The sequence below is a fragment of the Brassica napus genome, chromosome C2, assembly GCF_020379485.1.
Source record: "Brassica napus cultivar Da-Ae chromosome C2, Da-Ae, whole genome shotgun sequence".
Taxonomy (NCBI): Eukaryota; Viridiplantae; Streptophyta; class Magnoliopsida; order Brassicales; family Brassicaceae; genus Brassica; species Brassica napus.
The window spans coordinates 27,686,006-27,829,291 of NC_063445.1; the positions used below are offsets into that span (position 1 = coordinate 27,686,006).

General features: G+C 36.4%; 11 protein-coding genes, 1 long non-coding RNA gene, 1 other non-coding gene and 2 pseudogenes across 25 annotated transcripts; 6 read left to right on the top strand and 9 right to left on the bottom strand.

Moving 5' to 3' along the window:
* Nucleotides 1-7,631: 7,631 nt before the first annotated feature.
* Nucleotides 7,632-12,145, bottom strand: LOC106401350 (DIS3-like exonuclease 2). Its single transcript, XM_013841856.3, has 7 exons — nt 11,801-12,145; nt 11,103-11,431; nt 10,964-11,017; nt 10,794-10,862; nt 8,581-10,662; nt 8,416-8,487; nt 7,632-8,338 (listed from the first exon to the last, which is right to left on the bottom strand). The coding sequence occupies exons 1-7, from the start codon at nt 11,916-11,918 to the stop codon at nt 7,988-7,990; spliced, it is 3,075 nt and encodes a 1,024-aa protein (XP_013697310.2). The 5' UTR covers nt 11,919-12,145; the 3' UTR covers nt 7,632-7,987.
* A 22,814-nt stretch (nt 12,146-34,959) lies between these two features.
* On the bottom strand, nt 34,960-37,639 carry LOC106397258 (auxin transporter-like protein 3). Its single transcript, XM_013837843.3, has 7 exons — nt 37,423-37,639; nt 37,170-37,355; nt 36,947-37,059; nt 36,649-36,832; nt 36,452-36,549; nt 35,907-36,372; nt 34,960-35,427 (listed from the first exon to the last, which is right to left on the bottom strand). The coding sequence occupies exons 1-7, from the start codon at nt 37,597-37,599 to the stop codon at nt 35,233-35,235; spliced, it is 1,419 nt and encodes a 472-aa protein (XP_013693297.2). The 5' UTR covers nt 37,600-37,639; the 3' UTR covers nt 34,960-35,232.
* Nucleotides 37,640-39,360: 1,721 nt separating this feature from the next.
* On the top strand, nt 39,361-41,121 carry LOC106400099 (pathogenesis-related thaumatin-like protein 3.5). The gene is made up of 3 exons (XM_048747391.1): nt 39,361-39,565; nt 39,814-40,477; nt 40,880-41,121. Exons 1-3 carry the CDS (start codon nt 39,505-39,507, stop codon nt 41,010-41,012), a joined length of 858 nt encoding a protein of 285 aa, XP_048603348.1. The 5' UTR covers nt 39,361-39,504; the 3' UTR covers nt 41,013-41,121.
* Nucleotides 41,122-41,518: 397 nt separating this feature from the next.
* Nucleotides 41,519-44,259, bottom strand: LOC125581625 (cell division cycle 20.2, cofactor of APC complex-like). 3 transcript variants are annotated; one of them, XR_007319223.1, is made up of 4 exons: nt 44,101-44,259; nt 42,781-44,003; nt 42,485-42,540; nt 41,519-42,391 (listed from the first exon to the last, which is right to left on the bottom strand). XR_007319223.1 is itself a non-coding variant. In XM_048747390.1 (3 exons), exons 1-2 carry the CDS (start codon nt 44,164-44,166, stop codon nt 42,798-42,800), a joined length of 1,272 nt encoding a protein of 423 aa, XP_048603347.1. In that variant the 5' UTR covers nt 44,167-44,259; the 3' UTR covers nt 41,519-42,540; nt 42,781-42,797. The 3 variants fall into 3 exon arrangements, 1 of the variants encoding a protein (XP_048603347.1); XR_007319222.1 differs by having other exon boundaries at nt 41,519-42,408; XM_048747390.1 differs by having other exon boundaries at nt 41,519-42,540.
* A 423-nt stretch (nt 44,260-44,682) lies between these two features.
* LOC106399031 (putative E3 ubiquitin-protein ligase SINAT1) lies at nt 44,683-45,109 on the bottom strand. The gene is made up of 2 exons (XM_013839515.1): nt 45,017-45,109; nt 44,683-44,925 (listed from the first exon to the last, which is right to left on the bottom strand). The coding sequence occupies exons 1-2, from the start codon at nt 45,107-45,109 to the stop codon at nt 44,683-44,685; spliced, it is 336 nt and encodes a 111-aa protein (XP_013694969.1).
* A 9,160-nt stretch (nt 45,110-54,269) lies between these two features.
* Nucleotides 54,270-54,376, top strand: LOC125582736. The gene has a single exon (XR_007320190.1). It is a non-coding gene; the product is annotated as a small nucleolar RNA R71 (small nucleolar RNA).
* Nucleotides 54,377-60,563: 6,187 nt separating this feature from the next.
* Nucleotides 60,564-62,335, bottom strand: LOC106412714 (annotated as a pseudogene).
* Nucleotides 62,336-62,472: 137 nt separating this feature from the next.
* On the top strand, nt 62,473-63,368 carry LOC106414725 (annotated as a pseudogene).
* Nucleotides 63,369-63,932: 564 nt separating this feature from the next.
* LOC106414066 (oxysterol-binding protein-related protein 1C-like) lies at nt 63,933-67,735 on the top strand. The gene is made up of 2 exons (XM_013854778.3): nt 63,933-64,331; nt 66,495-67,735. Exons 1-2 carry the CDS (start codon nt 63,933-63,935, stop codon nt 66,870-66,872), a joined length of 777 nt encoding a protein of 258 aa, XP_013710232.2. The 3' UTR covers nt 66,873-67,735.
* A 114-nt stretch (nt 67,736-67,849) lies between these two features.
* On the bottom strand, nt 67,850-74,574 carry LOC125581626. Of its 2 annotated transcripts, XR_007319225.1 has the most exons (3): nt 72,000-74,560; nt 70,407-71,920; nt 67,850-68,210 (listed from the first exon to the last, which is right to left on the bottom strand). It is a non-coding gene; the product is annotated as an uncharacterized LOC125581626 (long non-coding RNA). The 2 variants fall into 2 exon arrangements; XR_007319224.1 differs by lacking the exon at nt 67,850-68,210 and having other exon boundaries at nt 70,039-71,920; nt 72,000-74,574.
* A 3,896-nt stretch (nt 74,575-78,470) lies between these two features.
* LOC106415086 (phosphatidylinositol 4-phosphate 5-kinase 2) lies at nt 78,471-82,491 on the top strand. The gene is made up of 7 exons (XM_013855702.3): nt 78,471-79,974; nt 80,306-80,636; nt 80,730-80,840; nt 80,911-81,104; nt 81,192-81,322; nt 81,401-81,494; nt 81,778-82,491. Exons 1-7 carry the CDS (start codon nt 78,923-78,925, stop codon nt 82,076-82,078), a joined length of 2,214 nt encoding a protein of 737 aa, XP_013711156.1. The 5' UTR covers nt 78,471-78,922; the 3' UTR covers nt 82,079-82,491.
* An 8,837-nt stretch (nt 82,492-91,328) lies between these two features.
* LOC106412066 (small ribosomal subunit protein S13, mitochondrial) lies at nt 91,329-94,029 on the bottom strand. The gene is made up of 3 exons (XM_013852954.3): nt 93,841-94,029; nt 91,815-92,039; nt 91,329-91,720 (listed from the first exon to the last, which is right to left on the bottom strand). Exons 1-3 carry the CDS (start codon nt 93,907-93,909, stop codon nt 91,550-91,552), a joined length of 465 nt encoding a protein of 154 aa, XP_013708408.1. The 5' UTR covers nt 93,910-94,029; the 3' UTR covers nt 91,329-91,549.
* Nucleotides 94,030-99,395: 5,366 nt separating this feature from the next.
* Nucleotides 99,396-106,277, top strand: LOC106412170 (AP-3 complex subunit delta). Of its 10 annotated transcripts, none has more exons than XR_007319228.1 (7): nt 99,396-99,766; nt 100,206-100,339; nt 100,529-100,623; nt 101,304-101,409; nt 101,705-102,316; nt 102,511-102,573; nt 103,839-104,093. XR_007319228.1 is itself a non-coding variant. In XM_048747392.1 (4 exons), exons 1-3 carry the CDS (start codon nt 99,599-99,601, stop codon nt 100,530-100,532), a joined length of 306 nt encoding a protein of 101 aa, XP_048603349.1. In that variant the 5' UTR covers nt 99,419-99,598; the 3' UTR covers nt 100,533-100,623; nt 103,839-104,093. The 10 variants fall into 10 exon arrangements, 2 of the variants coding, with proteins under 2 accessions (XP_048603349.1, XP_048603350.1); XR_007319229.1 differs by lacking the exon at nt 101,304-101,409 and adding an exon at nt 99,852-100,058 and having other exon boundaries at nt 99,408-99,766; XR_002660411.2 differs by lacking the exon at nt 101,304-101,409 and adding an exon at nt 99,980-100,058 and having other exon boundaries at nt 99,416-99,766.
* A 6,829-nt stretch (nt 106,278-113,106) lies between these two features.
* Nucleotides 113,107-113,871, bottom strand: LOC106412715. Its single transcript, XM_022708830.2, has one exon. It carries the CDS (start codon nt 113,869-113,871, stop codon nt 113,107-113,109), a length of 765 nt encoding a protein of 254 aa, XP_022564551.2.
* A 22,252-nt stretch (nt 113,872-136,123) lies between these two features.
* LOC106411852 (nitrate reductase [NADH], clone PBNBR1412-like) lies at nt 136,124-140,116 on the bottom strand. The gene is made up of 5 exons (XM_013852696.3): nt 139,358-140,116; nt 138,627-139,065; nt 138,414-138,554; nt 138,100-138,332; nt 136,124-137,633 (listed from the first exon to the last, which is right to left on the bottom strand). The coding sequence occupies exons 1-5, from the start codon at nt 139,940-139,942 to the stop codon at nt 136,308-136,310; spliced, it is 2,724 nt and encodes a 907-aa protein (XP_013708150.2). The 5' UTR covers nt 139,943-140,116; the 3' UTR covers nt 136,124-136,307.
* Between the last annotated feature and the right edge of the window lie 3,170 nt (nt 140,117-143,286).

Below are 143,286 nucleotides of genomic sequence, written 5' to 3' on the forward strand. Positions count from 1 at the left end.
AGCGATCCCCCATCAGCCTGATCGGCTGATCCAAGTCAAGCTAATGACTTTAACCAAGCGCTTGGTGGGAGGCAACCCACTGGTTTGTGTGTACATTGTTTTCTATAGTCTATTTTATTTCTTTTCAGATTTATTTTATAGGTCAAAAACAAAACAAAAATCGGACACTTCAGTCAGAACAACCAAAGGACTGTTCTTCTGGTAGAACAACCCATTGCATGTTCCAGGTAAGTGTTCTGAACCAAAAAAAAAAAAAAAAAAAATATATATATATATATATATAAAGGAAGGGCAGTTAGGGCTTTGCCTATTTAAGGCTCCACCCTTCCACTTTCCCCCTTTTCACTACGCCGTACACTGACCTTTCCCCCTGCCATTTTTAAGCGACCACCAAATCTTTGTCTCTCAACCGTTTTAAGTGGTTTTTGCTTCTCACTTGTTTGGAATTTCGAGTTCTCTCTATTTTTGCAGTTCACTTCACCAGTTTCTACAGGTAAGAGGCTCGACAATCCTCATCCAAATCGCAATACTCAATTTGCAAAGTTCATATGTCTAACCGCTTCAATAGATCGATCCTTGTTGTACAACTTGATTTCGATTTTCCCTTTTGCTGTTAGGGTTGATTTAGAAAATGAACTCATGATTCATCTCACATTTGCGATTTGCAATTGATAGGACTGTTTGTATTCGGTTTGTTGATAGTTGAATGGAGTTATTGGGTTGAGTTTCGATTTGTTGGTTATCGTGTCAAGACAATTTACGGTTTGCATGAGGGATGGAAATTGTTCAATTCCATTTCTTTTGTGCGCATAACAGAACTAAAGTTTTCTTTTGTTTGCTTTGCAGATGGCACGCACTAAGCAATCAGCCAAGAGAACACGAGCTACCTGCACGAGCAGTACGCCACCCCCGCAAGCACAACAACAAACCTCTGCGACCTACCCATGGCCCCGTGAACAATATGGTGAACCGATTGATCTCAACAGCCCACTGCTCTTGGACTTCAACAGCGAGGGATGGGATAAGGGAACAGCAGCGCGTTACAACGCCCTCCTCCGGGTTGACATGTTACCCACTTGTTTCTGCCACGCGGAGACTCTGGCTGATCTTGGGATCGACGAGGACGTGTTCGAGACGCTACACGCCATAGGGATAGCTCCTCTATGCTATACAACAGATGAGCTCTACCCAGACCTTGCTCGCCAAGTGCTCGCCACCGCCACGATCACGTACGAGGATCCCAATGCACCCTCCTACGCCAACTGCTCATTCTCTTTCATGGCCGATGGAGAGTACTGCTCCTTGTCCCTCGACAAGCTCAATGAGATCTATGAGACAGCCACTGAACCGAAAGGGGTAGCGGTGGCGAAAAAGTTCTCTCCTTCTAAAGCCTTTTGGGATTGCATTACGAATGGGAACTTTACACCCGGAAAGGCTTACCACTCGCAGATCAGGAACCCGACGCTTCGGGTCATTGCAAAGATCATCTCAAACCTCCTACTCGCTAAAGATCTCACCTCGAAGGTCACCAACGGGGAGCTGCAAACCATGTACGCTGGTATTGAGGATGAAATCCGAGCTTCTGGGTCCGGCATTCCAATTCAAAAGGTCAAAACCAACCCCGGTTTCAACTTCATGACCATGATCTGCGAGAGGCGGCAGTGTCTTATGCACGGTTCGAACAAGAAGGACATAAGCGGTAGCTTGCTCACACCGCTCTTCAAGCATTTCGGCATTGATCTCGGCAAGTACAGTGTCAACAAAGAGGTTCGGTACCTTGACATCAAGTATCTTATGGCATGCCACATCATGCGTGATGAAGAGACTTACAGCTTCTTTGATAAGGCCGGTACCCAGCTGTTCACCAAACTGCCTCACCCCGAGATCACCAGGTTCAGCGTGTTCGACAACATACGCTTCCTCCCTCCACCTGAGCTCCTTTGCACTGATCCACGTGCTGCAGAACCTGACGCGGACATGGAAGATGTTGAGGACATCAGCCCCGAAGCTGAACCGTCATACGACCTCGGAGAGCTGGCTGATGTGACCGATGATCAGGCTTACCGACGCTGGATGGTTGACTCGCAGCGGAAGAACAAGAGCCTCATGCGAAGGATCCTCCATCTCATCACTGGAGGCTGTATTGGTGGAAGTAACCAGCGACAGCCTCCAGCAGAGCAGACTCCACGATCGTACCGACCAGGAAAGACGCCTATGGGAACAGGCACTTCAACCGAGGACGTTCATCGCTCGCGCAACAGACGTTCGTTTGATCCAGCCGAGAGCGGCGAGTCCGACTGAGTCTGCGAGGACTATTCTCTATCCATTGTTCTATCCATCTGAACTCTTTATTTTTATGTTTTATTTTTATGCCTTGTGTTGATTTTAGGCTGGCCTCAGATTCATTTCACACCAGGGATGGTGTAAATTAAGTCTGGGGGAAGCACTGTGTGCTGAAACTTTATTTCTTTGTTTTTGAGTCACTCCTTATGTCATTTGGATGTTTTATTGAGTCAGTTTAGAATCGAGTCAGCTAAAACTCTTGTGGGAATTAGGACCTTGTGATATATTCTCTTAACCACGTCGTGCTCTAACATTCTTATCCAGTGACCTTAGCAGTGATGAAAGACCCACACTTGGACCTGGAACACCCTCTGGCTTATCTCATTTGATTCTCCAGAAGCTCTCATCCGATCAGGTTACACTGGGTAGACTCAACTCCACCTAACTTGACCTTAATCCTGACTGAAATTCTTCTTGTTATGAGCACTAGATCAAGGAAACAAGACCCACACTCAGGGCTTCTTATTCTTTTTACCAATTTTGCTGATCCTGAGTGGCTAGCTCATCTTTAGCTAGTTCCAACCTTGTACCTAAGCCTTTATTTTCACCCTCATGCACTCTGTTTTTCAATGTCATATGTGCAGATATGTGCAAAAAGGTCGGAGAGGATAGGATTGACGCAGCCCCTTACTCGTTAATGCCTTACATTCAGAGAAGAGAGAGCAAGCATAATGAGAACAGTTGACAAGATCAAGCCCTAATAAGAAGAACATTCAAGGGTGCATGATTTGACCAGAGGAACAATGGCGACCCGTGAGAAACAAAAGGATAGACCACCAGTGGCTGTAAAACATTCACCCCGATACCTTTCCCTCGAAACCCCATCACAAAAAAAAATATATATATATATATATATATATATATATATATATATATACAATATGCTTTTATTTATTTTATGATGGAGATGAGGAATGTAACTTCAGAAGATACACGCCACTGGGAAGGGTTGAGCAAGGAGTTGGTACCGATTTTTAAGGAATAAGAAAAGAAGTCAAGAGCTGGAGAACAATCATATGATTGACCCGAAGTGGAGAACAACCAAATCCGTGAAGCAGAAACGAGTAAGGGGTGTGGACATCAATAGATCCGTCCTCTCTTGCTATTTTGCGCGATATCCTGCATACACTCAAATACGGTAGCCCCTAAACACTCTCAGCTCCACCATAAAACAGCATGTTCCTTATCAACCCGTCTACCCTGAATAGTGCCTGTAAAAAGAAGCTCACGCTGTTCTTAATTGATGTTTAAGGAGTTTTGTCTCGATAGTGCAACCTTTTCAGGTATGAGATAGAGAGTATGGAACTGATTCTCGAACAGCGATCGTGGATGTTCTGGTAAGGGTGTGCGGTCTAAGTCTACAGCTTGTATGGTTCAGAGATGTGTAGTAAGAGCATGGTTATTCAGGAAAAGCGAGTTCCCACTCTTTCAAACCTTTCTCCCTGTTCTTGAGGCTTGGCCTTGTTCGAGGACAAACAAGGATCTAAGTCTGGGGGAATTGATATATGGTGTTTTTAATACCATTATATGTGTGCTTTGAGTTAATTCTCAGTCCTAATTCGTGTTTAATTGATATCATTCCAGGTTTGGAGCAGGTGAAAGAGCAAAGAAGAGAGATTCAGGAAGTCAGATGTCGTTTTGAAGGATTCGATGTGGAACAACCATCTAGAACAACCCGAAGGTTGTTCCCGAAGAGAACAAGCGCCTGACTGTTCCCGATCATTAAGAAAACTTCCTATTCCGGAAGTTTTCCCTATATTCCACTATCTCTTATCTATTTACCACCAGCGCCTCCATATAAAAATGCCTATGCTATCATTTCTTTTTCTTACGCTAGTTTTTGCAAGAGACCTAAAATTATTTTCTTTGGATTAAGCAACTTGTAAGGGAGAAGGCTTCATCCTCACGAGAAGATCATCCTGAACCCTTGTCTTTCTACTTTATTTTATATGCAGTATCATTCAGAAACCATGTCTGTGTCATCCTGCTTTATGATTGAGTAGTAGGCTAAGCATGCTTAGGGTTGTAGGGTGTTAGCCGCATGAACTGAACACAAATAAGTGATCTTAACTGTTCTTCATTCATATTGTTCTTACTGCTTACATTGAATTGATCACTTAATGTTCGATTTCTGATTTAATCACCTAGCTAACCGCTTAGGAGATAAATTGACATATATTGAATGAGCTTGGTATCCCTAATCAACGAGAGTAGATATTAGGGTATTAAGTGAACTAATCAGATCTTGTCTCTAAGGCTTGTTATCGCGTCTTGTTCCAAGTGAGAACTTAGGATTCAAGACCGATCTGCAAAGGGAGCAAGACCACGATAGTGGATTGTTCTAGCTGAGTGATCTGAGTTCTAGACTGCACCTCATTGCACTTGAATAGTTGTTCAGTTTTGCATTGACACCCGATTAATAACCCTAAGCCGGCTTCATTTAAATCGAATTTGAACCATCTAGGTATTCTAGTTACTTGTGTCACAATTAATTCTCAAAACCCCACTTGTTTCTCAACTTATTATTAAACTCATAAGAGTAAAGAGTAAACTGGTCCTCTGGATTGAATCTCAAATATTACAATTACCACTGTTAACTTGGCAGTAGCAAGGATTCATTTTAGTGTATCAAAGGAAAATTGTCATCTCGATCGACTCGCATGCCTCCTCCTGTGCCATCACCCTCAATAGCTCCAGCTTCAAGCAACATGACTGGACAGAGACGTTTCATTGTGCATGGCCTTGGATCTATCTCCATACCTCAAGGTTTACTCACTCAGAAAGATCTCCAAGCCGTACTTCAGCAAATGACCCGAGCTCCTCAAGCACTGACTGACATTGTTCAGGATCTGAGTCGCTCTGTTGCACGTTAGTGACTCTTTCTCTATTTGGGACTTGTTCTTATATGTGTGTTTTTAACCCATGCGTTCCTAAGCAGGGGGAGAAGATGAGGATTGAGATGAAGAAGGCCTGAGTTTATGGGGGAGCAACTGTTTTTTATTTATCGTTTTATGTACTTTTGTGATTGCACCACTTGCTGCAATTGTTTCTATCATATTATCAGACTGATCATGGTTTATGGGGGAGTATTTATGTGTGTTGTCTTGTTAAGATGTACTAAATACTTGAACCCAACTATTAGGATAATATAAGTATGCTTTTAGTTGCTCTGAGTTTTGTGAGTTTGGTCTTGGTTCGTTTCTTGTTCTTGTGTATTGTATGTTACTTCATCTCAGGTACTTGTGAGACGCAAGGATTAAAAAGGGGGAGATTGAAGATGTATGGTTAAGACGAAGCTGTAGTAGTTCATGAAGTACGACATGAACTACGACATCAGACGAGGACACAAGCATTAAAGGAAGATTTATTGAAGAAGTCAGTATAAAGGAAGTATTGAAGAAGAAGCAATCGAGCTTATAGATAAGGAAGATTGACTTATTCGCTGAAGAAGCATATATGGAAAGTTTCCATTAGCTAGCTTTTTAGATCTAGGGTTTTCCTCTAAAAGTATAAAGAGGAGTCTTGGCACTGCGTGGCCGGTACACACAGAGAGAGCTTTTAGCAATAGTAAGGTTTGCAATTCCGAATAAGGAGAAGCAAAACATCTAGGGGTTAAGAGCTTGAGTGGTTCATATACTGCTTCAGGTCTGTGAACAAGTGAGGCTAGTCAACAAGTCAAGGTTTGTCTTGAGCTTGCTTGAAGAATTGCTTTTAATAAGAATTTGTATATGCTTTTAAAATGATTAACCTAGTCGTATTTCTTGAAAAAAATTGTCTATGTGTTACTGTGTGTTCTAGTTGGTGTAGCTCGATTCTCTTACATTAACATATACTTATTTGAGTCAACGAGCTGATAAAGGCTTAAGATGAAAACTTGGACTGATCGATGACATGGGCACTAGTGTAAGGTGTAAAAGGCTATCGTGGGACCGTACCGGCATGAACAAAGTGGATATCCAAATCGCACAAATCCAAATTGACAGAACAGCAGCTTCCAATGTTGCAAAAGCAGTGCCAAAACAAATAGGAATTCAAATAAATTCAAAACACGAGAATCGAAGCATGCCCTTTTTATCATTTTGATTAACACAAGAACTAGAGATCACTAAGAAAACGGAGACCCCACGAAATGATCAACTACACGCAAGGCTGGCCCTGTGTGCTAAGGCTCATTAAACAATAGCTTTACGAGCCAAAATTTAAATGAGTTTAAATGCATCAAAAAAAATTCAGTATAATGGTTTAGGAAAAAAAAAAAGGTTTTCATACTTTCAACCGCCATCCAACCAGAAATTTAGGGGACCATAAACATTTTTATGTTAATCTCAATAAAAAAAAATTCAACAGTTTAAAGCCATGTAACTAGGGATAATAACTCTTTCATATTTGGAGCCGAGCATGCATGGACCGGTTTCTTAGTTTGCTGAGCCGACTCGTTTTGGGTCGTGACCATGGTAGGCTAGTAGCTCAGGTTTGAGGGATGATCCAGGCTACTGATTTTGTGGAGCTTAGTCGGGAGTGAGAAGAGAGGATCTGAAGCCAAACTGTCTGAGCATCACACCGTGCGTGTCCGGGTACATTAACTTCTTCGCGTTTAAGCTTTGTATAGTTTTTGATTCGCGAGAAACATGTTTTTTTTTGTCCTTTTTTACGTCAGTGCATAACAAGACTCATGATTCGTGGGCCAAGCCGCTTTGGAGATGACGCCACCAAATTTTAATTGGTTTGGTATAAAACCTTATGGTAAAAGAAGGAGAAAGCTGGCTTCGATTCCACTTACTCTTTGTGGCTTCATGTTGGCATTTTGTGTCAGCCAAGTTGTTAAAGTAATTCATCTTTTCAGATAGCTCGTGAAAGTGACTAATGTTGGATTTTTATTTAAATCAAGATCCTTCCAATAATCAGTGGCAGGTTAAGGATTCTAATATCTAACGCGTCGCAATGGAAGTCAGTCTTGGGAGAGCTTTATAGTATTTCGGGTCTTCCATGTGAAGTACCAAATCTTCATTCATGACTAATAATATTTCAAGTCCCCTGTATTCTCTGTTTTTTTTTTCTCATTTGCAGGGAGTGCACGAGGGACGTGGGTGTTCTCAGTCCTAAGCGCACTAGCATCACACATCTTCTTCAGATAATGCATGCACAACGTGATTCACGCTGAAACATCAGGTGAGGTGACAAGAAAGAAGCTCAGAATGCAGTCACACCGAATCAAACCAGAGACCCAAGATTCTCTATAGCCACAAGCTCCTGTCATATTATCTTTTGGCCACTAATGCACTTGTAACTAAATTGAAACATGTACAATTAAGATTGTATGTTGCACGTTCAGTAGCAGAGACTTGTTCCTTTCTCAATGGAACAATACATGTGAACAGTTTGTGATGATTTCGCCCAACCCAAAACTAAAACATATTGGGCAAAGCGAGATCCATGAAAAACAAAACACATTTTTAAAACACAACTTCGAACCGATGAGGAACCCAACCGAACCAAAAACAACAACGGCAAGTCCCCCACGTTGGTCTCTATGTATCTAAATATCATCCAACTACTAAACTGTATTCATGATTTTTTTTTTCAGCAACTGTCATGTGAAAAGATATATAACAGCTGCTATTTTATTACCTGTCATTTTCAGAGATCATCTATAATATGAAGTCATGTAGAGCCTCGCTCCTATGTCGAGCGGACCATCATCTCCACCAACAGCGTGAAGAGCCACAGGAATGGTCGAGAAAACTTGAACGGTCAAAGGAAAAACCGCAGGGACAACTTCTTCTCTCCGCTCGGTGGAGTCGGTAACAGACATTGCACTGCATTTAGCAGCGCATGTGTCACTAGGACTCACCAAATAAGCAACCTCTTTCAAGGGCTTCAGATAGCCTCTTCCACCTCTTTTGAATTCGAGTTTATCGAGGATTAAGGTTGATGTCGCCTCGAGCCAGTCTGCACACAAGCCTTCGATTCGGTCGTAGTATATTCTCCGTTCAATCTGTAACAGCAACGTGAATAAGAAGAGTTAGATTTACGATAGTTTTACAAATGGTGAATGAATGAGTAGAGACTTACCCCAAGTTTGCTAATGTAAATAGTCATAAACATTGGTCCCAAGTTCATTACTCTAGCTTCGCATGGAAACACCTGCAGAGAAGGAAACAAAATGATATTAATTAATCAACAAACGTAAACATAAGAAGCTTTACTTATGATGCAGAAGTTTCTAATACCACTTGCCTTTTTTCTCTTTAGAACACACCAAGTGTAGAGCTTATCACACGCATCTTTGACTCTTCGAGACGCCAGTTTCCTCTCATTGCAATAAGCAGCGATCTCAGAGACCCTTTCAGTGGAGGAAACACCATGTTTCAAACCAGCAACAGATAACGCTTCTTTGCCTTCCATAGATTCTACAGCATCTTTATCGAAATGAACACCAGTGAAGCAGCTTCTCACTGATATTTGCTTCTGCTTTAAGAAGCACTCCTCAGCTTCAAGAGCAGCCGCTACGGCACGGTGGACGACTATGTCAGGGTAGCGTCGAAGAGGAGATGTGAAGTGAGTATAGAGAGGAACAGCTAGTGCGTAGTGTCCCCACTCAGCAACACAGTCCTCCAAGTTCCCAGTGCAGAAGTAAGACGCAGATTGCATCGGTTTCATAGCGTAATTGTTGAGAATGTCTACAAAAACTGCGTCATCCTTGAGGGTTTCAGTGATTTTCTCCAAAGATTCATGGAACCGGCCAGAAGAAGAACTGTCCAACTCCATACCATGCTTTGCACAAAAGCCTTCAAACTCTTTGAGCTTGCGCAGATTAGGTTCTGGATGTCTCCGGAGCAGTGCACTGTCAGGGTAAGCTCGAGAAATCACCTCAGCCGCTGTCATGTTTGCTAAAAGCATAAACTCCTCAACGAGATGGTTTGAAGCCTTTGTAGGGTACAACACAAAATCATACGGAACTCCATGTTCATCAAAGAGGAAAGAGGGTTTAGAATTCTCCAGCTGCAAAGCTCCATTTCTAAACCTTTTTTGCCTTAAATTGGTTGAAATCTCACTAAGCTGTTTGATAGATCGAACTACATCACTCCACTCGAAAGGTCCGTGCAAAGCAGGCCAGCTATTTGCTGCAACGTCGTGCTTCTCGTCTATAATGTCTTGAGCATGGTCATACGAAAGCTTGCAGCACGATTTTATAACAGTACGACCAATCCAGCGATCTGTGACAACCCCTTCTCTGTTTAAATCCAAGAAGATGGAAAAGGCAAGCCTGTCAACTCCTGGATTAAGTGAACCTACGTTGTCCGACAATGATGGAGGCAACATTGGTATTTTTCTCCGCAGCATGTAAACACTCGTCGACCTAAACTGAGCTTCTGTGTCAAGGGCAGTGTCTGGTAAAACAAAGTAGGAGACATCAGCAATGTGAACACCGACTCTTAAAAAACCGCCGGGTAAACTTTGAACTGATAGAGCATCATCGAGGTCTGTAGCCGTTGAGGGGTCGATGGTAAATACACACAGGTCTCTAAGATCTTTTCTACGTTGAACCTCTTCTTCTGGTACTTCCCAAGGAGCACGTGGAAGACTAGCAAGCGAGTCATGAGAAAACTCAGAATCGCAAACCGAGTTCTGATATAATATCGCATTGATCTGGGGCTCCAGTTCACTGCCACGGCCAAACATATGTGTAATCTGAGCTAGGGGAAACTGACTCCCTTCGCTCCAGTCCACAATTTGCGCAGCAACCAGCTCTGCCTCGAGAGTTGGATCCATACTCTCAAGTCTTGCTCGAATGCCTCCAGGTAAGGCATGGAAGGGAACGATCAATTTAGTAAACCTAGGGTCTGCAGGCATCAGTTGGATGTAATCATCATCAGAAAGAGACTTGCTCGTTCTTGCATTAGCTTCCTTGTAATGAATCCATCGCTTCACATCCAGCAATCCAACAATGGAATCTCTTACAAGTGATTTTTCAACAACAGCAACTACTTGTCCAGTTGGTCGTTTGTTGGGGAAGGAACTAAGGATGACGCATTGCTTCTCAACCGCAGTGCCATTTCCTTTCTGGTCACCAAGAGAACATGATTCCAGTAATGGCGTAGAGTTGCGACTAACACAGTTCTCAGCTACTTGTCCTATAACTGAACATCTGTTCTGTTGAGCATCTATCTCGCCTCTTTCCAAATGGCTGACACGCTCATCATTTTCTGGGGGACTGTTCGTTTCTTCAGGCTTGGCAACATTTTCCGTAACAAATCCTTTCATCTTGGGCCACAGTGAGAGCGGATCCAGTTTAACAGCAACAATATCTCCTTCCACCTATATAGAGAAACACAATATGAACTTGAAAAACCTCTCAAACATGGGCCAAAAGGAAGAAGGTGGGAAGTAGCGTGCTAAACAAACACAAATCATGAAGCGTGATGAAAAAAAAGCAACCCAAAACTTACTGCTCTATTTTGGCCAGCGTTTCCATTGATTAGAATATCTGTAGGGACTCCATCAATCTTACAGTAAGCCTTGAAAGGAAAGGAAAAAAAAAAAAGAATTCAACATGAGCAGAAGAAACCAACGGTTAGTAACAACAAGTCTCTTTAAAAATTCAGACGTTACTTCTTACCTCACTGCGGTTATGAGCATTCACCCGAAACAGCGCCTTATAAACTTCACCTTTCTGCAAAGATGCACACAAGAGAAGACCACAATTAGCTTTCTTCGATCAAGAAAATTAATAAAGAGAACATTAAAGTCAGGCAAACCTCTAAAGCTTCATTGACAGCATCGAGAGACCAATGTGAGGAGAAAATATTTCTCTGTGAGACACACTCAACCTGCTGGAACAAGTCAGCATCCATTCTAGAAGACTGCTCACAATCCCTAGGATCAGGGCACGACTTGGACAACAACTGCTTACTAACTTCAGCAGAAGGAACCAAAGGACTTCCAGAAGAATACGGCATAGAGTTGAAAGCAACATTAGACGCTCTCGCTAACTCATTAGGATTATTATCCAAGTCTGATCTCGTACAATCTTTTGCTTTACTCCCACCATCTGATGATTCTACATGGATGTCTTCTATAACGCAGCCTACCGTTTCCAAAACATTAAGGTTTGTAAGTTAAAAAGCAACTAACATTCATCCAACTCAAGCTAACATCTGAGATTATTATGTACAGTGTTGTATACTATAAATCAGTCTAGGGCATCGCCTAGCAGCAAAACAGTTATAAAGGAAACGAACAACGGCACTAATCTTGTATAAAACGCCTAATCACCGCCTAACTATTTCTTGAACATTGATTATGTATATCAAACTCACTTCGGAATTGCCTTACTTGTCAATTTTTAACAGTTATTCATTGGATTCAAAGCTCACAACATCGAATCCTAACTATTAACCAATCCAGATCTACCGAGTACAAAATGAAACCGATGATGCGGAAGGCATGATGTTACCTGAGGCGTTCTTAGATCGACGACTACCTCTCCGCTTCTTCTTCTTATCCTTGTCGCCGTTTTCGATTCGTTCACCAGCTTTCGCTGATTGTTGTTCCGCCGAAACAACACTCTTCATGGATCAAAAGTATATATATAACTCTCTAACGAAGCTAAAACCTAGGTTATCTTCCGATCAGATCAAAACAATTCCGAAACGGAAGAAACACAAATTGAATATCAAAATAGAAATCGCGACGAAAGAAGATAATGAGATGAATTCAAGAAGAAGAAAGGTGTGATTGGTTGAGCCAAAGAGGAAGAAAACGACCTTAATGATTTTGGTCGGCGGATTTGCGCCGACTGTGTTGCTTTCTTTTTCTTCCTTTTCATTTACTTTATTTATATTTCTCACCTTTTTTTTTAGTCGGTTGCTTCATCGTAGAACACGTGTAACTAGAACTTCATCGGACGGCTTTTGAGCTACCCTCTCTTTTTTCTTTTCTTATCAAACTAGGTAGGTAATATACGAATTTGAGGGTTTATTTTTATATATCACCCCTTTTATTCTTTTTGGTTTTACAATAACTAAAAGGGGAATATCCTCAATGGAGAGGGATGCCACTTCAGATTAAAAAATCAACCAATCACAGACAGTATTTTTGCCACGTCATTTAAGCTCATGTCGAGATTGATCAATGTTGGGTTTCTTCGCCTGAACCCTAAATTATTTTGTCATGGCCCAAAATAAAGTCAACCACCAGTGGCTTCTTCGACCATATTTTCCTCCGACAGTTCGTCTTCTCCAATTCGAGTTCATGAAGCTTCCGTTACCGTGATCCACTCATAATCAATCAATTGTCTTCTTTACTCCCGTATTTATGTATGCGTTTCACCTCCCTCTATATCTCCTTCTATATAAACCGGTTCCTCTAAGCTTGCTCCATTCGATTGAGCAAAGAGATTCAGGTTTTGTTCTTTGGAAGATTTTTTTTGCAAAAGATTTACCGAGAAATTTTTTTTGCACTTTGCCATTTCATTTTACCTCACGTATTACAAAATCGATAATCGGTTTTTGAGTTCATGTTGTTATGTGTTTTTCATTAGATAGTTCTTTATGTTTGGGCACAAAACTGCTTTTTCAGAAATCTGTGATGGTGCTAAGTGGCTCACGGGGATTCTGTTACACATTAGAATTGAAAAATGAGCAAGAAGCAAAACAAATGAAGAAGAAGAAGATTAGAACTCACTTTCATGCTATTTTGTTTAGTTAAACTGGCCGTTGTTGAATCATGGTATTAGTGTGATATGCATCTTTCTACGTATTAACAAATGTTTATTTTCTTTGTTAGACTGCAAACCGTTTCATGGATAGAGGCGTGAGCAAGGTCATTTTGGCAAACTGTTTGCGTTGGTAATGTGGATCACATGGTTTTTGTTTTTTTTAACAACGAAACAAATGGTTATCTATGTAGATTTCAATCTATAACTGATGTTGCTTTCTCTCTCTTAATGAGTTGAAAACTCAATAGCTTCTGCAACTCTAGCTGGTGATTTTGGAATTGGTTCTGAACAGCTTCTGCTGATGTGAAAAGATCACACCTTGCTTCTCTGCAGTAATATAGAATGTAAGTTTTCTGGTCTCTTTGTTGGCTTTTTTGTATTTTATCATTTTGGTCAGCACTATTGTTTTTGTTGGTGGAAGATTGCATATGGCGTTCAGTTATAATCAACACAAATACATACAAGTGTATCATGATTCAGGGGAAATGATGATGATTTGCTAAAGATCAAGAACACTTATTGTCCTATCCTCTCAAGAAAGAGAAAGGGTTTATGATATGTATATATACCTATTCTTAAACAATAATATTGTTACAATTCAACAGCAAATATAAAGTCAATGTTTATAATTTGATCAAAACCGTCATGTTTCACAATGATAATAGAAAAGGTAGTTAATTTCCTTTTATTTTCCTTTTAATCATTATTGCATATTATTGAGTTTTTCAAAGAACTCAGCTACGGCGTTCCAAATCTTAGTCAATCTCCCGTAGTAGCCATCAAAGGCAAGATAGAAATAGCTTTGGGTTAGGTTGCAAAACTCAAAGAAAAAGATACAAAGCTGGAGAAACCTAAAACACTTTCACTGGGGGATTAGAAGAGCATATGTCCACGAATAACTTCTTAGACAATTACAAAAATATTTAGAGAAATACAAATCACATTACAGCCTCAGAAACTTTTTGATCGTTCCTGAAAACATGTACACCAACCGGTTTTGCCAAGTGCCATTGGGCTCCAAGAATTTCTGAGATGGACCTTCCAGAATAGTTCCAAGAACATCTAAACTGGTTCGGGTTAACTTTTTCTATTGTCTCGAAGAGTTGTAACCGAAGTGATAAAAAACTACATATATCGCTTTTGTTTTTAAGCAACACATATATCGCTTATTGTGTTGTATTTCATACGAAAGATTAGCAGAGTATATCCTGCGGCAACTTCCTCATTTGTTGTTATCTTGATTTTCTTTATGATAAAACCATAGTTAGCTCTTTTATTTTTCTTTTAATTTACTTAATATTTGGTTTCATTGTAATTTTTTTGATTGACACAGACTAAAGAAAGACAGTTATACAATAACTAAAAGGGGGAATATCCTCAATGGAGAGGGATGGCACCTCAGATTAAAAAATCAACCAATCACAGACAGTATTTTTGCCACGTCATTTAAGCCCATGTCGAGATTGATCAATGTTGGGTTTCTTCACCTGAACCCTAAATTATTTTGTCATGGCCCAAAATAAAGTCCACCACCAGTGGCTTCTCCGATCATATTTTCCTCCAACAGTTCGTCAGTTCGTCTTCTCCAATTCGAGTTCATGAAGCCTCTGTTACCGTGATCCACTTATAATCAATCAATTGTCTTCTTTACTCCCATATTTATGTATGCGTTTCACCTCCCTCTCTATCTCCTTCTATATAAACCGGTTCATCTAAGCTTGCTCCATTCGATTGAGCAAAGAGATTTAGGTTTTGTTCTTTGGAAGATTTTTTATGCAAAAGATTTACCGAGAAAATTTTTTTTGCACTTTGCCATTTCATTTTACCTCACGTATTACGAAGTCGATAATCGGTTTATGAGTTCATGTTAATTAAAATAGAAGCATTATCTAAACGGAGCAGAAATGACAAAGCCAAGTTTTAATTTATTTATTTCACAATTATCATTCCTCTTCTTGAAAATATCTAAAATAATATACCTCAAAATCACATGTGTCGTAATATCACTTCTTATCTAAATTAATCTTAACTTATGTGAACATCAACTTCAACCCATCAAACTATATTAAACAAAAATCATTATATTAAAAGAAACCTGACAACGTGTACACATATCATAAACTAGGATAAGACAAAAAGGCATTAAACAAACCATATCACATACCAAGTTTCGTTATCAATTAGAGTACAATGGTGGGAAAATACGGTGAAAATGAGAGGGATAGAAAAATAATAAAGTTAGAGTAATTTTTTTCATCTTATTAATAGTTGAGGTAAGATTTATTATATTTTTACTATTTTTTCTCACTTTTTAGAATAAATCAAATAAAATCATATTCCACTTGATTGAATGAAAGTAGAATAAATTGGCTGAAATAGTTTTCCATCTACTTTAATTTACTCGAATCCTACCATATAGTCATACCCACAGTTAAATGATGTACACCGACTAAAAGAAAGACAACATAAAAATGAAAAGAATTTTATTTAAAGGAAAAATGAAAATTAATTTACATCAAAGAATATTAGTGTTGAGAACGAGAAGCATAAAAGCCATTCTCCAAAAAAAAGAAAAAAAAAAAAAGAACGAGAAGCAAATATTATCTCTATACCTTCAGGCCGGCTGAGTAGGCGGACAAACGGTACGACCGCCCCAAATCCAAGCATGTGTCTCCCATATATTAATAGCTAAAGGGTCTAATTGTTTTATATATCTATATTTTTAGACAAAAGATTAGAAAATATAACAAAGTAAATTGAAAAGGGCCCAAAAATATTTTTTATGTATATATTTTTATTTTCATCAGGAAATATACACAGTATTACTGATAAAATTTTTAAAGCAATTTAAACATTAAATAAATATAAATATTAAAGGGTACAAAAAAGATTTTCGTCCTATGACCCGTAACAGTGTTAAAGTCGACCATGTATACTTTATGTAGTAGCAATAGAAGATCAAAATGAAAACCCAAAATTTGAGAAAAAGCTCAGTGACATAGATTAATATATACATCCAAAAATGCAAAAAGTTACCATCAAAGAAGCGGTTTTACAAAAATATCAGATGCTACAAATTAACAAAAACTTAATATAGCAATGAACATTTGCAAATCGTTCATATCAAATTAATGTGAGAAATATAGAATGAGAAAAACAACAGATTTACTCATAAAAATTCAAATTTTCTTACTTTTATCAAACTAATATATTTATAAAATAATTTAAAATATATATTATTATGTTTATAAATGGTTAACAAGAAAATTACACTACCAAGGATAAGCAATAGATAGCAAACTGCATAATTGCATTGTAGATAACACGAAGAAATTGAGAAAGATAAATTTACTGAGATGACAAAAAATATATAAATTTATGAAATCTCACAATCCATGGTACATCTGAACCATAGGAAATAAGGCTAACGATGCATTCATATTTCAAAGTTACGCGAACAACAACGATACTCTCAATCAAGGAATGTTCCTAAGACGCCTCCCTATATTTTTGGGTGAAAATTACAAATCACTTGCTACATTTCCCACTATAAGTGCATACCTACCAAATAACTTCTCAAATTTATTTTTAAGGGAAAAACATAAACTGAAATAAAATTATTTTAAAACAAATAAGGTAAATACGCATTATACAAAGAGTCTAACTCCAAAATCAATAAACGAAAAATAAAAGTAGCAATAAGCTTACTTATACTAAAATACAATTATACCGACAAAAATAGTCACCTAGAATGAAGCTTTCATATTAAGAAGTCATCGCATGTTAACATTTATACCTCTCTCTCTGTATGAGATTAAAAAGCGGCTAATTTCAAACAGTTAATGAACATCAAAGAAAGAAAGTTTTGAAGTTGAATTATTCACACGGCTAATCTCATTGGAGTGTGTATAAGATATTAAAATAACGAACAGTCATATTGTCAACAAAAAAATAATATAAAACATATAAAGGTTCATAAAAGAAAAACTCAAGTTAAATTACCATATACAATATTTTTAAAGTTAGATTCACCCCAACAGCAACAACAAAAATTAATTCTGCATTGGGATGTTAGAAGTTTGAGAGGGAAAACACTAGATAAAATTAAAATGCAAATAATAAATACCCACATACATTAAAAAAAACAAATAGCTCCAAACAATCATTTTTTTTTCATTCATACTGAGTTTTTGGATTACTAATATGTAACACTATTAAAGAAAAAGGATGTGTGTACATATTATTTAAAAATCCTTATTTTACAACTTAAAAATAATGATAGAAATAAAAATTCACAATGGATTGAAAAACTAAGAAATAAAAACAACCTCATAAATATAGAAGATATCAAAACAAGACAAATAAAAGTTAATATAAATTTTAAAAATATTTATAGCACACAATCCGCGCGTAAAAAAATCTAGTTAGTTTAAGATCTCCTTATCAGAGCGTGGACACATTTTTACACTTCATCAATAACCGGGGACCGGACCGGGTAAGTTAAATTCCGGTCAAGATGGTATATATATATATTCCTATTACGGATTGAAGAATACCAGAAATCTATAGAAAACAAGCACACAAGGTAAAAGATCATTTTAAGTGTAGTTTTAACAATCATATTCTTTGTTTATTCAGAATTCAAACACAGCGCAGTTTTAACAACCAGAGAACACGTCCATCTGCACAAGACTTATGCCTCTCTTGACGTTTTTTTATATATTGACATCTTCTATAGTTTCATTAGATGTGTGGTATTAATTGAAGTTGACGTGTTTAATATTGCACCAAAACTTTTTGACAATTGCACCAAAACTTGTCTGTATAAATACCGTTATGAGCTATTTATTTGCACAAAACAAAATTAGTAAGCTCAAGAATCTCCTCAATTTACTAGCAACCTATATATATCTCACCAACCTATATCTATCATTCTACTAGTAGTACTATTAAGCAAAATATTCAGTGCACCAAATCAAAATACTTAAATATATTACAAAAAATCCATGTAGATTTACTAATTCAATTTTCATATGTAAAAGCAATCAAGCTTTATGCATACTAGGTCGACACCCGCTACGCCGCGGAAAAATGTCTATAGGATTCTGTTATTTGATGCAACTAATAACATTTCATGCTTAGCTTTAAATATGTTGTTTTGTGATTTATCTTTCTTGGTTTTGGCACTTCTCTTTTTGGCACAAATTTAATAATTTACTTTTATTTAGAGTTGAAAGATGTCTTTGACAGTTTGGAGCAAAGACCATAAGGTCACGAAGCAATACTTAAAGAAACGGACAGATGTACTTAAAGACAAGATAATGATTTTGCTTTGCCATCTTAACGAAAAAAATGCAGCAGAGGAGTATATTTTCAATCCTCTGTTTTGTTCTCATAAGCTTTGCTATTGATTCTGTTTCAGCACAAAGATGTACTGACAGTGGGTACGTATTTCAGACAGATCGGTACTTACGCAAATTGCCGTCTCATTCTCTCTTATCTTCCTTCCAAGGTCACATCTTAAGAGGGTTTCCTCTTCAACGGTTCTAGCGGACAAGAGATAAACCATATCTACGCAATAAGAATGTGTTTGACAAAATCAACTTCAAACTCTAAGGAATATTCTGATTGTATTAAGATCAGTTTTGATGGTTTGATACAAAGTTTTACTAACCAAACAGAAGCTTATTCTGGCCAGTGATCCCACGCTTTGCTTTGTGCACTACTCCAACACTTCTTTATTAGGATCTGCAGATCTAGCCTGTCTATTTTGGCCACAAAAGCTATATTAGGCTGATGTGCAGCCTTGATATATTTCAGCAACATATACGGTTTTGATGCAATGCACACCTGATCTTTCCCCAGGTGATTGTGATATCTGTCTACGAGAAAGCGTAAGGCACTACCAGTCATGATGTGGTCAGAAGAAAGGAGTCCTTGTTATGCGGCAAAGCTGCCTTTTTAGGTGAGAATTGTATATATATTTCAAGACTTTTCATATTATTACGGTGGCTTCTCCTTCTCCCCTCCCCCTCTTCCTCCTCCTCCTCCTCCTCCTCCTAGACAATAATTTATCACAGAAAGAAATACTCTGCAAGCATCTTGAAGCAATTCATCAGCTTTGCAAAAGCATTTGCTTTCGGTAAGATTTATAAAGGAGTATGGTCACAATGTTCTCTAACAATAGAAGGGTGCATCAGCAATGACAGTGACAAAAAAATAAAGTGTTCAAGAAAGACTCACGGGATAAAGTCCTTCAAGAGATCTCTTGATAAAGCAGCAATTAACCTGTTAAAAGCAACAAACATTTTGCATGAAATTTCTATGTGTTACGGTTAACCACAGCAACTGAACGAGAATATTTCGTGGGACACAAATAAAATTGACAAATGAAGTGAGAATGAGCAGTAATTAGCAAACCTGAGAATGGCGTCCAGGGACAATCTTGCGTTCATTTGTAATCGAGCTTGTGAAGATTATTTCTTTTTGCTCAATAACCAAAGGCAAAGTCTGGTTAGACTTTAAGCTGGGTTGTATTTAAATAATTTGGCTAAAATCGGTTTGAAATTTTGGTTAATTCTTCAGAAATGGGATTACTTAAACAAAATTGAATTATTTAAAGTTTTTAAATCAAACTGAACCGAATTTATAATCGAACGCAAACCAAAAGCTGAAACCGAACCAAATTAATTAGTGTTAGAAAAGAAGAAAGTTCGAGAAAGTAAACAAATCGAGAAAAGACGCTTCTTCTCTCCTTCTTCTTCTTTCATCTCCGATTCAAAAACTCTCTCACTCTTTTGTTCATCACTTCCCATTGATCAAAGACCATCTTCGTTCGAACCATGAACCCAGATCCCGATTATCCACAGCTCCCCACCATCAGGATCCACCACCCTCTTTCCCCCCACCACCACCACTCCTCCTCCACCCCCTCCTCCGCTGATATCTTACTATTTTTGTGAGTTTTAGGATTTGTTATTAGTACAATTTAATCATTTTATGATGTATTTAGATGTATATATTGCATTAGAGTGTTCATTTGCATTTAACAGGGGTTAAAGTGCACTTTGAGAAGTTTAGGGCGAAATCGCAAGGTTATTCTTGCAAATTTCAGAGTTCGTTGCCGATTTGAGAACCATCAAGAGGCGAGGGACCATTCTGCAAATATGAGGGGCCTGTAATGTACAACTGAAAGTCGGGGGTTGATTTGAATGGATATCTTTGCAAATTCAAAAGGCTTAGGGCCAATGCGAGAAGAACCAAAAGGTTCAAGGATCAACTGTGCAAATAATTGAAAATCCACCATTGTAGAGTTCCCGAGCTTTTCAATCTGAAGATGACCGCGACGGTGAGAGGCAACGACTCCGGAGCTTCGGAACTGGCTGCCACGACTCGAGCTGAGGTCACGGCGGCGTTATCTGACGGCGAGTGAGGATTGCGAGAAGACGAACGATTCGGAGGAGGAACCATGGTGGCTAGGTGAGCACGGCCATGGTATGGGCGCCGAATCGACGATGGAGCTGAGCATGATGACCACGAGCTGATAGCAAAGACGCGCCGCAGGAGCTTGATTTCATGGCCGAGACTTCGGCTCAAGCTTGACTGAGCGAGGAACGCGGGCTGTAACCGTGGACCACCCCAGCTCCCACCGCCGGAGCCCGCCGCAAAATCGGAGTCGCAATCACCTCTCCGAAGAAAGCACCTACGCGGCCCAGCGGACGTGGATTACTACATCCACCCCGGAGATGTCGTCGTCCTCCTCCACGTCTCCCCCACCTCCGTCCTCTTCGGCATTACAAGGAGTTTCTTTTTTTCTATCTGGCAGAAGAAGAAAGTCACGTGGAGAGACAAAATGTTTTGATTGGTTTTCACAGTTTTTTCAGCTAATGACATGTCAATTTGTCAGTCATTTTAAAAGTTGAGGTGTCATGTTATAGAGAGAACCTTGGTCCATTATTGTGTTGATCTGTTGATTTTTAGAACAATATATATCGTAATCCATTCTACCTTTAGTATCCAGGACAATTAAGCCTAAAACTGAGCAAATACAATTCATCATATGCTTACCATCTGAATGGACACTGAACATCCCATTGCTTTTAGAATCGATGCATATATTTCCGCAGACTTGATTGCATATTTCTAGATTAATTATTCGATGTCTCATACAAAAGTTTGGGATGCATTGCCTTACGCAGTTATCTACTGCCTTTTTCAAAGAGAGGTGTGAACCAAAAACAACATCATGAACATACCAACGATGCATATTTTTTTCAACATTTGAGGCATAGATGCGGTGTGAACTGATTGATCTCAAGAATATTTGTCTTAATTGGATTCGGCTAGAAACTAAATAGTCATATAATGTTCTGAAGCCCATTAGAAAAATTTAGAAATTGTTTTTAAATGGACTCAAATTGTCACATGCATCATTTTAAGTGTAACAACACCAACAACCATTGGAATCCCCTGTGTATTCTCCCATCTGTAACCCTATTATCACTAGGATAACTTTTAGAATCCTTTGAAAATAATTGTTCCATATAAAAATATATTATGCTTTTAATAAACTAAGTATCAAATTAATTAGTAGTATACAAAATAATATTCTCAATTATTTCCTTAAATAAAAGCTACGAAATTACCTAATATGATTAACATATATATGACAATTAATGATTATGAATAATACATATTTAATAACAATTTTTGTATCATATCTATTTTTTGTTTGATTTTATATTATTAAAAAAAAAAATAATCACATTTAATCATATAATAAAAAATTTAGATTTTTTTCTTATATTTTATATTTTGAATTTTTTAAAACAATATAAACTACTAAAAATGGTAAGAGTCTCACATTGAAAATTTTGTGATCAAATTTTTAACTTTTTTGTTCAAATAATCATGAATCATATGAATATGAATTCTCATTAATAGATATTCATATATATATATATATATATATATATATATATTAATACATTTCAATTAAATTATATACTATATAAAAATATATAAATATGTTAATTTCAAAATTTGCATTGAAAAATTATTAAGATCTTAATATTTTATTTTGAACTTTGTATTGATAAATCTCACATTAAAAGTTGGGGAATTTGCCAAATATGACTCAAATCTTGACTTTGATTGAAAAAGTATACCCAAACTTTAATAGATGCAAAAGTAACTCAAAAGCCTTGTGAAATTACAGCCAACCCCTTGTGACCAAACAAAAAAACAGAACTCAATTTTACGAATATATCTCCGGAAAGTCTTCTGAGATATTGTACGTCGTCTAGACAACGTCCATGGGAGTTTTCTGGTATTGTTGATCTTAAAAATAATTTTAAAACTTTTTAAAAAAATATTTTGACAAATGAAAAATTAAAATCATGTAATTATAAACAGTTTTAAGTGATATAAATTAAGATATAACAAAATTGAATAGTTTTCAACATAGATGAATGAAAATAGTTAATCATGATATTCTTTGGCTTAAGGTTTGACAACATATGATGTAGTATTGTATGTATTCTTACGGTTAGATTTTGGAAAGCTTAAATGTTTTTTTGAAATATTAAAATTTTACCTATACGTGTTTATTTCTGTGTATAGTAAATAATTTTTAAGTTTAATTTAATTTTATGAAGTGTTTAGTTAGTTAATTTAGGGGTTATGTTTAAGGTTTAGACGACTAACAGGTAAGTCGTCTGGCGATTAGAAGACTTTTCTAAAAGTCTTCTAACTCCCGCTAAAAATACTTTAGTTTCCCGCTAAAAATATTTTAGATTCCCACTAAAAATATTAAAGTCTTCTGGGCGACTTACAAGTAAGTCGTCTAGGAATTCTTCTATTAAAGACGACTTACTTGAAAGTCTTCTGAATCGAAAATATATAACCTTATTGGAATTTTTGTCTCCATATATAAAGAAAAATTTACACATTATCTCTCCTCCTCTCAAATGGCTGCAACAAAAATGTTATGTTCCTCATTCTAAAACTCTCCAACATCTCTATAATCTCTTTGAACTTATAACCAAAATTTATGTCAATTTATTGTTTTTGTCTCATGTCTTTCTCACTAGTTTATCTTGTTTTGCAGGTTTTTAATCACATGGTTCCATCTTCCACTCATTTAAAGGTAGATCTATTAATTTTAGATATGTATTTTTTTGTGTTCTATAAAGGTAGATCTATCTAATCTTCCACTCATTTTCTATGTTTTTAAGCTATTTGAACGTTTTTTTATATGCTGGTTTCAGATTTGGGTTTGATATACATGTTTTTCATATCGGGAGGAGACTTTGGAAGACTTATGGGAAGTCTTCGGGAAGTCTTCTAGGAAGACTTCTTGGAAGTCTTCTCGGAAGACTTCTTGGAAGTCTTCTATCGCACTATATTTTAGAAGACTTCTGAGAAGACTTCCAATAAGTCTCCCAAAGTCTTCTAAAATATAATGTGCTAGAAGAAGTCGTCTGACGAAGTCATCTCACATGTCTCTTTTTCATAACAGATCTGAGCGCTTTGGTAAGTTTTTATGTCTGAAGATTTGGTAACCTCATGTTGTATAAAGTTCTTACCTTTTTCCCAAATTAAAACTCTCTAAACTCACTCTAATCTCTTTGACTTGAAAACACCAAACTTTATATGAATTTTTCATTTTTGTCTCATGTCTTTCTCACTAATCTATCTTTTTGTTGTAGGTTTTTAATCAGATGGTTCTCATCTTCCACTTGGATATGTACGTTGTGTGTTCTATAAAAGTATATCTATATAATCTTCCACTCATTTTCTCTGTTTTAAGTCATTTGAACATTTTTTTGATATGCACGTTTCTCAGATATGGGTTTGATATACATGTTTTTCAGATCTGGAGCAGACTTTGGAAGACTTATAGGAAGACTTCCCATAAGTCTTCCAAAATCTTCTAAAATATAATGTGCTAGAAGACTTCCAGTAAGTCTTCTGGAAGACTTCCAGTAAGTCTTCTGGAAGACTTCCAGTAAGTCTTCTGGAAGACTTCCAGTAAGTCTTCTGGAAGACTTCCTGGAAGTCTTCTGACAGAGTCTTCTTCTGTATCAAGTGGAGTCAAAGCTTGTCTTTGTAGAGGAATGATCTATAATAGTTTTGTTTGTGGTTTGTTTGTGATTTGCATGTGTACTCTTTTAGTTGTGATTTTTTTGTAAATTTGAAGAGGTATTAATAAAAAAAATTGGTAAATATGTTCATATTCTACAATATTATCTTGCCAAAATTACTTGACATAATTAAAGTTTATTGATATAACTTCAATAAAAAACACAATAACACAAAAATTAATCAAATTTAATACAACTGGGGGAGAAGAATTCTCAAGAAAACTTAGTCAAATTCACAACAGATAAACCATTACGTAAGTTCAAAGATAGAACACTTTCATTAGAAGTCTTCTGGGAAGTCTTCTCGGAAGACTTAAATTTAAAGCGGGAAATTGAAATATAAGCGGAAAATTAAAATTTAAGCAGGAAACTCAAAATTTTAAGTGAAAATTGAAATTTCAAATTTCTTGAAAGTTAAAAAGTATATCTTATGATCTAAGAAGACACATTAAACCATGTTACTTGATATTCTTGAAGTTACTTAACACTTATGAAAATAAAATAAACATATCTTAAAGTTACTTAATAAATTTTTGAAAAACTAACGTAGAAGACTTCCATGGAAGTCTTCTGGAAACATTAATACACATGTATGTCAGTAAACTCATAATTAAAACCAATTAAGTTATGAATTTCATTCAGAAGCTCAAATATCGACTAATTTACATGAATTAACAAAAAATATTTAAAAAGTCTTTATAGTTTAAGAGAAAATGAAAGTTTATTAAACATTGACGCATACGACTTCCACGGAGGTCGTTTGGTAGACTTCTAGGAAGTCGTCCATTTGGGTTAGTTTTTCAACTGATTTTAACCTAGGCGACTTACATGGAAGTCCTCCATCTTTTTTTATTAAAAAAAATTCGAGATGATTTCCATGTAAGTCGTCTAGGGTAAATGGGTTAGTTTTGCATTTGACCGGATTGTGTCAGAAATTTTACTTTTCATGTACGACTTACACATAAGTCATCCAGTAGAAAATTAAAAAATCAATATTTTGTTATACCATGTTTTGTATTTTGTAAAAAATATTGATTTTTTAATTTTCAATTAGACGACTTATAGGTAAATCGTCCAGGAAAAGTCAAATTTCTGACACAATCTGGTCAAATGCAAAACTAACTCGTTTACCCTAGACGACTTACATCGAACTCGTCTCGAATTTCTTTTTTAACAAACAAAGATGGATGACTTCCATGTAAGGTGTCTCTAAAAACACATTTAAAAGTCAATTGTAAAACTAACATATGAATTGACCAGAAAACTTCCATGTAAGTCGTCTACAGCCAGAAGACTTACCTGGAAGTCGTCTGGGCGAGCAGATCTGGAAAAAAAAACTGATTTCATAGTTTCAACCAGTGAGATAACTTGTTTAGCACACATTAGTCTTCTTCAAGCACCCAAAATCTCAAACAAAAGTTACCCACCAAGAATCGTAAGCTTCAATGGCTCTATGAACCATAAAAAAAATTTAAAATCAAAATCTTGGGGGTTTTTTTGGATGAATATGGAGAGAAAGTGAAAAAATGTTGTTTTAAGTTCATAAGAATTGAGAAAGAAGAACTGTAAATCGATTTGAGGTGCATTAAGAGCTTCAAATTGGTTATTCATGGTGGTTTGTGTATTGATGGCAATGACAATCTTCTAAATACTTGAAGATTGTGAGGTTGAGAGTGTAAAAATGTCATTTTCGGGGAAAAACAATTAATGGAATTTTCGTGAATAATCTGAACTTGTGGGATGAATAGGGCAAATGAAATGTCCAAAAAAAACATAGGTTAGTATTGTGGTTGACTTTGAGTTTTGAGTCAATTTTGCAAAAAGCCCTTAAAAGTTTTGTGATTTAAATTTTTGTTACAACAAATATACAAATGTTAATAAAATCAAATGAGTATGTCAATAATATATATTTATATTAAACTATATATATATGTCAATATCACTAAATTTTAATTATATATCATATAAAGTAAATAAATGTGTGTTTTGATTTATTTGCCAAAAACATGACTGTAAATAAACAAAAAGTATTGATTTTGATTTATGTGTTTACTCTAATGTATATACTTTTATGTATACAAATTATTATTTAAATATGTGGTTTTTAATATGTTATTTGATCCTGACAATCCCAGAAATATATTTCTTCAAATCGAAGTGATTTTTAATATTAGAAGCACTATATATATATATATATATATTATTTCATTTAGATTAAATATTTTAGTCTTGATTTTTATTCCTAAAAATCTTTTAATGAAATATCATGACAAGATTCCAATCACCCGCTTTTGAGTTTGTTCGAAGAATGAGATATTTGATCATTTGTCTAATATTTGTTTCTTCCTAATACCCTATCTCACTATCATATTCTTTATCGAATACCCTATCTCACTATCATATTCTTTATCGATATACTCTTATATAATTCACCGAATTCACAAAAGAAGTTAAAAAATTACAAAACTCATATCAATGAAACTGAAACGAGAACGAAAACACAATTTTATAGAAGTAGAAAATAATTGAGAGCAGAAAACCTAATCCACTTTCGTTATTTTAAATCGATGTTACCTATCTGATTTTTTTAATTTGTGCCAGCCGCAAAACTTAATTTTATTTTGTGCATATGAAGTCATAAAAATAATTAAAATGAGTTGTACTACGTTAAATCTTCAACACCGATGATACATTTTAGAGACTAACATTTTTATTCGTCATTTTACAGTCGTTAAAAATTGTAGTGTTTCAAAACGTTAAAACTAGTTTTCATTTAAATTTTACACAAATATACATATATATATAGTATGTGTGTACTACATATAGTCTATATGCAATATTAGATCATTTAGTATTGAATTATTTATGCATAAATAACGTAAGAATCGTGCTAAGTTTACGTCCTTAAGTTTAATTTTTGATACAAAAATTAGAAATAAATTCCTAAGTTCGTTTGTTGGACCATTTATTTTAGGATATTATAAAAAACTAAACTGATGATAAAAATGTGAACGACATGATAGATAGGCAACTAAAAGTAGACGCAGCATGTGGAATTGTGGTTGATGAATATGGATCTTAATGACTATTCTAGACCAATGTGTAACAAACAAGGCTTACAAATATAAGGGACATGTATAGTGTATACATTATACATCAATAACATAATACATACTTGCGTATATAATTTCAAAACACAAGCTAACAAGTAGTCATGCATATATATGAGAAACCCTCCAACGCATAAGCTTACAAACCTGTCATGTAAATACCCATCTCGTGTCTCTCTTTTTTGTGAAACCTACTTTGTTGTTTTCTTTTGTAACTGGGATATATATACTTATTGTATTATTGTGAAGCTTAAACATATCCCTCAAGCATGTAAGAGACTATAAGGTTGTGACTATAGCGCAAATAATAAAGGTGAAACATTATTACTCCAGTTTAAACTGAGAAATTGCCGGTCAAGTGAAATTTATTTATCTAACATTTACTCTAGTTTTTTTTTTTTTTTTTTGTCATCCTAACATTTACTCTAGTTATTATTTAAACAAAAGAAAACTCACACCTATTATCTTGCTAGTTTTTATGAAAGTAACTTCTTCTTTCTTTCTTTTTTGTGTAAAGTAACTTCTTCTTCTTTTTTGCTTTTTACTCTTTTTCATTTTTTTGTTTCTTTCCACTTCCACTTTTTACCAATCACACTCTAAATCCTAGTCAATCAAAATACGAATAAACCAATAGTAACAGACGCTAATGATGCCAATGAAAACACTACAAGAAAACAGGGGAATTCTGATGGCCGAAATCGTCAGAAATTCGTCGGAATAGACCGATTCCGACGAATTTCTGACGAACCAATTCGTCGGTATCTTTTTGTCGGAAAAAAATATTCGTCGGAATTTCGTCAGACCCTCCGACGACTTTCTGACGAATACCGAGAAACGTCATTCTAACGAACTTCCGACGATATTCCGATGCGGACACACGAGACCAGAGTTCATCGGAAAAACTATATACCGACGGAGAACGTTCCTCGGACTATTCCGACGAACGTAGTCCTCGGAAAATTCCGAGGAAGATACCGACGGACAAGGGTTCGTCGGAATTTTTCGAGGAATCCTCTCCGTCGGTATTTTCTGACGAACCATAGTCCGTCGGTATATTCCGACGCCCACAATTCGTCGGAATATATCAATTTTAGAAACGAATTATTTTTGCATTTTTATATATTTTTTTATATTAAAAATTAATTAATAAATAAATAAAATCTGAAATATAAAACTAATAATATTATAGAATTTAAATTCATACAAACCGAAATAGAAAAAAAACATTCAGAAAGTTTAAAATTCATACAAACCGAAATAGAAAAAAAAAACATTCAGAAAGTTTTAAAAAGCAGAAAAAAACTAAGAACTCGAAGACATCAAACGATCTAACTTCTGCATTATCTCGGTGTTGAACTTCTTCTGGGATGCCAGCTCAGCAAGGATAGTGGCATTCTCCGAACGGATAGTGGCATTCTCAGAAAGGATAGTGGTGTTCTGCTCCTCCAATGCCCCAATCCGTTCATCTTTGTCATGTAGCTCCTCGAGAATCATGGGATCGGTATACGGAGCTTGCGAAGAAGATGCTGGATACGAAGAAGCACGGCGGGCCAACCCAACTAAACGGCCTCCTTTCCTTTTAGGAACCGCCTACAAAAATATTTAAAGTTAGTAAATAGGGACAAGTTAGTAATCGACATTATAAAAAAAATATATTAATAAAAAAAATTACCTTTTCAACCATCTCATTTATTTGCAATAGAGACAAGTTGGTTGAAGCTCCCGTAGAATCGCCGTCATCAGAGAGAGGCTGAGATTGAGATGCTATTTCAGCTTCCACCAAATCAACGACACCTTTGATCACGAGGACCTGAATTTGACCCGTCTTCTTGTTAGTGTGAGCCACCTTAATGAGTTGAAGACGATCAACGGGATTACCGTCATTTGCTTCGATCTAAAAAACCGCCATTATTAGCCAAGGAATATATAAAATATTTATTTAAAAAATATAAAGATAAATAATAATAAAAAACTTACAAGTTCATCCTCCTTAGTAGACATAGAGCAAGCGCCGAGGTTGTGCACATACATACCTTTCCCGCCACGATCGCTCTTCCGGTTCTTGGAGTTCCTAGAAGACGTCTCTGCAGTTTTTTCCTTCTCCCAATGAGCTATCAACTGCTCCCACACCGTCCCGTTGATGAACCGTGGCCTCTTGTTCTTCTGCCAAACTGTCTTCCACGCGTTCATCTGCTTCATATAAGAGTCCATGGCCTTTTCGTTGAATTTCTTACGGACTGTTTCCGTGAGATCGGAGTGCTAGTTGAACTCTTGCTACAAAACAAACATAATTTAATAAGTAAATATATTTAAAAAAATGTAAATACTTTAAAAAAATGAAGAGTTACTACCGCAAACTGACGAAACCACAACTCTTGTTCGTCGGAAGGGATCACACTCCACTTTGAATATCCAAAACGGAGCATGGAGTACATCATCTGGTTGATGCTCTTGCTAATGTCATTTCTCGACTTGGTGAACCTTTAAAAAAATACAAGTTAGCAAGTTAATTAATGGAAAAAAACATAATGCTACAAATAAAAAAAATACTAACCAGGTGCTATGTCCTCGTCGTGGGTTGGGTTGGAGAACCGGTAGATGCTCTCGACCTGGTTGTTGAACCAATAGTTTTCCATGCTTTCCAAATGGGCAGAAACCATCAGCAGATAATCCAAGACAAACATTTATTCTCTCTTCCGCAAATTCTGGATATGTTGACTGGAAATGTTTCCAAGCCTTCACATCTGAAGGATGTCTAATCTCACCATTTGTGGAATGCTCTGCATGCCATCTCATTGCTTTTGCTGTGCGCTCACACTGATACAACCTCTTCAATCTTTCTGTCAAAGGCAAATACCACATTCTTTTGAACGGGATCGGAACTCTTCCCCTCGTCTCCTGATAACGAGGTTTCCCACAAAATTTGCATACATTCCGTGTCTCATCCGCTCTCCAGTAGATCATGCAGTTGTCAATACATACATCTATCACTTCGTACGGTAGTTGAAGACCGGCAACAAGTTTCTGAACCTCGTAGTATGAACCCGGTGCAAGGTTATCCTCAGGTAGAATACCTTTGACAAAATCAGTAATCGCATCCATACATTCTTCAGCCAAATTATAGTCTGTCTTAATACCCATTAATCTAGTTGCAGATGATAAGGCTGAATGACCATCTCTACAATTTTGATACAAAGGCTGTTTTCCTGCATCCAACATGTCAAAAAATCTCCTAGATTCGGGACTTGGTTCTTCCACTCAATAATGATCATGTACCATCTGCTCAGTACCTACACCATAATCTATATCCGTTCTAGATTCTTCTAACCTAATATCAGGCTGAAGTTCACTAACAAGCTGAGGTTCGCTAGTACTACCATATTCATAACCAGTTTCCCCATGAAGGTACCAAACTTTATAATTACGTGAAAACCCTTTCATATACAAATGAGTCCAAACATCAAATTCTTTTATAACCTTATTATTATTGCAAGTAGAGCAGAGACATCTTAACATACCACTTTTTGCATCCGGTTGCTGTTGAACAAGCCTCATGAATTCTTCAATCCCTTGAACGTATTCTTTCGTAAGCAAATTGGTGTTGGGATCCAAATGAGGTTTATCCATCCACGAACGATAATAAACTTCTGAAGACATGATTTTCACGGAATTGTTATGACTAAAGAGAATGAAGAGAGAATGAAGTGTGAATGAGTTGAATGAGGAGGGGTTGTATTTATAGGAAATTGCTTACAGCCATCCGACGACTTTCCGACGAAATTTCGACGGATGTAAAGCAGTCCGTCGGAATACCGTCGGTATTTTATAATCTCAAACGGCTATACAACGGTCATATATATTTGTCGGCAACGGTCACATGGTTCGTCGGAAATTCGTCGGAAAATTCCGACGGAATACCGACGACGGTAACGGTTATATCTGTTAATCGGAATGTCGTCGGAAGTTCGTCAGTATATTCCGACGAATTTCCGACGACTACAACGGTTACATGTTTTATCGGAATGTCGTCGAAAAGTCGTCGGAAAATTCCGACGAGCCATGTTTCGTCGGAATTCCGTCGGAAATGGCCGACGGAATTTCGACGACTTCAAATTTTTGGTTTTCGTCGGAAATTGGTCGGATATCCGTCACAAACGTCCGACGACATTGAAGTCCGTCGGAACCTCCTTCGAAATTCGGCGTGTTTTCTTGTAGTGAAAGATAAAACGAAACCATTTGAAATTCGCATGTGAAATGTAGCTTTTACTCTGAAAACTAGGGTGTATAAAAAGGTTAAAAATATGACGATATCGAAGATGATTTTTTCTTTCAACGAGACCCCACGCACGTGCAAGTGTTATCCACACGCTTTTTTGCCATTCATTATCTCACTTTCTTTGTGTTTTTTTTTGCTAACATTTGGTGCATTATATTAAAAGGTGGCAAGAGTTTATTAGGCCATTTTTATCGCCTTTCTTTTAGCGTTTCTTAAGTGAGAGAGGGCCCATAAATACTTTAAAACATCTCCAAAAGTCTCCAAATAAGAGACAGTGATTGCTTGGTTCTTCAACTGTTCGCGGGCCCCACTGACTTGTGACGGTCCGCGATTGGTCTATTTTCAATTTTTTTTTTAATCTGATAAAAAAATAAAAATAAAAAATAAAAAAAAATAAGAATCCCTAGTAGGGGTTTAGGGATAAAGATGCCCTTACAAACACTCTAGTGCTTTCACATTAGTAAAACCCCAAAATAAAACCCTATGATGAGAATCAAATGAGTAACGTGATGACATGGACGGATCTAAGCCCGGGAGAGCAAAGGTAAAGTGATGGGAGACTGAAGATGGCCAATTGGGCTTGAAGCACGTAGTGAAATATTGAGAAAGTGTATGGATGGTCCAACAAGACCAGTTTTCTCTTTACGAGAAATTGAAGAGGTGTAGTAGGTGAGCACGAAGCTTGACTGAACAACGATCGTCCCTTTCAAACTGAAGCAAACCACAGTTGATGGTGGTGCTGGATAAGTCGCCGTTGATATCCATGAAAGAAGAGATCATGTTTTTGATCACCGCTTTAATTGATGAAAGAATGGCAGAGGAGGAGCGATAAACTTTTCGGTGGAGCCTGTTGTTGCGTTCTCTCCAAAGCTCATAGATTGAAGCCTGCCAAGCCAGAGTTATCAGAAACCGCAGATAGCGATCCCCATTCAAATTTATCAAAGCTTCAAGAGTATCATTTCAAGAGTTTGACGGCAAGAGAAGATTGAGATTTCTAGCAAGTGTGCCCCAAACTGAGAAGGAGTAATCAAGCAGAAGAAGAGATGATCCCTTGACTCCGGTTCACGATTACAAAGTAGGCAAGTAGGATCAGATTGAAGGCCCCAGCTTATCAAACGATTTCTAGTTGGGCAACGATCAAGAATAAAAAGCCAGGTCGGAGTTTTGAATTTAGGAATACCCTTTTTTTGCCGGACTAAGTTTTTCCATGGAACTTCCAGCTGCTTCTGTTCTCACTTTCTTTGTTCATTAGCAGAAAGTTCAGTTCACTCATAGATTTGCACTCTCTTTCGCAATCGTACGCGAAGGTTGAGCACAACGCCAGAACGTGTTCATCTTGATTTTTTTGTGTCTTGTCGTATTCTTACTTTTCTAGAAATTGATCAAACACTCTTTCTTTTAGTTGTGTAAAAATAAATCCGTTGTCTATTAATGATTTAAAGTGTGTTCTTGTCGGTTTTTAATATAAAAATTACAGTCTTCCTAAGTACTATACTCTTTTATCTAAAATCATTTTAGTTCTTTTTCTCTAGAACTGTTTAAATATTGGGTTTCTAACTTTTTTTAATCTGTTTTTTTTAACTTATTTTTAAATATATATATATATATATATATAAGTATATAACCCATTTGTGTTAAAAAAAGACTATTCATAATCTTGATTTTGGGAATATCATGTGCGAAAACATACCACAAACAGTGTATGCTTAGTAAAAATAATAACAATCGTTAAATAGACTTTATTTTATATTCTTAGAATTACATTCAAGAAGATGTATGTCTTCTTTATACATTTAGTCAATAGAATATAGCTTACATTCCAATCTTTTTTTGTAAATTTTCAAGCTTATGATCAATAAATTTGATATTCAATAAAAAAACGTATTTGTCAGGTAAGCAGTATTATTTGATCATTGTATAGATATTTGTTGATTTATAATGATTAGATCCATACTGAATAGCATCTTCATATAATTTTTGTATATTGTTTATAACAAAAGGAATACCCACCACCACCAACAACAAAATAATAGAAAATGTTTTTTCTTCTCCAAACATTGCCAGCATTTGTCCTTTTCCTAGTTAACTTCTTGTTTTGTAATATCTCACTGCAATACAACAAAATTAGGTTAAATATATATTCAGTGGAAAGGTTATGATAACAATACATATTTTATCATATCGTATCCGGTCATATTGTTTTTTTGTACTTTTTGATGTCTATATCTTTAGCAGGTTAGAAAATGGCAGAATGTCGACCCGACTTACCATGACATTGATTGGAGTATGGAAGCTAGAAAGCTAGTCAAAAAGGCAGCATATAAGATTTGGAATCCATAAAAAGCGTTTATAGTGATAAATTTTGACGTATTATTCAAAAAGAAAAAAAGTCGACACTCTGAGACCTGACTCCTTATTTTCCATTTCAATAAAATGTTGAAATCCTATGAAATTATTTGACAATTTTGTTAACAATAAAAATTAAAAGATAGATTTTAAATTTACTAAGTTAACACAAAAGTTTGTGAATCTATTTTTGATAGATTAGCTTGAAAATGTGTGTTTTGATTGAAAGAATAACTTCATTATTGGATAGTACCCAATAATAAGTGGGTAGTCAAATGTCTCCATCTTGCAAAATCAACACAAATGTTAGGTTTCTGTTAAACCAGATTGTGAGCTTATTCCTACTTAATTATTGCGAGCTGAAATGATATTCGATCCCTTTAATTTTGTTGTTGTTGCTGTTGTATAACTTATACCTTAATTAAACCCTAAAGAAAACTAGTTGACATCGCGAACCCTAACAAGAGCAATGTATTACGTACTCAGTTTTATTTCTTTCAAGTCTTGAAATCGGTTGAGTCTAACCAACCACTGAATAAATTGTAATGGCCAACCAATAATCGTAAAAAGGCTGCCTAAGTCCTAACTCCTAAGTTCCTAACACACTGACACTGCCTGCCATAGCCTTTTTGCCTCCTTTTCTTATCCTTTTTTGAAGGCCGAAACTTTTTCTTTTATGGTGATCCTAATTTGGCGATGGATTTATTTGGCGATCACTCGTAATAAGTTATTAAATCTTCTCATCTATTCTTGATTGCCTCAAAGATGATATATTGCATTTGTTAAAGAAGCTCTCTGAATATTGCCCCATAAAACTACTATAAATTCATTTATGCATCATATCTTATAATGTTTAATTTATAAGTTAAATTATGCATTTACATAATCTGATTAGTGGTCATCACCTGACGAAAACGAATGTGACTAGTCTCTTTATGTAAAAAAATCTTTAGCGAGTAGATGAACTTGTTTGTGGAAAGATAGAGATCAAACACAAACACACTGGAAAATTACACGATCTATGGAAGAACATTAATTAATAATAGGGTTGGCCTAATCAAGATAGCCATCACACCTTAACTAAGGAAACAAAAACCCCAATTTACCAATACAACTCAACATGAGAAATAAACAAACCCGACGTGAAAAGATTATTGTCGTCAGACAATTACAAAGAGATGTGATTTTCAGTAATTATAGTAACTTATATATATTCCAGCTTGAAACAAAAACTCCCTTAGATGAAACCCTCGTTCTAGAAGGTCTTGAATGGCCAATACGTAAATATCAAGGCTAAGGCTTGCGAGGTGGGCATTGGTAGCATTTGGTGAATAGACCAAAAGTGTCGATCTGACGAACAAAATTGACCATACTTGCCCATCCTCCGAACCCGAACCCAACGACAAACACCCAAACCACAACAAATATGTTGATGCAGTAAGTACCCATCCATCCTCCCAGCACTCGTGGCGGTCTCTCCACTGCGTTCTGTTCACGATATATGAAAATATAAAATAAGTAGATGGTTTAACCCAAAAAAATAATTATTAGATGTATTAAGACCATCTTCAATCAACGGAGACTTTAGTAGAGTATTTCAACATTTTATTTAATAAAAAGAAGAAAAGAATGTCAAATGATTCTCTCCATTGTTTTAACTTTAAAGAGATTTGTTAGAAGCACACATACCATGTATCACTTTATAATTGGTTTAACTTTTTATTTAATTATGTTAGAATTATTGTTATTATATTTTATAAGATACCAAAACACCATATAATATTTTCACACAAATTAAATTGGTCTAACACATCTTTTATTTTTCTATATTATATAAAGTAATAAATAGTCGTCGAAATGTGAAACAACAAAATTTCTAAATTAGATTCTCTAAACAATGTTTGTTAGGAATCTAGTATCTCTTATGAAAATAAAAAGGAATATGTGAAAAAGGAAAAAGATCTAACCTCTCTGGAAGGGGCAGGAGCAAAAGTAAGCATGTGAGCCAAAGCAGGGATGATGTAGACAGTGAAGCTGACAAGGAGAGATCCGACCGCAGAATTGATTGGTCCGAAAAAGGGGAAGATGATGGCTAAGAACCATATGGGTAAAACCACTGGTAACCTAGCCATGGCTCTTTTGAACATGCTCTTAGTCTCATGCACACCTATCAGTTTCTCCCACACAAAATATAACGGTGTAGACGCAAAGCCAAACGTTATAAACTGATGGATAAGCATAAGGATCACCGCGGTGTCTCTGAAACCGGACTTCGGGAGTAGAGAGAGTGCATTGGAATGAGTTAGCAACTGATCGCCAAACGCCCAGTAAACCGCAGTCGCAGAAGGTAGCGTTAGCGTTAATACGTATATAGTTGCTAGTAGATATATCGCCTTGAACTTTTGCGGCTTCCACATGGCATGCATTATCTCCCTATTTACATCATTTTCGATACATAATTTAATTAACAAAGCATATAGCAACCTTTTAATATAAGAAAAAAAATGCTTACACAGTGACGGCATGACCACCAAAGGTGTAGAGAATGTTGGTGGCTCCGGTAAAGTAGAGAACCATTGTGGTTGGACCCGAGTGTTTAACATCCTCAGCCTTTTATACATTAAAAAGGTTCAAAGTAAATAACAACCAGACCAGGTGACTAGAATTTCACAAACTAATTAAACATGATTTTGTTCTTAATCACAAGACCTGGCCGTGAAGGAGAGAAGCAATGGTGAGGTACCAAGAAGTGTAAGTGGTCATAGCGAGTCCCAGGAATGACCAGATTCTATAGTTATGGAACGAAGGAATAAAAACAGTTGTCGCACAACACGCTCCAAATATGTATGTCCATGTCCTCTTGTCCAATTTATCATTGATATAATATATATTGCTGCAGATGATTCAATACTATTATGTAAATATTAATTGTGTCCAAAGTCAAAAAGGGAATAATTTTATATGATAATAAATAACTAAAAAGAAAGAAAGAATTATATTAATTTACCTTGCACAAGCAATGAGTTGAATAACGGATCCAAAGAGAAGAAAAGTGCAATTAAAGATCAGTCCAATGTTCCTCCAGTGTTTCCCCAGCAATCCATCCAACACCTCAAACCACTTTTCAAGGAAATTAAAACTAAAATTAGCAACAACAAAAACAATATAACTGATTTTTTTTATCAAAAACAATAGAATTGTAATTTTATCATAACAAGTTAGTGAAATACCTGAATAACGTGATTACGGAAATCGAATTTTTCTCGTTCTTTACGAGTTCGATACTCAACGTATAGAACACTAATGAGATAAGCAGTCCAGCTTCCCATTAATCCATAAAAGAGTTGAAACAAGATTCCCGACATCATCCCAAGTTGCGAGAACGAGTATGGTAATGTCAACAGTACTTGTGCCACCTGTGTGTTACAAGTTAGAGACGATGAATAAATACATGTATTATACTATGGATAATACTATAGTTACCTGGTTTGAAGCACAGCTAAACCAAGCATCATAGACAGAACCTCCATGCCAGAAGAAGTTAGAGAGCTTTGTCTTAGTTGAAGAAATGTTGTTACTGTTACTTGTGTTTGATTCTTCTTCTCTCTCCATTTCTAAGTAGTTCCCAGCGATCACTGTCTCTATCTTCTCTGCCGCCATGATCACTTCTTCTTCTTCTTCTTCACTCAGTTTCTTAGCTTCTCTCTTCCACTCTTTAAATAGAGTTGAAGGCTTAGGTATGATATGATTGGTTGGTGAGCGAGTTATGTCACCTGATTGTGACTGTTACTGTATTCGGCGAGCGTGGATTGGTTATTTTAATGGGCTTGACTTGATAGTTGGGCTTATGGGCCATATCTCTTGAGCACTACACGAGCGGGTAGGCCCACTTTAGGATTGTTAATTATATTTTGACCCTGATAATATGCAAAAAGAGGGTACACTAATTATAAAGTTTTGCAAATTAAAGAGAGACTAGACTAATTATAAGTTGATAATATAGAAGCGACGACAATGATGGTTTGTTTCTTCTTTTTAAAGAAAGGATGTATTAACAATTATTTTCAGTCATGATGATTGTAACAACTAGAACAATGAATAAAACATATTGGTCCTTTGGGAGTAAGGAAGGAGGATACCGATCTATATCTATAACAATAATCAATTATATTTCTAAGTTTTCATGTTTTGTCCGATTATATTGTATAGCTGTTAATTGGAACTTGAAAAATCCATAAAACCATGCCCTTGTCTAGCGTATATCGTACCACACATATCCAAAAGCTTGAGTTTGACGTAGAAATTATAGTAAAAATGTAAGAAAACGTGATTTGTGAGGTTAATCGAGGATTGGGAATGGATCCAATGGAAATAATGATTGCTAATCAGGTGGGATCATTATAGTGCTAAACATAATTACCGCACGTGCCTAGCTGTCTTAGCCTTATTTTACTTTCTTTTTAGCCCCTAACTTTTACGATGGATCGAACTATTAATGGGTAGGAATCATCATTTTACATCTTTATTGCTTTTCTAACCCGGGCCAAGATGGATGGCAGCAGAAAGGAAACTGATCACTAATCTACATAATATGTAAATTTTAAATTTTTTTTTTTTTGATTAGTGATACATATTATATATATTTCTCTTTTAATTATATGATATTGTGGTATAAATCCATAATCTTAGAAGAAATAAATGTAGTTGATCAAAAAAAAAAAAGAAGAAATAAATGTTGTTGTCTTCAAATAGAGCAAAAGTTCCGGGTATCATTTTGATTATAAGATTGATCAAAAGTAGCAAGTGATTGCAGTTAATCAGGAATTTATTTCCTACTGATAGTTGGTACCAATGATTTTCATAACGACTATAAGATTGTGAGATTTGTTTTGAGTTGATCTTTGAATTAGATGGGAACAACACATTCGCGCTTTAATACTGTCTGACATAGTGACATGAGATGGACACTTTTTTCAGAAAGCAGATTTTGAGAATGGGTTGGTGAGCTCAAACTCAGTGGGCTAAATGACACATTAGTTAGGACTATGTATAGTCTTGGATGAACTGACTATACCAGGACATGGCAACTATACCAGGACATGGCAAGGCTAATATTATCAAGATAACATGCAGACACCGGTCAAGAAAACGCTTCAAATTTGCAACAACATTTAATGAAAATTAAGTAGACAGATATAATCAATACATATATATATCATATAATTTATATATCTAGTTATATAAACATACACATATATATAGATGCGCATTTACATGTATAAAAATATCCCAACCTTTTGGACTTGATTACCTTAGCTAATAAACCATCTCAAAGGATACTTGCATGAACGCTTGAGGAAAGGAATAACACTAACTTTCCCAAACTCCAAAACAAGCTCCTTAATTGAAACGATTATTATAATCTGAGATATAGACTGTCCATGCATGCAAGTTATTCTCTATACCTCTCTTAAAAAGAAAATCTTATCTCAGTAATTCTCCGTAATCCAACCATACCCGGACCAACGAATAGGATATTTTGATCGTTAAAACATTTCCAGTATTATGCATCTTCGTTTCAACTTCTCACCAAGGATCTTGTTGCTATTCCTAACGCTATTATCAGGTAATTATCCAATATCCTAAATATTTTTAATGGTAGATGTATCTGTATACACATGCATTCATCATGTATTATTTTTCAGGTAATATTTTTATTTTATAAAAAAGTCACAAATGTAACAAATCCCATTCCCTATATTTTTTTCTGCCAATGAATTTTATCAATTTTGATTTTTGTTTGGCACATTCAATAATGGATTCATATCCGTTAATGATTAGAACTCTAGTCTCTAGTGATTATTTAAACTACAGGGACAAAATGGTCGGAGTCAGCTCGAGTATTCACAATCGTAAACTCATGTGACCAAACAATCTGGCCAGCGATAACACCCGGAGAAAACTTCAACGGCGGAGGATTCGAGCTCAAACCGGGCCAATCCATAGTCTTCAACGCGCCAGTAGGCTGGTCAGGTCGATTATGGGGACGAACCGGCTGCAATTTCGACAAAACCGGAACCGGAACATGCGAAACCGGTTCATGCGGCTCGACCCTAAAATGCTCAGCCTCCGGAAAACCACCGGCTTCACTCGCTGAGTTCACGTTAGCCGCATTGGATTTCTACGACGTGAGTCTCGTCGACGGATTTAATCTTCCGATGTCGGTGACTCCGATGAACGGAAAGGGAAACTGTAGTGTCGCCGGCTGTGTGGCTGACCTGAGATCGAAGTGTCCGCCGGAGCTTGCCGTGAACTCTAAGGGGAAAGTGGTTTCGTGTAGGAGTGCTTGTGATGTGTTCGATAGAGATGAGTATTGTTGTAGAGGAGTTTATGGGAATCCTGTTACGTGTCGACCAACAAATTACTCGAAAATGTTCAAGGAAGCTTGTCCTACTGCTTATAGCTATGCTTATGATGATCCGACCAGTATCTTCACTTGTTCCGGCACTGATTACGTCATCTCTTTCTGTTCCTCCAAGTTTGTGTCTTATCCTTTTTTCTTTTGGTGTTTATATTTGTTTTTGACATATATTTATACATATTTTAAAGCTCAAACACATTAATTTCTATAACATTTTAACATTTAAAAGAAAACCAATAATTTTAAGTCTGAACCCCAAAACATTACTTGTGTGCTTCATATATGTTCAACCAAAAAAACATTATTAATATTTGTGTTTACATTTATAGCTATAATACATTTTAGGCTAAAGTAAATGTTATAATCCTTTGCTAATTTCAAATGCAGAGGTAACCAAAACCAAGCAATCTTTTGCCCCCAAAAACTAGCAATCTTGGCCACCTAAATCTTTGTGTTTGATTCTGTATTTCTCTTTTGATTTTGTATGTTTAATTTGATTGTTATTGTGTATGTGTACAGGAAGAAGCCGGTGTGTACGTACCATGATAAGAAGTTGGCATGCAGCGATGGTTCTGGTTCAAGTGGATTCAGGACGATGACTGGGAGATTGTGGCTTATATTGATGTCTCTTTTTGCTTTTATCTACTCTTAGTTCATTTTTTTTCGAGGAAAAATCCTCAGGTCACTAAGCCACGTTAAATTCAAAGATAAAATGTCCCTATCGAAAATCATCTTTCAGTATTATGAGTCAACATATTGTATGATCCAATAAAGATAAAAATCAATTTTTGATAAAAAAAGAGAACCAAAAGGAAAAGGGCAAATCTCCAAAATAACACCTTTTTAAGTTTATATCACAAAAATAGCACTCAAAAGCTAAAATGACCAAAATAGCATTTTATCTTTTGAAAAATTTAAATTTCTTTATTTTTCAAAATTTGAAATCTTATCCCCAAAACCCCACTTCTCAACTCTAAACCCTAAAACCTAAACTCTAAACCCTAAACCCTAAATTCTAAACCCTAAACCCTAAACCCCACCCCTTGAGTACTATTTTTGTGACTTTTGATCTTGAGTGCTAGTTTGGGAACAAAAATTTGATTTAATGCTATTTTAGTTTTTTTCTCAAAGGAAAACTGTCTTTATTTTTGAAACAAATCAGGAAAAATTACAAGACAAAGAGTTCGTAATATTTCAAAAGATAATGTTTCAACCTAATCTCATAGCTCTCAAGACTGCTGCTATGTACATGATCCGTTTCAGTTCCAATCAAAACCATCATTAGAGAGCTTATTATATCTTTATTCTCTTCTTATTCCCCATTTTGCTTTGGCGTCATGGATCATCATCATCATCTACTCTTCTCTTCTGTACTGACTATGACGGACCTTCCTGTGACCGTCTCTGATGCTTCTGGGAATCCCTTGCCACGTCAGCTTACAGCTGTGAGTTCCAACTTCCAAGCTGTAACTAAACTTCTTAGCCTCGTTCTTGTCTCGCCATGCTGGTCTTGGCTATGTGCATATTCAGATTTTCCATCTGGCTCATTTGTTACCGTTGTTTCAGAAGGCTCCCCAACTTTATGCTTTTCTCTGAAAATGACACGAGCAACATCGATCAGTAGTTTGTTTCCTTCCAGAACCACCAATACTTAATGTTTCATTTCTTTTTTCGTGGCAGACGACGGGTTGAAATGGGACAACAACATCGCATTTTATTTCCAAACCGATGTAATTTTGGATCCTGACGATTCACCAATCTGGGGAAGTAAGACAACATCGGAACCAATAACTGATGATGATCTAGCATCGCATCCCCTGTTGTTTGTGGCCTGCCACGTCCCCGTTTTACAGGTTCTGTAGTGGCTGCTGTGATTTCCGTAGAGGTTCCACGGATTGTCTAGTGCTTCCAGGCAGGTTATCTAATTTTACCAGTTGCCAAACTCTTTTCAGCACGCAGAATATTTGATGTAGCATTTGGCTCAGTCCTTCTTCCTTGCCTTTGGCCTTTGGGAGAATCGGTCTGACAAATCTTTTCAAACTCATCCTCTGTCAGTTGCAATTTTGCCAGTTTTAAGTAATAAGCAAAGGTGCAATTGACTGTTCAAAAAAAGACTCAACAAACCTCTCTTGCAAACAAAGACGAGCGGGGATAGGTGCAGAAATTTTTGACCTTGACCCCTGTAACCATAGTGAGAAACCAAATTAAGCCAATATATATATATATGCACAGGTAATATTCTACAAGCAGTGATTATCCTTGGGGATATAATATCATTTAAGGCAACACTGGCGCAGCATAATGTTCAGGAAGATAATGGGTAAGAGCCGGAGAATAAGCTCTCTATTCAACATATACTTTTACAAAAAAAACTAGTTTGAGGACATTTTTCTAGTCAATACAGTGGCTGGAGAAGGAACCTCGGGTAGTTGAGTTTTCAACGAATACGAGCGACATGAGAAAACGGCTCATGAGCTGCTTTTGGAACAGTTTTTTTGGCGGTGGTGTCAGGTAGTCCAAAAACATTCCAAAAGCACAGATTCTCGTCTCCTGCAGCTGAAACTACAGTACAACCATCTGGACTCTGGGTCATAGATAGAACTCTTGACGTATGACCAGAGAGCTCAGCCATTTTCACCATCGATGGGTACTTCCACAGTGTGAGCTGAGACCCATGTGAGCAAAGCAGCTCTCTTTGATTGTTGCTCCATAAGAGAGAAGAAACTTGGGAAGCAGTGTCAAGCGAATTCAAGCAAGCCCCTGTGCGAGTGTTCCAGAACTTGATCTTCCTATCTTCTGCACCACCGCCAGATGCAAGCAAATCGCTTTGGAAAGGACACCAAGCGAGAGCCTTAACTGCAGATGTATGCCCCCTGAGCCTGTGCAGCCACTGCGTACAAGTAGAACGATCCCATATATGTACTAGACGGTCGTTTCCGCCGCTAGCTAGTTGCTGACCAGATCCTGACCACTTGAGCCCACAGACCTCTTGAGTGTGACCCTTGTAAGTAGACACAGGGTATGACATGAACCGCACATCGTTGTTGAAGATACGTCCGTCCATTCCCCCGGTTGTCAATATATGAGTGTTCCAGGCCAAGGACCCAACTCGTGTGTGGTGGAAGCCTTGCAATGTTCTCAGTAGAGTCTTGGTTACACAGTCCCAAATGTGAACTTGACCATTGTTGAGCCCAACTCCAAGGTTGATACCATCATGTGCCCAGTTTAGACTTGTGACAGGTCCTTGATCTTCACCATACGTGACAAGCGTAGTCACGGAGCCAGTGGAAGCATCCCAGAGACAAACAGAGTTGGCCAAGGCAACGGCTAGGACATTAGCACTGCTCCAGTCGAGAACGTTGAGATAGAAGTCATCCACAAGGCCAGGAGCATCCAAAGTTCTCTCGGGACGCTGAGGAATGCGTCTAGGAGGCTGATGCTGATGCTGATGCTGGAGAGAAGAAGTAGAAGGTGGTTTGTTGGTGAATGCGAGGATTCGAGTTCGGTTAAGACCCATAGTCTCAGCCAATTGCTTTCTATAAGCTTTTCTGGATGAACTGACCTCTTCTTCTTCTTCTTCCATAAGAGCCAAGTGAGCATAGTCGAAATCCATGGCTGATCTGTTCGGTATGAATCTGTCAAACTGCAAGAACAAAACAAAAAAAAACAAACAAACAAGTCAGTACAACAAACTCGATTCAGAAAAAGAAGGATCAAAACCCTAATTCGAAGAAACTTACTTTTTCCTTCTTGGAGTTGCTCACGGGAAGGAACCTGCGTTGGAGAACTATTCGACAAGTGTTCATTGCTCTCTCTCTCTCTCTCTCACGTTTTGTTCGTTGCTTTTTTCGGGAAGAAAAAAAAGAAAGAAACAAGTAATAGCTTTAATCACCTCGTTGCACCACCTCTATTTATAACCCGCCTCATTAACCGACACTCAACAAATATAAGGAAATAACTCAATTTTACTATTTTGTTGATTAAAAAAAAAAAGGAAATAACTAAACGTTTGTTCTTTGCGCAGGATTTGGGGAGAATAATCTATTTTGCCCCAATCAAAACAAATTATTCTCAATTCCCTCTTTTAAATTCTCTTCCACAATTTACCATTTTCTTTTTCTATTTTTTTTTTCTCTTTCTGTAGGTGAGTCCCAAACGTTTTTTTTATACTTATTAATCTTTGAATTTTTCTTGGGTTTATCTTTAGGATGAATATGTTGGTTCACAAACCATTAATAAGTTGTCAATTCGTATCTTGTTTTTAATTAAAAAAAAAAGAAAACCATGTAGCATTCTCAACTTCTTGAGGATTAGACTTGACATTAACGGTGGTTGAAAGTGCAGCCACTATGCATATCGACTTTATGATCGTCTTTGAGATGCTCAACAAGGGGTTGGAAAATGTCGTGACACCCTAAGCTTTGGTACCGGCATGAAACCTCCAACGATTCCGCAACCTTCTCGAGAGCCAAGCATCTTATGTTGCCGAGCTCGTAACAGCATGTAGGGCACGTGTTCTGCACTTGTTGTTTGCAGCTGGAACATAACGTGTGGCCATTGGGACACTATGGGAAAATTAACAAACCTAGATGTCAACGTTAACTACACAAAAGTAAGTTGAGTGTCGGAGAAAGAGTAGAACAGTCGCACACACACCTGATTAATTGGAGGATACATGAGATTTGTGCAAACCGGACATTCGAGAAGCTCATGAACACCATTGCCCTTTTCGAGTTTTGTCTGTTTCATGTTCATATGTTTTGTGTAATCAGGAGAATTCTCTTAGATATGGGATCATATATATATATATATCATTGCATGTAACTCTACTTCTCTGTCTATAAAGTTTAAAAACTGAAGCTTTCTATTGCCTAAAGATCTTACAGTGATTTATTCTTGTCAACAATACTCAAGATTGCTGATGTATCTGTATTCATGTCTGCAGATGGGATCGGGATCAATCCCCAACAGGCGCAGGTGACATTTTTGAGTTCTTGAATTGGCTTTTACTCGTGCTCTTGATGTGTCGAGTTTTAGCCCGATTATCTAACTGCAAGTGCACAGTAAAGTACGCAGTAGTAATGCGGGATCGAATCCACAGGGACCGATGATCACACGTAGAGTTGCAGACAAGTTAATAGCTACAGCGAATCAAGATATATTTTTGATGGTTTTTATTTAATTTTCTTTAGTGTCACAAAACATAAACAAGCTGTAAAAAAAATGATTTAAACGATTTGAAAACTATTTTAAAACAAACGTTGGGCATTGGGAATTCTCAGGGATTTCTTTTTAATCAAGATACAATTAATGACAGACACAGAGATATATTAAGAACCGTCTAGAACTCAAACACGATATTAGAATTAACCTACTTCCGTAGCGCTAATTCTCTATGTTATAGAAATCTCCACACTAACTTCCGCTGAGTTTCAATTTCTAAACAAGCATTAAGAACAGGTTCAATATGTTCACAAAGCGCAATAACATCAACTTCCGAGGGTTAAGGACACTTTGCTCATCTAAAGTATTTTCGGAAGTTCAAACAATCACTTTCGGTGCATCAAACAATCTGATATCATGAACTAAGTGATCAATTCAGTTCAAGCAGTAAGAAATCCATTAGATGAAGAACCAAAACGTAATCCCTTAGTCTACACACGTTTTATGAATCAAAACATCAAGAAATCCCCTATGAGAACCCCTAAACCCAACTAGATGACTACTCACACATAACTAAGCAAGAACAAAACGATTTTGATGAAGAAAACATGATAAGATTGTATTAAAACAGAGTAAAGGTTTAGAAGATCTTCTCCAAATGGTTTTGAGATGAACTCTTTTACAAATCTTCACAAATCACACAAAACAAGTCACAAAACTCTCAAATCTCTCTCTAGAACTTGTAAATCTCCTTCTTGGTCGTCTCTGGTCTTTTCTGAGTCCCAAAGGTCGAGTTCCTTCGTCAATTATTGAGGGGAGTGGGTAAAAAGGAGTGAAAAGCTCGTTTGTCCGTGTGGAGCCCGTAGAGCCAGGGATCGGTCGATCCACATGGACCGGATCGGTCGATATGTTGCTGAAACCGTGGATCGGTCGATCCACATGGACCGGATCGGTCGATCTGTGGCTCTGTGCGATCAATACTTCTCATTCGGTCCATTGTTCGGTCCATCTTGCTTCTGAATAAATCCCGAATGCGTTCTTTTCTTTCAAGCTATCTAGTAACCTGCATATTACACTTAAGAACACCAAAACGCATCAAATAGACCAAAACATTAATTAAAACCGACCATTTAATTGCTCCAAAACGAGTTTAAAACCGTTAAAAACACGGAATATCAACTCCCCCAGACTTGAATCTTTGCTTGTCCTCAAGTAAAGAGGATTAAAATTTGGGAGTTCAGTAACCCTCAGTAGACCTTACCTTGTGATTTCGCTAACCACTTAAATCAGAGACTGTCAAGGCATTCATTCCAAATCCCCACCAAGACCGCGCAAACCTTTCCATATTTCAGACCTGCAAATCTCAGTTTCAAGTAATCAACTCTTTACATTCATTAAAAAAGGGCGTGACCTTTCCACCAAAGATATCTCCATCAGGTATAACGGGCTCGGTGTTTGGGAGGTTGTTTTAGTGTTTAATTTTGTGAGGCTCAAGTGTTTGTGGGTATCAGCGATAACAAAAAAAAATGCAAAACATTATGCAAAATCGCTGGAGAAACCGAGTATATTGATAACCACGTTTTCGAACTGCTCAAGTCTCAAATGATCAAAACCCAACAAATCTCAAACTCTAACCCCAAATTTAAACAACGCATCATCTCTGGTACACAAAATAAAAATAAAATGTCTAAATCAAATCTACTGAATGAGATATAAACATGAACTCTTTTTTTTTTCTTCTTTTTTTTTTTTTTTTTATATATTTCAGAACGAAAACTTATACAAACCGAAATCGAATATATACACTGCGATGCAATCACACACTTACAACACCCAATTTTTCTATTTACACCTCTAGACACACAGGTCCGTGTCTAACCACCTAAATGTTCTGATCCTACCTAAGCAGTCGGATGAACCATGTCTACCCTAATCTCTCCATTGTTTTTGCACATGTATGCACATATAATCAGTGTGTAAGAATGCATGGAGATGAAATAAAAGGGTAAGGTGTAGGTGAGGTACCAAACTATTGATGAGTCTGGCCATTCAGGATTATTAAAGAGTGGTAAAATGTGGTAAAGAAAATCCTGAATGTGTATATGGTGTACCGTTTCCTGATGTTGATTCCTGGTCAAAAGAAATTAAATTATTTAATGGTCAAAAATAGTTGAGTCGATTACAATTCACCAAGACTTGATAAAAGATTTAAGGAGAGGTTGTTTGGTCAAGTGGTTCCTCGGTTTGTCTGCGCCAACAGTCCTGAAAAATGGCCAATATGAAATGTAATGCACAACACACAAGGAAATAGTCTAATAATCATCACAGGGTCTGAGAAAGATACGTAGAGAGTTTTTTTTTTTTTTTTTTTAAACACAAGCAAATCCGATAAACTAAGAAACTAAAAGAAATAAAAGCAATATGGTACATAAGTAGCATCCTCCCCCAGACTTACTTCACACCGTCTCGGTGTGAAAATAATTCCAAGAGAGATTACCGATCAGGCGTTGCGGTCAGTGCGCCTCTTGGAGCGCCTCTCCAATGCTCCATCATCATCAGAGTCCTCCGCTGCCTCAGGTCCAGCAGCGGTGTCGTGAGCGCCTGAGTCGTCATCGCTATCTCCAGAAACAGCTGGCTGTGATGCGCATCCCTTCTTTATGTTGCAGATTCCCTTCCACATCTTAAGCAGTATGGAGTTGTTAGTCTGATGGCTCTTGATGGACCAAGCGTTGATCTCAGCAGCGGATGCAGTAGCGGGAGGCGCTGGTGGCAGCATATACGGAGTGAAATCCGTGGGAAAAAGACTTTCCTCATCTTCAGGCTCCTCCTCTATATCATCATGTGGTGCCTGCTGGTGTGTCGATGATGACGCGACTCCTTTCTTCTTCAGTGTCGCGGGTCTGGCGCAGAGAGATGCATGCGGTGGTAGAAATATGATAGCACCTGGATCAGTCAGCTCGGTGATGGCGGTATCGGGTAGCTTGACAAATTGCTCTCTCCCTTGTGGGTTCTGGAACTGGTAGATATGAGGGGCTGACTTGTCAATGCTACCTCGCCAAGGGCCGGTGAGGTAGTGGCTGCTAATGAGTGCTCTCATGTCGAAAAAGTTCTGATGCATCCCCTTCTTATCCACCACTCTGTCAATAGGTGGAAGGAACACTCCACAATGCCTTAAGATCTGTGTGATAACCGCTCCAAACCCACATCTCTTCGCGTCTGAAACTTTGAAGTACGCAAGCTTCTCCGCGATCACAGCTCCTATGTTTATGTCCTTCCCGCTAACATAGGTAATGTCTGCGCCCTGAGGCCATAGGTGTCCAGCCCCGATGAACAGAAGAGCTAGCTCATCTTTTGTCACTGCAGCGGGATCCGTCTTCCCATAGATAACACTGCTGATCACTCTCACTGCATATCGCAGAACAGGGCTACGTATTCTAGCTTGCTTGGCCTCTCGAGAGATGAAGTTTCCTGAAGCGATGAATGTCCAGAAATCATTGTGTTCCGGGAAGTCAGGAACACAAGATTGACGTCCTTTCCCGAACCCAAAGACGTCACACAGCTGAAAGATGGTCATGGAGTGGAACTGCCTGTTCACAATGAAGGAGAACATTGCCTTATCAGCTACCGGGTTGTCCTCGTCAGGATGGTAGAGGCGGGCTGATGCGAGGAACTGCCTGGTCAAATCAGCATAGCAATCACAGTGGAGATCGAAGATGTACCCCAGGCCAATCTTCTCGAACAAGGCTTCAATATCCTCGGTTATCCCCAATGCATCTGTAGTGTCTCTGTGAGCGAAGCGCGACGGACATATTTCCACTCCCCTCATCTGCTCATAGAAATCATCATCATGTACATCCCACTGCTGGGTTATCTCTCGATTCGCAGGATGAGACCTATCCGTCTTTCGGAACCTGCCCTTTGTGCTGAGCCTAGCAGTCTGTACCGAGGAACTCTCACGCTCACCCTGCTTCTTCTGTCTCTTAGGCATTATCTGCAAAATTAATTCATCAAAGCCCAAGTAAGAGACAAATAGAAAAACACTCTTAGAAAATCAATTCTGACCAATCCCCTAAACATGTAAAAATTTAGCACACATCTCTTCTCAAAACTCAAGATAACATATCACACTCCATTCCAATTTTCGTTTTTCAATTAAAGTCAATTTTTTTTTTTTTAAATCGCAATTCAATCTACAAATTGGCAATTTAGGTAACCCATGAGTATAATCATCACAAATAAACCATCCTAGATGCTATTCCATTTAGAATTCGGAGATTCCCCTAAATCTAACCCTAGGGCGATTTTAGATTCCCAATTTAGAGAGTCATACCTGTGTCTTGATGAAAACTGATGGTAGAAATGGATAGAGCTTGAAAAACTAATGATTTTAGCACCAAGAATTACAAAAATCGGTTGAGATATGATGAAAATCGATTTGCATGTTCTTTAGAGGTTTGAGAGAGTTTGAGAGGAGAGGAAGATGAAATTATGAGTGTTTTGATCTGATTTTCGCGAGTGGGATCTTTTGTGGGTGTTTTCCGGTTTAAATTGAGTGAAATCAAACCGGGCAAGACTTACCCGAGATCGACCGATCCGTACTCTTAGGATCGACCGATCTTATGCACGGATCGACCGATCTGCGTAAACCGGATCGACCGATCCCTTACCTGGATCGCCGTTCTGTTTCTTTCGGATCGATCTATGCCTGATCGTGATACATGCCTAAAAATCATCTAAAAACACAACCAAAAATCAATTCACACAAGAAAACATAATCACAAAAAGAGAAAGAAAATCAAACCATGTGGGTTGCCTCCCAGTTAGCGCTTGTTTAAAGTCGCGAGCCTGACTATTTTGTTGTCTTTAGGCGAGATCAGGTTCCGATAAAGGAATGTTGGTTCCTTCTTCGGGTTTTGCATCTGTGAAGTAAGGTTTTAGCCTCTGCCCATTGACGGTGAATTTCCTCCCATTGTCTTCCAAGACAACAGCCCCATAAGGTCTAACCTCTGTGATGGTGAAAGGTCCGGACCAACGAGACTTAAGCTTTCCAGGAAATAGCTTGAGTCTAGAGTTGAACAGAAGGACTTTGTCTCCAGCAGTGAAATCTCTCGGGATTATCTTTCTGTCATGCCACGCCTTAGTTCTTTCCTTGTAGATTTTGGTGTTCTCATAGGCGTTTAACCGAATCTCGTCCAGCTCGTTCAACTGAACCATCCTCCTTTCTGCTGCGGTTTTAATGTCGAAGTTCATCAACTTTGTTGCCCAAAAACCACTGTACTCCAATTCCACAGGTAGGTGACAAGACTTTCCATAGACCAGATTAAAAGGAGTGGTGCCCAAGGGAGTCTTGTAGGCGGTTCTATACGCCCATAAGGCGTCATCAAGCTTCACAGCCCAGTCTTTCCTTGTTTTGCCTACAGTCTTCTCCAAAATCCCCTTGATTTCTCGGTTCGATATTTCAACCTGCCCACTTGTCTGAGGATGATAAGGTGTAGCTACCTTATGCTTTACTCCATGTTTCTTCAGCAGTTTATCGAACGTCTTGTTGATGAAGTGAGAGCCTCCATCACTAATAACCACTCTCGGGATTCCGAATCTTGGAAAAATGACTGTCTTGAACATTTTCTTGACAACACTAGAGTCATTTGTCTTGCTGGCTACTGCTTCCACCCACTTGGAGACATAATCAACCGCAACCAGGATGTACTCATTTCCATAAGAAGATGGGAAAGGGCCCATAAAATCAATTCCCCATACATCAAAAACTTCAACTTCAAGGATGAAATTTTGGGGCATCTCATTTCTCTTACTGATGTTGCCCTTCCGCTGACATGCATCACACTTTGAGACAAACTCATGGGCGTCTCTGAAAAGTGTAGGCCACCAGTAACCAGCCTGCAGGACCTTAGAAACCGTCTTGAATGTTGCAAAATGGCCTGCGTATTCTGAACTGTGGCAGTGGAAAAGAATCCCTTGCATCTCATTCTCCAGAACACATCTCCTGAATAAACCATCTGAGCATCTCTTGTAGAGGAAGGGATCATCCCAGTAGTAGTGGTTCACATCTCTCATGAACTTCTTCCTCTCATACCCCTTCAGGTTCGGTGGTTCAATTCCAGCACATAGGTAGTTTGCAAAGTCTGCAAACCATGGGAGATCATCCTGAATTTGTCTCATGACACAGCAATCAGCCTGATCCAAATACTCATCCTCCAGCAAGGTGATCACATAGACATTCTCCTCGGGTAATGTATCATCCAGTGGTGTTTCAGCTTCCACTCTCATTCGGGAAAGATGATCTGCCACTCCATTTTCTGCTCCTCTCTTGTCTCTGATCTCAATATCAAACTCCTGTAGCAGTAAGATCCACCTTAAGAGTCTCGGTTTAGCATCTTTTTTCGTCATCAGGTACTTCAAAGCTGCATGATCTGTGTGCACAATTACTTTCGAGCCCACCAAATAGGACCTGAACTTCTCGAAAGCATAAACTACTGCCAGCAACTCCTTCTCAGTGGTAGCATACTTGATTTGAGCATCATCAAGCGTTCGGCTGGCATAATAGATCACATGGAGTTTCTTGTCTTTTCGCTGCCCCAAAACAGCTCCAATCGCGTAATCACTTGCGTCACACATTATTTCAAATGGCAAGTCCCAATCTGGTGGCTGCACAATGGGAGCACTGACTAGAGACTTCTTGAGAATCTGAAACGCAGCGAGGCAGTCAGCATCAAAAACAAACTTCGCATCTTTGCACAGCAGACGGGTGAGTGGCCTCGCTATCATAGAGAAGTCTTTGATAAACCTCCTGTAGAAACCGGCATGTCCCAGAAAACTCCGAATATCCCTCACTGTTCTAGGAGGCTGTAGGCTGGTCATAACTTCAATCTTTGCTTTGTCAACCTCGATACCCTGCTCTGATATCCTGTGACCCAAAACAATGCCATCTTTCACCATGAAATGACACTTCTCCCAATTTAGCACTAAGTTCTTCTCCTCACATCTTTCCAGCACCTTGCACAGATTAGCAAGGCAGTCGGTAAATGAAGAACCGTAGACTGAGAAATCGTCCATAAAAACCTCCATAATGTCCTCAATAAGATCAGTAAAGATCGACATCATGCATCTCTGGAAAGTGGCAGGAGCATTGCACAATCCGAAGGGCATTCTCCTGTAGGCAAAAGTACCGTATGGACAGGTGAATGTTGTCTTCTCTTGGTCGTCTGGATGAATGGGTATCTGAAAGAACCCGGAGTAGCCATCGAGAAAACAGTAGTAGGGGTGGTTGGCTAGTCTTTCCAGCATCTGGTCAATGAAAGGAAGTGGGAAGTGGTCCTTCCTTGTGGCTGAGTTTAGCTTCCTGTAATCGATGCACATCCTATGCCCTGTGACTGTTCTGGTAGGAATCAGCTCATCCTTCTCATTTGTGATGACAGTGATACCACCCTTCTTAGGAACCACATGAACCGGGCTCACCCAAGTGCTGTCTGAAATTGGGTAGATCACCCCTGCACTCAACAGCTTTAGAATCTCCTTCATGTACCTTTTAAGAGAAGGTACCATCTTCACCGCTTCAATGAATGGCAATCTCACATGTAACTCCCCAACAAGGTTCTTTAGCTTCTCGTACTCACGTTCTTTGATCTTCTGCCTTGGTCTGGATGGATATGGAGCCTTAGGAACATAAGCAGGAGGCGCCACATACACCTCTTCAGGTTCAGAGGAAATTGGCTTCGTCGACACGGGATCGGTCGATCCAGATGGACCGGATCGGTCGATCTCCTTTCCCTTGGATCGGTCGATCTGTTCTTGAGATCGGTCGATCTCTTTCTCATTCGATCCCTCAATCGTTTTTCCACTCCTAAGTGTTATAGCATTCACAAACTCCTTGGGATTCGTCTCTGACTTCCCTGGTAGAAATCCAGGTGCTGTTCTGCTGCTGGAGGCGTTTTGAGCAACTTGCTTTTCCAAAACTTTCAAATGGGTGTTCAAAGCTTCAAACTTCCCATTAAGCTCTCCATACATGTTATCCACCTTGGTGTTTATCTCTGCAGTGCTATTCTTCTGACCTTCTAGCACCATTTGCAGCATCTTCTTAATTTCGTTATCCTGAGAAGGCTGTGACGAAGAGGCATTCCCTTGATTCTAGTAGTTGTTGTACTGCTGCCTTTGCTGAAATCCGGAGTTGCCCGAGTTGTTCCCCTGATATTGATTTCTGTTCTGATATCCTTGGTTGAACACACTCTGGTTCTGATTCTGGTTCTGCCTGTTTCCTGCCTGAGGGTAGGACTGATGTTGTGGATTCTCCACATTGTTGCTCCGGTAAGACAGATTATTTTGCTGATTTTGACTCCATCCAAGGTTCTGATTGTAGCCTCTGTTGTAGTTTCCTTGACCACCAATGTAGTTCACATCAGCTTGCATATTATCTGAATCATCACCAACAGTTTCTTGTGAGGAACGATAGCCTTGCTCCTCCACAAATTTCACAGATTTCTGATCTCTCTTGAGAAGCATCTCAATCTTGGCATTCAGCTCATCTATCTTCTTGGATTCATAACCAACACCCTTCTGGCTGGTGTCAAACCTTGACTTGCGGTTCGCTTTGCTGGATGACAGGTTGTTCAGCAAGGTGTAAGCTTCTTCAACAGTCTTGGTCATGAAATCACCATTACTTGCTGTGTCCATGGCATCTTGACTCTCTTCATGAACTCCATTATAGAAAATGTTTAGCAAGCTCACATCAGTGTAACCATGGTGAGGGCAGTCCTGTGTGTACTCCTTGAAACGCTCCCAAGCTTCATGAAAACTTTCTGAATCAAGCTGCTGAAAGCTCCCAATTCTGCTTCTTAGATATGTGGACCTTGACTTGGTGAAGAAATGCTGTAGAAAAGCAGCTCTTGTCTCTTCCCATGTAGTAAGAGATCCTGGAGGGATGGACTTTAACCATCTGATAGCTTTATCAGCTAAGGAAAACGGGAATAACCTGCATTTCAAAGCGCCTTGGGGAACTCCATTATGTCTGCTGGTGTCACAGACTCGCTCAAAATGCTCCAAGTGATACATCGGGTCCTCAGACGGGTTTCCATGAAACGGATTTTTCTCCACCAAATTAATGAGACCAGTCTTGATCTCAAAGTCTCTTCTCTCAATGGGAGGTGGGCGAATCCCAGAACGATCGGCATAGAATGCATCTGGTGTATCATAATGTGCAAGCGTCATCCTAGGCATGCCATAGTCTCCAGCTTGTTGTCTTGCAGCTACACCAGCCTGCTGATTATCACCAGCATTGTTGCCTTCTCGTTCATCTACAGGAATTGGATTTTGCGGGTTGTCCTGAAATTGGTCTTCTTGGTGTTCAGCCATTTCAACCTCTTCAGCGGACTCAAGTCTCTTCTTTTTCACTTGTCTCTCTAGGCGGCCGAGCTCTAACTCCAAAGGTATTAAATTCGATGATCCTTTGCTTCTAGTATGAAATCCGCTCATTCACCTGAAAACACAAACAGAAAGAGAAAGACAGAAACATTAGACAAAATAAAAAAAAATGCTACAGTCTTAAACTGATCATTAACTCTAGGTGACCAAATGGTCCCCGGCAACGGCGCCAAAAACTTGATGTGTCGAGTTTTAGCCCGATTATCTAACTGCAAGTGCACAGTAAAGTACGCAGTAGTAATGCGGGATCGAATCCACAGGGACCGATGATCACACGTAGAGTTGCAGACAAGTTAATAGCTACAGCGAATCAAGATATATTTTTGATGGTTTTTATTTAATTTTCTTTAGTGTCACAAAACATAAACAAGCTGTAAAAAAAATGATTTAAACGATTTGAAAACTATTTTAAAACAAACGTTGGGCATTGGGAATTCTCAGGGATTTCTTTTTAATCAAGATACAATTAATGACAGACACAGGGATATATTAAGAACCGTCTAGAACTCAAACACGATATTAGAATTAACCTACTTCCGTAGCGCTAATTCTCTATGTTATAGAAATCTCCACACTAACTTCCGCTGAGTTTCAATTTCTAAACAAGCATTAAGAACAGGTTCAATATGTTCACAAAGCGCAATAACATCAACTTCCGAGGGTTAAGGACACTTTGCTCATCTAAAGTATTTTCGGAAGTTCAAACAATCACTTTCGGTGCATCAAACAATCTGATATCATGAACTAAGTGATCAATTCAGTTCAAGCAGTAAGAAATCCATTAGATGAAGAACCAAAACGTAATCCCTTAGTCTACACACGTTTTATGAATCAAAACATCAAGAAATCCCCTATGAGAACCCCTAAACCCAACTAGATGACTACTCACACATAACTAAGCAAGAACAAAACGATTTTGATGAAGAAAACATGATAAGATTGTATTAAAACAGAGTAAAGGTTTAGAAGATCTTCTCCAAATGGTTTTGAGATGAACTCTTTTACAAATCTTCACAAATCACACAAAATAAGTCACAAAACTCTCAAATCTCTCTCTAGAACTTGCAAATCTCCTTCTTGGTCGTCTCTGGTCTTTTCTGAGTCCCAAAGGTCGAGTTCCTTCGTCAATTCTTGAGTGGAGTGGGTAAAAAGGAGTGAAAAGCTCGTTTGTGCGTGTGGAGCCCGTAGAGCCAGGGATCGGTCGATCCACATGGACCGGATCGGTCGATCTGTTGCTGAAACCGTGGATCGGTCGATCCACATGGACCGGATCGGTCGATCTGTGGCTCTGTGCGATCAATACTTCTCATTCGGTCCATTGTTCGGTCCATCTTGCTTCTGAATAAATCCCGAATGCGTTCTTTTCTTTCAAGCTATCTAGTAACCTGCATATTACACTTAAGAACACCAAAACACATCAAATAGACCAAAACATTAATTAAAACCGACCATTTAATTGCTCCAAAACGAGTTTAAAACCGTTAAAAACACGGAATATCAGCTCTTTCTTTTTTAACTTTTAAATTTGCACTACAAGAAAACATCGGTATTCTGACGGACATTCCGACGGAAAATGAAATCCTCGGAATTTCCCGAGGAATTTCCTCGGAATATACCGACGGAATTCCGAGGAAACATCAATCCGTCGGAATATTCCGAGGAAATTCCGACGAACTAGTGATCGATCGATGCGTTTTTGGACATATACCCATCGATCGATCACATTGTTACGCTTTGGTCCATCTTAGTGATCGATCGATGCGTTTTTGGACATAAATACATCGATCGATCCATTTATAAAAAAACATTCGAGATTTTGAAACCCCAAACACTAGTTCCTCAGAATTTCCTCGGAATATTCCGAGGAAATTCCGAGGAACACTTGATATCCTCGATCGATCGATGGGATAATCTCATCGATCGATCACATTGTTACGCTTTGGTCCATCTTAGTGATCGATCGATGCGTTTTTGGACATAAATACATCGATCGATCCGTTTATAAAAAAACATTCGAGATTTTGAAACCCCAAACACTAGTCCTCGATCGATCGATGGGATAATCTCATCGATCGATCACATTGTTACGCTTTGGTCCATCTTAGTGATCGATCAATGCGTTTTTGGACATATATCCATTGATCGATCCGTTTAAAAAAAATTGACGTTTTGAAACCCCAAACACGAGTTCCTCGGAATTTCCTTGGAATATTTCGACTGAATTCTGAGGAAGAAAAGGGTTTCCTCGGAATTCCCTCGGAATATTCCGAGGAAATAGGGTTTTTAAACCGAAAACAACGTTTTGCGGTTTGAATAACACCTATATAACCCTTATTAAGTGTCTTACGTTCATTATGAAGTCAAAAATTTGTTCATTACCCTATAATAAACACTTTTCCGATTGTATGAACGAAATCCCCACAACATAAGAGAAACACTTATACACTTTAATGAACGGCAAAGGGAATACTTACAATTCGTTTTGAAATTTGTTATTTCATGGTTTATGCTCATCTATACAAAGAATTCTCAATGGTATGCATTACAATTGTATAAGAAATGAAATACGGCAAAAAAATTGATGTTTTGAAACCCCAAACACTAGTTCCTCGGTATTTCCTCGGACTATTCCGAGGAAATTCCGAGGAACAATATAAATTAATAGAAATACATGCACAGGATATTCTTTTTCCTCGAATTAATGAAAATATTCCGAGGAAATTCCGACGGATATTTAAGTGGCCGTCGGAATTTCTTCGGAATATTTTCATTTAACCGGGCAAACAAGCCGCCAAATATTTCACGAAAATTGAAATTGAAAATACTGAGGGAATTCCGACGGAAAATATCCGTCAGACCCAAGGTTTTATAAACTCGAACAGCATCTTCTTCCCCATTTCTCTCTTCTTCCCCATTTCTCTCTTCTTCTTCTCCGGCGATCTCTCTCTCCTTCCGGCGTTCTCCACCTTCTCTCGCGACGATCTCTCCGGCGAATCCTTTCCATTCCTTTACAAATCATGTAAAGACCTTATCCCACTCTCTTAGGTCCTATTTGTTAGGTTTTTAAGTAGATTTGATGATTTTAGAAGTTTTTTGATAGATTTTTTTTAGGGTGATTGGGTAGGATTGTGATTTGTTGTGTAATAGGTTTAGAATTGTGATTTGGTTGTGTTGAATTGATTTAGAACTTTTTTTATAAATTGTTTATTATTTTTGTATTTACAAAACGTTTATATAAATTCGATTTTACAAAACGTTTTTGTATATAAATTCAATTTTTGGATTTATAAAAGATGATTTCATATTTATAAAAATATTTATATTTATTAAAACTAATTTTGTATTTATAAAACATTTTTTTGATTTATAAAAACTATTATTTTATTTTTGTATTTATAAAAACTATTTTTAAATATACAAAACGTTCTTTGTATATAAATTCGATTTTTGGATTTATAAAAGCTGATTTCATATTTTAAAATTAATTTTGTATTTATAAAACATTTTTTTATTTATAAACACTATTTTATTATTTTTTGTATTTATAAAAACTACTTTGTATTTATAAAAAGATGATTTCATATCTATAAAAATATTTATATTTATTAAAACTAATTTTGTATTTATAAAACATTTTTTTTATTTATAAACACTATTTTATTATTTTTTGTATTTATAAAAACTATTTTGTATTTATAAAAAGATGATTTCATATTTATAAAAATATTTATATTTATTAAAACTAATTTTGTATTTATAAAACATTTTTTTATTTATAAAAACTATTTTATTATTTTTTGTATTTTAAATATGTTTTCTATTTCAATTTTAATTTTATATTTTTGAATTTCAATTTAAAAAAATAATTTTTTTTTTTTTTGAATTTTGGAAATATTCCGAGGAAGTTTATCCCTCGGAATATTCCGACGACATATTCCTCGGAATATTCCGAGGAATTTCCGACGAAAAAAGTCCTCGGAATATTCCGAGGAAATTCATTTCCTCGGAATTCCGTCGGAAATTTCCGATGGATTTCCGAGGAAAGATGAATTTCCGAGGAGTTATTTCCGAGGACTTTTTTCGTCGGTATGTCGTCGGAATAGCGTTATTCCGACGACATACCGACGATTTTTTCCTTCAGTATGCCGTTGTTTTCTTGTAATGTTGAGATGTCTAATAGTTTTAGTAATTTATAAATATTTTTAATTGAATGCAAAATTAAAATATTAGTTAAGTTCTCAATATTTGTTCAATGCATATATCGATTTATAATTTGTATTTTATATGATATGTAGGTTAATTAAATGATATATATATATATATATATATAATAACATTTATTAAATAAGACTTCTTACTCATGTAGTTTATAACTATTTATATCTTATTAAACCAAAAATTTAAATCATTGATAATAAAATTTTGTTTGAGACTTTTAACAGTTTAGTAATTTATACTTTTTTAAAAATTCAAAATACAACATATACGAAAAAAATCTAATTTTTTTATTATATGGTTAATGAAATTGTGTAATATGTTTTAATAAAAAGATTTAAACAAAAATGATTGAGTGTATACAAATTGTTAGCAAATCTTTGTTACTAGAAATCATTAATTGCTATATATATATTTTAATAACATTAGGTAATTATGTAGCTTTATTTAAGGAAAGAATGAAGAATAACTTTTAATACTAATAAATGATTTTGTGATCAGTTTAATGAAAACTATAGTTTATATTTAGATAGACCCATTTAATTTTTTAAAGACTCGAAAATCATTTTCATGATGACACGTGTATGATTCAAATGTTGTAATGGTTCTCTTTTAATATATAGGAGATTTCATTACTAATAATAAACCGGAAACTCCTTTGCTTCCCCCTTTGCAAACCGGAAACTCCTTTTCCTCTGAAACCTCTACCCAGCGGTAAAGGCGAGACAAACAGTCAAGATGGCCACAGTTAGTGACTACCTGATCTTTTTGGACAGGTCCATGCATATATAGCAATCGAAAAAGCTCCCTTCGATTCCAACACTCTTCTTAACAACCATTTTCTCCTCATTTATGTTGTCTTCTTCCATCACTTTGTTCCCATTCTCACACTTCTTCGAGTCCTCGTTCATTTACATTCGCTTATTTTACTTTTAATTTAATATAATAACCAATCATAGGAAGTCTCAAGCGTTGTCTTCACGTCTTGCACGTCCTCTCTGGACCGGATCATATTACTAACTTATCTTTTGTAATCATTATTCATATTTCTAAAGTCTAAAAGTTCTTCTAACATATCATCTGCTTGAATTCACAATTAATCATTTTGGTAATGTAACAACATGTCTTATCTTTGGTAATGTCTTAAACCTGCTATGATTCGGTAACATTAGTTAGTCAGAATCTCACTAAGCCACGTTAAATTTCTGTGTTGATTTTTTTTTCTTTTTTGCGATTGTTCGTATCTCTCCCTCCATTATTTCCTTGGATCCATTAACCCTTTCACTTCAACGATAAAATGTCCCCTATCGAAAATCATCTTTCAGTATTATGAGTCATATTGTATGATGATCCAATAAAGATAAAAACCAATTTTTGATATAAGAACAGAACCAAAAGGAAAACTGTCTTTATTTTTCCAACAAATCAGGAAAATTACAAGGCTGAAGAGTTTGTAATATTTCAAAACATAATGTTTTCAACCTGATCACGGGGAGATTTTGATCTCATAGCTCTCAAGACTTTGCTATGTACATCATCCGTTTCAGTTCCAATTAAAATCATCATTACAGAGCCTATATGAAACATCATTTGGAATCATCTACTCTTCTCTCCAAATCCGTCCGGTGACTCTTAACTTGCGCTCTTCTTTGTCACTGCCTGAAAAGAACAAAGCCATGTTTCTAGGGATGATGAGACCGTCCTGGCTCACGGACCTTCCTGTGACCGTCTCTGATGCTTCTGGGAATCCCTTGCCACGTCAGCTTACGGCTGTGAGCTCCAACTTTTTTTTTTTTTTTTTTTTTGATAACCCAGGTCTCCCAACGTGACACCGACCCAGGGTTCCCCGTGTTAGACTATCGGCCCGAAGGCGCGACAGGGCAGGGGTCCACGGATTAGCAGTCGGGCACTCGGACTAGCCACGTGGGTGGCTAAATGGCGCTCCACGTGTTGGCTCCTGGAACGCTGCAGCCCGTATGTGAATACCGCAGTGGCCGGGGTTCGAATTCGAGATGGCGGGCACCTCAGCTGAGGTTCCTTTACCACCTGAGCTAGAAGCTCCGGTTGAGCTCCAACTTCCAAGCCGTAACTAAACTTCTTAGCCTCGTTCTCGTCTCCCATGAACCGCAGAAACGCCATGTACACCGGCGCTGTCCCCAGCTGAAACGCCTCAAAGTGTAAACAGAACTGTCTTCCAAAAAAGTTGAACACCTAAACCAAAAGCATCAGACAAGAGATAAAGATTCTTTCTCTCATGTCTAGAATAATCATATATGTATGTAGATAAGATAAGATGCATACCGTGAGCATCCATGTAGCATTCTCAACTTCTTGAGGATTAGAGTTGACATTAACGGTGGTTGAAAGTGCAACCACTATGCATATCGACTTTATGATCGTCTTTGAGATGCTCAACAAGGGGTTGGAATGTCTCCGGTCACTGAACACTCAACCTGCAGTGCTGCTCGTGCTTGACCTTTCTGTAGTACGGGAAAATGTCGTGACACCCTAAGCTTTGGTACCGGCATGAAACCTCAAACGATTCCGCAACCTTCTCGAGAGCCAAGCATCTTATATTGCCGAGCTCGTAACGGCATGTAGGGCGCACGTGTTCTGCACTTGTTGTTTGCAGCTTGAACATAACGTGTGGCCATTGGGACACTATGGGAAAATTAGCAAACGTAGATGCCAACGTTAACTACACAAAAGTAAGTTGAGTGTCGGAGAAAGAGTAGAACAGTGGCACACACACATGAGATTTATGCAAACCGGACATTCGAGAAGCTCATGAACACCATTGCCCTTGCTTGAACGGATTTTTCCAATGGAGACATCCTAACCTCGTAAGCTAAGCCTATCCAGTTAGACTCCAAGGATTCTTTGTAAGTACTGCCACTAGGAGCCATAGCTTTCTTTATGGTCTATTAGCAATCAAGTGTAATGGAACTTTCCTATCTTGTGGTAGATGAATATACTTTTGCTCTCCTGCAGGAAGATTAAAAAATTGCAAATGTAAGTTAATATAATCAGAAGGAAAACATAACAGTTTTTCACCAAAAACCTCAAAAGAAAATAAAGAAAATGGTATTATAGACAAGCAGCAGGTAACATGTTGTTCAAAAGTAGGTTAGGAGGAGGTAGATACTTAGTTCACTTGATCAAGTTTATTTCTTTATTTCTGGAAAACAGGATCAGCATGTCTCTTAAACAGTACTATATATTGAACATCAAGTCTTATACATGTCTCGGTCCAACATTATAAAACTTAGCAGCCACTTCGCCACGTTAAATTCAAAGATAAAATGTCTCGGTCCAACATTTTGTTTGTTTCGGAGGGAGCTCCGTTCACGGCGGTTCTGATTCGCAGCAGAGGAGTTCAAGGTTCCTCCCCAAACCAGCGCCATCATCACCAATGGTACCTTTTAAAACCTCGCAATGATTTTCATTTGATTTGTAGCTTTTGTTCGAAATTTAATTGATAAATTAGCGAAATTGAATTTTAAAACTGTTTCTTTAGACCAAACAATGATTGTGTACTTTTCGAGTTTTGTCTGTTTCATGTTCATATGTTTTGTGTAATCAGGAGAATTCTCTTAAATATGGGATCATATATATATCATTGCATGTAACTCTACTTCTCTGTCTATAAAGTTTAAAAACTGAAGCTTCCTATTGCCTAAAGATCTAACAGTGATTTATTCTTGTCAACAATACTCAAGATTGCTGTTGTATCTGTATTCATGTCTGCAGATGGGATCGGGATCAATCCCCAACACAGCGCAGGTGACATTTTTGAGTTCTTGAATTGGCTTTTACTCGTGCTCTTTCTTTTTTGCCTTTTATTTGTTTGTTTAGCTCATTCTAAGCTCACTTATTGTCAATCTCTTAAGTGGAAAGCTAATGTGTGTTTGTTTGTTTGATGTCAGGAAACGTGTTCCTGAAGCATGGATCCGAACTAAGACTCATCCCCCGTGATAGAGTTGGAGCTGCGTTTTGTTATTGATCCAATGAATCTTGTAAACCAATGAGTGAAACACAGTACCAGAAACATATTAAAAACTTTTGACATATTGAAACGGTTATTGTACAACTTCGAATAAAATATGTCCTCTTCACATCCTTTTTTAGACAAGCAAGGAACTGGATCTGGTTTTAAGTTATATCGCTGGGTCTAATTCATGGTTATGTGTTACATTTATATCGTCTATGTTGTGCACTACGCAAAGCGATTTATTTTCGTCTAGTCCGTGCGGTGGGTTTACGCTGTTATATCCGGTAGTACACTCTAGCCAACATTATTGGATCCTTGTCGGGCTGATTAATTATAGTCGACAATGCTAAAGGCTCAAGGTAGGCTCCAACAAAGTCACGTCGATTCTTTCCTTTCTAGGCAATAAAAAGCTCAATATTTTCGTTTATCAGTGTAGGCCCAACGGGCCTAAATTATAATCAACTGACAAGAAAAGAAAAAAAAGAGAAGCGGCGATAATAAGAGTTCGAATCTCAACACACCCTCTTAAGAATTTCAGATCATTTTGTATTTAGTCTGAAGACAAATTCAAATATCTTTGTTACTATAAATAGACACGTCACACGTTGAACTAAATGCAAATTGTCTTCCATTTTTTAAAAACGTTTCGTGCGTCCCACGCAAACCTCGCATCTTCTCCAAATTCCCCCCCTCTCTCCGCATTTCTCTCCCCTCTCTTCTTACAACCACCAGATAAAATCTTAACCTAACTTTTCCGATCGTCCCCTAACAATGTCTTCTCCACTCGCCGCAAAATCCAACCCAACGACTCGCTCCATTTCGTTAAACACCCCACACTCAGCTCGTCCCAACCGCCACCACGATCTCCGGTACAGCCTCTCCGCTGGTCCTCGTACGAACGAAGATCGTCCGCAGTCTGGAAACGGCGTTGCCGGAATCCTCTACAAATGGATAAACTACGGCCAAGGATGGAAACGGCGGTGGTTTGTTCTCCAGGACGGTGTGTTGTCGTATTACAGAATCCACGGTCCGGATAAGATCTCTCTCTCCGTGGAAATGGATCGGAGATCGAAGCTGATCGGCGGTGAATCCTTGCGGTTCATATGCCGTCATAGCAAACGTGCTGATGTGCATAGTCCTGGCAAACCGCTCGGTCAAATTCACCTCAAGGTTTGTACTTATTTGAGAATACCTCAGTATTTTATAAGATTATGGAATGTAGCTGAAATGTTTAAAATGTACTGAATATACACAAATTCAATTGTAGTAGTTGTTTTTTTTTTTACAGAAAAAAAAATTATAAATCAACCGAAAGTCGGGAATTAGGATTCAATAACAAACCGACTCGAACAAAATATAGAAGTGTATAAGTTATTTCTTAACACTTATAGTGAAATTGTTAATCTTGTGGCGTAGTTGTTAAACGTAACTTAACATATATATAGAGAAATTGTAAAAACCGTTTATAAAATAAGTGAGCATTCCCAAAAAGTTTTGAAGGTTACAATTTATCTCGAAATGATCTTGTGTTTATAAATGGTTTAAAAATTTTCCTTATACAAAAGGAAAAATTTTATTCAAAGAAGCCACTTTGCCTCATACACAGTTTTATAAATCAAATGTCATAGACAAAAATTACGAAACCGTCTTCTCTTTGGCGATTCTTTGTGCGATCAAAACAACCTTTCGATCTTGTGCTTTTCGGCCGGCGTCGACTCCGACGTCGGCTGTACTCTTCATTTAGTTTGTTTTCCTTGTTTCATTTTAGTTTTCAGTAATACTAAGTGATGAATCTGTTGTCTCTTATTCCAGTCATCATTCTTCTTGTCTCTCCAAATGTGAGTTTTTGTGTGACCTTGATCCAACAACAAACCTTGGATTATTGTGTAGATGTCTTCCCGCTTTCACTCTCTGTATGCGGTTTCCATTATGTAACTCTTGAAACTTTTTGTTTTCAATTGAGATTTGATTTTCATCAGTAGATTTGGGATCCAGGGATTACAAAGTTGAGTCTTACGTTTTGTGGGATAGAAATGTGGAAAGATTTCAGCAATTCCAGGGTGAAACTTCTGGCGGTGAAGGCGGTGATGATTGCCCACCCTAAGGCGGAGTGGTTTTGGTGGATTGATTCTGACGAGAGTTTCATCGTTATGGAATTCATGGCGTCACTCCATTATCGTTATCAAAACCTTGTGGTTTATGGTTGGCCGTGTATAACGTACGTTATACAAAGTTGGATAGTGGTTAACGCCGACGTTTTCCACATTGGAAACTGTCAATGGTCAATGGAGGTAATTGATACTGGGAAGAGTATGGGCCCAGCGAGTCTTGAGTATGCCAAGTGGGGTTCAATCCAAAAGACTACTTCCAAAGATAAGTTATTTCCCAAGTCAGATGATCTAATAGTTCATTTCGGTGGAATCTATGGTGATAATATAGAGCGGGGGACTTTGGAATGGAACGTCGTGAATGATGATAAAAAAGGAGATGGAGATACGTCCAATGTTTGGTGTTATTGGTTTCAAAGCAAAAGAATTTCAATGCCATGGATAATTACAACAAAGCATGTTATCTCCTGCAGCGGGAGTGTTTGGGACGGATTGCGATGTAACAGATGGATCGCGTCCAATGATCTTCTTAGAGAAAAAAGGTATTTACTCATAAGAATTGAGAGCCATAAAAAAGATCTTACAAGACCAAGAACGAAGTGGAGGAAAGCTAGCGAATCAGCCTATCCTACGAATGCGTTAGGAAGCATCGTGTTACTGCTGTCTCTGTTAAAAATTCTTATTAACAACATGTTTGATGTAATTTATGATTCATGTAATATGTTACATTGATTTGATATCAATAAAGTTGAGATGTTATAAAAAAAAAAAATTCCTTATACATATTAAAATAAAGATTATTCCAACACCGTTTTAGATTTTCCTATATTGTTTTTTGTTCACTAGATTTTCCTATATTACAAAAATGAATTTTGCTCCAAAATAAAAAAAAAACATTATATATATATATATATATATATATTTAAATATATATACATATAGAGAAATTATATCGTGATACATTAGAGCAAAACTTACATCTACAATAGAGTTTTTTCTATTTTTAAGATATGATCCAACAACTACACCGTCAATTGCATGTGATTTTTATAGTCTAAAAAAATGTCTCCACTTCTTGACAAAAAAAATGTCTCCACCAAAATTATATCAAGGTTTCGATTTATTTGGGAGTGCTCTAGTATTCTCAAAGAAATGTTTTTAATTTAAAAAAATCCACCTACAACTGCACGCATATTTTTAAGAATCCTGTGTTTTTTATATATAGGTCTCATCAATCGGACAAGGCATATCAGACAGCAAGAGATTCACTGTATTTACTGGTACAAAGAGTCTGCATTTACGAGCAGCATCAAGTGAAGATCGTACAGCTTGGATCGAAGCTTTGCGTGCTGTTAAAGAAACGTTTCCAAGAATGTCAAACGAAGAGTTAATGGCAACGACAACTAATGTATCAATCTCGACCGATAAGCTAAGACAAAGATTAATGAAAGAAGAAGTTGACGAGACAATCATCAAAGATTGCGAAGATATAATGAAAAACAACTTCATCGCATTGCATAATGAGGTCATGACGCTTAAACAGTATCAGTGTCATCTTGTGGATACTCTCAAGAACGTTAATAGTGTACCAGAGCTCGAGTAACAGTTTTTGTATGAGTTATCTATCTCGTCGTTTTAATTTATCATCAGTGATGTTTAAAGTTGTTCTTTTCATAGAAATAAAATTTGCATAAGGTGAGATCATTTATTTTATAATATTATTAGACCTTGTAATGTGGGTATTTGTAAATTCAATGAGCTTAGACTTTCTAAATAATGGAGTTTATAGCCGGTTCAGTTAAAAGTTTAGAGCATCATTAGTGGTGTAGTCTCTTCATAGAGTATCTAGTGAATTTAATAATTATATTGTTTTGCTATATAATTAGAACTAAATGAAAAATAAAAGAAACCATTCATTTTATTGACACATAGCATTTTAGTCTCTTATAATTTGTGTTGAGTTGCTAAAGAAAATAACGTTCTACTGCTTTCATTTATTTTTTTCAACCTTTTTTTAACAATTTAATGTTGAGAGATATTGGAAAAAACATATCGTTGTTCATGCTCTTAGCTAAATATTGTATTAAAACTATTATATAATGTAAAACAAAATTGTGGATTCAAAATATTCAATAGAAATTTTGGAATGGAATAACATACAGAATTTTGTTAAAAAAAAAAGGAATAACATACAGAACAACCAAAAATTGAGAATACAACAATTTAATGGAAACTAGGTGACCGATCCGCACCCTGTGCGGGTACAAAAACATGACCGGTCCGCACCCTGTGTTCCCTCTCGGCCTGCACCTCACGAGAGGGAACACAGTAACGTCAGTATAAAGAGGCAGATATTGTGTGTATGTATAATTGCAACGTTACAAAATATTTTGTGTGTTTACGAAGATACTTTCATTCAAAAAATGGAATAAATAGTGTATAGTTTTAGAAGTAACAGATTTTATATTATCATTAATTAGAATTGTATTGTATATGTGTCGTAATTCTTTATTTTAGGTGAATAATATTATTTTTCCATAAATAATAAACAAATATTTATGTAAACATATTAAAAGAAAATAAAATAAAAATCGAAATATTATCCATAAATAATATAAATTATGAAGTACATTTCTCGATAAAGAAAGCAAATTCAATTAAAAACCTACAAAAAATTATATCTACCAAGCTTTTCGGCTTGCATGCAGATGAAGCAAACATCAATAAGTTAAACAATTCTTCAATATTTGGAAAACATATATATAACAATGACAAATTAAATGGTAGAGTATGTAAACACCTGTTTTCTACCAGCGTGAGTTAGAACACCGCCGTATTTAAGAATCATAATGGCCTCTACGGGTCTTTCTTCTTCGCCTTCACCATCCCACTTCAGCGGCTTCAGTTGAACCTTTATGTATATCCCTGGGAAATTTTCTCCCTGCGCCATTCCAAAAGGTTCTCTGCTGTGAGAAAATAACCTCATGAATTAAATAAAAAATGCATAATGCTAGCTTACTTATAAAATAGTATATTCAACAAAAAAAATGATATAAGATAGTATTACTAAACAATACAATTCTAATACTTTCCTCGGACTATATTCAACAAAAAAAGAGAAAGTACTAAAGAACCTCTTCAAGGACTGCTTTAACTTGGCGAAGCTTTTCAGCATGTTCAAGATCTTCTGGATCACTATCACTCTCACGACGAAAAAATAGACCAGACATGCTTTTTGGAGACAAGACATAAAAAGTTGAGTTCAGGGTTCTAAAGATGAGGAGCCTTTGCGTCTAAACACATTTTTCTTAGCAAACAAGCAGGATCGTCGTAATACCTTAATAGTATGAGAGGAGAGATTTGTGAATAATACTTTAAAGAATGAAAAGAGAATGTTTGTATTTTAAGACTTTGGGTGTCTCCTATATATATACAGTCGATTTATTTCTCATATTAATGACGCACAATAAATAATGAAATCGTTTAAAGAAAGATATTAAATGTGTATTGTCAAAAAATGATTTGCATATGATATGATTTTAACTTGTGCAAGTAATCCATATTAAAAAGGTAAGTTATTAAAAACAAACAACCTAATTAGAAACATTAAAATGTTTTGTAAACAATATAATAAATATGATATCAACATGCGCAAGTTTACCGTTTGAATAATAAAGAAATTTTTTAATATTTGTCTTAATTCTAAATCTTGCCCAAGGGTAAACTAAATCGATAAAATTTAATGATTTCAACTTGCGCAAGTAATCCATATTGTGAATAAGTGATTTGCATATTTAATGATTTCAACTTGCGCAAGTAATTCATATTAGAAATGTAAGTTATTAAAAACAAATTTTGTCAATAAGTTATTTGCATATTTAATGATTTCAACTTGCGCAAGTAATTCATATTAGAAATGTAAATTATTAAAAATAAACAACCTAATTAGTAGGGGTGTGCACTTTACCCGATATCCAAAGTGGCACCCGAACCCGATCCGAAAAACCCGAACTGAAATCCGAATCGAAGTAGCAAAATACCCGAACGGATATTGAATAAGGAGAGATTGGATACCCGAACCCGAACGGATAATACCCGAACCCGAATGGATATCCGAAGATAACCGAACATATGTATAATTAACCTTATATTTCTAGTTTACATCTCTCATTTTATATAAAATATTTATATTGATACTGCACATACTTTAAGTTCATATGATATACATACAATTACGAGAGGAAAAATGATTTGCTACTCACTTAAAATGCATGTCAAGTTTTTTATTTCAAAAATTAACAAAAAGTTACATCCAAAATTAAAAAAAAATAACTAAATTAATGTCTTTTTAGTTTTAAAATGTTATGTCCAAATCTATTAACCATTCAATCTATTAAAAAAAAAATAGTTAACTGAAAGTTATATTTTTAAATATAAGAAACTTGAGAAATGAAAATTTTAATTTTTTTTTTCAAAATCTAAATATCCGAACCCGATCTGAAATAACCGAATCCGAACTAAAAATACCCGAACCCGATCCGAAGTACAGAAATACCCGAACGGGTTCTACAACTCTATACCGAAATACCGGAAAATCTAAAATATCCGACCCGAACCCGAACGGGTACCCAAGGCTAAACTAAATCGATAATTATTATTCCCTAGCTATATATGGGCTTAACGAAATCGACAATAGTTTTGGGCTTGTCTACATAAGCTATTGATTAAAATAAATGAAAAATAAAATTCAGAAAAATCGACCAATAGAATTATAACAAATTTTCTGAGAAGCTCTATATTAATGTAATGTCAGCAGAAATCACTAAAGTGACTTCTTTTTTAATGTACAGGGGATAATATAAGAAACATTTACACCAGAGGTCACTTTTCCTCTTTTATATTACACGGTAAGTCACTTTTCACTCCTAAGGTACTTTCTCACACTAAATTATACACATTGATTATACAAAATGACAACCCTACCCTTTTTATTTCTCAGTTTACTTAACCTAGTTTTATCCTTACCAAGAAACTCAAAACACATTGTCGGCAAACACAATGACTTCGCACTTTTACTTTCTGTAAAAGAAAATCCTTTAATTTTTTTTTTTGAGAGAGGTAGCCTTAAATCATTTACCTCTACGACACCCTGCCTCCGATATCCATTCGCTTGCCTCCGAAACAAACAAAATGTTGGCGTTGATTCCGGCGTCTGCCCGTCGATGCACATTCTCAGGCGTTGATTCCGGCGTCTGCCCTCCTTCTTTCATCCACATAGATTCTCCGGCGTTAATTCCGTCATCTGCAACCCTTCTCCGGCGTTGATTTCAGAATCGCTCAGTCGCAGCCGTCAACTCCATCCTCCAACTCCCACTTTATCCTGAGAGCATCTTCTTCCACTTTCTCATCTCCGAGACATGTTCACCTTTCTACTTCAATACAAGAGTTTGGTAATTGATTTGAAGAAATGGAGACGCTTTGAGTACACGAACTGAACTTAAGATGCCCTCACTCTGTCAATTCCTCGTTTAGATTATGTCCCTGCTCACGAACTGAGCTTGAGAACATGAAAAGACAAGAATCTTCGTTTTGCTTTTTCGTCTTGCATGAATTTACCAGTTCTGGGGCTTCGCGACGGTGGCTCACTCAGAAAGGTTACAGCTTACAGCTTAATTTATTACAGTTTACACATTAGAGAGATAGAGAAGAAAAGCTTCTCTCTTTTTGAGTTTTAATCGCAAGTATGTGAGCTAGACTAGGAGCCAAACTCCCATTGTTGGAACTTTTGATTGTTTAACGCCTCATTGTTGGAATCATGTAACGTCTTTTGGTGGAGAATAAACTTTGTTTGGCATCTAGAGTTTATATATCTGAGTTATTGTGCTTGTATTATTGCCATATACTTTGCAGATGGACCACTTAAATCATGAATTTGTTTTTTGATGTTGTTTGAATATACATTTGTATATATGTGTACACCAAGAAGATACAATCTTGTACATATGTACAAAAACATATGTACACAACAACTCTTGTACACATGTACACTCTAAAATTCTTTTTTGGAATGAGTATCAAATATATATGTTAGCTTATCGGGTAAGGTTTGAAGATCATGAGATGGAAACAAGTTTAGAGAAATAGAGATAAGTGCACAAGAACTATGTATCCATAATTCCATATCATTATGGACATTAAAAAAGGTCGAAATTTTAAAGTATCCATGTGGACACTATAAAAGGTGTACAAGAACTATTGTATCCATATGGACACTCATATACTCATCATCTTAGTGTACAGTAATTGTTGTCCATATAATTTTATTAGAGCCACAGATTCATGTTACTGAATTCCTTAAATTACAAACAATAAACAAACTATCTTTAACTATGACAGGATTAAAAAAAAGCTTAGAAGGAGCAGATGTGGCTGTCAATTACATTGATAGCTTATTGAGTGGCTCTTTTTTAACACTTCAATTTTGGTGTGATGCACTATGGCTTTTATATGGTTGTTTTCTCTCCTTTCAGTCGTCACTCTCTCTTATCCTCACCACGCCTGATGCGTCACTCGCTCTCTACCAACACTACACATGAAATTACTGGGCTCATCTCTTACTGAGTCAACTCAAGCTAGATTCATCCCAAGTCGCTGGGATCACAACAAAAAAAACAATTAGCCATCAAGGGCAGGGAGTCGTTCTCAAGACACATTATACCAACCCAAGTACCTGACAAAATTTCTCAGAATCAGAGTAGGTGGAGCTTTGTCGATGACGAATCTGATCAAAATGAAGTCGTTTTCGAACTGCCTTGTTGATCTTGACTTGAGGAAATCGTCAAGTCTCGATTTCAACTTAGTCAAAGTCCACACCATAGAAAAAAGGTGTTCACTGTCGAATCTATCTTTCCCAAACGTTGCCGACGTAATGCCATCTTAGCCCATTGTCTCTGTCGTCAGATCTCTTTGCCTCCGTCGTAAATTTCCGTAACTTTTCTCAACAAAGTTTTGCTTTGGTTACCGTGCAAAGAGATAAGATAAGAGATGAAAGTTAAAACCAATTTATTAATATGCTTTATGTTCCAGATTTTTTAATTGTTTTATTTAAAAAAGAATATTAACCGAAGAAGAGGAGCCACTAAACACTTATTCTCGTTTGGTTAACCAAGGACAACAAGGTAAACAACCATGTAAAAACTACCTTGGTAGTTGAAAGTGTTCTAAAGTGTAATATAAACTGAGAAAGTGACCTAGCATGAAAATAACTCATAATATAACTTGTAATATAAGCCAGATATTAAAGAACAATCTATTAAAAGCATTATAGTACATACTTCGATATTGCAGTTTGTTTTTGGTAAAATGTTAAATCCGATATTGCAATTTTGTTTTTGGTTTTATATTTTGACGTTTTATATTTTGACGAAGTCAGTGCGTGTACTAGTTAATTCAGTTGGGGATTCATGAAGTTCCAATCTTATGAGTTTGTAAACGTTTTTCAATACAAAATTTTAATTATATGACGCAGTCGTTTAGCTATATGCACCGTCAAGGAATTAATATAATGCATGAAAACGCTAGGTAATGGACGCGAACTCACAACTATGAATCAAAGTTATTTTAAAATCCTAAAATCATCCAATGTACCCAGCAGACACATTTTTTAAAGTTCGAATTTGATAGCAAATCATAAGATAATAACAGAAGGCAGAAAACATTAAAATAAATAAATTTGGTTAAATCGCTCTGCCAACGATGAAGACGTATTATATAAAAGCTTCTTGTATTTCAAAAATTGAATGAAGCAGAAAATTACGAAGGAAAATACCAAAACTAAGAGCATGGACTTTCCCTTTCGAGCTTACAATACAAAGAGACGTATACGTAGTTTCTTATAAATTTAAACCCCATTAAGACGTAAGTCCGATAAATAATTTATTCAAATTATTAGGACGAGAAAAAAAATAGAATAAATACCTATTCAAACTTCAAGTTCAACGCGATCTCTCTTAACTCAAATAAACTTACAAAAGTGGACAATGCTTTAAATACGGCTGGACTATCTTATATTCATTGAACATTACTACGTTACACCTTTCTTTATGATTCGTTGTTAAATACAGCATGGAACAGAATAGATACTAGAAAACAAAACATTCACGTACTTTGAGTCAAGAGTTGCTGCGGTTCTGACATCGTGTTAAAAACTACCCACACGTTGAACCAGTTATATAATTTCAAAACCTAAATAAAAATTGTCTAAAATTGTGAAATAAACTGAGAATATTTGAGGTAATTCAATAAACAAATAATGGTAAAGAAGGATGGGTTTGGTATAATCTGGAGTGACAAGACGTTGGTGTAAGGCTTATTGAGGAATGGGCTTTGATTCTCCATCAGAAGAAACGAAACATCGTTACGTCAATATCTGAGCTACTCCCTCTTCATATCAATCCATGCTTTAGTTGCATACATCACCATCCCCCTCATAAATATTTTTAATGTAAACAGATTAGATATCAAATTCAAATCGTGGTGTGACAATAAGGTGATAGTATATTTCTAGTTTCTCACGTTGGACAATAACCAAGTTTAAGTTTCATGTAAAAAACACCACTACGCAGTTTCGACTTACGACTCCTGGTCACACGGAAAGCAGACCGAATTAAACCATAGTTGAAACTAACATGTCCAAATAGTTATGGATTTGGGAAGAAGGGACTTGTGAGGCTTTGTTTTGATGCGTACGTTGTAGGTCGGCGGACGGCTATCTAACTTATCTGGTCATCCATCTTCTTTGTCTTTTCCCTTATATTTCTTTTCACCTTATTATTTTATCATTTTTTTTTCCTGATCAACAAAATTATAACTTTTTTTACTAACACAAAATTTAACTTTCACAAAGAAAATTCTCATTTTGATTTTCTTGTTTAGGAATATTAATCTTTGAAATGATTTGAACTTATTTAAAAATGTATATACTTGAATTTTTTTGATAGAATAATGTTTGGGTTTATATGATTTGTTCACTCATTCAATTTCTAAATATCTGCGCTTAGTTGTTTTATTTTATTAAAGAAAGATTCAATTTTTTTTTCTAGAATGAGATCAGATCTATTTCAATTTATATTTACTTTTAAAATAATATTTAGATACAAATACACTACAATCTACCTCTATACTTTATAATTGTCATTACCAGTTTTCGACAATAAATAATGTTTTATTATTTTCTAATCTAACTGTACATAATAATAAGCTTTACCTCTATTTAAACACTTTCAATTTTACAAAATTGTAAAATACACTGAAAATGATTTAATCAGAAATGGTTTAAACGTAAAAATCTCCAAATTTTACGAAGGTTCAAATTAACAATGACCGTAGCACGTGTGGAACAAAGCTATTGCACGTGATTACTCAGAGAAACATAATCTTCGTAGGATCTTTGACGCCAGGCAGGGACAGAAGGTTACTTTGCTATTAGATATCAATGACGTGGTTCTAATCTTAACAGCTTAATTTCTCAACACGTGGCACCTTCTATGTCGTTGGATTCTTCGTAGACGACGATATTAGGTGGGCCGTGACAGCCTAGTCTCAAATGCAAATGTGCCAGCTCAGCTCGATTCGTTCCAACTGTGTGGCTTGGACCTTCGCCTCCCTATTCATCGAAACAAAGATGATGACTCGCAATTAGAGTCAATTATTTTGTATTCGCAATTAGAGTCATTTGTCTCTTGTTATACCTGTCTCTAATATTTTTTTTCCCGAATCATAGCGAATCAAAATCTAATACGATAAAATGTTTTTAAATAAAATTCTTACAACGTCGCTCGGACATGCAATAATATTTGATTAATATATAACGGGAGAAGAATTAGTAGTGTCATGCATTATTAAGATGTGGTTTAGTATTATCTTACAATTTAAAAATACTCATTAAATGCAGTTAACCAATAACAAGCTACTCAATAATTTAACAATATAGCTCTATCTGACAGCATGAGATCCCAATCTTATTTGTGAGAAGGATGCATTGTCTATTATAAGAATCTTCAAACTTATTCTTCATTTTTAAGTTTTTTTTTTCCTTAAAAAATTATTCCAGAATTAACTTCGGGGAAGTTCTTTATTTATTACCTCTTTTACGATTGAGGCTCCAAATGGCGATTGCGGTGCGGGACAAGCGGTTCAACTACGGTGCGGTTTTAACAGTTATAAAAGTGTATAGATATATAGTATATGTAGAGATTTTTGTTACTGTTAAGTGCGGGGCGAGACGATGTTCACCATTCGAAGTCTGAATGCTAGATTTCCACCAAATTTTGACTTAGTGTTAGATCTCCCTGAATCTAAAGTTGTAACTTTATTTTTTCATGAATTGAAAGATGTAAACTTATTTATCACTAACTCAATCGTTTGAAAATTAATTGTCGGTAAACCATGATTTAGTTGGTTTATTGTTAACCAAATATTTTTTTAACCACTTAAACCAAAATAAAATCCAATTTTGATAAAACCCGACCAGTAAATGATCAGACCCGACTTCTCTCTTGTTCTTCTTCTTCATTTACGGGTCAGGTTTTATTTAAAATTGGATTTTATTTTGGTTTAGCTGGTTAAAAAATATTTGTTAACAATAAACCAACTAAAATAATGGTTTATGAGCAATTAATTTTCAAACTATTGAGCGAGGGATACATAAGTTTACATCTTTCAATTTATGAAGAAATAAATTTATATTTTAAATTCAGGGAAATCTACGACTAGGTCATAGTTTGGTGGATATAGTGCTATATGATAGTTACGAAGGGAAAATATATCGTTTTCTAATTATAAATATCATGAAAATTATAGATATTCATTACGCTAGTTTCTCGAACAATATTATTTTCCTTTTGAAAACAAAATGTATAAAGTTTTTAGTCAAACAAAAAATTTACAAAGTTCTGTTGGTGCATAATCAATACCTTGAGTTTTTTTTTAAAATATTATCGTATATACTTTATGTACACATAATTACTCAATGGCACGTCTAGTTTTTTTAATGTCCCTTTGAGCTAAAGTCTTACAATAATAAATCAAGGATACAAACTTGAATATGGATTTTGTACTACTGAAACTTTAAATGCTGATGACCGACTTATGAAAAAGAAAAATTACATGATGAAACCACACAGCCATTAAAATCCATTATATAATTATCAAACATTATCAGCCATTTTAGGTTATTTCATTCCATTCGCGATGCGATTAATTAATTGATAAAAAAAATTAATTGATAATTGGTCATTGTTTTTTTTTCTTTTAAACTTTTAATTGGTCGTTGTTTTGGTAAAATAGTATTTAATTGTTGATTATCGTTTCTTAAATGAAGGAGATAAACATTACTAATCATTTGGTCTTTTACGTGGGTATCACATTACATCCATACAACGTAGGGCACGCCGACACTAGTTTTTAAAACTTATATTAGTCTTTGCAGATTGTATTTTAGAAAGAAATACTCTATCAGTACGTAGCAATTTTTGATTAGGGGAACATGTGACCGTATAATAAACCAACGAACATATTGTAGTTTCAAGATTGGACATCTTTAATGATTATATTGTTTGTCAATGGTGAAAACTTGTGGACGACGGCAATTACGAATTAACTACGGTTTTAGTACAATGAGATTAACCGAAACAAAAAGAACTTTTCATATTTACACACGCACTCAGGAACGCATATGTATATAATGATTATGTGTTGACGAGAGAACAGTTATCTCGGCGTGCTCATTTGGGTGAACATGTTCTTGGACCTGTGAATGTGTGTTATTTCACAAGTGAACTATAAAGCTACATTTGGGTAAAAATAGATGTTACGTTATTAACTATGTTTAATCTGTAAAAAAAATCAACATTAGACATTAGTATTTTACCATGAAAAGGAGTATCTATAATCAATAACAACATTTTTGTGTGTTTCTTAATGGTATACTATATACTATAACCAAAATAAAACCAAACTTGATAACACATCTACTTGGTAGAAAATTGAATCTGTTTTCTAAATGGGAGTCAGCTTTTGTTTATTACTTGGTAGAAAATTGAATTTGTTTTCTAAATGCGAACCATCTTTTGTTTATTATTAAAACTGTAGTATTTTTGGTACTGTTTAGAAATATGGATAACAATATAAATGAAAATTATTTGGAAACATGTTAGTAGAATAAAAAAGAACTATAATGTCATTTTAATAATTTCATTAATATAATTACTTTAATTTTATTTCTATTTTTTATTTAATTTAATAATTTCATTAATTATATTACATTAACAATAAATCACACCATGAGTTATATTACCATAATAATAACAATGCAAATTTTTATTTATCAGTTAATCAACATTATCTTGTGTCAATTATAAAATCAAAAATATAAAATAGTTGGATTTTGCATAAGGTTAAACGTTAAGTTTAAACTTTTTTTTTTAATTTTAGTTTCAATATGTTGAAAATTATGTAACCAAAAACATAATTGAACGACATATTTTTGTGAATAAAATAATAACTTAAATCAAAATAATAAAAATATGTTATATTCATTGTCACTTAATTCTTCACTCTATATAATTATTTTACTAAATAAAAGACTCTATCTTCTTTTTTTTTGTAACATAAAAGACTCTATCTATTTCATTGAATTTAGACAAACAAATAGAAAAAGTATTTTTATTAGTTTATAAAACCAGTTAGGCATAAACATTAGCCAGTTCTTTTGGTACATGCTATTTTTTTTGGGTATCGTTTTTTTTTGTTTTGAAATTAGGCTACACTTGAATATTATAAATTTATGTGTGGATTTTGAGTTTTAAGTTGGATCTTTCTGGGTCTAAATGAGTTTGGTTCTAATGTATAATAAAAAATCTAAATAACAAATGTATTTAAAACAGTTTCGGATACTTGTAACAAAATAACCATATTATCCGATTAGGTCCAGATTTTATGAATATAGTTAGTTATATTACTAAAATATATAAGATTAATTACGAAAAATAAATATCAATATATAAAAATATAAAGAACCAATACCTAAGCGGATGAACGGATCTAGTTTGAACTTTAAAAATGCTGCCATATAGTCATATTATTCATGTAATCATCAATTATCTATGGTGTAAAATTTTCTAATAAAAAACGTGAAATGTAATTGCATCCTGTCTAATATTATTATCTTACCCAAATCCCGTAATTACACTCAAGTCAATAAATTGGTCATAACGACGCGACTTTTTTTGGCGGGCTGGTGGGCTTTTTGTGTCCACTTCCCAATGCTTATTCCAACACCATCTCACTGAACTTTACAAATCTACCCCTAAAATTAATTCATTTGTAAAGGTTTTTGTTTCTCTCTGCTCTTCTCTTCTCTCTCTATCTTTATCCTTTTGCTTTTGATGCTTCATTCTCCCTTTTCATTTTCCTCTCTGTAGCGTTTGTCTGTAGAAAACTCTCACCAAGGTTTCTTCTCAGATTTGAAAAAAAAGAAAGAAAAGTTTCTACACCACGACCAAATCCGTTTGGTTCTCCGACAGATCTAACCTACAATCTTTCGAATGCCGTTGCAAAGATCTCGAAAAACGGTGGAAAGCGAGGGTTTATCTAATGTGTGAGCCTCTCGTGAGCGAACCAAAAGTCTCAAACGGCGTCGTACCCGAAGCTACTCAAGTTATACTAACCACCAGAAACGGCGTCGTTCCGAAGAACGTTCTAGAAGGAGACGAAGCGGAGAGACGAGACGATTTGTTGCTAACTCCGATGGTGCGATCCAAATCCCAAGGAGCCACCCAGCGCGTGACTCCCACGCCACCTCCGCCAGACGTCGAGAAGCCCCTACCTAACGGAGATCTCTACACCGGCACCTTCTCCGGCGGGTTCCCGAACGGATCGGGGAAGTACCTGTGGAACGACGGGTGTATGTACGAAGGCGAGTGGAAGCGCGGGAAGGCGAGCGGGAAAGGCAAGTTCTCGTGGCCGAGCGGCGCGACCTACGAGGGCGAGTTCAAGTCCGGGAGGATGGAAGGCTTCGGGACCTTCGTCGGCGCCGACGGAGACACCTACCGAGGCCACTGGATCGCCGATCGGAAACACGGCCACGGCGAGAAGCGCTACGTCAACGGGGACTTGTACGAGGGGACGTGGCGGCGGAATGTGCAGGACGGGAAGGGGAGGTACGTGTGGAAGAACGGGAACCAGTACACCGGGGAGTGGCGCAACGGCGTGATTAACGGGAAAGGCGTCCTCCTCTGGCCTAACGGGAACCGTTACGAAGGCCAGTGGGAGAACGGCGTTCCCAAAGGGCTGTTGACCTGTGCTGACGGGAGTTCTTGGAGTGAGATGAGGAGTTTCTTTGATGGGATTGAGAAGAGGAAGAGATCCAGCGTTGACAGTGGAGTTGGAGGTGCGGGGGAGAAGGTGTTCCCGAGGATATGTATCTGGGAGTCGGATGGGGAAGCTGGGGATATTACCTGTGATATTGTTGATAATGTGGAAGCTTCGGTGATTTATAGAGATAGGTTGTCTGTTGATAGAGATGGGTTTAGGCAGTTTAGGAAGAATCCTTGTTGTTTCAGCGGCGAGGCTAAGAAGGCTGGTGAGACTATCTCCAAAGGGCATAAGAAGTATGATTTGATGCTCAACTTGCAACATGGCATCAGGTAATATATTCTTTGTTCTAAATCAGTTTAACCTCTTTTTAATAAACTAGTTTAAATCTGTTTAATCAACTAATAATATTAGTAAAACTTCACAAGTTTGTTAATTTAGTTTATTTTATATATTAATTTTAATTTTATAATTAAACTCAAAACTAAATATTTTATATAAATGTCATGGAGTATATATAAAATAAATTAATAGTCTGCCTATTTCTTGAACATAGTCGTTCAAAATCAATCTAAATTATTTAAATCGTTAAATTAAAAATAATAATTATTGGCCAATTATGTGTTTATGAATCTGTGTTCTGACCAAAGTTTGATATTTTAGGTATACTGTCGGCAAACATGCTTCCGTTGTACGAGACCTTAAGCAGAGTGATTTCAACCCGAGTGAAAAGTTCTGGACAAGGTTCCCACCGGAGGGTTCTAAGACTACGCCGCCGCATCAGTCTGTGGACTTCCGCTGGAAAGACTACTGCCCTTTGGTGTTTAGACGGCTGAGGGAGCTTTTCACGGTGGATCCTGCTGATTACATGTTAGCTATCTGTGGGGACGATGCTCTTCGAGAACTGTCTTCACCTGGAAAAAGTGGGAGCTTTTTTTACTTAACTCAAGATGACAGGTTTATGATTAAGACTGTGAAGAAATCAGAAGTCAAGGTTAGTTAGTCGTTGGCTCTTGGCTCTTGTCTTGACTTCTTGTTTGTTATTTGCATTCACATTAACTTGACCTGAAGTTTTTTGTTTGCTTAGGTGCTCCTACGTATGCTTCCAAACTACTACAAACACATCTGCCAATATGAAAACTCACTTGTGACTAAGTTCTACGGTGTACATTGCATCAAACCTGTTGGTGGCCAGAAGGTTTGTGCTGTTCATCAAGACTATTTGCTTCCATTGGATAATTTTCTAACGTTTTTTTTAATCTTACCAGACTCGGTTTATTGTCATGGGGAACTTGTTCTGCTCAGAATATAGAATCCAGAGACGGTTTGACCTTAAAGGGTCTTCCCATGGACGCTCCACCTCCAAACCTGAAGCTGAAATTGATGAAACAACTACTCTTAAGGACCTTGATCTTAACTTTTCTTTCCGTCTTCAGAGAAATTGGTATAAAGAACTAATGACGTAAGCTATCCAAATCACTTCTACCTCTTCTCTGCTTATGCCATTTTTGGCTGCACATTACTAATCTGGCTGCATATCAATGAGCAGGCAAATTAAACGGGACTGTGAGTTCTTGGAAGCTGAGAGAATAATGGATTATAGCCTTTTAATCGGAGTTCATTTCCGAGATGACAATACAGGAGACAAGATGGGTCTTTCTCCATTCGTTTTGAGATCTGGTTAGTTAACACCCTTCTCCTTCTTCCTCAAATCTTATTCTGCTGCTAGACCTGACCCATTGTAATGATATTGTGCAGGTAAGATAGAGTCATATCAAAACGAGAAATACATCCGCGGTTGTCGGTTCCTAGAAGCTGAACTTCAAGACATGGACCGTATCTTAGCTGGCAGGTACGCCAATCATCACAGTAAATGTTAAGTTGACCCAACATGACAGTCTTTTTGCATTCATAGTCACACAGAGAGTGGTTGAAAGGTTCAGTTTGAATGATAGAACTACGTTACATCCCAACGCATTATTAGTATTAAAAGTTGCTTGGCAGTTTTGTGGGGGCAGGCTCTACTGAATTGAAAACACAATAACTTTGTGGGGCAAACACACAGATCATGTGTGGGGCCTTTTTTAATGAGAAATGTAATTGAAAAATTTGATTGATTTTTTTTTTTTTTGCAGGAAACCGTTGATAAGATTAGGTGCAAACATGCCTGCAAGAGCAGAACGGATGGCTAGAAGAAGCGACTTTGATCAATATTCCTCTGGAGGAACAAACTATTTGTCACACGGAGAGGTATACGAGGTGGTTTTGTACTTTGGAATCATTGACATTTTGCAAGATTACGACATAAGCAAGAAGATAGAGCATGCGTATAAGTCTCTACAAGCGGATCCGTCTTCAATCTCAGCGGTTGATCCAAAACTATACTCCAAGCGGTTTAGAGATTTCATCAGCAGAATCTTCATTGAAGACGGCTAAAGATAATCAAAAGGTCTCTTCTTGTGTTTTCAACTCTATGGAATCGAGAAGCCAAACGGGCATATGCTGCTTGAGGGGGGCAAAGGTTGACTTCATAGCTTGATGAGGTGAATTGAATTCTTTCATTTTATATTAATGAGAGTGATGAGGTGATTAAAAAAAACAAATTTTTGGGTTGGGGATTTTATTTTTCTTTTGGAGGTGAGGAAGATATATGTGAATATAGATTTGTGGAGGTGAAGAAAAGTACATAAGCTGAGAAAAAAAAAATTGGGGAATAAGATAAGTTTAAATGAAAAGGACGGGTGTTTTATATTAGTCCCATTTGTTTTAGTTCCCCGTTTTTTATTTTTTGTAAACTAATTTTATTAGTTGAGACAAAAGAAAAAAAAGCTGAAAGATTTATTAAAATCTTCAAAAGAGGGTCCCTCCCATATTCTTCCCATGGGATCCATTTTCTTCACCATCCTTTTCACATCTAAAGAAACTTTACCAACAACTGTTGTTATTCAAACTCTATTTCAAGTCACATGTATGTGGTTCACATACATATTTGTATAAGGATAATATTGGGGGCAAATGTGATAATATTTGTTCATATATGGAAAATGAATCGACTGATTTACCTATGCATGCTACAAAAATATTTGGAGAAATCACAAATTCATAATACGAAAACATGTAATGTATATATTATGGTCAAAAGTAGAGAGAGAGAGTTTGTAATTGAGGAGGTTGTGTTATATCCTGAAAAGAAGAGAAAGCGAAGAGAGAAGACCACACATGTCTGCTTTTTGTAAACTCTCTGTAATAAACATCTCACATTACCATTTCTTTATTATAGTATTTAGAGTATGGTTTTCGATGTGTTTGTTGACTATTTTTATATATAAATATATTCTCCAGTCCGATCTATTCAGTTAGTACCGGTCCACGTTGCTTTGCATTGTAGATTTTAAATATGTAAAGCTTTTTTTGTGTTCACAGTAGACAAGTATGTGTTGGCAAAAAAAGAAAAGACGAGTATGATATTATTGAATAACTGATTTAAGTAGTGAGGAATACATATTTTCATGCATGCTTACTTTGACACACTCGACATACTCAGAAATTTAAATTAAATTCTTGTATGTAAACGAATTTTTTCTAAATAACCATTTTATGATTTTTATTCTAAATAACCAGTAGAGCAAAATAGTGTAAAAAGTCATAAACTAAAACTGATTAAAAACTAAAAGCAATAGATTTTTGTCAAAAAAAAAACTAAAAGCAATAGATTTTGGCACTAATTATCTTCAGATCATAGTCCAGATTTCTATGATATTTAAAATATATTATATTTTAAAAGATTTTTGGTGTTTTAAAATATGATAATGTTAAAATTAATTTATATTTAACCAATAATATCTTACAGTAATTTATGATTGGCTAAACTACTTTTAGTTTAGATTTTTTATTGATGTTTTTCTTAAAATAGTTTTTTCAATTTGGGTAATTCATACACATGATATATCCCCTAAACGTTATTTGAAAAATAATTTGCCATATGTCCTCTCTAAATCACTTTCGCAAAGAATGGTGACATGTCTAATAAAATTGATGACATAGCTTATGACTAAATATAACATTGACAATTACATTTAATGTTTATTTATATTTTTGGTAAACTTTTTAGAATATTGTAATAATTCATACATTATATTTAATGTTTTTTTGTGAGCAACCTAAATAGATTCATATAGACTCTACAAAACAAACTGGTAGCTCCACATTCATATGGACAACAAACGACAATTGCTTTTTGTACTGCATACGAGACTGTCCGTCCTTGAATTTTGCGTAAGTGGTATATGAATGAGCTCTTAGCTATTGAAACTTCTCTTCAAGATCTTTATGTCTTCCAAATAACCTGCAAAAACTGGTCATTCTTCTCGTTCCTAAACCATCTTCACCAACTGAGAACAATCTGTTGCAAATGTAACCTTCAGTCGTCTTAGATTCCTCATGCACTACAGTGCCCAAATGAGAGCTTTTATCTCCGAAAGTGGCGACTGCCTCACTCTTGTATTCTTCGCTCCTATTGCTATACCACCCTTGTCCCGAATAGATTTCTTGATTTTTCCATGATCCATCCGTAAAACACCATCTATTTGTAATAGGCAATAATATTGCTTCTACTAGTAATCGAGTTTATTTGATTTCTTGTGTTAGTGAAATATGTGCATCAACCCAAAGTAATGACTCTGTTTTTGCCAATTTGAGAGTATCTATAGGATCAATATCCAAATTGCTAAATACTTTGTTATTTCTTCTTTTCATATGTACCATAAGATCCATGCAAATTGTTGATCTTCCAATTCCGGAGAAACCCTCTAAAATAAATGATCCATGTTTGCAAAAAGTGATTGAGTGGAAAAGATGTTTGGATTCGATGGAATTCGTGAGAGTGTCCAAACCTGAGCCACCAGTTGATATTCAAAAAAACACATGTTTATGGATTCCTCTGGTGCTCCACATCATGCACAAATTGTATCCCCTTGTATTCTTCTTCTTAACCGCTGTACATCTTGATACCAGTTGCAATAAAAAATGTTTCATCTTAGGTGGACAACGTACTTTCCATAAGAAATCTTTCAGTGGAGAGACCGAATGACCATGCTCTGGTAGCATTCTTTCTCTATCCGGGTAAACTCATTATACTGTATATCCAGATTTAACAGTGTATCTTCCATTATTAGTAAAATGCTTTCCATCATGATATGTTGTTTTTTTAAATTATATAGGGGTATCATGGCCCCACAGAAGTGGTACAAACTAGTCACGTGTTACCACGTGTTAGTTCTCTGTTTCTGGCGATGCCAAAATGTTAATTCCCCAGTGGACGGGACTCGAACCCTGCCGATATGCCGTCTTAATTTGACTTAATGGTATATTTTCAATTATTTCGCATGATCCATCAAAGTCCGAATGACCTGTAAATTTCATGTTCTCGATGTTACATTTAATGTCGATTTGTATTTATGGTAAACTTTTCAGAATATGGTACTAATTCATGCATCATCATTGAAATAAATATATTCAATTATGACATTACAATTTTGAATTATTATTAAATTCTACTTTTTATAATTATCAATTTTATTACTAAAATTTTCAAAATTTTATACTTTTTTTTGTCATCACATTTTTTTTTGTAAAATTAGAAATTTTTAATCTTAAAATTGTTAGTTTTTTATATATCTACAAATTTTATAAATACTGTTTAGTTTTAATTTTGATAATTATAGAATTTTATATCAATTTTTATTAATTTTATACAAGTTGATTTAATAATATTTAACCAAAAAATAGATGGAAAAATCTATCCAAGATTATAATTTTAAATATATACATATATATTCGTAAGTATAATTTAAAATTAACAAAATTATTTTTGGGTTTAACTAAATCAAATTTATATTAAATATTGGTGAAAAGATAATAAAATCTACAATATTAATAAAATTTGATCTTTAAATATAATTTAAATATAATTTTTTTTACTGCACATGTTTGAGTAAATCACCTAGATTTAGATTATGAAAAAGAATAGTAGTAATTAGTAATACTCCATGTTTCATTTCTTGAGTAGTACAGTACTTATTAAAGATTCTTAAATTAAATATACCTGCACTTTAAGTTAAATATATATATATATATATATATATATATATCTACATACGAGCACTGAATGAAAAACGTTCAGCTTTCTTGCGAACCAAGTTTTAAGTTACTTGGTTATACTTGTAATACTACATAAATCGATGAGAACGAACACGCTCCCGCATGCAGGTGACAAGTCAAAGTTTCATTTTTCTTTCTTTCAAAGCAAAGAATATACTCCAAGAGTTGCTAACCTAATGTTTTTATTATGTAATGATACAATAGTTGAGCATTCCAAATACAATTAACAAAATGAAGGTACAAAATATCTTAACAGAGACAAAAGAAGAAGATAGAAGTGTACGTACTGTCTGAATAAATTAACTATAACGTAAATAAAATAAAATGAACAACTGTTCACTAAACGAGAAAATAGGAAAAAGACAGAGCTCTGAACAGTAGCTAGGTCTGCCAAAAACTTGCATGCCTAAAAAGCTTTTTAATTTATTTTCACAAATATCAACAATCTTTCTTACTCGTAGGTGTACTATTTATTTCTCATGTTACTTTAAGAAAAACATAGATAATAGTATTATTTACTGATTTAGGCAATAAGCTTGCGAAGAAGATACAGTATGATCTTTTTCATGTGAGGTCTGCCGATCTGTCTTGTTTTCTTCTGTCATGTTTGCCGTCTTGAACTCATTATATTTATAATATATATTCTGATTTTTCTGTGTGTGTTTATATGCATAGCGCGATAGCCATATGAATTGTACGCCAAGCTAAATTTAAAAATACTTGAGAAACTTAGTTATTTTGATGATATATGGATCACTAGACTGGAGCATTATGTTTTAGAAAGTTAATAACAATTAACTGTAAATCGCTTAGGACTATTGTTTTGGTGTTTTAGTCACTCAAACCTAATTAAAAATGTTCTCTTTACTTTATAAATAATTCACCAGGACAATGTATACTCTGCCTTTATTAAAAAGACAATGTATACTCGGCGATCTATGCAAGACATGTGTAGACAAGCGTTTTGTCAATTGTCTTCAACTAAGTAATTTATACTAAATCATCATGAAAATTTCAAACTATTGAATTGTTTGCAGGGGGATCATCCCAATGCAACGCAAACAAAATCCAAATCCAGGTGAATCTTCTTTGCCACGCCTTTGCTACTTTGTTTATCACATTTATTTTTTCTAAATCTAATAGATTTTTTTATTAGGGTCTATGAGAGAAATCGTAGTACCATCCAAGTTGTTCAACGATAGTAGACCAATGAATTCAACTACAAAGCATATTAAAATGCAATTAGCTACTCCGTCCGTTTCTAAATATATGATGCTTAGTTAAAAATACACATATTAAGAAAAGTTAATTTTTGTCTAGAAAATAACATTAAAACTATAAATTAATGGTATTCAACCAATTACAAAATAGATGATTAAATATGATTGGTTGTACAGTTTTCAATAAACTAAAAATTACCTAGAAAAATGAAAACATATTATATATTGAAACATGAATTTTTTTTAAAACATCATACATTTAGGAACAAATGGAATATTGTTTAGAACTTACTGTAAATTTTATAACAACTTGATTTGATACTAGTATTATACTTCTTCCGGTTCTGAATAAGTGTTAATTTGACATTTTTACACAGACTAAGAAAGTAGCGAAAATATAGATAAGTTGCTATTAATTATATCTTTCTGACCAATAGTATTTGAGATAAATAAAATTATTTATAAAATCTATGTAGTTTGCAATTAATTTTCAGCTGAAAGTAAGTATAATTTGTATTAAAATTGTAAAGTGACACTTTTTGTATAACAAAAAAACTAAAATGATATTCCCTCCGTTTCATAATATACGTAGTTTTGGCTAAAAGCACGAAGATTAAGAAAATTATTATGTTTTTAAAAAATATTTTATAATAAATAGGTTAGATATAATTTAATTTGATTGGTCACACTGTATTCAATAAATGTAAAAGTTACCTAGAAATACGAAAACTACTTATATTTTAAAACAAAAATATTTCACTAAAACTATTTACAATACGAAACGAGGAGTATTTATTAGTACGAAATAGAAGGAGTAGTATGGTAGAAATAATAATAAATTTGAATTGTGAGTTTCGAAACGAGGGACGAGGAAACTTTTGAAGGCCTATTATTGGAAAACGTATCAACGTGAAAGTCAAGCCTACTTACTGACCTATTAACCATTTTTTGTTGAATAATTTGAGCTTTAAACTATAGGCTTTCTCTCACTTCATTAGTCTCCTTAAAAGGCAAAACATAGTTTTGTTTATAGCTAATCTGAATATCATAAACCAATACCAAGACTAATGCATAGCTATTAGCTACTGTGAATAAATTCTACAAAGGCCAAGCATGAGATCAAAGATTTGACACATTCGAGGCAAAAATAAATTCAATGAAGACAGAAAGCGATGGGGAATTTAAGTGGCCTCAAATTGTCTGAAATTGAAAAGCCACCAAATATGGCCATTGGTATTTTTAATAGGCACATTAATTCACATTCCAACATAGGGTTCCACTATAAGGGGACACAGCCTCTCAGCCATCCTTTTCTTATCATTCTTGTATACTTCTATTTTCTGTTCCATGGAGAAAGCAGTTAAGTTTCGTCTACAGTAATTTACACAAACAATATGATTCTTTCTTAATTTGCAATTAAACAGAATATTGTCCCATGTTAATTTTAAAGTGTTTTCAGTTTTATTTTGTATCGTTATGTTAGACATATATAGATTACTAGTTTTGCAAATAAATAGAAAATGCTCTGGAGTTTTTCAATTAGGTATCTAACCTAAAAAATAATTTTATTTTAGTAAAATAAGTTTAATGTATATTGAATCAGTACACAACATATATCATAAAAGATTAAAGTGTTGAGAATATTTAGTTTTAGTTATTTTTCTACACGTAATTTTTTATTATTATTAAAAAAATTATTAATAAATACTCCTTCCGTTCATAATAGTTGATGTTTTAGAAGATGTTTGTTGTTTCAAAATAGATGAAGTTTTGATATATTTATATTATTTTTAAGTTTATTGAAAATTGTGTAACCAATTAGATTTTGCAGTCATTTTTTAATTGGTTGAATGATTTTAAAATTATATTTGTAAAGTTACTTTTTGAAAAAAAATAGATTTATTAATATGTGTGCAATGAGTCAAAACATCATTTATTGGGAAACAGAGGGAGTATCTATATATAAAGATGCTTGAAAACAATGGACATCTAGTTCAAGAAACATAATTATTTTCAATAAATGAATCGGCTAGCAAGAGCAGAAGTTAGACATGTAAACCTAACGCTAATGATGGTGTCTTCTCTTCCTGAAGAAAACCTCATGATACATGACGCGTATTGTTTTCTTTGTTTCCAACCCCCATATCTGTAGCTTTTAAAGTAAAGTCCGTTTTTTTTCACTTCAATAGGATCATGGCTGTTATTATCGATTAATAATCTAAAGGCTTAATCTTACAAATTTACCACGACAGGTTTCTATATATAAATATCATGACATGCAATCACTCATTTTTGTATTACTTGAATAAACACAAGCAATAATACATTTTTTTTACCCAGGACCTCGTAGTCCAGTGGTACTACCTCTTTGGGGAGGGAAGGTCGGCTGTTCGACTCGCGTGGAGGGGGAGGCGTGTCCAGGGCCCGTAAAAAGGTACAGACAAAGGCTGGCGTCGTGCCTAGGTGGTGGGCCGCAAGGCCAACACCTGGTTAAAAAAAAATAAAAAAAAAATAATACATTTTTGATTGATTGCAGGAGACACGTAGTATTTTTTTATAACGTTTGCATGATGTAATAATACTAAAATAGCTCACAAAAAAATAATACCAATATTATAGTTTTTGTGTGTGTATGTAAAAGTATTAATGACTTGGGTTGGATGTACCGCGTGTGTGTGCCATGATGTAACTCGAGATCAACCATGCAAGTTCCACATTTAGTAATAGTTTCTATCATGGCCGGTTTCACTTTCATGTAATAATTTTTTTTTCGAATTCTTGTTTTTTTTTCTATACAACCCTCGAGTTTTTTTGTAACCGAATATATTGTGGATTAATCAACACCATTCTCAATATCAGTAGAAAACAAATTAGTGGATTACGTATTTTATTACAATTTGAACAAAACACAGAAGACGAAAATTAATCTCCAACAATGTATAATCATTAAATTCTCAAAACAATAAAACACATTGTAAAGTTACAAAAAAATAAAATAAAAATAAAAACACATTGTAGAATCATTATGTTTTTATATATGCTGCTAACCTTCTATAATATCTATATTATAATATTTTTGACGTATACATCTCCAATATCTATTAGCTTTATGTTATATATGGTCATAATACGAATGACATTTATAATAATTGTATGGCTGAAAAGAGGAAAACAAGCGAAATATAATCTTAAGTGGATATATAAGGATGATATTCATTTATAGAGATTGTATTTTTGTGTTTGAGGCAACTTCTTGAATGGTGGTGGGTTGGTGGGGGCATCTTCCATGTTCTCCCCCAAATGCTTTGATATCTCAACGCTTCTATTTTTATTTTATTACAAAAAACGCTCGTGATCATGGGACACTAAATTTTTTTTTTTGGTATTCAGAATAGACTTGTTAAATAAATACATAATTTTTTTTAAAAAAAAAAGATGAAATAAAATTTTATTTTGTTTCTGTTTCTCTTTTTGTTCCATTACGTGGTAGTTATCCAAGCTTGGTTTTGTGTCGTTCTATAATATATAGCTTTATACCTTTTATATATTATATACATGTTGTTAATAATTCAAAACAATAGCTAAAAACTCTTGCCACATATTTCATCTATATTTGTGGATTTATATAGTTCCATGGATTGTTCTATAAAATATCTCTTGTTTTTTCTTTTTTGCTTTTTACATGAAAGGTCTCTTAAGGGCATATATCTTGTCAAGTAGTAGAAAGTGGAGTATATATCACGAGCGCAATTACAAAATAGGCAAAATAAATCTGAAGAGAAGAAAAGAAAAGATGGATCACATGGTTGTGGGTCCATTTAAATGGGCCCATAGAATAAGAAAGGCCCACTTAAGTAATGGTTCAAAAGCAAAAAAAAACTTAGAAAATGACGGGTAGGGTGATTTAGACGAACAAAATAAATGGACAAGTAGAGATGACTGTTAGTACATAAATGTGATCGGGTCAAGTAGGCATCGACTAGTCCATTTACCAAATTGGTCTCCTTGTTCTATCAATTTCAAAATCGTTTGGTCTCATTTCTTGGGATCCTAATTCGATATCTTGTTCCCCATGATTCGTGTCCTCTCACATATCATATGTTTTTTGTATCATATAAACAAAATATCAAACGAATCAATGAAATTTTGTGATATAAAATATAAATTTTGTTTGTAGCTTCAATGCTGACCTTGGATTCTTCTAATGGGTTCCAAAACAATTTAATGGGCTTCATCCATTGGGCTTCGATGGAATAAGTTAACAATAGAATAATTACTCTTTAATTCTACCAGATCAAGAGGCTCGGTGACTAATAAAAAGTTGTTAATGGGCTAACGTTTTTATTCGTGTTATGAGGATAACGAAGCAAACAAGAAACTAGAGAAGCTGGAGAGTATTACAGAACAAGAACAAGTTCAAGAGCATGTTTGCTAGGAAGTTCTCTTCTTCCTCTGCAATGGCAGTTATTGATCAAATTTTCATCCCAACAGAGTAGTAGAGTGGTACCACAGAAAGGTCTTAGCAGTTCTATTTGCGAGGAGCTTTCTTCTTTCCCGCAATGGCAACTCTCTTACCCTTCTTAGTGCGAGCATTAGTCTTGGTTCTTTGACCTCTGCAAGGCATCCCATGTCTATGTCTACTTCCTCTGTAACAGTCTACTTCCACCAGTCTCTGTATCTCCGATCCAACACGCCTCCTCTTCATACCAACAACAACAATGATGGAAACCAAACAAGCTTTAAAAAATAAAAGAAAGTTAAAAAGTATATGATACTGAGAAAAGGGTTTGTACCAATTCATCACCATGTTGGTGCATGCCAACTTCTTCACGGAGGTCAATAAGCTCTTTACCAGTTAAGTCTCTGGCAAGTTTGTTGGTGATGCCGAGCCCACAGAGAACCTGGTGAGACTTACGGCGTCCTATTCCGTAAACTTCTTGAAGACCGGTTTTGAGGGGCTTGTGGTTTGGAACCTCTGCGTTTCCCACACGGATTCCTTGCACACGCAGTCCATGAAACTACAGAGAAAGAGACCAAAGTAAAATGTTTATCATTTTGTTCAACCCCAACATATATATAAACTAGGGGGTGTCCGCGCGACGGAATATTGTTTTATTATTGTTAAGAGAATGATTTTTTTTTGGATAATGTAATTATGTTATCGTTTTTATTTGTTAAGATCATTATTTGATGTTTTTAGTTTGTTATGTAGTAGGTGATAAGTTAATATATTTTGTCTGTTTTTTTTTGAATAATGTGTTGTTGTGTGTATACTTGTTAGTAGTCAAATGAGCCCCTAACGTAAACTAATATTGAATTTCAATAACTTTGCATCTACGCATTTGTTGATTCTAAGATTAACGGTTTCATCGTCAAAATTGTATTATATATTTTTCATATTTTTGAAAATTATAATTTTTTAAGATGTTTTTTGCCCTCTCCCCATATTTTAAACTTGAGCCCTCACCTTCTATGTATTTTGTTACATTTCTGGTGTGCGGTGCTTCTCACCATCACCGGAAAAAGACTCACATTTTTCTCTTGTTTTTCTTGCCTTCTTCACCTATGAGATTATATGGTATTTGTTGCAGATCGGGTTTATGAGTTTTCAGTTGTTCGGTTGCTTCCCACGGCATTGTACGCTGTTCCAGTCAATATTGATTGCTCTTCTTCTTCCTTAGATTTCAGCTGATGTTAGGAAGTGCATCTCCTTGGTTGGGTCATAGTTTATTCGTTTTTGATTTTGTATTCCTCGTCGTTGGCTTACCGTCAATAGTCTCTGCTCGTTTTGGTTTTCAAGATCTAGTTTTTGGTGTTCTGACTTCTATGCTCTCTTTCATAGCGTGAGGACGGCTCCATAGTTTTCTGATTTCGCTCTGTCTCCCTTTCCCTCTTTATTCTTGCATCTCTTTGCAGCTTTCATCGCATCTCTGGTGGCTCTCCCTTTCACCATGTTTGCCACTCGAGATTTGGATAATGTTTTCGTTCGTGTATGCTATGTGGGCTTGGAAGGTTATTTCTGGTCTCAAGTTTAGTCTCTGATTTTTTGGTGGTTGTCTTCCATTCTCCCTCTCTCAAGTTGTTTCTTTTCTTTCCATGTTTTCCTTGGTATAGGTGTGCGGAGTTAGTCTCTTGGAGCTTTGGTCCCTTCTATCCAGAGCTTTGTGGTTTTTCAGTTGGATGGCGTCTTGTATGTTCTTGTTTAGTCTGTGAGGTGTTTCTTACTTTTTAGCTACTGGTTGTGATTCCGGTGTTTTATGCATATATTTTCCTGCTTTTTGGTGGCTTTGGCCTTTCGATTATTATTATCCCTTTGGTCCGCTTTCTTAGTTTATGTGTTGGTTGTCTAGTTTCTTATTCTTAATTTGATTATCTTATGATACTAATAGTGAAATAAATATAATTTGTAAATGAAATAATAAAAATTAGTAAAAATAATAAAATGATGAAAAGTCTTGCTATTTTTAGGTGTGAATAAATTAAATATTTAAAATATATTTATATTATTTTATTTATTTCTTGAATTTTAGAGACCAATAAGTGTGAGAAGAATTAGATAATACACAATTAAAAATTTATGGAAAAAATTGCAATAATTTAAAAGAAGAAGAATTTAAATTAAAAAAAAACATGAGGACACATGTCAACGAACCCCCTTCCACATGTCATAAGAATGGAAAAAGCCAACTTTATATATATAGATAATAACAGTTGTGAAGCAGATGAATCGATTCGATCTAATGAAACCCTAATTTTGAAGAAGATGGGAATGTCAGGAACCCTACTACATCGACGAGAATTCGAGAGAGAGGAACTCACCGATAGATTACGAAGCAGAGACTGGCTATGGTCGAACAAAGTCGCCGCGGATCTGCGCAAACCCAACATCGTAGGTAGAAAGAATCTGTGAGATTCACGGCCAAGGAAGGAGAGAAAGAGATTCAGATTCAAACCGCGTTTTCAACCAAACGCAAACGCGTCTCTGCTTCCTTTCGCTTATTGGGCTTTAGATAAAACTATTATTGGGCTTTTTAATTTATTAGGAAAGGCCTCGAATCCCATAAGCTATATGAATGTTGGTTTAAGCTGAGCCCAATTTTTCTGAATGTTGTAAAGAAACCATTCATGTTTTAGTAGGAACTTGCGTTATTGGTCAAGATCTTTCTTTCTGCTGAAAAGGAAATTTCATTTCAGAGATAAACGTTGAAGTTTACAAGATGTGATTTATTGTTATCGCAAACTCAAGAACACAATATTAAACCACAATAAGAAACTCTTCTTATTAATCACTTTGAGGAAAATCACCCAAAACCTCAAACTCACAAACTCATAAACTCACACACCTTATGCAACCTCTTGCATATTCTTTTATAAGACACACTTAGTCCTTATCACGTTAGGACTTACACAATATTCAGATTAACTCAAATCTAATTAGGATTTAGATAACTTGCCACTCAAGTTACTTTCAAGTTTATCTCCAACATTCTCCCCTTTAAACTTAAAGCTAACTTGAGTGACATCTTGTACTCCTATCAGTTCCCTCATCTCCTTGTATTTGACCCTTCCAAGTGCCTTGGTTAGAATGTCAGCTCTTTGTTCCTCTCCTGGCACATGTTGAACCTCTATCAAGTCATTCTCAACACACTCACGGATGAAATGATATCGCCTATGTATGTGCTTGCTGCGCCCATGAAACACAGGGTTCTTAGTGAGTGCTAGAGCCGATTTGTTGTCCACGAGTACAGCCACTCTTTCACGTGATTGCCCGCTGATCTCCTCATATAAGTCTTGGAGCCAAATCACCTGCTTAGCTGCCTCGGTTGCTGCCATGAACTCAGCCTCACAAGATGATAATGCAACAGTTTCCTGCTTCTGAGAACACCATGTTATTGGACTGTTTCCTAGATAGAAAACGTGTCCAGCAGTGCTACGCCCATCATCTTCATCTACTGCATGAGAGCTGTCGCTGTAGCCTCTTAACTCGGCTTTAGCTCCCCTGTTGAAGACTAGACCATACGACACAGTTCCTTGCAGATACCTCAGAATTTGCTTAAGTGCTGCTCCATGTGATTCTTTAGGTTGCTGCATGTACCGACTCAACACACCAACAGAGTATGAAAGATCAGGGCGTGTGTGAAGTAAGTACCTGAGACAGCCAATGTTTCTTCTGTACTCTTTCTCGCTTATGTTTTTCTCTTCACTCCCCTTTGAAAGACGCAGACCTGGATCCATTGGGGCGTGAACTGCGTTGCAGTCCTCCATTTTTGTTTCACTCAGAATCCTTTTTGCGTATCTTTCTTGTGTTAAGGTGATGCCGTACTCATGTTGACATACCTCAATGCCAAGATAGTAAGTCAATTTTCCCAGGTCACTCATCTCGAATTTTCTTGACATTCTTTTCTTAAACTCTTGTATTGCTTCCATGCTTGATCCTGTGATTAAGAGGTCATCCACGTACACGGCAACAAGAAGGAGCCGATCTTTGTCTCGACTCAGATATAAAGCGGGCTCCTTAGTGCACTTCTCGAAGTTGAGTTGGCCAAGAACACTATTTAGTTTCTCATTCCAAGCCCTTGGCGCTTGTTTTAAACCGTAAAGTGCTTTGCTCAACTTATAGACCTTGTCTTCCTTTCCTTTGATTGTGTATCCCTCAGGCTGAGCAACATAAACCTCTTCCTTAAGATCACCATGAAGAAAAGCTGTCTTTACATCCAAATGATGTACCTGCCAACCATTGGATGCTGCAAGAGCCAATAACAGACGGATCGTTTCAATGCGTGCGACTGGGGCAAACACTTCTTCGTAGTCGATACCATGCCTCTGTATATACCCCTTTGCCACAAGCCTAGCCTTGAAATTGTTTATGCTTCCATCTGAATTTCTCTTGATTTTAAACACCCATTTTAATCCTATAGCTTTGGCTCCTTTAGGAAGATCAACAAGAATCCACGTTTTGTTTCTCTCGATTGAATCCATCTCACTATCACACGCATCTCTCCAAACCTTTTCTTTCTTTGCCTCACTGTAACTCCACGGTTCCTCGTCTAACAGCATCAACAACTCCTCACTATCGTCCTCTGCTAGTAATATATAATCCTCCAGGTAACTCGGTATCCTTGTTTCCCGTGTTGATCTTCTCAAGACAATGCTATCAGGCGCTTCTTCAGTATTACCATCAACTTGATCCTCAGCGTACACTTCAGCTGTTCCTTCTTCGTTATCATCATCATTCATTCCCTTATTTCCAAAATCTCCGAGGATAACTTTAAACATTCCTGGATCACCATTGATCTCCTTCTCCTTCCCAGTCCAATTCCAACCACTGTTTTCATCAAACACTACGTCTCTACTCACCACAATCTTCCGGTTCGTTGGGTCATATAACCTGTATGCCTTAGACCCTGGCTCTGTTCCAAGATGCACCAACTTTTGAGACCTATCGTCTAGCTTCCTGAGGTGTCCGATATCTTTCTTGGCATATCCCAAACATCCAAACACACGTATATGCTCTACACTTGGCTTCTTCTTCTTAAACACTTGATATGGTGTTTTTGTCACCAGAACTCTTGTAGCTACTCGGTTTATAAGATATGTAGAGTGTCTCACAGCTTCCCCCCAAAGGTAGTTTGGCATGTTCATGTGTTTTAGAATGCTTCTGGTCATGCCTAGCAAGGTTCTGTTTCTTCTTTCGACAACTCCGTTTTGCTGAGGAGAGTAAGGAGCAGTGAAGTGTCTAGATATCCCTGATGTCTCACAGAAGTTTTGGAACTCTCTTGAACAGAATTCTCCACCACGATCTGTTCTAAATGTCTTGATCTTTGCTCCTGTTTCTTTCTCAACGATTGCCTTGAACCTTTTGAATTTCTCAAAAGCTTCTCCTTTTTCCTTTAGAAGAACAGACCACATGTACCGACTGTGATCGTCTATCAGAACGAAAATGTATCTATTCTTGGCAGGTGTGGTGGGCGTGATAGGTCCGCAAAGATCCCCGTGAATCAGTTCTAGGACGTGACTTGCGCGATACGGTGTTGCTTTAGGAAACGAGTACCTTGCTTGCTTTCCAAGTAGACATGATGAGCAGGATTCTTTCCCAGTCTCTACATTCGGTATTCCAGTAACAAGCTCTTTCCTGATCATGATCTTCATAGACTCTCTCCCAATGTGGCCTAACCTTGCGTGCCATTTGTCTCCTTCGCTAACCGACATTGTTTGTAGACACTTAGTTTCTGTACGTTCCATGATCACTTTGTACAGTCTGTTCTTTGACCTTGTTGCTTTTGTGATCAGTTTTCCTTCCTTGTCGTGTAGAGTGAGATAATCATCTCGCATCCGTATCTCGCAGCCTGACTCGGTAGCCTGTCCAAGGCTGATAATGTTACTCCGTAGATCAGGTATGTAATACACATCAGATAGGATTCTGCGTTCTCAATCTCCACTAACAAACATAACTGAACCCTTTCCTTTTATATCAATGCGTGAGTCATCTCCGAACCGCACCTTACCTGTGATTGTCTCGTCATTGTTGCGAAAATAGGCTCGGTTTCCAGTCATATGATTACTCGCGCCATTGTCGAGATACCAAGTGTTTTCTCCCACCAGGTTTGTTTCGAAGTCTCGGGGATTCATGTTCTTCTCGTTTAGAAAAATTACTTCATGCATCATAAGGTCTTCAGCTTCTTGGGTAGCATCATCCTTAGTCTCACGGGTTTCCTGCAGCTTTAGCAATCGGTCGGGGTAGTCCATGGCGAAATGGCCATTCTTGTCACACCTGAAACAAGTGATTTTTGACAAATCACGATCATAGTTGTAAGCAAAACGCCCACGACCTCTTCCTCTGTTCCAAAACCTTCCTCCTCTGCCTCGTCCTCTGTAGTTGTTGTTCTCTCGACCGTTGTTATCACGATTCCCTTGCTGAGAGTCATTACTTGCGTACATCAGCTTTGTTTGATTGTCTTGTTCATCTTCTTCCTCGTCAGCTACTCATTCCTCGAACGCCTTTAAGCGACCCACAATGTCCTCGAATGTTGTTGTTTTTAGGTCGAGAACTTGCTCTAAGGATGCCACGATATGAATATACTTCTTCCTAGGAAGACTTTTGAGAAACTTCTTGACGATCCTTATTTCTTCAATACTCTCACCCATCGCAGCTGATTTTGACGTAATCTCTGACAATTTTCCCACGAAATCATCAATCTTATCTGTTTCTTTCATCTTTAGCCGATCGAACTCTGCACTCAAGGTTTGTAGGTGAGCTTCTCGAACCCTATCTGCTCCCATATGTCTCGATTTGATAGCCTCCCAGACCTTCTTCGCGGTGTCTAGTTCTCCAACCTGTAATATCAATGTCTCTGGTATTGATTGAAAGAGCAATGCCATGGCCATGTTATTCTTCTTTACGTTGTCGGATTCTGTTTCAACAACCTCCCAAGCTTCATGCACCTTTAGTAAAACTTTGATTCTCATCGCCCATACCGTATAATTTGTTGTGTTCAGCATTGGACAGTTGATTGAAGAAGGAACTCCTCCTTCCTTAGGTTTCACGAGAGTTGTGATGTCTCCCATGACTTCCGTTCACTCAAGATCGTCTCCGTAAGCTCTGATACCAAATATTGTTATCGCAAACTCAAGAACACAATATTAAACCACAATAAGAAACTCTTCTTATTAATTACTTTGAGGAAAATCACCCAAAACCTCAAACTCACAAACTCATAAACTCACACACCTTATGCAACCTCTTGCATATTCTTTTATAAGACACACTTAGTCCTTATCACGTTAGGACTTACACAATATTCAGATTAACTCAAATCTAATTAGGATTTAGATAACTTGCCACTCAAGTTACTTTCAAGTTTATCTCCAACATGATTAACAAATTATAAGACCTCTAAACTTTGATTCCATGGCAAAAAAATATTTAAAAACATAAAATCAAAAGCAATCAAAACCGAAACCGATCTGCTTGAAAGCAAACTGGACTACAAGTAACAATACAATCTAATTCGTCAAGATCCTCATAGTTCAAAATTGAATAGCCAGCCCACTTTCTCTAGGAGGCTCTTCACGTTTCGATTGGGGTGTAACAGCAAAGGAATAAAATAATAAGTTAGAATTATAGTTTTATAATATAGGAAAGCAATAATGTTAAGTTCGGAAACGTTAATTGCTTCAAAGATTCAACAAATAAAGCACAAAGGCAGGCAAACCTAGTTTTATATTAACTTCTCTTTGTGTTTAAGAGAGATACGTTTTAGTATTTTATTAGAAGAGAGCGTACGCATTATAGAAAAGTGGTTGGCCTACCTACAAAACATTTTGTCCTTATATGATTTTACTGCATGTAAGGGCACGATTAACGGCGGCTTTTAAAGGAGATCTTAGGTTAATTTGCAATTAAAAAAAAGAAGAAAATTATGAATTAACTTAAGCGCCAGATCTTAACTAGGCGAAAGAAGGATCGGCTCTTAGGAGACACGTGTTGTCGTTTGCGTGACTTTGTCTGACGGATCTCTCCACCAAATCGGTCGCCCTCCAGAAACTCTCATACCTCGCCGCATTCCACGGCGTCGACATGGCTTGGGCGGCCTTCCACGCTGTGGAGGTCGTTTCCTCATCTCGATTCGCGCACAAGAGGATCGGTTACCACGTGATTGCTCAGTCGTTCAGCGATCAGACGCCGGTTCTGCTTCTAATCACGAACCAGCTCAGGAAGGATCTGAACAGTTCGAACGAGTACGAGGTGAGTCTCGCTCTGGAGTGTTTGGCTAGGATTGGGACTGATGATCTAGCTAGGGATTTGACCTCTGAGGTTTTCACGCTGTTAGGTAGTAGTAAGGCTTTCGTTAGGAAGAAATCTATCGGTGTGGTTTTGAGAGTTTTCGATAAGTATCCTGATGCTGTTAAGGTTTGTTTCAAACGTCTCGTTGAGAATATTGAGAGCTCTGATGCGCAGCTTCTCTCAGCTGTGGTTGGAGTGTTTTGTGAACTCACATCAAAAGAACAACATTGACGTTGCTACTCCATCTCATCATGTCAGTAACTTAATGCAGAGAGTCTACTGTTATCTGTTATCTGTATACTGTATACTATTTTTAATTTGGTTTTTTTATCCTTAATAGGGAAATGTTTTGTGTTTACGTGTGCTTTGAGATGACATTTGCTGGATAATTTGATCGCAGAAATCTCAAGATGATGATGATGACTTCGTTCCCATGCCAATGGTTTTGAAAGACCAGGATGCTGACCCTGAAGCCACCATTGTTCAAATCAGTTTTGGAGATCGTCTTAGGGTTCTCATTGACACTGTGACTCTGTGAGTGGCTTCTATCACCTGTTTTGGTTTTATATGTTTTCTTACTGGTGTGGCATTTTTAGTTATTCTTGTTCTACTGGAGCCAGAGATTTGTACTTTTTCTTACTATCAGTACTAGATTATAGTTGTTGTTATTATGGAACCATGCCTTGTTTTTTCAGTTTACGAATCATTATTATGTGATGGCAGATGAGGGCGTTGAAAGATTTGGGATTGGATGTGATAAAAGGAACCGTCTCAATTGAAGGATCTGTTAAGCAGACCAAATTTTCTATAACAAAACTGTAAGCAAAGCCGTTCTTTCCCTGCTCCTCTTTTGCCTTTATGTGTTTTTCTATCACTTATTAGACCACTTTCCCGCCCTTGGCTCAGGAATCTACTAGCTCTGGTCCTTCAATGGTGAATGGGTTCATATTTATGTTTAATAGTAAAAAAAATTCTTAACAACCCTCAATTTAAGAACCTACCATTCGAACAATTAAACTAAATGTTTCTTAACAAAATTTCTTAATCTACATTTATTACTAAAATACTCATTAAGAACCCCTAATCATGCTTAATCATGCTCTAACGTTTTTGATCGTAAACCACGCCAACTTTAAAGATAGTATGGTAAAATTGCCTTGCGATATTAGGCTTTTTTTTTGTTTTAAAAGGGCATACATCTTCAAGATTTCATTTGTAACATAATTGATTCATAAACTAGAAACCACAAGATCACTAACTCTAGGCATTTAGCTTATTGGGATAAAACCAGTTTTGTAATTTGTATAGAAAAAAGCGTTATGGAGATGGCACGTAATTCAAGTTACTCAGCTTAATTGCTAGTTTTAGGATTATAGAGTATATTTCTAAGGAAGCAAATTCTAACGAGAATTGAGCTACAACTACCACAGTTTTATAGTGTTTTTTTTCTTGGCCTTTCACCTCAATGGTGGGTCTCTAAATCTGAAACAAATGTTAGAGCATCCGCAGTGGGGATCTCTCACACAATCTCTTATCAAATAAATAGAAGAAAAAATAAGAAAAAGATGAAAGAGAAGAAGAAAATGAGGTAAAAGGAGAGAGAGGTACGTTCATAAAAATACTTGTTAATGAAAAGAGTTTTTCTCCACTTGTCATCTAATAAGTGATTATAATTTATTTTTACTTAAAATTTATTTATTTAACTAATTTATATTATTAAATAATGATGAAAGGTTACGGGAAGAAACTTCCCCAATGCTGATGTTCTTAGAGTAGGTTTATTGCAGTGGCTTAAGTAAGGTGCTTAAGGCTAATTGCAATTAAAATAAATGATAATGAAAAAAAAGAGAAAAAGTGTTGCTTAATTAAGCACGGAAAGCGTTGTTTCTTCTTTGCCAGGTGTCACAGTGCTAATGGCTGGAAGAGAGGTCTCCTTCGCTTCCTTCACGTTTTTTCTTTTCTTTCCTTTCTCTCTCTTTGTTTCTCTCCTCGCTGTGGCGAAAGGCGAAAGGCGACATCTGTTGCGATCGGTGGGTGTGTTCGACGCCACGGCCGCGTCTCTGTGGGTGGCTGTCGTCGACGACGGCTAACGACGTCCTCTCTATCTGTTGCTCTCCTCCACCAAGGAAAACAGTGTCATCTCACTCCGTTGCTTTCCTCTCCTCAGCGAAAGGGGAGATCTCTCCCGATCGGTGGCTCTGTTGGACGATCAGGCCACGTCTCCGTCGGTGGCTGTCGTCGAGGAAGGGAAACAGCGATCTCTCTTTCTGTCTCTTTCCTCTCCTCGGCGGAATCGTGACGAGCTCTCTCTCAGGCGAATTGAAGGTAAAGATTTTTCAATTATGCATGTATTTGATTTTGATTTTCTCGAACAGATCGAGAATATTAATATGAGGAATATGAAAAATTTTGATTTGATTTTTTTCTGTCATGTTCTTGTGAGATGGAATGATCAAGAGCCAGACGATTCTTCATAACAAAAGCCAGAAGATCAAGGGCCACATGATAAAGGTAAACTTTTGCCTTTGGTCGGTTGAATTTGATAAAACCTTTGTATTTGGTCTGGTGAATTGGATGAAGCATTGTTAATTATATTTGGTGGTTTGTGGTTTGTTATTGTTGATTTTTATTCTCTGGCGAGCTCATATCTTAATATATAAATCTTTGTTTTGGTTGTGATTTGTTTCTTTCCTCTCTGTCTTTAGATTATTTGATCAAGATGCAATGTCAAGGTTCGTGAGACAAAAGCCCTACGCTTGTTGATAGAGGTAAACCCCTCTCTTTGCTCTGGTTAATATGATAAAGCATTGTATGGTTGTGTAAATGTAAATGTTGATGGTTAGTGTTAGGTTAGGTAATAACTGTAATAAATGCGTGTGTGATGAATGCGTTACGTTAGGTTATGGTTGTGTTAAGATAATAAATTGTAGTTATGGTTTGATACATATCGATGGTCTTGTGTGATAATTGCGTTAGATATATGTCCTCTCGAACTGGTTGTGATCAATGCTTCTCTTCCTGCTTTTAAACTCTGTCCTTGGCCTCTTTCTTGAGTCTCTCAAGCACGGGTTGTCCTTCTCTTCCCATTTCTCCCCATTTTTTTTTAATTTATCTCTTTTTCTCATCTTGGAATATGAATTCCTATCCATATAGGCAGAATCCAAAGTTTGTTGACTTACTCAATAGTCAACAAGATATTGGATTTGGATCCTATGAAGATAATGTAGAGCTATCTTCAACCCAAGTTCCTTTTCTTACCACTCAAGGATCTCGTTTGCAAATTCTGTGGAGCCTATGAAGCTGCAAGGAGAGAGAAGACATCGGGTCAAAACGAAAACGATGTGCTAAAACTAGCTCATCAAATATTTTTCAATAACCATAAGAAGAAATTCCTCCTTGAACATTCGTGGAAGGAACTGAGGAACGACCAGAAGTGGTGTGAGGTTTCATCTGTTAAGAACGAAGGAACCTCTAAAAAAAGAAAGTGTGAGGACGGTGGTGATTCTTCAACATCTCAAGCAGATTCTAAGAAGCATCCACCGGGTGTTAAAGCCTCAAAGGCGAGTGGTAAGAAGACGGTTGATCAAAAGAAGCAAGTGAAGGAGTTTGAGAGGATTTGGACAATCAAGCAGAAGGATATGGAAGCTAGGGAACGCTTGTCTAAGATGAGCCTGCTTGAGAGTCTTATTGGAAAAAAAGAACCTTTGCATGAGTATGAAGAAGCCTTTAAGAAAAATCTAATCAATGACTTGTTCTGATTCTAGTTGTCTTTCAGTTTCTTGTTCTGTTTATTGTTGTCTTTCTGTTTCTCGTTTCACCGGATGTTCTTGTTGTGTTTTAATCAAGTTCTTGTAATGCTACAATGTTCATGTTTCGTTTAAATTGGTCTTGTTCTTGTTCTTGTTCTTGTTCTATGTTTTATTGGTTCTTGTTCTGTTGATACTGCTGTTGCTTAACATATGGTTTTTGTGTGATGTTGATAGTCACTTGTTCTATGACACTGATGTTCCTGTTTTATTGTTTTGTACTCTAGTATCACGGGAGTGGAGACTTGGACAAGAACATGAGAGAGTGGAGAGACAGACAAGACCACGCGAGAGTGGAGCATTGTATTGTCTTGTACTTTTCTATCACGGGTCTTTGTATTTGGTCACGGGTCTTGTACTCTTGCATTGTATTGTATTTGGTCACGGGTCTTTGTATTTGGCCACGGGTTCTGTCTCTGCATTTGGACACAAGATGTCACAAACAGACTTATAAAATGTTATGTTTCACTTTCTAATTCTCACCATTCTTGCAAGTTATAAACAATCCATTCTCACTCTTAATTCTCTCCATTCTCTCGTTGTCATCAAAAGACCACACTTAAAACAATCCATTCCCTTTATTCTCACCATTCTTGCAAGTTATAAACAATCCATTCTCACTCTTAATTCTCTCCATTCTCTCATTGTCATCAAAAGACCACACTTAAAACAATCCATTCCCTTTATTCTCTCCATTCTCTCGTTGTCATTATCTCTTAATTCTCATCACAAGCACACTTATAAAAATCTTAAAAAATTCATCTCATGGCATCTTCCTCTCATAACAATTTCGAAGAGTCAATGGATGAAGCGTTCGATCAATATGTTGATCATCATTTCGATCAAGCATTTGAGAATTTGTGCAATACTTTTGGTGATCAAACAGAAGGAAGGAAGACAAGAAAAAAAGAGAGTTATTATCGAAAGAAACCTTGAAGAAAGCAATCTCCGGTTATGAAATGATTATTTCAGTGACGCTCCAACTTATCCTGAAAATCTATTCCGACGACGATTTAGAATGAACAAGCCATTGTTCATGCATATTGTTGCATATGGGCCGGCGCTTGATGCGGTCGACGAATATCTCCGGCTCGGTGCAACCACAACTCGGTTATGTGTGGAAAATTTTTTGGAAGCAATAATAGATTTGTTCGACGATCAGTACCTACGAAGACCAACACCGGATGATCTTCAACGTCTACTTCATATTGGAGAGCTTCGTGGATTTCCCGGGATGATAGGAATCATCGATTGTATGCATTGAGAGTAAAAGAATTGTCCCACCGCTTGGAAATGCCAATATTCTCGTGGTTCTGGAAAACCCACAATCTTTTTAGAGGCGGTTGCTTCATATGATCTCTGGATATGACATACGTTTTTCGGACCTCCAGGTACCTTAAATGATATCAATGTTCTTGATCGCTCACCTGTTTTTGATGACATAATAAATGGTGAAGCTCCACAAGTGAATTTCTCGGTCAACGGAAGAGAGTATCATTTGGCTTACTATCTCACAGATGGTATTTATCCGAAATGAGAAACTTTTATCCAATCTATTCCAATTCCACAAACAAGGGCCAAAAGTAGTTTTATTTGCTCAACGTCAAGAAGCTGCCCGAAAAGATGTCGAACATGCTTTCGGAGTCTTGCAAGCTCGATTTGCCATTGTTAAAAATCTGGCTCTTTCTTGGGATAAAGTCAAGATTGGGAAGATTATGAGAGCATGTATCATACTCCATAATATGATAGTAGAAAACGAACGGGATGACTACACTCAATACGATGTTTCGGATTTTCAACAAGGCGAAGGAAGCGGAAGTTCACGTGTCGATATCAGTTATTCTACATATATCCCTACTAATATCGCCAATCAGATGGGTGTTCGAACAAGAATTCGTGATAGACAAGCGCATCAACAACTGAAAGGTGATTTGGTTGAACATATATGACGTAAATTTGGACGTGATCAATACAACAACTGAGCTTGGATGCCTCTTTCAAATTATTATCAATTATTTTGCTAATCTTTGTTGTAATGTTTTTATGTTTGTATTTTAAATCTATGTTTAAAATGTTATGTTTGACTTTGTTTTATTTAATAAATAAATTTTATCTTTTAAAAAAAATATGTTTAAAAAAAAATTTAATATTTTTTTATTGTTAAAAACTATTATTAAGCAACTACTAATAAACCACTATAATTAAGTGTCTCTTAACAAAGTTTCTTAACTTAATTTTAATTGTTAAAAATTCACTAAGCAATACTTAAGGGTGCTAGCAATAAACATGCTCTTATGACCTTCTTTTGTCGAAATAAATAAATAAAAGATACTCGATTTAGCTCTAGTGAAGATTCAACCTAAAAATAATTATTTACTTCTGACACTAAATTTTAGTTACTTTTTTTCTTTCTATATTTTGATTAGAGGAAGTTTTTGGGAATATTATATGCATGCAACAATCACATCTATACTATTAAATCAGGATCCTATTGTCCTTTTTACCTTAACCTGTCATTTTTTTACTAACATTGCATGTTTCATTAAGGGCAATCAAGTAATATTAATAACACATCTATATTGGATCATTTTTTTTCAGATTCAGCTCACTGTCCACATCAGATCTCTCTTGGGCCATTTGAGACGATTAAGAAATCAGATTCAATTATCATTTTTTTTTTCTTTTAAGTCATTGAGTCCAAGTTCAAATAATTTTTTTTCAACCATTTTTAATTTTTTTTTCTTAATATAATTTAAGCATTCATAAAAAATTGAATTTTTTTCATTGAAAAGTATAAATCTGTATTAAAAGTATATAATTTTTATTAAAAATATTAACCACATAATAAAATTAATTTATCAGAGTTATACCAACTTAATTCATTAAAGAAATAAAGTTTAATTTTTTAAACATAAATAGTCATTTAAAATGAAACACGATAAAAAAAAATAAAAAGTTTAAGTCTTTTATAAAATAAAACACAAATATATGAAATATGACATTTACTAAATATTTGTCAATTGAAAAAAAAAAGGAAAATGAACCCGTGCTCGGTCAAAATCCACTGTAAACTTAAAGTGGTTGCCAAAAGGGTATGATAATGACTCAGACGTGTTAAGCAAGGGACATATTGTTATGTATTTGTGTGGTCTCAATTTCATTCACTTTCTCAGTTTATAATTTCGGTAGATATTTTCAAATTCACGCGCCAAACAGAATATAGCCGGGTAACAATAATGTATGAATATATTTTTTTTAAATGTTTAAATTTAAACGGTGAATAAAAGTCAGAAAGAATAGTTCATTGCAGAGACTTGTACTGTGAACGGAATCAACTCTTGGGTCAGACATTATATTAGATGTTAACGTCTCACATTGCAACTTGGACAATATTAATCAGACATAGGGGTTTAATAGGGTTTGGTATTTTTTACAACTATGTCAACATTTATGTAATAGTGAGCAACTGACAAAACATATAATTGACTTCAAAGTATACTAAACAAGAGCTTGCATGAACAGTATTACTTATTCAACTGTTATAAATAGTGTACAAATATAAGCTAATGAATGATTACACACAATATTAGAGTAATAAATCACTTGTTTTAATATTAGAGTCAGAGCTATATTGATAAGTTTATTAAAATGCAATAGTAGATTTCTGTACATAAACTATTTTACTAGGATTTTTTTTCCAACTAGTAGGATTTGAAATTCCTCTGATATACGGATTTATAACTCACCGGATCCCCATTTTTGGGTTGGAAATGAATTATATTTTAATTGTTTTTTAAAAGAAATTCCTATAATTAATTGATTCTCCCACTTGGACAGATAAATAACTCCAACGATGGTGGCAAATTGGCAATGGAGATTTAGTTAATAGATTTCCCAACTTAGTTGGAGCCATTCCCAATGCTTTTGAAATCCCACAAATCTTTGAATATCTAAATAGTTCATCTTCTGCCCGTTGGCTGAGAGCTACTTAATCAGTACAATAGTAAGATTTGTACTTTATCGTAATTCACAAACTAATCTGACGAATTAGCAATTAGTGGAGCAATGGTTTGAATATATGACGCCTTCATAAATCATGACCCTGGTCATCCTTGCGTTTGACTCTTAATAGCCACTAGACCCTGATCCGCGCGCCGGATATAAATTTTTGTTTTTTTTTTATTTATTTAACTAAATGATGTATTTGTAATATTTTGATGTATTATATTCACCAAGTAAATAATTTTTTTGGCATCTTAAACCATCCATTTATGACGAATATTCAATATCATATAAAAAATTGAACAAATAGACGTAATTAGAGAATTGTAGACGATATATAAAAACAATGGTTATTAATGTAAAATATGAAAAAATATTATATTATGACTTAGTATGGCATAAAAGATTATAAATTAGTTATACATGTTTAAATAAAATAAAATGATTTTTAAACTTCTATGAAAAATTTAACATATAAAAAACGGCGATGAATTAGTCATCAAATTGTAAATAATTTCATAATTTTATTAATAATAAATTATTTATAGTCTTTGTTTTTCGTCAAGATAATTATTAAATGTCCATAACATTAATATGTTAAAAGACCATATTATGAAAGCCCATGTTGTAACCGTTTTTTCCGGGAAGTGTAACAAAAAAAAATTACCTTTAATTCTTCGTTTGTTTAAGTTCTGTGTCGGTAAAAGATTAAAAAAAAATCTCTCTATCTTTTTCAATGTTCAATTTGAAGCTTATTATGCGAAAATCATACGCAAATATAGGCAATTGGTTGGAATCTCTATATCTTTATATTCTTATAAATTTTAAATTTATTGTTTCATCTTCTGCAAGCAAATCAATTACTGAAGTAATATATCAATTGGTTGGAATCAAATCTATTCTTATAATTAGTGTAATTATGGTTGTAGTTTCTATATTTAATAGGTACATTAAAGATACGACATTGAAGATATTTTGTTTTGATTAATAGAAGATATTGGATTTTGAGTTTGTATTTATTGATTTATTTTTTTATAAAGCTTAGAAAATCAATGAGATGAATGGTTTGTTGATACATCCTATAAAGAAAACGAAAGCTATAGGTGGTTTGAATATTGTACATCGATCGATGCATGATGTAAGTTGACTATATAAAACTTGAGCATGATCATTTCAAACTAAAGCATAGGTAGGTTATATGCATTTGTTATATTGTAGTTAATATATTTTAAATATTGAATAAGTCAAGTGATTCACGTTTTCGTAAAAATAAAATTCAAGTTCATTATTGGGCCGCACTCGTCCGTAATAAGCTACGTTAAATATGATGTATTTTTAGGTTCATTTAATGACATTAAGTTTAAATTTGATTAAGAAAAACTCATTAATTTAACTGGAAAAGACAAGCATTAAAATTGGTAGGTTCATTTAATAACATTAAGTTTAAATTTGATTAAGGAAAACTCATTAATTTAACTGGAAAAAACAAGCATTAAAATATGTAGTTTAATTTAATTCTCAGTGGCATAGAAGTGTAAATAAGTTAGAAAATTTATTGGTATTTTTTCAAGGGTACTTCACTTTTAATAATATAGATAAGGACGTATTTGGTGAACTTAATTAATCATCCTGTTCTGTTGGTAACAAAGTAAAGTAGTTAATAGTTTCATAAAGCGACAAAACTAAGTTTCAAAATAATAATTAAACTCAACCGGACTAATTGCACCGGTGGATCCAAAATATTATATATATTAGATCATGAACATTTATGATAAGTCTCTTAAAAAAATCAGTATGTAAGTTTATAATTTTATTATATTTATTTTTACAATGTTAGACCAATAAAAACTTGGCATATGTTATATGGATCTTTTACAATTATAAAAAGATTTTTCTTTCATTCATGATACTATTTTTACCTCTTTTCAGTGCTTTTTTCAATGCTTTATTCATAAATTATTATTTTAAACCTCCTATTAAACAAAGGCAAAAGCCTTCTAATTTATTTACTTTCGTTTTTTTTTTCTCAATGAGCTAAACTGAACATACATACTCCTAATAAACATACCAATCATGATACACTGAAAAAAAATTAAAAGCAAACTGGAAACTATGTTTCATTTATTTTTGTTTAGCATACAAAATATTAAATATTAAATTGACATCTATATATATATAAAAATATGTTTGCCTCTCTCCTAAGCTATCCACGTGGAAAGTCACTCTGTGATAGGCCGACATGTGTCTCTGGATTTTATTTCTTTGGTTGGGCTTGAGTTTAACTTTGAACTTATACTATGAATAATTGACAGGGCTTTTTACTCTTTAATATTATTGAATGTGTTAATTATTTTTTAATACATAGTAGATAAAAAGAAAAAAACACATTACGATATGAACGTTATATTATCATCAAAGCAATCTTTACCCTATGTACCTCATCCTGTGATAATTTATAAAGTAGCAACGAATCTATGAGTTCAGCAAATTTGCAATTACTTACGTCAGAATTTTAAGTATATAAACAGTCAACAGTAGTGTGTTGAATATTATATTCATATGATTTAAAAGCCTTTACAAATTTTTATTTTTAAACATACACCAAAAACTTTATGAAAGTAAATATCCATTGAGGTTCTCAACCACTTCAAATACCACCAATGCCAAAAAAATTTAATCAAGTGCACGAAAACTATAATATATTTAAAACTACAATAAATACATTAGTTAATGAAAAATCCTTTTTAAAAAATATTATGGATGCATACATAAATATTAAGAGAAATGTATAAAAGGAAATAAAAGTAACAATAACTTGAAGAACAAAATATATAAGACTGAGAATATTTATGATTTGTGGTCTAAGATATATTCAACTTATTGTCCTAATCAAGGTGGAATAAACATTGAATAATATTTTTTAAAAAATTATATATACATAGAAATATTTTTAGTGGTAGGGTATATTTATAATTTCCAATATTTGGCCAAATAAGAAAAAAAGAAACCTGCATGTATATAACCATGAAATGAAAAGAAAACTACTTTAAATAACTTAATCAAAACAACAACCACGTACAACTAAATCCCATGATAGTCCCAACCTCAAAAGAAAGATGATAGAAGAGCAAAAATTCCAAGACATGACATATAGTTTTGTACTAACAGCTTACCAACCAATTTAATTTACATAGTTCATTCAACAGTAATCAAAGCAAGCAAATATCCTTAATCAAAGCAAATATTGGTAGCTTCATAGTCTATTTAATATTCAAATACATTAACATGTACAATATTTAACTAATATGTATATTTTTATATGATACAAATTTATATTAAATATTCATTCTAACTGTTTAAATTGCTTTTTTAATTTTTATCCCGTCCGTAGACGGGCCGACCCTAGTTGTTTTATACAAGACTGCCAACTTTCATTGTTTAGCACTGATTAATGTTCATGTAATAGTTAACTTAGTTCTAGGAAGGACAACTAGTTCTTCAAATTTCAGACGTCATTTTCACAAGACCTAGGTAAGTCGAGACACAAGACATTTATGATTTAGAACTAATTACAACTTAGATTATATCACGAATAAAGACAAACTACAAGAAGGGTGTTTCGTTTTCTATTATGATATTAGAGAGAGAGACTGGAGTAGACACTTGACCCTTGTGTGTACGAAACAACGTTCTTTTTGAAAAAAACAGAGAGAGAAAATATTCAGTCAGCGTCTCGCCGTCTCCGCAGTTGTCGGGACGTCCCTTGTTACACGAGGTCGCGGCTATACGTTTTATTTTGCCAACCTTTTTTTATTTTTTTTATTTTTTCTGCCTACCTTTTTCGTTTCTTTCTTTCCTTTCCTTTCCATTTTATTTTATCTTTCTCTATTTAGGAAGTTTCCTTCTCTGTTCATTAAAGCTCTAAAAAGGTAACTTGATATATTGATTTTTTTTATATATTGATCCGCCTGTTGTGAATGAAGAGGAGAACTTGTGTGTATTATTAGGTCGACCAACTGGTCTTTATATACATATGGTAATGACGGTCTAAGTACTGGATCGACATGAGATCGTATTTATCCTTAACTAGATAATGACTAGCAATACGTAAGATAAACACCAACTATAATGTAGATAAACACAAGAGTAGATAGGCGCCAGTATGATCCTGCGGATGGGCTTGGCCCGTCTTGCTACACGGGCTGATAAATGGATCGATCACTAAATGGTTTATAACACTCCCCCTTGATCGACACATCCGGTCAAGGTTCATTCATGCTTTGGATGTTACCTCATTAAAACCTCTCTTGACAAACCCAAAACCCAATGTGGTAAAAGGGAAAACAAGACAGGAAAAAGAGTACAACACATGAACTCCCCCTGATGAATGCATCACCGAAGATCATTCAGTCGACGCATGCCTTCCATATGAGCTTCTTGAACGTTGAGGTTGGTAGTAACTTGGTGAAGAGGTCGGCTGAATTCTCACTCGAACGGACTTGCAATACTTGGACCTCTCCTGCCTTCTGAAGCTCGTGTGTAAAGAAGAACTTAGGAAGAATATGTTTCGTCCTATCTCCTTTAATGTATCCATCCTTAAGCTGTGCGATGCATGCTGTGTTATCCTCGTATAGGATGGTCGGTGGATCCTTTCCTTTGATCATACCACAAGTGGTACGAATATGCTGTGTCATGGATCTCATCCATACACTCTCACGGCTGGCTTCATGCATGGCTAATATTTCTGCGTGGTTAGAGGATGTGGCTGCCATGGTTTGCTTCATGGACCGCCAGGATATAGCTGTCCCACCGTTTGTAAAAACATAACCAGTCTGAGATCTAGCATAATGTGGATCAGAGAGATAACCTGCATCAGCAAAACCAACTAAATCTTCCTTAGATTTGTCAGTAAACATAAGACCCAAGTCTTTTGTTCCTTGTAGGTAACGAAGTATATGTTTAATCCCGTTCCAGTGCCTTTGGGTCGGACAGGAGCTGAACCTAGAAAGTAAGTTCACAGCAAAGCTGATGTCTGGTCGTGTGTGGCCAGCTAAATACATCAGAGCTCCTATGGCACTGAGATAAGACACTTCGGGACTACGGACTTCCTCATTTTTCTTCTTCGGACCAAATGGGTCAGTGTCCGGACCAAGACTTCTCACGATCATGGGGCTAGTCAATGGGTGAGACTGGTCCATATTAAATCTTTTGAGTACTTTTTCTGTATATGTCTTTTGATGCACAAGAATTCCATCTTTCATATACTCAAGTTGCAATCCCAAACAAAACTTTGTTTTTCCAAGATCTTTCATCATCATCATCATCATATCCCGGGTCTCGAACCATGTTAGCTTCCGGGTTTCTTTTTAAGCTCTCCATGTAAAGCTAACACAAATGCTTAGGAGTTCGGCAATTCTTTGCCTAATGATTACCCATACCACATCTGTGGCATCGATCAGCTTTGATTTGTGGTTTAAAAGACACACTACGGCCTCAGCCACGACCACGGCTAAAGCCGGGTGTGGTACCGCGACCACGTCCTCGCCCGTGTGCTTTAAAAGAACCACGACCTCGTCCTTGACTTCTTCCACGGTTTGGACCGGGATGATCATTGTGTTGGACAAGGTTACTTTCTTTCTTTGGCTTTATAGCCAGCTTAGAGATGTCGGGTAATGGAGCTGTACCAGGAGTTCTCATCTCACTGTTTTTCAATAACAGTTCGTTGTTAGCTTCAGCCAACAAGAGACATTCTATCAACTCAGTATATGTGGCGAAATTCCTCTCTCTGTACTGCTGTTGCAATAGCATGTTGGTTTGAGGAAACGTGGAGAGAGTTTTATTAAGCATCTCTTCCTCGGTTACTTTTTCACCACATAACCTTAACAAGGACACAATTCTGAACAGGACTGAGTTGTACTCGTCTACTGATTTGTAGTCCAAGAACCTTATGTGTTTCCAATCATATTGAGCCTTTGGAAGCAACACCGTTTTCTGGTGGTCATATCTTCGCTGTAAAGCGATCCAAAGGTCATATGGATTTTCCATGGTCATGTACTGAGTTTTCAAGTTCTCTTGGAGATGGTGGCGTATCATGTAGATAGCTCTATACTTGTCTTTGTCACTGGAATTGTTGTCTTTGGTGATTGTGTCACCAAGATCTTTTGATCGCAGCATGATCTTTGCATCAAGCGCCCATTCCACGTAGTTGTCACCATTGCTTTTCAAAGCACTGAAATCAAGATTCGCAATCTTTGACATCTGAAAAATATTTGTAGTTTATCCCCATTAGTAAGAAAATAATCGGATCATTCACATACTCTTTCAGTCGGATACAAGCAATGCAAGTAAATAACAATATTTTTTTTTCAATGATCCAAACGATTTCATGTATATGCAGGAAGGTAAAGTTAAACCTATACATCTAGGATAAAGTTAAATCCATTGCATGAAATCTGATCAGTTTTATCAATTTTCGACATGAAAGTAAACTAATCAGTATGAATGATCTATCCTAATCAGATGATTTCATGTGATATGAGGAAGGTAAAGTTAAACCTATACAAAATCGAGATAAAGTTAAATCCATGCATGAAATCAGATTAGTATACATTTTCAAAAAAATGCAATCATTTCTTACTTTTATTTGTTTTCGATATTTATCAGATTAAATATAATGATTTGATAATGCTAGTATATCAGTAATAATCCGAAATTTATTTATTTTCAGATAAATACTAGCAATTCCTATTCCTAGTAGGATTAGGAAAAAAAATAAATCGATATTTTTCTGATAAATGCTGAAAATCCTATTTTTTTTATTTAAGATAAAGATATAAGGTTTTTTTTTTAAAAAAAATATGAAAATCGAATTAAAATATATAATATATTGTTTTCAGTCGGATTTATCAAAAAAATCGGATTTATCTTTAAAAATTTCAGATTTATCTATAAGAAAAATCGGATTTATCTTAAAAATATTAAAAAAAATTCTTTCAAATTTGAGACAGGTTCTAGTCGATTTCAACATATCAGAGAAAGACTTTAAACATTCAAGAACAAGTTTCTAATGCAAGCAAACAATCAGATTAAGTTGATGCAGCAGTCGGATATGTAAAAAAATTTGGTGTAATTGTCAACCTAAAAGGTTCTAGCAATTAACTCACATCAGGAAAAAAAAACCAAACAAGCTTAAACAGGGTGAAACAAGACGAGATTTAAGCTTTGAAAATAGATTAGGGTTTTAAATTTTATTCTGCAAAGACATACGGCTAGATGTAGCTGTATGTATGCGGTTGAGGGTTTAAATCCTTTTTGGTTTTGTTTTGAGTTTTCTGAAGATACTTGAACCTTTTGTGATGAGTTGAACGGTCTGTGAGGAGAGAGAGCTGCTGCTGTTTGCTGACAGAGAGAAAAGGAGGCGACTGGAAGAGCTTTAGGAGTCGCTGGAAAATAGCAAGAGATCGTTTGGTTTCTGATTTATAGGTGGTGGATTTTTGGAAGGGTTTAGAGACAAGGTCGTGCTGATAACGTGTTGTGAATGAAGAGGGAACTTGTGTGTATTATTAGGTCGACCAACTGGTTTTTATATACATATGGTAATGACGGTCTAAGTACTGGATCGACATGAGATCGTACTTATCCTTAACTAGATAATGACTAGCAATACGTAAGATAAACACCAACTATAATGTAGATAAACACAAGAGTAGATAGGCGCCAGTATGATCCTGCGGATGGGCTTGACCCGTCTTGCTACACGGGCTGATAAATGGGTCGATGGTTTATAACAGCCCCTAAGCATTTGAAGAATTTTCATAAAATAAATGGTAGGAGAAATTTATAGTTTGGATCAAAGCGTTTAGAATATATATCGTATGAGATCGATGCGTTAGAATATAGTGTATGTAATAATGTAAATAATCGAAGACAAAAACGTAACGTATGTGTATTGTTTTCATTCTCCATTTTACATTGTTGAGGCGATTCGAGACCGACATATATATTTTTATTATACTTCTTTATGGATATCGATTCGATTTTTGAGATACTTTATGTTTAAAACTGGAAGTTGATATATAGACAAATTGCATATATTAGTCTATATGAGATTTTAAATTATGAGATTCAATACGTATGTTTTCTCTGGAACCGACCTGACCAGGCCGTAGGGCATTTCAAAAAAAAAAAAAAATTATGAGTGCCCAATATGTTGTGAAGAAAAAGAATAGCATGCATGGCTCTGGAACTATATTATTAACAAGAACACACATATGTACACTACTACGCATACACTTATAAACTAAATTAGCAGGGTGTCTGACTCATAAACTCTTAACTACCTACTAGATTTACATGTAATTCAGTTTTGATACCAAGAAAATATTCGAAGTATTCAATTTCAAAATGACTAGTGATAATCACTGTCCACTGAAGTAGTATAATTCATGACATTAAGTCTTTAATCACGTTGATCGATCATGTTTTCTCTTCTTAGCTAATATGAAAAGTACTTTATTACTCTCATTATTAGCTGTTCTTGTATTAAAGTAAAATGCATACAAACCACAAATCTTGTCGGGACAAATCGAAACTCCACTTTAGATCTTTTCACCTTTCTTGTACGGAAGAGACAATGTACAGTGTCGTGAAAGTAACGGAAAAGTCTATATTTATTTATAACATAGAGATTCCTTATATAGGAGATTACACCGTCATAGATAAATGGAAAGAATATAAATCATAATTCAACTAGAAAAAATGAAAACATAAAGACATAAGGAAAAGGAAAAGCTGGCCGACTCTCTCTTTTTTGGACCGCTGATGGTATAATCTCTTGGTTATGAGCCATCCACAATCTGGTTCATAACACTTTCCATTGGATGCCATAACCAGTTAGAGCTTGTAATGTGCTTTAATGTTGCCTCATTAAAACCTTACCAGGAAAACCCAATTGGGACAAAACCATGGTGAAGGAAAAAGAGCACAACACACATTACTCCCCCTGATTTGGATATTACTGAAGGTCCCTTGGACCTCTCCAATTTTCTGCAATCCGTGGGTGATGAAGATCTTGGGCAGAATATGTTTCGTCCTCGAACATGATAGTTGGTTCTTCTTTACCATCAGACATGCCACAATCTGATCGAACATATTGAGTCATCGACCTCAAATACACACACACGAAATCTTGGATGATGTTGCTGTGATATGCGTGTACCACCATGTGTAAAAGATAACCTGTCTGAAAAACAAATCAACAAAACCAAATAACCCCTCTTTGGGCTGGTTAGTATAAAATAAACCAAAATCAAAGGCTTCTTCATCGTCCTTCTTATGGACCAAACATATCAGTATCTAAAACAAGACTTCTGCATCGTCCATCTCAGGACTAAATGGACTTCTTTATCATCCACCTTTGGACTGAATGGATCAGTGTCCAAAACAAGTGATCTCACGCCCATGTACTAGATAATGGGTGAGACTGGTCCATATTAAATCTCTTGAGTACCCTTTTCTGTGTATAATATTTGATGCACAAGGATTTCATTGTTAATGTACTCAAGCTGTAATCCCAAACAAAACTTTGTTTTCCAAGATCTTTCATCTCAAACTCTTTCTTGGGATATTCAACTGTTTGGGAAATTGTATCCAGAGGTTCCTAGGATATTCAGATCATATACTTTATCAATATTGTTCTCGAGAACTTGTTGTTCTTTCAGCTCAATACCCTATAGTACTTTCATTATCCAGTGGACCATATAAATATGCAGTCACTACATCAATTTGTTGCAAGTCTAATTTTCTCTCTTATATAGCCAGACTTATGAGAAATATAAAAGTAGTTGCATCCACCACATGGGAGTATGTCTCCTCATAATCTATTACTTGTCTTTGTGAGAATCCTTGTGCAACATCAGCTTTATATCTCACGATTTCTATTTCTCACAAGACCCATTTATATCCACTGGTTTTAACTTCATATGGCGTCTTAATCATATGGCCAAATACACCTTTCTTCTTTAAACTATTTAACCCCACGTTTCCATTCAATCCAATCTGTTTTACGAGTGCACTCTTATATTGACGTGGGTTCATGATCCTCGCTTATATTCATAAATTCAAGTGCTACCTTGTATGCAAATAAATCATCTTATGTGGACATTCCTTATTGGTTCCATTATGTTCCAGACATGATATAATCGATTGAGATTCATTATTATAAGGACCTTTAATACTTTGCAGCTTGGCGTCCTAAGCTACATTGTTTGGTACATGTACCTTAGAGCCGACCGACCTTATCTCCATGTCTGGGATGGTTTCCTTAGTAACCTCGGATTTGGATTTTGATTATCATTCTCTGCACATTTCTTTTGTTTCCGAGGATTCTTATATTTTGGAACCTATTGGTCTACCACGTTTCATACGTTGTCTATACTCTGTAGCAACTTGATTGTGTCTCTTCTTGGACATCAAATTTGTTGGTGTTTTACAAGCTGGTTTATATATGACTTAGTCATTCTTTTTCGGGTCAGCAAATGTGTATGGCATTTGATTAGATAGCTTTGTAAATGTATAATCTTTGGACGTCTATTTCACATTCTTTAGTCCGAGGATCTTTCCAAGACATTGATGGTTGATTCCATTCTATTTCTTTTACCATTCTTTTACCAGCTTTATTATTTTTCTCCTCCTGGTCTTAAAATAATCCGTGTACCTGGCCTCAAATATAATCACCCATAGTTGGCTCAAAGTACTTTATTATTGTGGGAGAATCATATCCAACATATATCCCCATCCTCCTTTTGAGGTCCCATCTTAGTTCTCTGTGGTGGAGCAATTAGTACATAGACATCACATCCAAATGTCTTATGATGGGGTATGTCTGGCTCTTGACCCGTTAATAATTATGATAGGGGATATCTATGCTCACTAAATGGTCTGATGCGTATTAACTTAGGTGCATGTAAATTTCGTGTGGCCCAAGCTGTGAATGAGAGTTTTGACCTCATAAGTTATGATATATCAATCAGCTATTTGCGTTTTAAAAGATTTCGGCCAAGCCGTTCTTGGTATGGACATGTATCACAGAATTATCCACACTTACCCCATGGACATACCATAATCATTTAAACCCTTGGGACAGGTATTCACCAGTATTATCTAGACATATAGTCTTTATTATGAAAAAGGGGCTCGTAGCCGTTTTACTGGTGATGGCCTAATGAGTTTCCCTTGTGTACATGCTACACACGTGAGATTCTTTGGGATAACTCTTCTTATCTTTTAATGTGTGCCTTTTGAATATCAATTTTTGCATCATGTTTGGACCAGGATGGTCAATCCGGTCGTGCCATAAAGTGTATATTTTTGCAGGCTTTTAACCTCTATCATACTGATCTATGCATAGTCTAGGTCAGTAGAGAATGCATATATAGTCTTTAGGACTTATTATGGCCTTGGGCGATTTTATACATATATCTGAAGGAACTCTTTGTTTTCTTCACCCATTGTTTCAATATGGAAACCATTCATTCTTATATCTTTAAAACTCAATAGGCTGCTGCTCTTAGAGCTGGGTGAATATAAGACATCACTGATTTGTAGATGCATACCCTTAGGCAATAATATATTAGACTAGCCATAGTCTTCTTTCAGACTGGCGATATCTGCTTTAGTACTTATATTGGCATTTTTCAGTGTACTCATATAGAAAAATCATTCATTCATTTAATCTAAGCAGACAATGTAATAGAAATAAATTCAAATAGATAAAAATCAGAGAAAGCATACAAGCAAAGCAATCACACAAGTTTGATGTCGAAATCAGATTATCAACTTGATTCTTTTAGGCAATAATAAGTCTCATATTCCATAGGATCATCTTGATCATGTTCGAAATTATTTTCACCATCTTTATGGACCAAGTGGGTTTCAGGATTCTTCCCTTTCAGACTTTCTTTGGGAGTCCTTCATATCTAAGCCCAATGGTTCCCCATTCCACATCTATGGCACACTGATTTGGTTGAGCTTTGTGGTTTAAAGGATATACCACCACTACAAGAAAACGTGGGAGTAACGACTACGATTTACGACTTTAAATGTGCAGTCGTAAATTACCTTCGACTTTACGACTAAGTTACGACTACCTGAATGTTCGTCGTAACTTAGACGTAATTTTACTACTAATAGTTATCGTCGCAAATTGGCCGTAAATTAACTTCTCGTTTACGACTACACTTTAATGTAGTCGTAAAGTAGTCGTAAATATACGACTAAGAAACATCGACGCTGTACCATCTGATTAACGACCAATTTACGAGGAATGCAGTTGCACATTGGTGGTTACGTTATTATCAAACGTAAATTCGTTGTAAACCCAAAATCGAAATTTCCCTATGAATATGATCTTCTCCCTCATTCTTAAGATGCACAAAAAAAAAACGAGAAAGTGTAAAAAAAAATGTCTAGAAATATCTATGAGCTTCGGAGTTGGATGTATGCGCATAAAGATTCAAGCGGAAGAGTAACAGAAGAATTTCTCAACGGAGCAGAGATGTTCATGTACCACGCTGGACAAACGTCTCTCACACTAGAAATGGGTAAAATGTTTTGTCCCTGTCGTAAATGCAACAATACCAAGTTTGCTGCTAGTGAAACGGTTTGGAAACATATAGTAAATAGAGGTTTTACTCCACATTACTATAACTGGTTTAACCACGGAGAAACTGATAATAGGAATGAAGCTAGTAGTAGTAATCAAGTTGAAAATGTTCGTAACAGAGAGGAACCACATTTACCTTATGAAAGTTTTAACCTTCAAGAGGATCATATGGTAGATCATGATAGGATGCATGATATGGTTACAGATGCATTTCGTGAAACAAGATCAGTAATAGAGGAGGTAGAAAATGTAGAGGGGCCTAATTTGGATGCAAAAAGATTTTATGAGATGCTAGCAGCAGCTAATGAGCCAATTTATGAAGGTTGTAGAGAAGGTCTTTCTAAATTATCATTAGCAGCTAGGATGATGAATATCAAAATTGATCATAACTTACCTGAAGTTTGTATGGATGCATGGGCTGAGTTGTTTAAAGAGTATTTGCCTGAAGATAATCAGTGTGCTGAATCTTATTATGAGATTCAGAAACTGGTTCATAGCCTTGGTTTACCTTCGGAGATGATTGATGTGTGTATAGACAACTGTATGATATACTGGGGAGAAAATGCAGAATTGTTAGAGTGTAAATTTTGCAAGAAGCCACGATATAAACTGCAAGGACGTGGGCGGAATAGGGTGCCATACCAGTGGATGTGGTACTTACCTATCAAGGATAGATTGATGAGATTATATCAATCTGAAAAGACGGCAGCAGCGATGAGATGGCATGCATAACATACTCAGAAGGAAGGCGAGATCAATCATCCCTCTGATGCAAAAGCGTGGAAACACTTGAATTCGGTGTAACCTGATTTTGCAAGCAACCCCCGCAACGTTTATCTTGGGCTCTGCACAGATGGCTTTAGTCCATTTGGAATGTTTGGAAGACAATATTCGCTTTGGCCAGTTTTCTTAACGCCATACAACCTTCCACCAGAGATGTGTATGGGAAAGGAATTGCTTTTCATGAGTATATTGATACATGGGCCAAAGCATCCGAAGAGGTCCCTTGATGTTTTTCTACAGCCTTTGATAGAAGAATTGAAGGAATTATGGTCAACAGGCGTGCAGACATATGATTGTTCAACGAGAACAAACTTTACAATGCGAGCAGTTCTTTTGTGAACCATTAGTGACTTTCTTGCATACGGGATGTTGTCAGGTTGGACGACGCATGAAAGGCTATCTTGTCCTTATTGTATGGGAAGCACATACGCATTTCAGCTGAAAAATGGTAGGAAGACGTCCTGGTTTGATTGTCATCGGAGATTTCTTCCCATTAATCATCCGTACCGAAGGAACAAAAAATTGTTTCAGTCAAAAAGGGTTGTACGAGACACCGCTCCGCCATATTTATCTGGAGAGGAAATCGAGAAGGATATTGATTACTATGGTGCACAAGACACAGTCAAGAAAGGGGGTAATTGGCATACTACTGCAAATATGTCAGCTGGTTACGGGACACAGCATAATTGGCACATGAAGAGTATATTTTGGGAACTTCCATATTGGAAAAATCTACTTCTACGCCACAATCTTGATGTGATGCATATAGAGAAGAACTTCTTTGACAACATCATCAATACATTGTTGAACGTACTCGGGAAGACAAAAGATAACAAGAACTCAAGGTTGGATTTGCCTGCATTATTTTCTAGGATTGAGCTGCATATTAGAAACGATAGGAAAATTCCGGTTCCCATTTTCAGATTGTCAGCAGAAGCAAAAGCAGCGTTGTTCAAGTGGGTGGCATCAGATGTGAACTTTTCTGATGGATATGTTTCAAATCTATCAAGATGTGTTGATCAGCAGGGACAGAAGTTTTCAGGGATGAAGAGCCATGACTGTCATGTGTTTATGCAACGATTTCTACCATTTGCATTTGCGGAGTTGCTTCCAAAAAATGTTCACGAGGTACTTGCAGGTAACAAATAAAGCTATTATTACTTCTTCTTGGAAAAAAACTTATGAAAAGTATCTTACGTTGGCTTGTACATTTGCAGGCATCGGAAATTTTTTCAGAGATCTTAATGCATGCACCTTAACTGTAGATGTCATCAGACAACTTGATGAGAATATCCCAATCTTGATGTGCAACTTGGAGAAGATTTTTCTTCCGTCATTTTTTGACGTCATGGAACATTTAGTTGTCCACCTTTCGTACGAGGCATTGCTTCGTGGACCTGTTCATAACAGATGGATGTATCCTTACGAGCGAGCCATGAAATATTTGAAAGGGAAAGCCAAAAATCTGGCTAGGGTGGAAGGTTCAATAGTTGCGGGGAGTTTGAATGAGGAAACATCTCACTTCACGTCGTACTAATTTGGGTCCCAAGTCCGAACAAGGAAAACGACTACGAGCATATATGATGATGGTGGTGTTATGCCGACATATAATGTTGAAGATGTTCCAGACATATTATGTCAGATTGGACGTCTAGGTGGGAAATTGAAAGAAGTTTGGTGGTCGAGTGAAGATGATGCTCATAGTGCCCACACATATATACTTCTTAACTGCGAGGAGATTGAGGCATTTGAAAGGTAATTAAAATTAATTTGGCCGTTACATATTTTTACCACACATATACATATATATATATAGTACTCTTTAATGATATATATATTGGCATAAAATAGCGATTTCGTTGCCCAAGTCGAAGAAGCCCAAGCAGCGATTTCCGCAGCTGCTCCGGCTCTTGCGTTTGTTTATCCAGATTTGATGGTGCCACCGAATGCACCATATGCAAGATATACAGTGGAAGACCTTCTCCAGATGCTGGGACGAGAAGGTTTACGAATCATCAACCCAGATCGACCATCCCACACTTACTGGTAATTTTTAATTTATTAAAGTTTTAATTACATTTAAATATATATACTAATTATACAATTGCTCTAAATATATGTATTCTTTCAAATTTTGTAGGTTTTTGACGGACAATTGTGTAGGACAGAGCGTTGGAGATATCATCAGGGCAAACTTCTGGGAAGCGCATCCGAACTGGTCTCTTACACCTGACCACGTTCGGAGGACTTGGTTCAAGTGCTTCGCGGTTAGTTTTAAATATAATTTTTTATTGTTTATTTTAAAAAATAATTATTTTTTTAATTTAATTTTTTTTATTGTAGCGAAAATGGAATTAGTCCATTGCTGTCAACGAAAAGGTGTAGGAAGAGTTTTACAAAAAGGCGATGGCTCGCCTAAAGAACATTGTTGGTGATTGGAAGGAGAAGTGGAAGGTTTTGGGGGACGCCAAAAAAGAAGCATACCTCAGCAATGACGTTTGGAAGGGCTTGAAGGCTTATTGGAATTTGCCGAAGTCAGTTCAGAGGTCTCTCACTTGCTCTACAGCTCGGTTGACCCGCGATGATGATGGTAACCTGCCAGTACCTCATACTTCCGGACAGATTCCACACGCTGGGAGGGCACTACAAATTGTAAGTCTTCGATCTTTCTTAATTTTTATTAAATATATATTAATTGACTATTTATTTAATGAGAGAGTTAAATTTAAATTTTTTTTTATACATGCCGCCCAAGAAGGAGCACCACCATCTCTGCCCCGAATTTACAAGACGACACACCAGCATTCTGATGGCACCTTCTCGCATCCTCGAGCAGAGAGGATCTACAACACTATTGAGGCTCGCATCCAGGAGGTCCAGACTCAGTTGTCGCAACAAAATCCGGAAGGTGCACCGGTCCAGCTGTCCACCATCGAACAAGACAAAATTTTTGAGCAGGTTAAAAATTTGATCTCTTAAATATATATGTTTATTTACATTTTTTATTCTTTAAGTTAGTTTTACATATGTACTAATTAAATATCTATTTATTAATTGAAGGTTGCCCCAAAGAAAAGGGGACGTATTATCGGGATCGGGTCTGTCAACGATGTCCCGATGGCAAGAGCTGAACACGCTGCAAGAATGGAAAAAGAATCTTCTCTTCGTAGGGATTTGACTGCGGCCAAAGAATTCATAGCTGACCACAGGGACAAATTTGCATTTATGGCAAATATGTTCGATTTGATGATAGAGACAACCCCAAACATCAACCCGGCTCTTGCCTCTAGGTGGCAGTCTCTACGTCCGAGCTTTGTCCCCGAGCCCACTCCGGCAGAGCAGGCAGATTTAGAGCGACGTGCGGATGAGCATAGCTCCGACCTCTTCGACGAAATAAACCTTAACACTTAGTTTTTTCGGTTTTAGTTAATTAGTATTATGAATGTTTTATATTATGGATACTATTATGTTTCTGAATGTTAGATATTTTCTTTTAATTTTATCAAATTGAAAAATTAAAATAAAATAAATTTAAATATTTGATTTTAATTAATATATTAAATTCGTAATCAAATACAAAATTCTAAAATAAATAAATAAAAGGCTTAATTTACGACCAATGAACATCTAAGGTCGATGTAAAGTAGTCGTTATATCACGACTAATAAACATCGACATAGAAGCAAATTGGTCGTAAGTTTACGACCTATATACATCTAATTCGCGAGACGTAATTGTGCGTCACATGTACGACTAATTCTTTTACGTTGAACTTACGACCAATTTACTTAGTCGTACATTTACGTCTGCTTTACGACTAAAGTTTTTAGTCGTAACTTTACGACCAATGTGCCTCGAATAATTATTTACGACCAGCTTCTAACGACCAATCATCTTTTTTGGTCGTAAAGCCTATATTACGACCAATAGACTACTAATATTGTAGTCGTTAAGCTCATGTTCTCTTGTAGTGCACGGCCACTGCCTTGACCATGGTTCAAATTAGGTTGATACCCACGGCCTCTTCCATAGTGATTCCCGCGGCCAAATATTTTATAGTGGCCATGGCCACGTCCTTTCCACCCTCCACGGCCATGGTCGTGTGGTCTATCATTCTGGACGTCGTTACCTTTTTTTTTCTTCTGCGGCCTTACTGGTATCAGATAATGAGGTTAATCTAGGAGGTCTCAATTCACTGTTTCTCATCAGTAATCCATTATTTTGCCCAACTAGCAATAGACTCATCCACGGACTTATAGTCCTGGATTCTGGGATTCTGGGATTCCTTCAATCAAATAGGGCCTTTGGTAAGAACACCATTCTTTGGTGATCATATCTCGATTTTTTAACTCTGTCCAAAGGTCTAGAGGATTCTCTATAGTCAGATACTGATCTTTGAGACTCTTAATAAGATGATGGCTAATAATTAATATTGCCATGTATCAATCTTTCTCATTTGGCATTATCGCCTTTTGTGATTCATTCACCAAGTCCTTTGACTTTAGGATAAACTCAGTATCCAGTGCTCATTTCAAATAATTATCTCCTGAGAGATTTAGGGCAGCAAAATCCAAGTTGATTTTCGACATCTCAAATCATATATCAATCAATTTTAGATCTCATAAAATATTTAACATACGGCCATAAACAAGACATGCTATCAGGCCAATACATTTCTAATAAGCAAACAAGCCACACGGCCAAAGGTGATATAATGCAATAAGGCCACACGACCAAAGTATATGATGCATAATAAGTCACACAGATTTATCAAGCAAGGGTATCGACCAAACAAGCAATTTTTATATGTTTTCATGCGGCCATGTGGTTATAATGCAAACCTAGCATACTGATTCTATATGTACAGGAGTGGAATTATGGAACCTCAATTTAAAACAATCAGATCATGCAAAGGTGATAATAATCAGATCATGCGCATAACATAAACATGTTGGTCATGATGATATATGATGCAAACTGGCCACACGGCCAAGTAGATATGATGCACTCATTCTTAGCAATCGGATTCTATATGTGCAAGGGTAATATTAAAACATTCAATCAAGGTTTAGCAATTAATCAATCAGTTTCAGGTATGAGATTTAGCTAGACTAACAATTAGATTCAATTAGGTTTTATCAAGACTAGCAATTGGATCAATAATCAAAAATAATCAAACGGATTTAAGCATTACACAATTTAGGGTTTCGATCCAAAAATAGGGTTTCAATCATGAAAAAACAAAACAATCAGTTTCAAGGTTGATTCTATCAATGTTATTAATCCACTACAAGAAAACATCATGGATTTTGAGGGAAAAAATCGTCGGAATTTCGTCGGAATATCGTTATTCCGACGACATACCGACGAAACACGTCGTCGGAAATAATTCCTCGGAATTTCTTCTTTCCTCGGAAATCCCTCGGAAATTTCCGACGGAATTCCGAGGAAATAAATTTCCGAGGAAATTCCGAGGATCACTAGTTTGTCGGAAATGTCCTCGGAATATACCGAGGGAGAACTTCGTCGGGATATTTCCTCGGAAGTTCATCGATCGATGCGTGTTTGGACATATATACATCGATCGATAGGAATATACCGACGGACTATTTCCTCGGTTTATTCCGAGGAACTGTTCCCTCGGAATAAACCGAGGGAACAGGTCCCTCGGAAAATTCTGAACTTTTTTTTATAAACGCATCGATCGATGGATTTATGTCCACAAGCGCATCGATCGAGTGAAAAATATAATTAATTTCCTCGGAATGTAAAAAATATTAATTTTTTTAAAAAAATAAAATTTCTGAAATTTAAATTCGAAAATGTGAAATTAAAAGTAAAATTGAAATCATATTAATTAATATTCAAAGTTTCACAAATTAAAATAAAACATTCTGAGTTTGTGGAAAAAAAAACTACGGGTCTGGCACGTCCGGGAACACCTCGTTCGGGTACATCCTCTGCATCATCTCCATCATTTGCTGGTTCAGCCTCCTCTGTGCCTCATAGCCCGCCTGTTGAGCCGCCATCTGGGTCTCCAACAAAGATATACGATCATCTTTGTCCTTCAACTGAGCCGTAAGTACTTCTGGATCAACAAAGGGCGTTGGTGGTGCAGAAGAAGGAGGAACCGACCGGGTGCGACGACCCAAACCGACCAAACGTCCCTTCTTCTTTGGAACCGACTGAATAGAAAAAAGCCAAATTTAGAAATTTAAACCAAGAAATAAATGAATTGAACTTTAAAAAAAAAAGAACTTACGGATTCAACGATTTCGTTGATTCGAAACCGGGACAAGTTGGTCGAAGCCGTCGAAGCGTCATCCTCGGTTTGAAGCTGAGACACTTCGTCTACCACCTGAGTTTGGACCAGGTCGACCACGTCCCTCACAAGACAGACATCAATCTGGCCGGTCTTCTTGTTGGTATACGCCCTCCTCATTAGGGCGAGATCATCAACCGGCTCGCCATCATTTTCTTCCGCCTTGAAAAAAAACATAAATTAAAGAAACATTAGAAATTAGAAGAAATGCACAATAAATTTATATTCTGAAACTCAAATAATTGAAGAAAAAGCGGTTGAACTTACCATGCGATCTCCGAGAGTGGCAATAGATTGAGCACCCAAGTTATGCTTGTAGATGCCCTTCCCTTTACGGTCGCTCCTGCGGTTGGTGGAGTTGGTGGAAGAAGTTTCTTTCGTCTCTTCCTTATCCCAATGCGCACACAACTCCTTCCAGACCGTGTCGTTCATCGACTTTGGGACCTTTTAATAAAAAAAAAAGAAAAAGTTTAATAAATTAAAAAATAGTTTAATAAATTAAAAAATTGTTTAATAAATTAAATCGAACCTTATTGATTTCTCACTTCTTCTTCCTCTCGTGGATCTGCTTCCCATAGTTGTCCATTACTTTATGGACGAAGTGGTGATAGATAAAGAGCGTCTCATCGGAATTCCAGTTGAACTCTTGCTGAAAAAAAAAACACAATTAGTAGAAAATTTATATTAAAGATTAAAAATATAAGTAAAAAATTAGAATACTTACCGCAAACTGACGAAACCACAGAACCTGCTTCTCGGTAGGGAAGTGAGTGAAAGTCGGATGTCCACTGTCGAGGGCCGAGTACATCATACGGTTGATCCATGCGCTGATCCCGTTCCCGGATCGGTTGAACCTAATAAAAAGAACAAACGGTTAATAATGAATCCAAATTTAAAGAAAAAAAAATGTTTAATTACCATGTTTGACCCCGTCCATGTGGATACGGAGTGAGATACGGAAGATGGTCACGACCGGGCTGTTGAACCAACTCCGCAACACTCATCACTCCCGGAGGACCCGGAGGACCCGGAGGAACAGGAGCGGATGCAGCAGCGGCAGCGAGAGGAGCATGAGCGGGTGCAGCAGAGGGAGATGTATGGTTGGAGCTGTGGGGCGAAGGGGAATCCTGAAAATGGCTGGAATCCCGAGACTGGCTCCCCGTACCACCACGACCACGACGCTGTCGAGGCCGGGTCTGATCATCATGAGACCTGTAAATTTAAAAAATATATTTAATAAATAGAGAAATATATAAATTTTATGTTGTTTTTAAAAAAAATCCCAAATAATTTAATCACAAAAAAGATTTATATATATTAAAAATATTTAATAAATATTTTTAAATCCCAAATAATAGTTTTTAATCACAAAAAAAAGTTTTATAGATATTTAAAATGTTTTGTAAAATCCAAAAAATCGAATTTATATACAAAAAAGATTTTGTAAAATCCAAAAAATAGAATTTATATAGAAAAATCGTTTTGTAAAATAGAAAAATCGATTTTATATACAAAAATCGATTTTATAAATACAAAAAAATAAAAAAATTATAAAAAAATTCTAAATCAATTCAACAAAACAAATTATTCAACCAAATCACAATTCTAAACATATTATACAACCAAATCACAATTCTAACCAATCACCCTAACAAAAATCTATCAAAACTACACAAAAACCTAACAAATAGAACCTAAGAGAGTGGGATAGGGTCCTTACATGATTTGTGTAAGAGAAGGGGGAGATCGCCGGAGATATCGTCGGATTTCAGGGGGAAATCGCCGGAGAGAAGAGAGGAGTCGCGCAGAGGAAAAAGAGAGAAATGGGGAAGAAGAAGGGGCTCGTGGTTATAAAAGCTAGGGTCCGACGGACATTTTCCGTCGGAATTCCGTCGGAATTCTAATTTCAATTTTCGCAAAATATTTGCCCGGTAAAATGAAAATATTCCGAGGAAATTCCGACGGATAGTAAAATATCCGTCGGAATTTCCTCGGAATATTCCGAGGAAATACCGAGGAACTAGTGTTTGGGGTTTCAAAACATCAATTTTTTTTGCCGTATTTCATTTCTTATACAATTGTAATGCATACCATTGAGGATTCTTTGTATAGATGAGCATAAACCATGAAATCACAAATTTCAAAACTAATTGAAAGTATTCCCTTTACCGTTCATTAAAAGGTATAAGTGTTTCTCTTATGTTGTGAGATTTCGTTCATACAATCGGAAAAATGTAAATTATACGGTAAGGAACAAATTTTTGACTTCATAATGAACGTAAGACACTTAATAAGGGTTATATAGGTGTTATTCAAATGGCAAAACGTTGTTTTCGGTTTAAAAACCCTATTTCCTCGGAATTTCCTCGGAGTATTCCGATGGAACTCCGAGGAAACCCTCTTCTTCCTCGGAATTTCCTCGGAATATTCCGAGGAAATTCCGAGGAACTAGTGTTTGGGGTTTCAAAACGTAATTTTTGTTTTTATAAACACATCGATCGATGGGTTTTTGTTCAAAAACGCATCGATCGATTACAAAGATGGACCGGGCCGTAAGATTGTGATCGATCGATGAGAATATCCCATCGATCGATGGAGAATCTCAATTGTTCCTCGGGATGTCCTCGGAAAAGCTTGTATGTTTTTTTATAAACACATCGATCGATGCGTTGTTGTTCAAAAACGCATCGATCGATTACAAAGATGGATCGGGCCGTAAGATTGTGATCGATCGATCCGTATTTGTTCAGAAATGCATCGATCGATGCGTGTTCGGAAAACAGAATTATAAGGTATAACCCGACCTTTTTTGGATCTAAACCTTAGAACTCTCATCCCCTCCGATTTCCCGTATAATTCGCCCCCCCTTTCTCTCTCTATAATCATCCGATTTGAACAATTTTGGGCTCTATTCCACTTGATTTTTCGAGCTCTACCTGATTCCTACACTCGTCTTCACCCTAAGACAGGTATACTCCGCGAATCTCCACATTCTGAAATCGTGTTCTTGAACAATTTTTTGGGTTTTGTGAATTTCTTATTTCCGTGTTGATTCCTTGATCAAATATGCATGAAACAGATGTTTAAACATGGAATAAAACACAATTATCTGTGTAGATAAACCAAATAACTAATATCCGAGGAAAGATGTTATATCAAGTGTTCCTCGGAATTTCCTCGGTATTTCTTAAAAAAAAAAACTAAGTTCAATGGTAGTCTGTTTCCGAGTCATCATCACCAGATGAATCTGAATCTGGATCTTGGTGAAACTCTCCAATCACTGGTTCATCCTCTACGTGAACGACGGCTTCCTCTCCAAAATCGGTTAAATCGACTACAAGGCCAACTCCAGGTAAATCTTCTGCTGCACTTAAGTTGCCGGATGTGCTTGGTTGTAGTGGGTCTTCCAGCTCAAAACTTCCCTGAACTCGGCCTCTCGGGTTGAGTCTAGTAACAGTAACCCATGGATCATCTCTGTTCCTTACCCGGGGGTACTTGATATAACAAACCTGTAACATTTAGAAAAATTATAAATTAATACACATGATGATGAATCATTCTGAATAATTAACATTTAATTACCTGATCGGCCTGAGAAGCAAGAATGAAAGGATCATAATATTGCAGCTTTCGCCTCGAATTTACTGATGTAACACCAAATGCATCTGTTCTCACACCTCGATCTGGGGTGTTGTCGTGCCAATCACAATAGAAAACAGTACATCGCAATCCAACCATGCCCAAATACTTGATTTCCAAAATCTCTTGTATGTGTCCGTAGTATACATCATCTCCTGATGCAGAACAAACGCCAGCATCATAAGTCGTACTCGAACGTCTCCTTTTCTGAGTTGTGAATGCATATCCTCGAGTACAAAATCTTGGATATGACTTCACAACAAAGTTTGGTCCAACGACCATCTCACGTATCCAATCGTCAAATGTTTCACCTCTGGCCAAACCAGCAGACACCTATTAATAGCACATATATATATATTATATCAATAAATGTGAATTAGTATAAATATGTGATAAAATATATTTTAATTTGTTTAAAGCACTCACATAAGTAAACATCCATCCAGTAAATTCTCTCTGCTTCATTTCTTCTAGTTCATCCTCTGTGGCGTATCTATACTCGAACCGTTTTTCTGCCATGAAAATCCTGTATATGATGACAATAATGTCATTAATTAAGATTTAAATTTCAACTTGTTAAAATAAAAATTTGTGAGCTCATTTATTTACCTCTCATATTGAAGAATGTCTTCGCAGTTGGTGAGCAAATATGTTTGCAAATGACTGCGCTCCTGCTCAGTAAGTCGACGGTCCTTTGGTTTTCCGCTAAGTCGTCCAACGTCTGTGAAAATGTCTGGAACCGTAACATGATATGTTGCCCGTTCGCCTCTATCATCATGCCGAGCAGGTCTTATGTTTTTGGTATGAACTTCTGCTGGAAAGTAGTACTCGGCAAAGTTTGAAGTTTCTTCATTGATCATCTGTGCGACTATAGAACCTTCCACCCTACTTAAAATTTTCACCATCTTCTTCAAATGGAACATATACCGCTCATACAGATACATCCATCTATACTGCACAGGACCACCAAGTTCCAATTCTCTTGCCAGGTGAATAACAAGATGCTCCATAACATCAAAAAATGAGGGAGGAAATATCTTCTCAAGGTTGCACTGAATCACGGTTATGTTAGTCTTAAAATTTTCAATACCTTCAAGAGTCACTGATCTCGTGCATAAATCGCGGAAGAAACCACTTATCCCTGCAATTGCTTCATGAACATTTCGTGGTAATAGTTCCTTGAAGGCGAACGGAAGGAGGCGCTGCATCATTACATGGCAATCGTGGCTTTTCAAGCCAGTAAACTTTCCTTCCTTTCTGTCGATACAGTTACGCAAATTTGATGCGTAACCGTCTGGAAATTCCGCATCATTTGAAATCCAATCAAAGAACGCATCTTTTCCCGCTGCATCAAGTCGGTATATGGGAAAAGGAGCCCTACCATTCTCATCAACATGAAGTTCTGAACGAGCACATATATCGACTAAATCCAGTCTTGACTTCAAATTATCCTTTGTTTTACCTTGAACATTAAGGATCGTGTTCATGAGATTGTCAAAAAAGTTCTTCTCAATATGCATGACGTCTAAATTATGCCTTAGCAGATGATCCTCCCAGTATGGCAGATCCCAGAAAATATTTTTTTTGTGCCAGTTATGTAGTTCTCCAACAGCATCTACCGGAAAACGCTCATGTCCACCGACTTCTGGCGTCCTTTCTGCACCAAAATCTCTTAGTTGTATCTTCAAATCTTTCCCACAAATTTCCGGAGGTGGACTGTCAAACACCCTCTTGTTCTTCGTAAACAAATTCCTACTCCTACGATATGGATGATCAGGTGGTAGGAATCTCCTGTGACAGTCAAACCAACACGTTTTCCTTCCGTGTTTTAGTTGGAAAGCATCAGTGTTATCTTGACAATATGGACATGATAGCCTTCCATGCGTTGTCCATCCAGACAACATACCATATGCTGGAAAATCACTTATTGTCCACATTAGTACTGCCCGCATTTGAAAGTTTTCTTTACACGAAACATCGTATGTTTCAGCACCCTGAGCCCATAGTTGCTGCAACTCATATATTAGTGGCTGAAGAAACACATCAAGTGATCTCTTAGGATGCTCTGGTCCGGGAACGAGAATCGACAGAAACAAAAACTCTCGTCGCAAGCACAAGTTTGGGGGTAGGTTGTATGGTGTAAGAATGACGGGCCATAGAGAATACTGTCTTCCACTCTTGCCAAACGGACTGAAACCATCAGTACATAATCCAAGGTAGACATTTCTTCTCTCATACGCAAAGTCAGGATACTTTGATTGGAAATGCTTCCACGCTTTTGCATCTGAAGGATGTCTGATCTCACCATCTGTTGAGTGCTCCGCATGCCATCTCATTGGTTGCGCTGTGCGTTCAGACAGATACAACCTCTGCAACCTTTACGTCAAAGGTAAATACCACATCCTTTTATATGGCACTGGAACTCTTCCACTCGTATCTTTATAACGAGGCTTTCCACAAAATTTGCATGTAACCCGCTGTTCATCCGCCCTCCAATAAATCATGCAGTTGTCGCTGCATACATCTATTACCTGATACGATAAACCAAGACCAGCTACGAGTTTCTGAACCTCGTAGTATGAACCAGGAGCTACATTATCCTCGGGTAGAATACCTTTTACAAAATCAGCAATCGCATCCACACAGTCTTCAGCCAAATTATAATCTGTTTTAATGCCCATCAATCTTGTAGCAGATGATAAAGCTGAATGACCATCTCTGCAACCTTCGTACAATGGTTGCTTTCCAGCATCCAACATATCATAAAATCCCCTAGCTTCTGCATTGGGTAAATCTTCCCCTCTAAAATGATCATTTACCATCTGCTCAGTACCTACACCATAATCTACATCCGTTCTAATTGGTTCTTCTAATCTAACCGCTGGCTGAGGTTCGCTAGTACTACCATGTTCATAATCAGTTTCCCCATGATGATACCAAATTTTGTAACTTCGTGTAAACCCACTCAAATATAGATGAGTCCAAACATCCCACTCTTTAATAACCTTTCTATTTTTACAATTAAAGCAAGGACATCTTAACATACATGTTTTTGCTTCCGGTTGTCGGTGAACTAACCCCATGAATTCGGTTATACCTCGTTGGTATTCTTCCGTAAGCAATCTCGTGTTCGGATCCAAATGAGGTCGATCGATCCAAGAACGAAAATAATTTGAAGAAGATATGTTTTTTATGAATCAAATTCGTGTGTAAAGAGAGTAAGAGGGAGGATGAAGATATGGAGTGAATGAAGAGGAAGATGAGTGCTTGTATTTATAGTTTAAATCCTGCCGACATACCGAGGAAATTCCGACGGAATTCCGACGGAAAAGGCTAGTTCGTCGGAATTTCCTCGGAATTTTGTAAAATCCCCCAACGGCTCTCCAACGGCTATAATATTTCCTCGGAATTCATCGGTTTTTTCCGAGGAACACATTTTTCCTCGGAATTTCTTCGGAATATTCCGACGGACTAAAGTTTCCTCGGAATTCCGTCGGTATATTCCGAGGAAATTCCGAGGAAACCCGATTTTGTGTTTCCTCAGAATTTCCTCGGAAATTCCTCGGTATATTCCGAGGATTTCATTTTCCGTCAGAATGTCCGTCAGAATATCGCTGTTTTCTTGTAGTGATCAGTTTCAAGGCTGACATTTATCAGTTTCAAGGCTGATATTAGCAAGATGGAATCAATCAATATGATTTTAGGAATACGCAAATTAGGGTTTAGGGTTTCAATTCAAAATTAGGGTTTTATCAATCAATCAACTTCTAGCAAATAATCTTAAACCTCGGAACAGTTGATTATATCATGAAACTATCAACCTAGTATAATATGAAACTTCAAAACATTCAATTCGGGTTATGCAATACACAGATTCTATTTTAGGGTTTATCAATTCGAATTAGGGTTTATATTATAACAGATTCTAACATGCAATATTAAACCTCAAATCATTCAATCAGGTTATAAAAACTATCAATCCTAACTCACACGGATTTAAACCTCAAAGAAACATTCAATCAATCAAATAAAACAATCCATGCACACGTAATTTAGGGTTTACAGATTTTAGGGTTTCAATTTGAACATTAGTTCATTCGATTCTGGGTTCTTAGAGTTTAGGTATACCTTAAACCTTTGATGGGTTGAATGGACCACCAAGAGAAAGAGCTTACGTGGACTGGTACAAACTGGAACCTTACGCGGACTGGTCCAAACTGTTTTCTTGCAGTCCGCGAGCTGAGATCGGGTACAAGTTGAGATCGAAAGTGATTAGGGTTTATCGATAGAGAGAAAGAGATCGATGGAGATTCAGATAGAGATCGAAAACTTAGCTTAGGTTGAGCTTATCGGGATCGTTGGTACGCGAACTGGTACTTACAGTCAAAGAACTCGTAGATCTGGAACAATTTGATCACAGACTGGAACAGGCTGATCGTACAATCTGGAATAGTTGAGGCGTACTGAAACTTGCAGAGATCAGTCCACAGATCGATCTTGTTGAGATCAGTGGTCAAATACAGATCTGGGTCATGATCAAAGAGAGGTGATCGATAGAGATTATGGTTTTAGCAATGGAGAGAGATTTAGAGTTTATGGTCGATATTTTAGCTTAGGGTTTTAGAGATCAATCGTGCTGATAACGTGTTGTGAAAGTAATGGAAAAGTCTATCTTTATTCATAACATAGAGGTTCGTTTTATAGGAGATTACACCGTCATAGATAAATGGAAAGAGTACAAATCATAATCCAACTAGGAAAAAAGAAAACACAAAAGACATAAGGAAAAGGAAAAGCTAGCCGACTCTCTATTTTTTGGGCCGCCGATGATATAATCTCTTGGTTATGAGTCATCCACAATCTGGTTCATAACATATAGTTGCATTAAACGTGTTTTGTATGTTTTTTCTATCTTTTTCTTCACTGACAATTGAAAGCAACACAATCAATCACAAGTGGTAACTAATTTGGAACCCAGCATTAGAGGACAAAACGTTTATCAGGCGTGATTGAATAAAAACACATGATATGATGTCTGAGCTATAACCACTTATTAGACGACCAGTATAGCATAGTAACTCCATTTAAAGACAAGACACGAAAAGTTTTGAGTTACGTGATGCTTTCATCATTTATCATTATAAATACCATAATCATCAACAACAACATAAACCATAAATACAGTACATTATACATTTTGGAATACAAACTCTAACAAAAGCACCCAAATAACAAAGTATTTACAAAAGCGATAACTGTTATTGCTTATATATAAAGTTTGAACCATTCTTAGAAGATCAGGAGATCTTCCTTCACGTTGTAACCCATCTTCTCAAGATTAGGCTGTAACGCAAACTGAATCATGGGAGGTGGTCCACACGCCAGCGCAAGCGATTCGCCTTCTAAACCTTCCGGGACATGTTCTCTAAGCACATCTTCGGTTATAAACCCAGTGCTATAGTTCCAACCTTCTTTTGCGATTTCAACAACGTACCAAACCTTTAGCCTCTCCTTATGCTTATTAGCCCATCCTTCTAGCTCTTCTCTAACAAGTATGTCATCCTCGGTTCGGTTTGCATAAACCACATACATCTCGGTTTCATCCTCCGGATCACTTAGTATAGATTGAATGACCTGGTAGATCGGAGTAATGCCTGTTCCTCCGGCTAGCATGGCTAGTTTCTTGGCAAACTTGGGTTTACCGTTGACCATGAAGTTGCCTTTGCCTTTGTACTCGATGTGCCCTAATGGACCTTTGATGTCTAAAACCGCGCCGATTGATAACGAGTCTAAGTGTTGTGACATGAGTCCTCCGTTGGGAAATCTTGGATGAACTTGTTTGAAGTAAACTTTGACGACTAAGTCGATATGTCCAACGGCGTCGACCGTGCTGGTCGGAGTATAGGCTCTAAGACAAAGCTTATCGTTAATGTTGGCGCAAAGGAAGATGTGTTTCCCAACGGGTAGACCAAGCTGCTGATCTTCAGATGGTAATGCGAATCGAAACCTACGAACATCGTGAGAGATAGATGTCTTCTCAATGAGTTTAACTGGGACTTTTTCACGTGGGTTGACCAATGCAATGTTCTTTGGAGGAGCAAGCTCTTTGATGGGAGCTAACAGAGGAGCTACGTTGGAGCCACCGTGGACGGAGACATTAGGGGAAGAGTCGTAGCCTGTGGTGATGAGTTCACCGATACGGTAATCTTCAAGAATCTTCTTGGCTTTGTCTGAATGAATAGCTTCAAACTCTTCGGTGCAATCAGTGCCTGCGTTGATGAGGATCGAATCAATGCCTCCTGGATGATCTTTCAAGAAACGTGTACAGTCGTAGACGTGGCCGTGAACAATGATCCATGCAGATTCGACTGAGTTATGTTTTCTAACGTCGGAGATTGAATACATCTTTGAGGAAGTGTTCATGAAAGGAGATGAAACTGATTTTTTCAAAGTAGGGTTTGACTCTGATGATATCTCAAGTTGACGTTCCTTTGCCATCCACCCACCCGATTGATTTCCGGGTCGGGTCGGGTGTTCGAAAACAATCCCTATCTCTCCTCTGTGAGGCTTGCACACGTTGGTTCTGATCCTAAACCAGCAGTTGTTCATCATTCCCTGTTGAAACACAAGTCAACATCAGTAATGCTTTAGTCAAACAGCTTATGACATTGTCTTGTGTGTGATAAATTAGCTGGATACCGTAGCATTAAGACTTCTCAAAGTTTAATATATTATTCAATATTGTATACTCTTAATAATTATCATTTCCCGCATGAAGGGCAATGATAATTCTTAACCACTAAAATGAATTGTACACTAGTGATAATTAAAGAACTTTTCTTGGCTCCATGTTGATTAGAGTTGTATCAAGATGGTAGGTAACACGTTAAAAAATCATCAACAATAGACAGTTGTTCCAACTTTGTAGGACGAAGACAAATACAAAAAAAAAAATCGAATAGTTTATACTAAAAACGGGAATAAACTAAATATTCTAGTTATTTAACTCATATACAAAGAATAAACTATTTTATTCTTTATTCTATAATAGTATATTAAAACAAATTAAGAGAGAGATTACCATGAGGTTCCAGATGAGTTTATCAGGCTGGGTGTTGAAAGACTCGTCCCAGGCTCGAACCGCTACATCTTTAGCGCTAAGCAAATCAAGAACCTCAACGTCAAGTGACCAGAAACACCAGCACCAGAACTTGCCATACTTGTTTGGTTTCTCTTGGTGGTCAAGCTCACACACACTCCACGTCTCTCCTCCGTCTAGAGTCACCTCCACTCTCGTTACCTTCTTCCCGCCTCCTATTTAACCATCACCAAGAATATTAATTAATCGATTACTTTAGTTCTTAGTTTAATTACCATGGTAAAAAAGTTAATTACCAGAGTAAGCATAGCCTCTCAACGTGTACGGCTTCTGAGTGGTAAATGCATTAATAGGTAATATCTCTTCGTGACCAGGTGTAGTTATCACCGAGTTTATATTAAGCTCGTTGATTATATATTCAGGCTTATACCACCAAGCTGCAACACAAGAAGGTAATCAGAAATTATTACCCCGGTAAAAAGTGAGAAAAAGGTAAAACATTAATTTACCTTCTGCATTTGCCAGCTCAGCATCAACAAGAGAAGGTAGAACTCTGTTGTCTTTGTAATGATAATAACTGTCGGATTCCTGAGGCGTGACGATGATACGTTTCAACCACTTCACCATCCGCCCGCCGATGAAACCGGGTACTATGATCCGAACCGGGAACCCGTGATCCGGTGTGAGAAGCTCACCGTTCTGCATGTACGCTAATATGATGTCTCTCGCAGGATCCATGGCCATCTCTTTCTTGATGCTTGTACCGTATTTAGACCCGCCGCCTCCTGGAAGATCCTCTGCTCCTTCGAAGCAGACGTTGAGAGCTCCGCCTCTCCTGCTGTAGACACCGCAGCGGCGAAGGATCTCGCTGAGAGGAACACCTTTCCAGAGAGAGGTGGAGACTCCGGCGGAGCCCCAGTTGAATCCTATCGTCTGCTTCACCATGTTCTGTTGAAACATTTCAATGTTAGGGGCCCATTTTAAAACTATGAACTTTATATATATATATACACTTTTTGTAGAGTGGTCTACAAATATTAATTAATGTAAAATAAAATAAACAAATACTGTGTATGAAAATAATAAACATATTAGATGAATTTTATATATTGTTATGGTTTATATGTAGATAAATTCTATATTAATAAATTAATATTTTTAAATAAAAAAATTCATTTGAAAATTTTAGAAAATATTTTATTTTGAATATTAAATAATAGGGCTCCTAAAATTTTAGGACCTGTTCTTTGCGGCGGTTTCCGGCGCAGACTAGAGTGACCGGGAATTCACGGCTAGGAAACTCAGAGATTAGCTGTTCCATGGTGAGTAACACCGGACGTTTGACAAGTCCGGTGACTTCGATGGTCCATTCGGACCAGTCGGCTTTTGGGACAGGTCCGTGGTTACGGACGTAGTGGAGAGGAACGGGAGTGATGAAGCCGTGGTGCATAAGGCGAGGGAGAGGAGCTTCAGCGTTAAAGGGGTGTTTTCCGGTGAGACGCACCATAGAGGAGTTACGGTGGATCCAGTTATCAGCCGTGGATTCGTCTCGGGAGTCTAGAATCGACGGTTCTAAATCGCTGTTGGATTTGTGAACCATTGTCATGTAGTATGAGACGTTACGGTTGTGGCTCTCGTCCTCGTCGTCGCTTGAGTCGTAACCGTCGGTGTTCTCGTTTTCTCTGACGACGGTTTGAACGTTTTGGTGACGGTGGCTGTCGAATGAGCGAGAAGGAACGGGAGGAGGTTTGAAGGAGCGAACGACACCGGCGTTCATGGCGGAGGTGAGGCTGGGATAATGGCGGTTGTCGACGGAAGTGGCCATGGAGAAGAATGATTTTATTTTTTTCTTTGAGATTTGTTTTCTTTTACTTATTTTTTGTTTATGTATAATAAGGCGTTAGGGCTGAATTTATAGGCCGTTAAAGAGATGAATAAAATAAAATAATGAAAAATATGAGTGATGAGAATTGACAAATGTGAGTGTGTTTGTGGGAGTTAGAGGGACCCACCTTCCTAGATCCTATGCTTTGAGTTTTTTTTATCAACAATCAAAACAATTAATTAGTTTGATGTAAAAAAAAGGATTTTCTGCAAAAAAAACCCTCAATGTGGTTTTTTTTTGCAAATTAATCCGCGAACTCAAAAACCTACGGATCAACCCTCCAAGTGCCAGTCAAACCGCAATATAACCCTCGACCGTATTTATGTGTATTTGAATGTGTATACTTTTAACATTTTTCAATACTAGGTCGTTTTGGCGGTAATTTTTTAATGAAAAAAAATTGTTAAACTCGTGGTTTGAAATTTGAACCTTAAATACCATGTGCATGCTATATAACCATCTCGGCCAACAAATATATTTGTTTACTTAACAAACGCAATTATATAGATTTCTAAAACGAAATGACCTTGTTTTTCTCGGACATGGGAGCTTGCGTAAATGCACAATGAAGGTGGGGTTCAACAAATTTTTTTCATTAAAAAATTAGCGTCAAAACGACCTAGTATTGAAAAAATGTTAAAATTATACACAGTCAAATACACATAAATATGGCCGAGGGTTATATTGCGGTTTGACTGGCACTTGGAGGGTTGACCCGTGGGTTTTTGAGTTCGCGGATTAATTTGCAAAAAAAAACCACATTGAGGGTTTTTTTGCAGAAAACCCTAAAAAAAACAATTAATTAGTTCTTACTTTTTTTTGGTAAAAAGGTTTTTCTTCTTAGAGCATAATTAACTGGGTTCTTAGGGTGAAGTTCTTATATTCCGATAAGAACTCTATCCTAATAACCTCCCATTAATCATGTTCTTAGCTTCTCAGAGTATCATTATCCAAGGTTCTTAGATGTGTTTCTTAACATAATTATAATTTAAAAAAAAAAATTGCAATTAACACAAGAAACGTCTTCTAATTAGGAGTTGGAAGAAACGTCTCCTCTTCTCTTCCTCTCTGTGTCTTTCCCAATTGATTATTTCTCTGAAAAAAAAGTAAAGACATCGCCAACCTCTCAGATACCTTCTCATCTCCTCCTCTACTAAAGCCCTCCGAATCTCAAACCCTCAGTCACCGCCACCATCGCTTCTTAGATCCGTCTTCACCGGAGTCACCACCACCACCGCCACGCTCGTCATAACCACCACTGGTCACCTCTATTTCATTGTCTCCAGTAGATCAGAAGAAGAAGAAGAATGTTGGAATGAAAAACTTTGTAGAGATGGAGAAAGTGTTTTAAGTGTTTGAAGAGAAAGAAACTTTGTGAAGAAGAAAGATTTTATAACTTAGAAGAAGATTTTATTACTTGTTACAAGCTTTGTTTATTTCTTGGTGATACAAAATGAAAGGGGAGTGGAGGTATTTATAGCCTCCAAAATACAAAATATCTTACATATTTTAATCCTAAATCTAGAGAATTCTACCATAATATCTAAGATTTTTTATCATAATTATCTAGATAATTCTATGAGAATATCTAGATTTTTATTCTAAGGAGGTGGATGATTTTTCTAGAATTTGGACTAAGTTTTGGATACACATGATTAGCCCAATACTTAACTTGATCCAAATCAAGTTTACCTTTCAACACCCCCTCTTAAACTTGATTTGTTACTCCGAGTAAGCTCCTCATCTTGATAAAGTCTTCTCGCTTGAGTGGCTTAGTGAAGATATCAGCTACTTGATCATTTGTCTTCACATACTCCAATTGCACATCCATCTTAGTAACACATTCTCGAATGTAGTGATAACGAGTGTCGATGTGCTTACTTCGATCATGGAAGACTGGATTTTTCGCCAATGCTATTGCCGACTTGTTATCCACAAAGATCTTCGTTGGCTCCTCTTGTGGTAGGTTCAACTCCTTTAGCAAGTTTCGTAACCAAATAGCATGGCAAACACATGAAGTAGCTGCCACATACTCCGCTTCACAAGTAGAAAGAGTGACAATTGGTTGCTTCTTTGACATCCATGTGAAAGCGGTTTCTCCAATGAAAAACACGAAGCCACTTGTGCTTTTCCGGTCATCTACATCTCCACCCCAATCGCTATCGCTATATCCAACAAGCTTGTAATCGTCAGAAATAGAGTAGTACAAGCCAAAGTTGATTGTACCTTTGATATAGCGTAGGATCCTCTTCGCTGCTTTGAAATGAGTTGTTGTTGGATGCTCCATGTATCGACTCACAACTCCAACTGCGTGTAGGATGTCGGGCCTTGTGCACGTTAGATAGCGTAAGCTTCCAACTAGACTCTTAAAGAGTGTTGGATCCACACTCTCTCCTTCTTCTTCTTTTGATAACTTGACTCCACATTCCATTGGCGTGCAAACTGGATTTGAGTCATCCATCTTGAACTTCTTAAGCACCTCTTTAGCATAACCTTCTTGAGTAATGAAGATTCCATTTTCTTCTTGCTTTACTTCAATGCCAAGGTAGTATGACATTAATCCAATGTCGGTCATCTCGAACTCCTTTGTCATCTCCATCTTGAAATCTTCAAACATAATCGGATTGTTGCCAGTGAATATCAAGTCATCAACATATAAGCATGCAATCAATATATCATTGTTTTGAGTTTTGATATAAAGTGCATGCTCATATGGACACTTGATGAAGCCTTTCTCCTTGAAGTACTTATCAATCCGAGTGTTCCATGCTCTTGGTGCTTGCTTTAATCCATAAAGCGCCTTCTTCAGCCTTAAGACTTTGTCTTCTTCTCCTTTAACTATGTAGCCTTGTGGTTGCTCAATGTAGACTTCTTCCTCAAGGTCTCCATTTAAGAAGGCTGATTTGACATCCATTTGATGTATCCTCCAACTCTTTTGGGCTGCCAATGAAATGATTAGTCTAACCGTTTCTAAGCGAGCAACTGGAGCAAATACCTCATCATAGTCGATCCCTGCTCTTTGACTATAGCCTTTTGCCACCAATCTTGCCTTGTACCTTTCAACTTCTCCTTTAGAGTTCTTCTTTGCCTTGTACACCCACTTCACACCAATTGCCTTGTGTCCATTTGGAAGTGAAGCTAACTCCCATGTATCATTCTTTTGAATCGACTTGATTTCTTCATCCATTGCACTTCTCCATGACTTCTTTTCTTGGGCTTCTTCAAAGTTCATAGGCTCGCAATCCGCAAATAGACAAAATAGAGTAAGATTGTCTTGATTTTCG

What these genes read in the sequence shown, in the direction of transcription:
- LOC106401350 (XM_013841856.3), bottom strand. Translation starts at nt 11,918, where the DNA reads ATGAAGAGTGTTGTTTCGGCGGAACAACAATCAGCGAAAGCTGGTGAA. An exon ending in TCGATCTAAGAACGCCTCAG is followed by an intron (nt 11,432 to 11,800) that starts GTAACATCATGC and finishes TGGAAACGGTAG; the next exon opens with GCTGCGTTATAGAAGACATC. An exon ending in TTTACATTAGCAAACTTGGG is followed by an intron (nt 8,339 to 8,415) that starts GTAAGTCTCTAC and finishes TTGCTGTTACAG; the next exon opens with ATTGAACGGAGAATATACTA.
- LOC106397258 (XM_013837843.3), bottom strand. Translation starts at nt 37,599, where the DNA reads ATGGCGGCAGAGAAGATAGAGACAGTGATCGCTGGGAACTACTTAGAA. An exon ending in CAACTCATTGCTTGTGCAAG is followed by an intron (nt 36,833 to 36,946) that starts GTAAATTAATAT and finishes AATCATCTGCAG; the next exon opens with CAATATATATTATATCAATG. An exon ending in CTCCTGCCCCTTCCAGAGAG is followed by an intron (nt 35,428 to 35,906) that starts GTTAGATCTTTT and finishes TATCGTGAACAG; the next exon opens with AACGCAGTGGAGAGACCGCC.
- LOC106400099 (XM_048747391.1), top strand. Translation starts at nt 39,505, where the DNA reads ATGCATCTTCGTTTCAACTTCTCACCAAGGATCTTGTTGCTATTCCTA. An exon ending in ATTCCTAACGCTATTATCAG is followed by an intron (nt 39,566 to 39,813) that starts GTAATTATCCAA and finishes TTTAAACTACAG; the next exon opens with GGACAAAATGGTCGGAGTCA. An exon ending in ATCTCTTTCTGTTCCTCCAA is followed by an intron (nt 40,478 to 40,879) that starts GTTTGTGTCTTA and finishes GTATGTGTACAG; the next exon opens with GAAGAAGCCGGTGTGTACGT.
- LOC125581625 (XM_048747390.1), bottom strand. Translation starts at nt 44,166, where the DNA reads ATGAACACTTGTCGAATAGTTCTCCAACGCAGGTTCCTTCCCGTGAGC. An exon ending in GCAACTCCAAGAAGGAAAAA is followed by an intron (nt 44,004 to 44,100) that starts GTAAGTTTCTTC and finishes TTGTTCTTGCAG; the next exon opens with TTTGACAGATTCATACCGAA.
- LOC106399031 (XM_013839515.1), bottom strand. Translation starts at nt 45,109, where the DNA reads ATGAAACAGACAAAACTCGAAAAGGGCAATGGTGTTCATGAGCTTCTC. An exon ending in TGTATCCTCCAATTAATCAG is followed by an intron (nt 44,926 to 45,016) that starts GTGTGTGTGCGA and finishes ATTTTCCCATAG; the next exon opens with TGTCCCAATGGCCACACGTT.
- LOC106414066 (XM_013854778.3), top strand. Translation starts at nt 63,933, where the DNA reads ATGTCTTCTCCACTCGCCGCAAAATCCAACCCAACGACTCGCTCCATT. An exon ending in TCGGTCAAATTCACCTCAAG is followed by an intron (nt 64,332 to 66,494) that starts GTTTGTACTTAT and finishes TTTTATATATAG; the next exon opens with GTCTCATCAATCGGACAAGG.
- LOC106415086 (XM_013855702.3), top strand. Translation starts at nt 78,923, where the DNA reads ATGTGTGAGCCTCTCGTGAGCGAACCAAAAGTCTCAAACGGCGTCGTA. An exon ending in AACTTGCAACATGGCATCAG is followed by an intron (nt 79,975 to 80,305) that starts GTAATATATTCT and finishes TTGATATTTTAG; the next exon opens with GTATACTGTCGGCAAACATG. An exon ending in TGAAGAAATCAGAAGTCAAG is followed by an intron (nt 80,637 to 80,729) that starts GTTAGTTAGTCG and finishes TTGTTTGCTTAG; the next exon opens with GTGCTCCTACGTATGCTTCC.
- LOC106412066 (XM_013852954.3), bottom strand. Translation starts at nt 93,909, where the DNA reads ATGTTGGGTTTGCGCAGATCCGCGGCGACTTTGTTCGACCATAGCCAG. An exon ending in CTCTGCTTCGTAATCTATCG is followed by an intron (nt 92,040 to 93,840) that starts GTGAGTTCCTCT and finishes CTTTCTCTGTAG; the next exon opens with TTTCATGGACTGCGTGTGCA. An exon ending in ACCAACATGGTGATGAATTG is followed by an intron (nt 91,721 to 91,814) that starts GTACAAACCCTT and finishes GTTGGTATGAAG; the next exon opens with AGGAGGCGTGTTGGATCGGA.
- LOC106412170 (XM_048747392.1), top strand. Translation starts at nt 99,599, where the DNA reads ATGGCTTGGGCGGCCTTCCACGCTGTGGAGGTCGTTTCCTCATCTCGA. An exon ending in ACAGTTCGAACGAGTACGAG is followed by an intron (nt 99,767 to 100,205) that starts GTGAGTCTCGCT and finishes ATTTGATCGCAG; the next exon opens with AAATCTCAAGATGATGATGA.
- LOC106412715 (XM_022708830.2), bottom strand. Translation starts at nt 113,871, where the DNA reads ATGTCAAAGATTGCGAATCTTGATTTCAGTGCTTTGAAAAGCAATGGT.
- LOC106411852 (XM_013852696.3), bottom strand. Translation starts at nt 139,942, where the DNA reads ATGGCCACTTCCGTCGACAACCGCCATTATCCCAGCCTCACCTCCGCC. An exon ending in TGAGCTGGCAAATGCAGAAG is followed by an intron (nt 138,555 to 138,626) that starts GTAAATTAATGT and finishes CTTGTGTTGCAG; the next exon opens with CTTGGTGGTATAAGCCTGAA. An exon ending in GAGAGGCTATGCTTACTCTG is followed by an intron (nt 138,333 to 138,413) that starts GTAATTAACTTT and finishes ATGGTTAAATAG; the next exon opens with GAGGCGGGAAGAAGGTAACG.